Source organism: Argiope bruennichi, chromosome 11 (genome assembly GCF_947563725.1).
Source record: "Argiope bruennichi chromosome 11, qqArgBrue1.1, whole genome shotgun sequence".
Lineage (NCBI taxonomy): Eukaryota > Metazoa > Arthropoda > Arachnida > Araneae > Araneidae > Argiope > Argiope bruennichi.
The window spans coordinates 74,457,891-74,602,069 of NC_079161.1; the positions used below are offsets into that span (position 1 = coordinate 74,457,891).

At 31.5% G+C, this 144,179-nt stretch overlaps 3 protein-coding genes across 3 annotated transcripts; 2 read left to right on the forward strand and 1 right to left on the reverse strand.

Annotated features, from left to right (window-relative positions):
• The first annotated feature begins 9,295 nt into the window (after nucleotides 1–9,295).
• LOC129957215 (uncharacterized) lies at nucleotides 9,296–31,243 on the forward strand. The gene is made up of 3 exons (XM_056069437.1): nucleotides 9,296–9,478; nucleotides 25,838–25,999; nucleotides 27,820–31,243. The coding sequence occupies exons 1-3, from the start codon at nucleotides 9,418–9,420 to the stop codon at nucleotides 28,017–28,019; spliced, it is 423 nt and encodes a 140-aa protein (XP_055925412.1). The 5' UTR covers nucleotides 9,296–9,417; the 3' UTR covers nucleotides 28,020–31,243.
• An 11,245-nt stretch (nucleotides 31,244–42,488) lies between these two features.
• On the reverse strand, nucleotides 42,489–62,788 carry LOC129957484 (bifunctional methylenetetrahydrofolate dehydrogenase/cyclohydrolase, mitochondrial-like). The gene is made up of 7 exons (XM_056069807.1): nucleotides 62,629–62,788; nucleotides 59,537–59,707; nucleotides 56,960–57,150; nucleotides 52,831–53,106; nucleotides 48,569–48,676; nucleotides 45,292–45,510; nucleotides 42,489–42,948 (listed from the first exon to the last, which is right to left on the reverse strand). The coding sequence occupies exons 2-7, from the start codon at nucleotides 59,692–59,694 to the stop codon at nucleotides 42,767–42,769; spliced, it is 1,134 nt and encodes a 377-aa protein (XP_055925782.1). The 5' UTR covers nucleotides 59,695–59,707; nucleotides 62,629–62,788; the 3' UTR covers nucleotides 42,489–42,766.
• Nucleotides 62,789–115,581: 52,793 nt separating this feature from the next.
• LOC129956685 (uncharacterized) lies at nucleotides 115,582–116,694 on the forward strand. Its single transcript, XM_056068616.1, has one exon. It carries the CDS (start codon nucleotides 115,582–115,584, stop codon nucleotides 116,692–116,694), a length of 1,113 nt encoding a protein of 370 aa, XP_055924591.1.
• Nucleotides 116,695–144,179: the final 27,485 nt, after the last annotated feature.

Genomic DNA, 144,179 nt, shown 5'->3' on the forward strand with positions numbered 1-144,179 from the left:
GTCCCAATGACTTCTTGCATCCCGGCCCCTTTGAAGAGAAGGCATTACTTAACGCTTTATAATTACAAATTACTTAACGCTTTCACCGTCTGTCGATCTCTGCATTCGCAAAAATATGAAAGTGATAACCTCAAAAGCATCAGTCTAGATAAATGAAATTTGATGTGTGATCTTGTTGCCTAAAAATGTAATTATGAGTCAAAGTTCGGGCTCAACCAGTCTACAAAATAAATATTCTGAGTACCCTCCCCTTTCTCTATACTACGAAGCACAAAACGCTCATGTAAAGGAATCGGAAAATAAAAGTCTGCTGCGTTCATAGTATTGTTCATAATCGACAATTTTTATGGTAAAAGAGAGCTGAAATAATATCTTTATTAATGATTGTGCGAGAGAGTTTCGAGGAGACAACTGCTGATTTATAATTTAAAATGAATAATAGTAAATCAGGATTAAGGCAAAACGACATATTAGCCAGAACGATGATCTAATAAGCATCTGAATTGTATGTTTATACTTCAGTAAAATTTGACAAAAATGAATAGACATTTCAAGCGTCCAGATGGAGAAAGTAAAATATTCGATATACCGGATTAATCCGGATCACAATCAACCGTGATGAATTTACATTACACAATCTGCTTCGTCGCAATTACACAATCTTCGCTATGCGAGGAATGAGATGCTTCATAACTCAAAATGGCTGTTATTGTCCTCCGTAACTTCATTTCAGATAATAATCAAATGAACAAACTTTAACTCTTGAAGAAGCGATGAGAGAGCAAAAGATGCCGCAGAATTAAGAATTCTTGCCCTGAAGAATTCCGCTTGCGCCGGCCTGTTCCATTATTCTTTTTTACATTTTATTCGTTTCAGATTTATGTCAACAAATTCCATACTGAATCAGATTTCGATCGTCGTAAACAAATTCCTCAAAGGAAGATGCATTAAAAGCAGTTTTTTTTTATCCTGAATATTTTTCTTCATTTCTTTTTTATTGGATGTCTTTCATCAGTATTTGTATATTATAAAGATGAGATTAGAGACATGGGAAAAAATGTTATACATTATAGTAAATCCAATGAGAGTTGTCTCCTTAAAACTTTCTCGAACAATCTGTCATAAATTTTTCATGCCAGAGAACGAATTACATGACAATGACTTACAACAGTTACGAAATATTAATTTTTTGCCTTGTTACTGAATCTATCGTGTCACCCTTGGCGAATTATTTGGCGATGAATCCCTGGCATGCTGCTAATAGCATCTAAAAATCGAATTTGTGTTTCAGACACGTTTTTATCAACCGATTGAAACAAAAATTTGGCTCAAAACTGCACTTGTAATCAGAAAATTCCAATCCAAATTTGATATATTTAATCCATGGCATTTTTGAATTATCGCATTTACATGTTTCTGAAAAGCAACAGACCGACAGACAGTTAATCCGTAATTGGATTTTGTGCAAAATTTGACAGATGTTTATGCTATGTTTGTTAAATCTGTGTACCAAATTTTATCTGTCAATCTCTCTTCATCTTGTATTTACCGTGTTAACTTGAATTTGAACAGCCAGACAGACAGACATTCTCTGAATGGATATTACTCAATATTAGATAAAAATTTACAAATCTGGTGTAAAGACCATATACCAAATTTCATCCACCCAACTCAAAGCATTTTGGAGTTATCTTTGTCACAGATAGAGAGACAGATATTTTTCTGAACAGTATGACAGATTGTCAAACTATCTGCACTTTTTTTATAAAAGGTTTCCACAATTTTGGCCCTTACTGCAACACAAGCGTCTTGTCAAAATTACACCGATTCTGCATTTCTGTCATGAAGATCTTCTAAAGTCCTGTTATCTTGAAATTGCTTGGAATCTTGACTGGGAAAGATAAAATTCCGTTCCACTTTTCTGTGCATTCTATCCGGCGGAAAAGGGGTCTGAAAGTGTGAGAAGAATGCCCATTGCGATAATAAAACAGAACGCAAATAAGGATTGATGTTTTTTTGCATGTATTTTATACAAATCTATAATTTTTGTTCGATCTTGATGAAAATTTGTACATGAATTCTTCGAGACAAGAAAAAGGTGATTGTATATTTTTTCAGAGTTCGAGAATTCAAAAACATTATTTCATAAAAACTAATTTTATACCATCTGAAAATTAAACAAAGAAAATAGCATTTCGATGACACCAATCTCATTTCCATTTAATTTTTCTCTTATTTTAATTATTTTTTTAAAAATTAACTTTGATACACAATCTGTAACAATGTTTTTGATGTTGGTTTGAAACTCAAACTAATTCCATTTCCCATCAAATTCGTTCAATCGCGTGCTTTTAATAATGTTAAAAATTAATATAAAACACTCTTTCATTAAACATTAACTTCTAAGGGTCGTTTCCATTTTCGCTTTCAATTCGTAGTTTATAATATACTTCTTAATTTGCATGCGCAGTAATTTGTAGCAGATTTTTTTTCAAATTCATAGTTTTTTTCTCTTATCAAAAGTGAAATTTTAAATAAATGCATTCCATATAATTAGTTTATAGTCAAAAAGCCAATATTGCTGCAGACAAATCGGTTCTTATGCCGGGATTACACTCGGCCAGTTATAAGACAGCAAGTAGGCAGCGCATGCTTAGAAAGGGACTGCTTTATGTTTGCCACAATTTCATAAGAAAGATTTAGGTATTCCATGCTTGGCTGTAAATTGTCATTTTGGCGTCCCTGAACTTTTCTTTTTCACTGCCTGTCATATTAAAAGTATGGATATTTACACAAAGAAACTTGGTAAAAATAAAAATAAAAAGGTCAGCATACTTAAATTTGAAAGACTATAGAAAATAAAAGGGGAAAAAAGACAAATTCTCATTAGAAAGAACAAAGAGCAAAAAATGGCGGAATTAATCTATGATAAGTGATCAATTTTTTCATGCCAAAAAAAACCCAACAAATTCTGCAAACACATGCGCAGTAAGGAAAATACAAGACAGTGGCTTGTAGTTGTCCCGTCGGAACAATTAAGGTGGGTTCACACGAGGCTTTTTATTGCGCGCAAACGTTGTCTCTCTACTGTTGTCCCTCTATTGTCCCCGTGTGAACAGTTGAGACAACGTGTCGGGACAATGGCTAATAGTTGTCCCGACGGGACAACCATTTGCCATTGTCCCGTTGCAGTCACGTGATTTTCCTGAAGTAGGCGTGACCTTCTATTGCGCGCAATAATAAGCCTCGTCTGAACCCACCTTTACTTGCCATCGACTGAATAGCATTTTTCAACCTTTCTACGCATGCGCTGCCTACTTGCCGTGTTATAACTGGCCGAGTATAAACCCGGCATTAGAGACAGTCATCAAAATATATAAATAAAATTTATATTGTAATTAAGGTAAACTTTATCAGATCTACAAAGTTTCTTTCTTTGACCTTGCCTTATAAACATGCACTCTTTATAAGATTATCTTTATGTAACGCTTTCATTACTTGACCCGGCCAACTGGCCATGCAAATTTTGTCCCGAAGGAGCCGGTTTTTGTTTCAAATGTTAAATTTTGAATGTTAAGTAATCCTAAGGTGACAACTCGTTTTATATCCTTCATGCACATTCGAAGCAGAAGCAGGATAGAATTTGCACGGCCGTTGGGGTCGGAATAGTAGTAAAAGAGTTAAATATTGTTCAACTTAATTGTCTGAGTAGCACGAATGATAGCGACATTCCGATTTTGGGTCGAAAAAAATTAAAAAACAAACTCATATTTATTAATGTATTAAAATATATTTTTATTTTATTTATTATCTGTTTATAGTTTTTTCCTTATAATTCATCATTATGTATTGTACGGAACCTTGAAAATTATTATTTTGCCCAAACTTACTCCTTTCTTGAGCACGCCACGCGTTTAGTATCAGCATTTCATTTTGATAATCGATTGGTTGATAATTAAATTACAGAAATATTAAAATATTCTAGTATAATCGAGAGCATGAAAGTTGAATATTCTAGCAGACAAGTAAGGAAAAAAAAAACGATCTAATTTTATCTAAATTCCATCTTAATAAACATGAGACTCAAATTAAATAATAGCGATGAAAGGGCAATTCATTGGCCGTTTTGGTGATGTAACTTCGATATGTTAGGATTCGGCCGAAGGAATTGAAAACAGTGAAATGGTGAAAACGATCGTTTTGCTTGGCGACATTTTGCGTGTAAATGAAAGAAGCATTCAAAAGTCACTTGGCGTTTTTTGGTATTAAATAGGATAACTTTTATCGCGACGATTGACTTTTTTTATTCCAAGAGTTTTTACTATCTCTTGAAACTGAAACTCTTGAAGCATTCCTATTTAAAACAATCTAAAGAAAAACCGTCTTTTGCAAACCAATTATTAATAAGATCGCCAAACATTGGCGAAAAAGAATGCCGTAAAATTATCCTGATGATGAACAATCGTAATAGAGCTGAGGTCAATGACGTATTATGGTGGTTCTTTATGCCTCTAAGCAGTGGACATTAAGAGGAACCTTTTTTAATAAATTTTTCAATTTAGCATCACATTTTTAAGCATTTCTAATATATTAATGATTTATTTTAAATTATTCATTTTTTTGTTTTATAAATATATTTCTTTTATGCGAAGTATAAAGTACTGTAATCGTTAAAAAATTCGAACTCGAGATTTTGAAGAATTTCCACGTTTCAAAGCTCCCTGAGTTCTAAAAACATATTTTCGGATAAATGTCTGTCTGTCTATTTATGACAAATATAACTCAAAAACGCTTTCAATTAGATGAATGAAATTTGATTTATGGTCTTTAGATCACATTTATAAATTTCTATCAAATTCAGACAAAAAACCATTCAGAAGAAATCTACAGTGTAGACACTGTAGATTTCTAAGTGTCTACACTAAACACTTAGTGTAGATACATAAGTGTCTACACTAAACATCTACAGTGTAGACACTTATCAAATTTTGAGCCAACTTCAACAAAGAATTGTACATCTATGCGTGTGTACTTTCAGAAGCATCTAAACACGTTGATTTAAATATATCAAATTTGGTATGTGGTTTTGTGACTGCAATTGTTATTTCTGTGTCAAGTTTTGATTTCAACCGGTTGGGAAAAAAAGTCTAAAAACTACATCAAATGCACTTTGTATTTTTCACAAAATTATATTTATAAATACATTTTTAGCAATTCATTGTTTTTGGGGGGGGGGTCATAAACTCCTTCCGAAAGGAACATATGCTGATTGTTTTAGAAAAATTCTTTACTCCAAGAAGGAAGTAGGAAATTTATCAGTTGGAAACCCCTGTAATAGAGGATCAGTCCCTTGCAGAAACCAAATAAGTTTGTTATCATATAATAATACAGTTTATAAACTGTACAGTTCATAAACTATAATAATAATAAAACTAATAATCAACTAGTTTATAAACTGTGAGTCGTCAGTCAATTTGTGATGGACCTCGACATAGTATATAACTTTCCATAATTTGCAAAAATGTGAAGTGAACTTTAAAAACTACGTCAAATCACACATTGTATTTTTTGCAAACTTTTATTTATAAAAGTTATTGTTCATTTTTTATTAATTATTAATTATTTTTGTTTTATTATTATTATTAATAATAATATTTAATTATTATTTAGTTTTATTAATTTTTTTTGGTTCATAAATTTTTTTTTGATAAGATTGTTTCTGAAAAATTCAAAACACCAATAAGAAAGTAGGAGGTTAAAAAGTTTGGGACCCTTTTATTAGAAAATCAGTTCCTTGTAGATCCTTCGTTATCATGCAATAAATAATCCAGTCATAGTAATGGCATAAATTAACAAGCATTTTAAATGAAATTAGAATACAAATTATCTGGTAAGTAATTAGAAATGCCAATGTTTGTCACAAACATCAGAACCAATTCTATTAACTAATAAAATTAATTTATCTAGAGAACTTATGGTAAAGAATTTTAAGATGGAAACTTCAATTTTACAAAATATTTCTTTTAACATGGAAATGTTTATAAGTTTGGGTACAGTATGTATATTAGAACACACGTAATGAAAAAATCTTTCAAAATGCTTCACAGGCCCGACCGTCGAATCCACAGCTACCACATTTGGCACGTAGTTACTTAAGTAGTAATTGTTAGGAGAGAAGAATTAAACAAAAAATTTAATTAGATTTTGAATAAAAGTTTTAATATTTTCCCTCAATAGCTCCGAAATATATTATTGCTCAAAAGTCATTTGTACACCATTTTAAAATTAAAGAATTTTTTAAAAAAATTTTGATAAATCTTAAAAATATTTTTAAGTATATCTCGCAAAGCACTTTCCATTTGTTTTACTTACTAGATTTATGCCATGTACATTGCGATGTAAATTCAGTTTTTGGTAAAGTAAATATATTTATTTTTATATAATTACTAGCTGGTAACTGGTGCGTTGCTGCTGCAAAAGAAATAATTTTGGAAATATCATTTGAAATTTAAAATAGCTGTCTTGTTTAATTAGGAATGATAGAAAGAATGATATTTATTTTTTTGTTGACAGTGAATGCTTTCGTTGAATTTGAATGATATGTAAAAGAGAAGTACAAATAATATTTATTCACTTATTTTTATTTGACTTCATTATTCAAGTGCTTTAGAGTAGAAAATATATGTATTGTTTTTTCCGTCTTCAGCAAAAACAAATAAATTTCTTGGCTGACCAACTCGTGAGCGTCCAGGCATCCAGCATACAACTGGCCATGTGAAAAATATGGAATTTCTAGGTTCAATCCGCACTTTTGACCTTACGTCTTGTTGATGGTCATCGAGAATGCAAGTCTAAAGGGAAACTGCGGTCGTTTAAAATCAAGAGGCATGTTGGTGGGAATAATGGGAATGCGTGGAATGGGCGCATCTTCTCCAATCGACTTTCCGCTAAGCATTATTTCTCTCGCTTCTTGCCGTATGTTGGTCTTCTGATTCTAGTGCGCGCGATCAAGTAGCATATAAATGTTGTCTTTCATTTCTTGCTTTATGGTGATCTTGAGATTCTAAAGTACTTGAATTTGCAATTCGTAAACGATCTGCTTTATTGTTCGCTTCTCTTTTCTCGTTTGTCTGAGAAACTCGAATTGGCTTATTTTTACGTGCTGCACTGGTAGATCTATTACGTGATGAACGACTGGAGACACATTTTTTGTCGAAGCAATCAACACGACATATTCTTGTATAACCGAAATATCGTTTGTCGATTCTCTAAATAAAAAGAAAAATTACTGTTTGCTCTGGAAAATTTCCATGATTTATGATTTAATTTGATCGGCATCGATAACAATAATTTTTATAATAATATGTCTCTGAATAATAAGTGCAATTTGCCGCAGACAAAATATTGTTCACTCTGAATGACAACATCCTGTGTTGATGACTATTCCTTAATGAAAAGGAAAAAAATTAGCGCTTGCACTAAATATTTTCGATTTCATTTCACTCACATTGATTGGCATCAATCATAATATTTATATTTTGTTTGATATGTGCGCGATTAACTCCGAATGACACGTGGCGTTCGCCGTTTACTGTCTGTCTTTTATACATTTTAAAATATAACCTTCGAGTGCACGCAGTAAGTTGGCAGAGTTTCATAGTATTCGGTTGAACGATGCGGCAGCGCATAAGGTATGAACAAACATATATTCATTTTTCTATATTAGATATGATAATAGTACTATGCCAATAACCATCGTGCAAGTGCAGGCAATAAGTTGACTAAGTTTCATCGCAATCGGTTGAATGGTACGGCAGCGTGTAGGGTACGAATAAACAAAAATTCATTTAGTTGAGTAAATTTTAAAAATAAAATAGATAAATGTATCACGCTGAAAATAATATTTTCTTGCGATGCTTCAAACTAGACGTTAAGATCCTCCTTGAATTGTTGCTGAATGTTACTTTTCTGGTAAATATTTTCCCTTTCTTTTTTTTTTCTTTTTTTTTTTTTTTTTCTTTTTCCTTTCTTTCCTCTCTTTCATTTTCTTTTCTTTTTTCTTTTTTTTTTTACTTGAGTCATTCTTCTATTCAAGTTCCATAATGTAGATAGAAACTGCTTCTGGGAACTACAAATTACCCTCTCCCCCTAAATCGTTTAGTACAGGGAAATGACATAATGGCTTGGTTGCCTCAGCATGGGGGATTGGAGGTATCAAGTTCGTAACTCGAGTACACTGAAGATACGCCGCGTAAGTCAGCATGATGTGAGACAAATCTTTGATTGAAGGCTAAATGCCCTATTGCTTATATGGCGCGGAACTATGAAAAGGGATTGATAGTTTAACCGCTGTTCTTTTTTTGCAACCAATATTCAATATTAGGATATTTACTCCCAAACAACCCTCCTGTCGATTCAAATCTGGGCATCAATATAAATATATCAAACTTTGTTTTATCAATAAAAATTCAATTTTCATTTGATAATAATAAGACACTGTTAGATAAACTGAAAAACTAATTTTCAAGTTTTTTTAAAAAAATTAATATTTTAAATAATTAAGAAAATATCTTATTTAGCCCTATAAAATAATTCAAAATGAATTTTTTTAAAAATTAATAATATTTTATGCTTTTTTTTTCATTTTACAAATATTATTTTTTGAACAACCATTTCTATTAAATTATTTAGCATTAATGATTTCTTATTTTATTTCAATTAATTACACGAATTCTCAAACTATTCAATAAAGTTTAGCATTAAAGAATTCAAAAATGCATGGGATTCCTAAAAATTTCATTCTTTACATAATTAAAAAAAAAATTTTGCTTTATTCCATCCAAAGAAAAATTACATGCATTGTTTGAAAATTTTTTTTAAAAATCTGTAAGAATTATCGTTTGCCAAGGTTAAGAAAAACACGAACAGTTATAAAAAATTCATACTAAACATCTGGAAACGTTTTATTTCTTTTCTTGCTAAAGACCGGATGTAATATTTTAAACCCGACATTGTTTTCTATGATATAAATGAAATAATAACTCTTAATAACTTAACACCAAATTAATTTTCAATAAATTAAAATTATGTCAACGTTTCTAAATCAAAAGTTGCATTCAATTATCAACTTGAAAAAAATACTGAGACACTTTATTTCTAACTAATCTATTAAATTAATAAGCGCTCAAATGAATTAATTCAAGCTTATCACATGTGGGTCACAATGAATACGAAAGAATCGCTATCTTGGCGCCACTTGGCGACGATATCAACCTAATTTAACGAGAGTTTCAAGCGTGCGATAAGCATTCCAGCTCCGGATCGTCGCAGGCATGCTGATCACCTTAACGCGACTAAAAGAAGCCACCAAGTCTTATTAGTTCAAGAAATAAGAAATTTTTAAAAAAACTATTCATCATGAATTATAAAATCAGTTTCGTAGTCATTTCCTTAATTTTTTACCTCAGAATTCATTCAGGTGAGTTTTTATCGATTTGTTTTCTATAATTTTTTTTGTATTTTAAAAAAATGTTTCTTAAACTGCATTTTTTAAAGGAAATTGGCGGTTAAAAAATGCAAACGATAAATGATTTATTTAATTTTTAACTAAGGGAAATTGGCGATATTAAAATAGTACAAACGATAAGTGATTTATTTATTTTTTGTTTAATGTGTTAAATTCGGAAATTTTATTGATTAAAATTTAGAAATGTTATTTATTGAAATTTGAAAATTTTATTTAAGAAAGAAATACTGTATTTTTATTCCAATTAGTTTTATAGTTAACTAACTAGTTAATGCACTAGTTAAATTGAAATTTTAGAACTGTTATGGGAAAGATTAATTGATAAGAAATTCAGAACTCAAAAGCTTATTTCTTTAAATTCGAAAATAAAATTAAAGCTCTAAAAGAGCAAATATTTTTCTTTTATTTAAGAATGAAATATAATAAACTGTAATCTCTTTCATTCTGTTTAGTTATAGAATGCAACATATTAATTCAGTTGAAATTTTAAAATAATAATTGAAGCGCATATTATTTGATCTGAATTTCACAAATATAATTTTAGAATCGTCACATCATTTTATTTACACTAAATACTTTTATACTATCGAGATATTCTTTTTGTTAATTTTATTAGATGATTTTACAAGCTTTTCGTTGATTTCTTAAATATTTTTATAAAGCTGGTAATGAAATTAAAATGCAAAAAATTATTTTAATTTATTATTTATGCTTAAAAGCATTTCTAGAAACATAAATAATTCCCGTTAAAAAGTTTTAGAATTTTTGTTTAAAAAAATTATTTTTACAGTACTTACTATCTTAGAAAATAAAATATATTGTTGAATTTTAATATTTGTATGATTTTCACAGAATTCTTTATGAAATTCAAAAATATTTTCTTACAAAATTTATGGAATTCAGTAAATTATTTACATGTTCCTGTGTTGTGCAAAATTTCTCTCTCTCTCTCTCTCTCTCTTTTTTTTTTTAAAGAAACGAAAAATGATGTAGCGAATTGGGACAAGAGTAAGGCCGTGATTTCTCCGCACAAAGCTATTTAGTCAATAGCTTTCGAAGTATAATCCTTCTGTAAAACAAGTTGCCGTTTCTACCTATGCAGCTTGTTGAAAGAATGAGTAATTTTTGTGACTTTTGGTACAAGCAGAGTATAATATCGGATTAAGTAATACTTTTCTTGACAATTTTCTAATTGAAATTGTGCCTTTAGAGAAGCTTTTGTCTAGTTGCATCTGGATCTTGTATTTGAACATTTAATTGATAGTGATAGATTTAAAACTGATCTGTCTATAATTTTATTATTTGGATTGGCTTCATCAAATCCAAATAATAAAATTGATAAGTTTTTGATTTGATAAGTTTCAGGAAAGATACTAAATTCTTTAAAAACATATTCTTGATTTCTAAAATTTAAACATTTATTTAGTTCAATATTTTCTTACAAGAATAATAAATTTACGATTATGACATAGAAGAAATGGAACACATCCGTTTTTTGATACTATTTTTCACATGTATTCATAAAATAATTTTTATATAATTTTTCATTTTTGTAAGATTGCCGACTTTTATGTCTTGATTGAGAAATTTAGGATAATTTTTTTTAAATGAAATTGCTTTGCAAAGAAAACAAAATTTTCTTAACCCATACTATAATTAGCTTCTTTGGTGTATGCTAATACAATTTGTTCTTTTATTGTATTAATTAATGGAAAAATTGATTTTTTCAATTAGATATTATATAAGAAGAAATAAAATTTTAATTTTTACAATATTCTGTATTTTTATAAACAAAAATTAATTTAATGGAGAAATGAAAAATTAAATTAAAAAATTACTTTCAGTGGTAATCTGCTAAATTTAATCTTTAAATGACATCAAAATCTGAAAATCGATATTGTATCGAAAGATACGTCTAGAAAAGAAGATGAATTTTAAAACAATTACTGCATTTTTACGAGGCAGACTTTTTGAATGCGGGCGAAACTTATTTAACAATAAAAAATAATACAATTTAACATCATATTAATTTCTTTCTTTTGTTTAAATGTATATAGTTTCCGAAGAAAGAAATATAAATATTTTATTTTTAATGTTTCTGTTCAGTCTTCCTCATATATTTATAATCGTTAGAATTATTCATACCGAGTTTCTCAAAATTTCCGGATTGACCCATTTTACATTATTCCTATAAAATATTCTTAAATGATTCAATGCGAATAATTTGGATTGCTTACTTATCCGTACTAAACTCATTCATAACAACGCTATCAAATAACATTGCGCTTTTGGATATATTACCGTATTTTCCAAGCTCCTAATCCGCATTCAAAACAAAGATTGTGGTTGTTTTCACTTATCTCAAGCCTCATTAAATTTGAGAGAAGTATTTTTCTTGCCAAAAAACAATTCTGGATTTGCTTCAAAAAGATAACACTAGCGCGTCTTCGAGAAGCACGAGTGATAAAAAAAAAAAAAAAAGGAAAATAGCGTACATTCAGACAAGAAAGCGAACGCCACATAGGAGTTGAATGGTCTGAATTTTGACTTTCTGGTCAAATGATTTCCGTTTATTTGGCAATTTTATCGGTCACCAGCTTATTCGACACCTTTTTTTTATTTTATTTTTCTTTGGTGTCATGCTCTATATAATTTACAATTTACTTATTGAAATAAGAGGTAATTAGTTTCACCGATATCGTTTCTTTTCGTGTTTTTCTAGAAAAAATTAGACGTGGACGATTGCGGACAAAGATAATGTATATATAGAAAAAGAGAAAGTCTGCTTAAAAATAAGTAAAATTTTTTAAAACCAACTAAAAACGCTTTTGATTTTTAAAAAATAATTTAATTCATTTAAGCATTGAACAATTTAAATTTAATTTTCATTCATTATTCTTGAAGGAAATATATCACAATTAAATCTCATTTTCGCCATAAATATATTTGGTATTATAATCTTTTCATAAGATATTGAATTTGTAAGAAGCTTCATTGCAATGAAAATCTACTGTAAATACTGCTGCCATTCTATTGGAAGAAAAACATTATTGGATAAAAAATTCATGCTTTAATAACTTTTAATATTTTTATGAATATGATATTAAATTTTTCAAATTTATTTTATTCTTTAATGAAAACGTTTTTTTAATAGAATATAAACATGATATTTCAATATTTATATAGTTACTAAATTTCGAACACTGTTACTTGTATATTTATTTCTTTAAAAAAGACTTTTTTTGTTCAATATTGAAGAATTTTCTAATGAATGTATTCTGATAATTCGCTTAAAACAAATAAAAGTACCCTTTACTTGATTACTTATGATTTTTTACTTTTAATATTTAAGAATTCTTTCAGAAAGGTGATTTTAATTATTCTGAACGAAAAGAAAACTAAATTCTTTAATTTTCTAATCATTTTTCATTATAGCAATTTTGTCTAAATTTTTTCTCTGAAATAAAAGATCCAGAAGTCATAACTTTAATTGATCATCATATTAAATATTCGTTTGATTATCTAATATAAGGTTTCGAATTTGTTTTAAAGTTATAAGAAATTCGTTGATGGTTTTGTATTTCTATAAATTTGTTTTAATATCTTTTAAAGTCAATTTTTTAAATTTGTTTCTGAAGTGAAAGAATTTGAAATTATTCTAATTTCTATTAAATATCATTTTAAATAAGAGTTGGATTGGATTGTGATGAGATTTCAGTATTTTTTTAAATAATTGAGGAGCTTTGTTGATTGATGTGTATTAGTATTAAAAAATTGCAGATGCTTTACTAAGGAATAAAAACGCTTTTGATGCAGAATTTCAGCTGCTTCTATTTGCGCTGTAACATCCGGAAGTTTTCCCAAACACAAACATTGGGTCAGTGCCTGGAATTCAAGGAAGAAGCTAAATGCAACTCTGTTGCAAGGATTTAAATAGTATTATCCCACTTTCTGCTTTCTAACCATTTGAGGCCTGAAAGAACGAGCTGACACCATTAACTGCTTTCATTTTCTGTCAGGTGTTGCTAGTTGACAATGCGCATGCGCTCACTAATTGTGCATTAGAACGCAATTGACCTGCTATAATAAAGATTGGTTCTTAAGTTATAAAAACAAGGTCAGAGCAGATCAGATCACATTTGTATCGCAATCAGTTAAAACAATTTAAACCGTTCTCAATTCACTGTTTCAGTCATCTTATTATGGGTGATTTTTGTTGGATGCAGTTATGCAATCAAAAGAAAATTACCCAATATGTACCTAAAAATGTGATTTTATGTAAAATTGAATCGATTACTTTTCGTTTTATATTAAAAAAGACAATTAGATTTAATTTTTGAAGTATTAGTTAAATTAGTTCATTTTTAATGAGAGAAAAAATGAAATTACTTTTTCAACTTTCATTATGCATGTAAAGTGTTTAAAAGTTCCGGAATAGCAGAGACTGACCCAATTTTTGACTGGTTCTAGAATTTTAATGAAATATGGTACTGAAAGTCATTTTTTTTATTAAAGTATTACGTGAACTGCATATTTGTTACATGTTTAAGGTCAAGGATTTACTTTATAATAAGGAACTCTCCGTGCATGCTGAACTGCTGGACGTCACCAGCTGATGACTGACCTTGCATAAAATGCTTGACAATAATTACATTCTTACAGCGAGTGATTGATTGGAATTTCTGACCACCATATATGGTGATAAGTAACATTCTTGGAGCACGCAGAATCCGATAATTTTATAAACAAAAGCGCTAGTGAAGACAGTTTGGAATGCTCCTATCAGATGCTAATCCTGCCAAAGTTCACAGGGAAGGTCAGATTACTATTTTTTTCCCCCGATCACCACCGGACGGTGATCTGCTCTCATTCTCATCAAAATGCTTCGGATTCCTTTCAATTGTGATGACACTAAATTGGTGATGGACGTGAACTGGAAGTTCTTTGACGTAATGTCTTGTTGTATACGAAAGGTTATTGATTTGGAAGATGTTTTTCCCCCTCACGTGGTCTTTGAAACTCAGATCGAATGAAAAGTGCTGAAAGCCACGTGATGTTTTGATTAGATTATCATTTTGAATGAAAGAATGTCTTGAGCACAGTGATCTGATATATCAGATTGGTCAGAATAGTCCTCATTTTAAAGACTGCCCCATTTTAAAGAGCATTTTCGAATAGTCCCATTTTGAAACGCCACTTGATGCTTCGTTAATTTATTTTCTTGAATGAAACAATTTCTTAAGCACAAAGATTTGAATTCTTAAAATCTGAGTTGTCTGGGATAGTCTTCATTTTAGATGTCATACCGTGTTTTTTCGGACTTAGGAAATGTCCCGCCAATTATTGTTTACCTTACTTATTATTTTGAATTAAGCGTAAATTCCAATTATCTGGATTTTCGAATTACTCATTTTCAGCGCTGTCTCGAGTCAAAATGGGTTGTGGAATTGTTCCGGTTTGAGACGTCCCTTTACCCTTTCCTTAGTTATCGATTAAATGAAAGAATGTCGCAATTACATTTATCTGAATACTTAAATTGTTTGGGACAATCATTTAATCATTTTTGATGTCATCCCGAGTTTAAATGGGCTTAGGAATTGCTCCACCACTTATTGTTTTCCTTAGTTATTTTTTTTTTAATGAAAGAATAAATTCTAATTATCTGGATTCTCGGATTATCCGGGAAAGTCCTTATTTTAGGCGCTGTTTCGAGTGAATATATTATAATATAATAACAGAATGCACTGAAACAATAAACAAAATAAAAATAAATATTATAAAATACAAATATTATCAAAATACAAATATATTTTTAAACAAAATTTATAATAAAAATTATATATGCATATGAAATAAAAAATAACAAATTTAAATTACTTTTCAAATTTTTTTATGACTTCTGTGACTTGCTATTTTCTTTATAGCTATAGAAATGATAGGGATGTAAGACCAATGTGACTAGGGTTTTGATTTAAATTCTAAAACATGGGCACAAATATTCAATCAATGTTCGTATATTTTATAAATATCTATCGATACATTTGTTTTATCATTAGCTTATCATTAAAAATTATTTATATAAAGCATTATTCTCAACATATAACCCAAAAGATGCTCTTTGATAGATGCTCTTTGCATAAACAGAGGTAAAATATTCGAAATAATTAATTGTTAGGGCCAAGATAAAAAAAATATAAATCTAAAATCTTTTTACTATGTTGCATGCATACAGTAATTAAATATGTTATAATTCCATTTCAATCTTGCCTTTTAAAGTAAAATTATTTTAATTTTCAATAACAGCTTTATTATCTAATTCCTAAAGAGTTTCGTACCTCATTTTAAAGAACCGGATAATCAATCTGTTATTTTTTGAATTAAATGTACTCCCATTTTCGAAATTATACAAAATTTTATCACTAAGTAATCTGACATCATTCCTGTTTCCATGGTTTGACGTTTCTTCTAATACGTGCAACGCGTGTTACTTACAAAATGATCATGTAATGGCATTATTAAAAATATTAATTTATATCGTTTGATTGTTTAAAAAACTATATGAAGATTGAAATAAAAGATTTTTGACGTTTTTAATTAAGTAATCAAATGAATTAAAATATTAATTTATATCGTTTGGTCATTTAGAATAATATGGAGACTGAAATAAAAAATGTTTAATGTTTTTGGTCACGTAATGAAATGAGTTAAAATATTAATTTATATCGTTTGGTAATTTAAAATAATATGAAGACTGAAATAAAAAAATTTTAATGTTTTTGGTGACGTAATGAAATGAGTTAAAATATGAATTTATATCGTTTGATTGTTAAAAAACCATATGAAAACTGAAATAAAAAATGTGTAATGTTTTTTTTTAATGACTACTGTTAATTTTAAAAATGCCTATTCCATAACTTTAGATGTACATAAACAACTCATAAGATATTTTCATATTGGTTTGATTAAAATACCAAAATCCAATGGATTAAGTTACAATTCAATAAAACCTCCGAAAGAAGACACGATTAAATCTGACTTGGAAAGCTAGATCTAAAATATTACAAGGTTGAGAATCACCGGCGTAAATAATTCTACAAAGATCCAGATCCGTTGACTCAGTAATTCAGTCCATTCGGCTTATTAAAAAAAGATCTTTTTTATTGAGCGATATAAAAAATTGCTTTTATAAGATGATGATGCTACCGTGAGTGCAGAAGAAGGGCGAGGGAAAGGAGGGAGGGTAGCGAGCGATTTTGTTCCATCTTCAACGGTTAATTTAGCAGTTAAGGCATAGGCATTCCCTTGTCCCTCATGTTAAGAAAGCATCATGGATTCTTCTAGCAAAAGAGCTTCCTTATTACTCGGGGGGATATGAGAAGTCAAGTTTGTCAAAGAGGTCTTGCTTGACAAATGATGCGAAAGGAAACACTTTTCCTCTGTCGTGGAATAGCCCCCTCTTTCCACGCTTTTTTTTTCCCACTGAAAAAACTTTTCTCGAAATAGACTTGTTACTAAAAGCCACATTTGTTCAGGGAAAAAAAAACTTTTAAAGATTTGATTTCGTGGTTTTTATATCGGACTTACTTTTGCGTCAATTTTTTATTCAAACAGAAATTTATAAATGCTTAAAAACTAGTTACTTACTTTTTTTTTAATTTTTTTTTCTAAACATATGAAACAAAAAGATTGGTATTTCGAATGCGAAATTTCATATACCAATCTTTAATGACCAAAATTTTATATTTTGCCTCCGAGCATGTAATCAATTTTTTGTAACAGACTAGTCTTTTAATCGGTATGTTCTTACAAAATAATTTAAACCGTATCAGTACTACTTCAATATGAGCAGGCGAACAGATGAGAGTTTCACGCAGTTGTTTTTATGTTTAACCCTTTTTATTTGACACGATTATTCAGAAGCAACATGTGTTTTCACTCACTCTTACTGGAGATGTGTACATGGGTACTGTAAACATGTCGAAATTTCTGGATAATAATTGAAATAAATTTCTAAGACTTAATAAAAATACCCAAGAACACATTAGAATATTTTTACATATTTATCTATGTAAAAATATTCTAATCATTTTGCATGGGCAGATAAAAAATTTTTTACTTACTATTTTTCACCATTTACAAATTAAAGGATACTGAATGTAAGGATAAAAGATGCAACATTCTAATAATACAAGAAATTTTAGATTATTTAATAATTTATTATTTTAATTTAAGACTATTCGAAATTCCATATAAAATGTCTTGTATTGATCATTTTTCTTTCCCAGAAAAAAAAATTTAAAAGAGTCTGTGGTCTCTGTTGTAGCGTACTAATAACATAGATCTGAAATACCTTTTTTTATATTATTCCGAAAAATTTATGGTTAATTGTAGCAAGAGTAATGCGTACACAAGAACATATATATTTAATTTTACTCTAAAGCGCATAGATTAACTGAAACAGTGAAAATAACTAACTTTTGTTGTAAAATATAATAAAAATATTTATAAGAATTATTAAAGATAGAGAAAAAAAACTATACGGGAAAAAAATCGATTCCTTGAGAGATACATTTTAAGAATATTAAAACAGATATACTGTAATTTCGCTCTTTGAATTTCATTTTCAAGTAAATTGTGAAAATAAATCGCATAATCTATCTTCATTAACTTCTAAAAAGCTTTAAAAAAAAACACCATTCAATTTTTAATAGAACGAAGAAAATTGAGCAAAAAATTAAGTTATCAAAATTCAACAAAAATTAAAACGATCGTTGATCTTGTAGCATAACAGCAATATTTTTGAAATTTTGGATAGTTCAAAATGGATAATTCAAAAACGTAATGACTTAAATATATCAAATTTGCTATGGGATTTTATGACTACAAATGCAGTTTTGGGTTAAAATTTTGTTTCAATCGGCTGGAAAAAACCCATATAAAACACGTATTGGATACTTTTAACTGCTTGCCAAGAATTAATCGTCCCAACACTCACGAAAGATAACATCATAGATTCAGTAAATATGCTAAATTCATGCCAAAAGTTAAATCTCGTAACTATTGTACGGCAATACAATAGTTATGAGAGACGTTTTTTGGCGTGACAAGTTTATTAAAGAGTATGCGAGAAAGTTTTAGGAAGACCACTTCAGCTAGTTAAATAGATAGTATAGATTTGCCAATAACGTATTTATGCTCATGTCTTTAAGATAGTTGTCAGATTCATAATAACAACTGCCACTGAGTGAAAAGTTTTTATTAAAAATATTTTTTTTGTAGTAAAGCAACATAAGCAATTTTTATTTTGAAATTCTCTAAATTTATTTTATATTGTTTTGAGAGCATTCCTTTTATAATTTCCAATGCAGTAGTTTTAAATCACTATATTGAGCTCGAAGGTTCCACCCATTAAATAAAACTACAGTGTATTTAACTGTTTTTACAGTCGGCCTGCGAAAGCGTGAAGCCCCTTCCGCTGGATTATGTGGGAAAAATACTGTCTGTCAACGATTACAGTAGACAACGCAGTCTCGAAATCAAAAGTTTTACGCGGGAAAAATCATTCGAGTGTAGAACTTATTCTGCTTCGTGTTAGAATCCTTTTGTTTTCGTAGTGGAAAATCGTTCCACTTCGACGAGGAACGAACGATTTTTGATTCGCAAGCAGATGTTATCGTATTTTTATTTATTTATTTATTAGAACAATTATGAATAAGTACTTTGTTACAATTGCATAGGAAAATATTTTTTTTTGCACAATTATTTTTTAGAATTGACGTAATTATGTAAGTGTATATTAAAAGGGATGATTTTAATGGGAGTCCTTACATCCACTATAATTATTTGATTTATCCAAATATTGAAAAATATACAAAGATCTTTCGGGAAAATATTTAAGCAAAAAATAAATAAATAAAATGGAAGGTCAGTGATATTTTTATATTTAAGACGTATTATTAATTATAAATAATTCAGATAAAACAAATAGTAATCTCAGTTAAATGATAATTATTATTAACAAATTTTAATACTTCTAAAATGAAACTATCAAAGATTATTTTTTTAAACAAATAGTACTCTAATGAACAAATAGCATTCAGCAGAAACAGGTATACAATAATTCTTTTAATTGAGCAATATAATTCACATCTGACTTATTTAAAAATTTGTTTTAAAGAATGAGGTAATTTTACTGCATTTTTGTTTGAATATGTTGCACAACAATAAATAAAGAGCTTTGAAAAGTATTCACTTACTTCATTACGAACAAATGATGCGATTTTTTTAATTAATAAAAATAACCCTAAATAAGATTTTTTGCATTTTTTTTAATTTTATATCAAGTGAATTCAAATAAATGTAATTTATAAATGATATTTCAACATTATATTAATGAGAAATTCAAAGAATCATAGAAAAAAAATCAAATTATTTTTGAACTCGAATAAATAAAAAACAACGTTCAAAGTATAGTCAAGTAGTAAGTTGAATATTAAAACAATTTCGAGTTAAAAATTCTGTTTTTTTTTTCCTTGGATAATTTAAGAAGTGGTTTGATATAAAAGAAAACATAACGATATCAAACGGGAACTTTATATATTACTATCTGATTTCCTCAGCATTGTTGGGAATTAAAATGTTTTCAAGTCTCATGTTTTTAACGCAAAAAATATTTTTTATCGAAAGCATTATAATATACAGAATCATTTTATTGTCAGAAATATTTTTTTTAAACTACATTGAGAATATCAGTTATATTAGACGGTTTTTAAAAAATCGATTTTTAATTTTCTTCTTAAATTATTATGATTTATTTTATGAGTACTTCGAATTTTGTTAACAAATAATGTAGTGTAAGATATGCTCTTATGAATGCTTTGTAGCAAATATTTAAGTAGTTAATTTTTATCAATAAAAAAACGTGAAAGATATTTTTAAATAGTAGTTATTCCTGATATAATCAGTTAATGATGAGCATTTATACTTTTTTTAATGCTCTTCTATAATTCTGTTAATGTGCTTTTTATACAAGTAATCGTATGTATTCTTATTTTTTAAAGATACAAAATTGTGTATAAAATTAATTGTGAATAATTTATTTAAACGGGAGGAATATATTGTAATGAGATAAAAATCGTTGACAAAAAGTATTAAAAAGTAAAACAAATATCAAACAATAAAGATGAAGTATAATTTCATACCGTTGCCTAGCAACGAAATATCCATCAATTTCTCTAATTCGAAATCGTCTGCTCAATAGTTTATTAAATTTTGAAAAATAAATAAAAATTGTAATAAAAATATCACAGAAATGAAAGTGGTGTAAGCGAAAAGATAATAGTTTGAATTTTAATATGGCATAAAATATTTCTATTAGAATAATTTGTTCTGAAGTTACTGCGAAAAATGCAGAATTCTGGTAAAATTCTAATTAAATGAATATTTTATCAGCATTCGCATTTTGAAAAATGATAGTATTCTTACCCTTCTCTAAATAATACGTATACAAAGCTTGGTTGAATTTAGTTCTGTTGCTTAGGAGACGTGGAGCATATATCCATATATGCATACATGTAATCGGAGTTGCATTGACTTTTATGTGTATTAAGATAACGTTTCTATTCATTTTGTTATTTATCTTTTTCATATCAATTAATTTCAAGCGATTTTTATGCGTTTCTATTTTTATAAAGGTTTTTATTTACATTCAGGACGAGATATATGGTACATGCATCTATGGCCATAAGGATTTATTTTATTTGTATTAATATTGTCCATCATTCATATCTTTAAAGAATAGGAGAAATATGGTATAAATCAGAAAATAATGTAAATTGTCGGAAACTGTTTACATGGATGAAAATGCTTTGGAAACTTGAAAGCAGCAATATAAGATATTTTATATGACATGAAAGCACTACTGACGGAAAAGAAATTGCAGGATAGTATTGTGTTTCGATTTGTGTCAATTTTTGGAAATCAGGTACATATGTAATTCAACTTTAGGTAACCCTGTGTTTGCTCTCATTTTTACAGATTTAAAATGATTCTTTGGAACATCGTTTCGTTATGTCTTATCATTAAATAGAATAGACTGACGATTAAATTAGCATGATTTTGAGTCAAGGATGAGACGAATTGTGATGGAAGCGTACATTCGTCTTTCTAATCCGGAAATGTGTCTTAGAATGTATCTTAGATTTACTACCGAGAACATAAATAACATTTCTTACGTAACTCGTTGATTGGAGCAAGTTGTGTGTGGAATAGACCAGTGTTTAAGCACGTTTTCTATCATTCGAACACGTGCTGATGTGGGATGGTGAATTTAATGGGTTTACTAAGGAGTCGGTTTACATTTCGTCACAATGCCGAGGTGAAAGCGGGAGCGAAAGTAAAATAAAAAATAATGATAAACGATGCTTGGTGCAAATTTCATTTAACAAAATAATAACTTATTGCATTTAGTTATTTACTTATTGCACTAGTTTATATAACAAGAACTTTTATTAAATTATTTTTAATTATTAATTAAATATTTTTAATGCTATCATTTCAATCATAAAAAATTATAGTTAATAAATCAAATCAGTGTGAGTTGTTTCACCGTAACTTTCTTGCATGTTGTCTAATAAAGATGTTACCCCCCCCTCCACATAAAATTGTGGAGGGGGGAGTAACGATTTCGAAAAACGAGTGCTCAGTTTTTTATTGTCAGAGTCCCAAATATGAAAGTTCTGTGGGTCGTAGTGTATCAAAGAAATATCTAATTATAGAAAGAAATGTCATACATGTAGTATAGAGAAAGTATAGTGATCGTCCGAAAATTCGAAATCGAGATTTTGACGGATCTCCACGTTTTAAATTCCCCGATTTCGAAAACACATTTTTGGAAAATGTACGTCTGTCTGTCTGTGACAAAGGTAACTCAAAAACACTTTGATCTAGGTAGCTGTAATTTGGTATAAGGTTTTAACACCAAGTTTGTTGATTTCTATCGAATTTTGAGCAAAATCCGCTCCGAAGAAGTCTGCCTCTCCGTCTGTTTGAATTTAAGTTAACGTAGCTACAAAAGGACAAGAGCTAGATGGATAAGTTCGGCACTTACCTTTAACATCTATAGTGTAGACCACTCAGAGACGTAATGATTTAAATATATTAAATTTGGTGTATGATTTTGTGATTACAAGTGTAAATTTTTAATAAATTTTTGTTTCCGTCGAATGTCAGTGCAGATTTAGCGAATGCAAATTCGATTTTCGAATACTATTAACGGAATGTCAGGACTTAATCGCCAAATAACTCGCCAAGGATGACACGATAGAGTAAATAAAAATGCTACATTTGCACTAATGGTTAAAATTAGCTAACTATTATACTTCAACGCCATGCAAGGGTTCTTTGATATAACACCTTTATCTGAGAGTATGCGAGAAGGTTTTTGGGAACCACTCATCTGGTTTTCTTATCAATAGGAAACGAAATTTGGAGCAGAACTACAATTTTAGTAACAAGACAACATGCCAGATTTCACTTATCTTAATCGTTACATTTTTTTTATTTATCTTTGTTTAGCACAAAGCGTTTTTGAGCTGTCAATTCACAGACAGAGGACACAGTTGGAGTGGTCTCCTCCAAATTTTTCTCGTATACTTTCTAATTTCTAATTAAATTACTAATTTTTAATTAATTTTCTAATTTCTAATCTAGTTACTTTCTTCTTAAAATATTTAATTAAAGATGTTGTCTGAATGAATGCCTTGTGCATGGCATTGACGTATAATAGTTACGAAATATTAACCTTTGGCGTGATTTAAGCATTTTTACTGAATCTGTCGTGTGATCCTTGGCGAGTATTTTGGCGATTAGTTCCTTTCATGTGGCCAAAAGTATATAAAAAAAAGAACGAATTTGTGTTTCAGATGCGTTCTTCCTAAACGATGAAAACAACAATTTGACATAATTATATTTAAAGTCGCAAAATTACATACCAAATTTGATATATTTAAGTTATTGTGTTTTTGTATTATCGCGTTGACGTATTTCTGAAAGCACAGACTGACAGACGGTCAACCCGTTGTTGGATTTGTCTCAAAATTTGAAACGTGTGTAGACTTTAGATGTTAAGTCTGTGTACCGAATCTTATCTGCCTATCTCTCTTAATTTTGTACTTATCAAGGTAAATTATTTTCGAATAGTCGGACAGACATACTTTCTCGGAACAGATTTTTCACAAAATTTGATAGAAATCTAATTTGTAAAAATTGTAATTTGGTGAAATCTGATAGAAATCTAAATTGTAAAAATTGTAATTTGGTGAAATTTGATAGAAATCAAATTTGTAAAAATTGTAATTTGGTGAAATCTGATAGAAATCTAATTTGTAAAAATTGTAATTTGGTGAAATCTGATATAAATCGAATTTGTAAAAATTGTAATTTGGTGAAATCTGATAGAAATCTAATTTGTAGTTTGGTGTAAAGACCGTATACCAAATTTCAACCTCTAGCTCAAGGCGTTTTTGAGTTAACTTTGTCACAGACAGATAGACGGACATTTTCCAAAAATGTGTTTTTCCAACTCAAAGAAGTCTAAAACGGGGAGATTCATCAAAATCTCGCGTTCCAATTTTTTTTAATGCTTACAATACTTTCTGTTTGTGCGCTTAGTTAAGAGAAAGTACCCAGCGGGAGTAATATTTCAACCGCCTACCTCAAAACATTTTTGAGGAGGTATCGTTTTCACAGACAGACATTTAATAATCTTTAAAACGTGTTTTTAGGATTCAGAGAGAAGATTCAAAATCTCTAGTTCGACCCGTATGATAATTGCAATTCTTTCTCTTTATACACTTTGTATGCTAGAAAGGTTGTTACGCTTTTGTAAGACGATCTGCAAACGCCTGCAGTGATAGATTTCTTTTGGCTCAGACTGCGGCTGTGACGTCAGCCGTATCACGAGTTCAATTGGGAGGATAAAAGTATTTGTAGCGTGTTATTTCTCATGTAAATTCTTTCAAATTAAATAAAATCATAAAATTAAACAAGTTTTTAATCTTTTTTGCTTTATTTTTGAACAGAAGAAGAAGTAAAAAATTTCGTTCACTTAGTTAAGAAATCGAAAATTGTTCGGCTTGAAATATTTAGAATTTTTAAGTTGATAAATGCTTAAAAAATATTTTTTTTAACATTTGAATTTTTTAAAAGCTGCAGGAATGGTTTCTCCCGGGAATCTGTACCTATATTTTCAATAAAGGTATTATACCTTCTGGGCTGTAGAAACTTCTGGAATCTGGGCTAGGCCAGAAATAATCCCGTATAAATTTCTGGATACAAAGAAGAAGTTGTCTGCTTTATAATAAAGACAAAAAAGAAATCGCACTTGTATATTAACTGCTTGTTCAAAAAAAAAAAAAAAAAATTTGCAGCCAGTCACCCCGTTTCCTTATAAACATGGATTATTGTGACTGTCTCTTATACTCATTTACTATCCAAATTTTTGTATAAGAAAGCAACTGCCAACAAAAGTTCCAAGAATCTTCAAACTGTTGGTAAAAAGCTAGAAATCTTTTCCATCATTTCTTTAAATATTTTTAAATTTCCAGGGTATTGTAATATTGTGTTAAAATTTATCCATATAATGAGCATCCTTTACTTTCTTTGAGTTCGACACATTCTGTTATGTTGTGTTGGACTGAGCCTATTTCCTCACATAAACATGTATTGTCTTTCATCCTTCCGACTCCATAGTAGTCAACTGCGTGATATTGGCGAGCAATACTTACGAAAAATAGAGTTTAGACGTGAACTTGGCGTGCGATGTTTGGCGATTAGCCACTGACGCTCAATTAATGCACATGCATCGGGAAATCGAATATGTGTTTCGAAAACATTTTTTTTATCGCCGAATGAAATCGAAATATTAGAATTACAACTGTAACCACAAGATCACATACACAGTTAGCCTTATTTATTTAAATCATTGCATTTTTGAATTATCGCGTTTGCTTTCGTGTAGAAAAGCAGTTAAATTACGGAAAACAATTTGGCAAGTATTGAAATTTGTAATATTCAAAGTTATTTTTAAAATTTAGACTATATCATTTTTTTCGTTGGCACATCGCTTTGCATTAGTCCCTTGAAAGACGTGATAACGGTTTCCTATATTTGCAAATTTTGAAATATTAATTACATTTAAATTGTATATGAATTGCTGATTAATGACTCACTAAGCAGCAATTTAATGAGTCATTTATCAGCAATGACTCAATTTAATGATTCATTAAGTAATTCTGTGCTTCCTTTTTGCAGTTTCTTGTTTAAAATGCCACGTTTGCAACACTGGCAACAAAGGGCAAGAAGACTGCATGGAAATACCACCTACCATGACCAAGTACCTACAGGAGTGTCATGGACCTGCAAATGTCACCTGTAGAATTCAAGAGCAGTGGGTCGACTTCGATGTGCTCAATCGTAAGTATTATGATACAGTGAAATCTAATGAATTGGTTGTATGAATTTGCATATTTTAACCATAGAATAGAAGTTGTAAAGTATCAGAATATGAGGGATTTTTTTATCAAAAAGAAATCCACCCATTTTACAAAGCTGGGTTTTTAAAAATGGTTTTTATATTTAGATACTAAAATCAGAAACTAATCAGAAAAACACGATTTAAGAAAAAAAAGTTTATTTATTTAAGATTAGATTCAGAAAGGTTGTTCGCTTATTAGTAAAAAAATCGTTTGCACATTAAAATTCTTTTTCTCACTTTATGTAACTATTTTTTTATAAGTTTCAGATTTTAATCTTCATCTTTTTATTAAAATGCTTATATGTTTATTTATTATTTTTATATACACTCGAGAACAAAATATATGTCCTGACTGTAAATTTTTAGGTGCAACAGGTAATAGCTGTCTTTATTTGGAAGATACATCTTTCAAAAGTTGATATTAAGATCAAAATAGCCAGACAGAAAAACCGATTTAAGAAAATAAAGTTTTATTTATTTATGATTAGATACAGAGAGATTGTTTATTTACAAATAAAAAAAACCGTTTGCGGATTCATTAAAAGAAATTATTATCGTACTTTATGTAGATAGACGTTTTTTTTATATGTTTCAAATTTTAGTCTCATCTTCTTTTTATTAAAACACTTATATACTTGTGTATCATTTTTGTATATACACTCTGGGGCAAAATGTATGTCTGGATTTTAAATTTTCGTTTAAAACAGGTAATAGCTGTATTTGGAAGATATATCATCCTAGAGTTGATATTAAAATCAGAAAATAAAAATATTCAGAAAAAACCGATTTAAGAAAAAAAGTTTATTTAAGATTAAATTAAGAGTGATTATTCACTTATGATTGCAAAAATCTTTTGCGGATTTATCGAGAATATTTTTTTTCTTTATATCGATAGATTTTTTTTATATGGTCAGATTTTCAAAATACATATTGAATATATATTGCCTTTTAGCTGCCTTTGATGGCCAGTTTGACACGCCTAGAATGCTGGTTGCATTTAATTTTCTTATGTATTATATAATGTTCATTATTACTTGAAAAAATATTTTTAAAAGCATTATGTGATAACGCCCTTTAACAGATTTACCACTGGCTCGCTTTATTATGTGCATGAACTAATAGAATCGAATTTCATCTCATCATAGGACCATTAAATAAACTAAAGTGTCTAGGTAATCTATTTAAAATTGCACATTGTCTTTCGCGATAGTATATTTTACTTTTTGAATCCTTATATAAACTACGGACTTATATATAGAATTTTTATTCCCTACCTTTCAGAAATTGACATACACACGCACGCACACAGGCACACATACACACGATTAAATATTTGATGAATCGCTGGAAACGGCTAGAATTTCATTGAAACATTTAAATCTATTGTTGAAAATTATGAAAAAAATAATTTTAAAAAAATGTCAAAATTCAAGGAAAAAAAATCGCAGATGCCTTTTTAAATTTTAAAATAATGTGAAAATTAATTTTGCTAATAATATTTCATAGTCATTACGGTAGATTTTACGGTACTTAATTTGCAATTAGATAAAATTCTTGTTAATATTTATTAATATATTTTTAAAAAAATGACCCCTAAATGCACATTTCTAGCCTCCAAAGTATATCTGGGCCAAATTTGGTAGTTCTAGGTCAAAGAGTCTGTGTTTTGATGCTCTAGCACACTCAAATACATATATTCTTTTTTATTAGTAGTAGAGATTCAAATTTTGACGAGATTTTTTTTTTTTTTATTCTTCAGAGAAAGCCGAGAAGAGAACCGTTCGACAGTGCGCCTCCACCCCTTTCGACGCTGGCAGGCCGTGCTACTACCGAGCTGGTTTCGGTGGGAAGACCAATGTCTGCAACTGCCTAGGGGATGGCTGCAATGAAGCCACCAGAACGGCCTCCGCTCTGATTTTAATCATCGGAACCTTCCTTTTCTACAAGTTTCTCATATAGACACATAGAGAACATAATCGTTTTTTTAGCAGAATATACTGATCATACAAATGGGTGTACCAAATTGTCTAAGTGGTCCTAAAGCATTAACCTGGCTGTACTGTACAACATCGTTAATCCGAATTAAATGACTTCGTAATTTAGAAGCAGTTTTACTCAACTTAAAAGTCGCCGAAACAAATAAGCAAAATCGCATTTTCTTAATTTTTCTATACCAAAATTAAGAGAAAAGAAAACATTATATGTGTAAACAGAAAGCATGAGTAGGTTGTGTTCTGCTTACATCTATATATTTCTGTTCATGAAAAGGAATGCAATTTTAACTATATTTTCTATTTATTTAAAATTTTAACCTACTTTTGTTCTCTTAACAGACTTTAAAAAGATGATTCCGATCTCTTTTATCTAAGAATTGTAGACTCATTTGTTAGTTCAATCAAGATTTGGTGCTGTTTCTACCTTCGCGGATATTTCCGTTCCATATTTAACTCTCACATATTCCATTCGGAAGTTAGATCTGAAAAGAGTAGATTTTGCATGGCTTTGTTTCCACGTTAAATGAAATATGAATACCATTATAATCTCACAAACTGGAAAATGCAACAACAACTATAAAATATGCGAAATAAAACGATAATTATTTGAAAAGTCTTATATTTAAAGCTGTGGAATAGTACGATTGCTATAAAAATATTTTCATTGCTATTCTAAATTCTTGTTGCTTCCATGCACGTGGCAGTATTGAATGTTTGAGCAGACGATTTGGAAATTTAAATAATTTCAAAATGCGCATGCGCAAGATATATCTTTCGTAGCATCGTAATTATTTACAAACAAATATCTTTCCGGTTGCCATTTGATGCAAATAATTTCTATATTAATTATTTAAATTCATAAAAATGTTTAAAAGAATTGGAAATCATTCTTATTTTTTAAAAAAATTTATTTGCGTTTATTTTTGCTTCAGAAATGTTATTTTCTCATGTTTCAAATTTTACCATTCCTTAATTATTCAAGAACACATTGTTATTCATTAAAAACCTGTTCTATAATAAATATTTGAAAATTAATTTCTGTTCAAAACCAAAAATATATTATGGTATATTTATACAATAATGTATTTTGTAATAACTTATTTTACTAAAATAAAAGTTCTTTTTTTTACTACAAAAATTTCTAGCATTCAATGTAAAATAATAATAAATAAAAATGAACTTCAATAATATCTTTAAAATACTTGAAGACATTATCTTTACTTATTTATATATCTTTCAAATATATCTTTCTTAAAGATATGCTGTATAACTTTGAAATACTTACAGATATTATTGACATTTATTTTTATTTCAATTGTATTTGAAATGAAATAATTAAGAATATACATAATAATTATTATTATCATTATTGAAACATGAAACTTATTATACTGCAAAAAAGTGAATATGAATTAAAAATTCATATTCCATATGAATTAAACGTGCAGACATGAAGACGATCTGGAATTTCGAACATCTTATTTTGTATCTACTATGTTTAACTATCTGGATTTTTGGAAACTCTTAGATTATTTGCGTTCACCTATATGTATTAAACATAAGATAATTTCAATCCTACAATCAAAATTATTTCGCATTTTTTATTTTTATTTTTACTGAAAGAAACATTTTTCTATTTTTATTTCTATAATCATTTTCAAGGGGAAAAAATCACATTACTTCATTTCAATTTTTTTCCTCCAAATGCACTGATTTTTAATTAAAAAAATCAGCCTATGTAGGAATAATTTAAAATAATTTTATCGTTAAATATTTCTCCCTATTTTAACTTTACATTGTATTTTTAATGTTTGTGTTTAATTCGACTTTGAATGTTTTTATTGACATGAAAATATGATTTCAGTGTATTTATTTATCCCTAACTCTGAAACTGAGCATTTATTTAATCTTGTGCTGTTGCATTTGTTGACGAACATTTTGATGTACTGTTTTTTAATTAAGTGTAATTATTAAATGCAAAAAATATCACCGAATTTGTATTTTTTATTATTTTTATCTATAACCACCTTAAATCAAGATTTAATTATATTACATGGCATTGTTTTGGAACAAAAGTGTCCATAAAGTTAGAATTGTTATATAATTCTATATATATCATTCGTATATTTATATTATATTATTTATGTGTGTATAAAATAATATAAATATACAAATAATGTATGTTTTCACATTTTATTTACTGATACACAAGTTTAAATACACCTCAGATATAGATAATCAATTTTTTTAAAGAAAAAGAGAAGAATTTTTATGAAGAAAAGTTTTTACGGAAACATGATGTGCTCAATTATGAATGATTTTTATAAATACACTAAATCTTTTGCATTAAAAGGAATTGTTTTTTTTTTATAAAATGAATAGTACTGTATAGAATTAGATCAAGCACTTTAAAATGATATTTTCAAATAAAGAATTCTTAAATATTTTTGTACTGTTTTTATTAATTTTATCTAGAGCAAGGTTTTTAATTTTTTTTTCTTGCCACCAAACTTCAAATCTTTAATTGTCTCTTTTTCAATAATTTAAATAATGAAACTGCGTAAATATTTTTATTTTTAAATATACAAAAGATGACTTATTTATTACTATGGATGGAAAGAATTTAGTTCAATGTAGTTTCTTTGGCAACTTTTTCTGAAAAAAATAAAAAAATCAGGTTTTGACTCTGATAATTATAGGTCCTTATAAAACTCGAAAGATGTGTTTTTTAAATTTTTGGGTCATAATTCATAATTTTAGAAGCCTCGCTCTTCAAGCTATATTTCTGTATGCCAGTCCAACTCTCTAAAATGCTACTGAAAATTAAAATTTTATTAGTAAGACTTGTTTCAGTATAACTTTTGTATTATAAATTCTGTAGCTTTCTTAATCTTCTTCAAATATTATATATGAAATAAGATTTATTTATAAGATATATTTGTGTGGAATGTTCGATCTTGGTGATTGAACTTATCAGCTATTTACCAAAGAAATGTTTCATAAAAACTCTTTTAATGCAAAATGTTAACCTGATCAAATATTGTTAAGTTTTTAAATTACAGTTGTATATTTTTTGTACATAAATTTGCTGTTATAAGGTTGATTATATTTTGAAAATTTTCTAGTATAAAAGTTTTGCTGAAAAATCAGAAATATTTGTATCCTTTTTTAATAAATGATAATGCCCAATTTGCTGTTATTTGTTTTAATTGCACATTAAAAGGTTTTCAATTAATGAATGGATATAACAGAGTAATGATTCTCACACTATAGTTCGTATGCCTGTAATAATACATAACATCAATTTTGCTAGTACAATTTTTAAATTACAGATTTAAAGGGACGGTGGACACTATTAGGCATTTTTGTGATGTATTCACTTAAATAAATGAAATTTTTATGCATATTTATTAAAATATAAATACATAGAATATCTTTAAAAACCTCTTTTAAACAATAAATATTATTTTTTTTTAATTTTAAAATATTTCAAACGAGTCAATTTTTAATTTTTTTTCTATTATTTTTTTTCTAATTATCTTACATTAATTTATTTGGAATAAAAATTAGTTTAATTTTGTAATTCCGTAATTTTAAAGTTAATTTTTGTAAAATATTTTTATTCATACACATTGAATTGTCATAAGAATTTTGAGTTTTGCAGAACTAAAATTGACTTTTAATTACCCAAAAGAACTCGAAACATAAAATGCATACATAGTTTCTTTTAATGTTCAATCGAAATCTTCATTATTTTCTCAAAAATTAAGGTACTTTCAACAACTGAAATGTATTAAATCTAATTTGAGCATTATTTTGAGAGAACATCATTCAAATATTCATTTTTCTGAACCTTCCAAATATTCATTTTAATGAACAATGCATTTTATGATGCTATTTAGTAGAATATAATCGTGTATTTTGGTGTTAAAACAATAAAAAAGAGTATTTCAAATTTTTGACATTTTTTGCTTTCTAAGTTTTTTGTCCCCTTAAATGGATGATAAGAATGAATGTAAAATGATACAATTTTTAGCCAAAAAATTTTTAATGAATATCCAAAAGGAAAGTAAACAGTATTTACATTATACCATGTTTGACTGAACAAATTTTACTCAAAAGATTTAAGTGAATATTCAAATGAATAAAAACAATACACAATAGCATTTTTGTAGGCACAGATTTTCTATAAAAGGTATAAATAAGTGTTGAAAATGAATTAAAATAGGGTTCTTTTATATTACTGAATGAGTTTCTTTACTTAAATAAGTTTGCACTGACTGAACAACGAATTGAGGATATTGAAAAATATTACATAGGATTTATTAACAAGTTTAATCTCTACTTTCCTAATGATTTAGAAAAGAAATCTGTACGTTCATCTCTATGTTCTTCCTGAATCTGAAAAATATATTTTTATATTTTTGAAATAATATCCATCTGTTTCTGTTAACTTAAAAAAAAGAAAGAAAAAATTCTGGGTCAGACAAATGAAATTTAGTAAGTGACCTTTATATCAAATTTGTAGATTTCAACGTATTTCGAATGAAATCCATTAAGAGAAAATTTATTTATTAGAACACAAGTAAAAATAATTATCACGAAATGAAAAAAAAAATAACTTAGATGGGACAAATTTGGTATACAATTTCTTTATCTTACATATAAATCCATATCGAATTTTGCATATATTTTTATCAGCAGCGTAATGATTGGGAATAAAATGAATAGATTTCTCAGGCTCAAGTCTGTTTGTACCATATTGCATTTTTCTCTGTTTGCACCATACAGAGAAAATTCTTGTTCATTTTTATACATTTTTAAAATAAATACGGGGGGAATAATTATAATACCTCTTGTTTATAATTATTTTCGTTTGCTTAACTATCGGTAACAATTATTGGGGGGGGGATTTAACCCCTTACGCTACTAGGTTTTATCAACAGAATTATGGATCAAAAGTAAATTTTAAAATAAATGTCTCAAATTTTTGATTATCTGTTGATTAGTCTATTAATACATATAAGAATATGATAGATAAAACCGCTAGATAAATGAAATTTGCTGTATGGTCTTGAAACTAAACTGTAAACCTGTAGCTAATTTTGGACATGGGTCGGCATCTAAAATTATCGAATTTCTTTCTCTCTCTCTCTCTTTTTTTTTTTTTTTTTTTTTTTTTTTTTACTAATGTACGTAGTTTAACACGGATTGCAAAGTATTATATTAGTTGCCTTCGATAAACAAATGGTTTAAGGGGATTAATTTACAATTTTTAATTAATTATATAATGTAATTTTGTCTTTATGGCATCTTCAGCAAAAGTTTCGAATTTTGATAAATATATAATTTATATTATTTTTTAAAACTTCTACCATTTTATTCATTTTACTATATATGTCCCTTATTTTCTGCCAGTTCTACTAAAATTTGTAAAAAATAGACATACTTTGCTATTTCCACCTTTTAACAATATAACCTAATTTATAACCTAATGGAAAATTTTGTATTTTTCTTAATTAATAGAATTTTAAATACAAATGTAAAGTTTGTTTCATATTCTTTTTAGAATTAAGTAAATATACCGCTTACATATCTGAAATTTACTTTTCAATAATGTTTTGGTATCAAAGATAGTATAGTAATTTAGATTACAAAGGCGATAAAATAGCTGCAACTTTAATAGTGACTTTTATCAATAACTTTGGTGGTAGAATCAGTAACTTATCGATAACTATAGTAATCAGATTTCTTATGTTATCGCTTTATCGTTCGCGATATAGTTAATATTCGTTCAGAATTTTTGCGATTCCTGTAGTAAAGCGAGGTTTTAAATATTAAAATAACTTATTAAATATAGAAAAATAATTATATCACAAAAAATTAGTATTTTTGAAAAGCTGATATTTTGAATTTTAAAGTGATATAAAATCTTTTTTTATTGTTATAATTCCGGAAAACATAGGGGAGAACGAGAAAATTTTGATCCATTTTTAATTAACATTTCAAAATAATCACTATAAGATGCACATTCGTATATTCTAACCCTTCAACCGGCTGGAACGTAGAAAATCGCTCCAACGTGTCTCTTGAAAACCGGCTGGAACGTAGGAAGTTGCTTTCCGCAAACTGCTATTAGCCCGGCGCCAACGTAGAAAATCGCCAATGCTTTCCCCCTTAAATGCAATAAACGGGGTGGGTCATCGGCTTGTTAAGGTCATTTTGTGGTTTTCGCTGACAGTTAGAATTTGGGTGGTCTCTCTATAATTAGGGGAATGAACTCCCGAGAGGAGGAAACAACGTTTTTCGTAAGAATTCACGATTGCAGGATAGATTGGTGATATGAGCTGTATACTTCATTCCTGATTTGAATATTTCATTATTTCGCCACAAATTTAATATCCAAATGAAAACTATTATACTTATTAAAAGTAGGGAATCCCTCATATTTACATGTCATAATCCCTCATATTTACATGTCATAGTTAATGATTGTGATTAGTTCGCAAAAAAGTACGTTTGAACTTTTAATAATACTTTTATCAAAATACAGTAAAATATAAAAAAAAAATCCTTATATAAAATTTTAATTTATTTTTATCCCGATTATTAAGCAAGACCAATATTTATTTATAAATGTAATTTTAACTATTGCTTAAGCTTTGTATATAGATTTTGACCAAGCATTTAATACGTAATGAAAGGCAAATTCGAAAATTTTTTGGATCTAATTATTTATTTTTTAATGTTTACAGTGAGTTTTTAGTAAAAGCGTTTTTAATTATTTTTGTAGGCGTTTTTATTTAAAGTATCTTGATAAATGTAGTTACTATTATTCTTTTTTACTGCTTAATATTATTTTTTATTTCATTATTTAAATACAAGCGTTCTTTACTGCTTTTTGCAAATCATATTTGTCTTTCTTTTTTTGGGGGAGGGGGGGGGGGCTCAGGTAGAAAAAAAAAACAGCTTCTTTTATAAATATAAAAAAATATTTTTTAGAAATTATATCTTTAAAATATATAATTATATTATTAATATTTATTTAAAATCTCTATAAAAAATCAAAGCACACTCAAATGGGAGGAAGATTTGTGTCTTGTGACGAGCTGCGGAAAAAATGCTGCTGAAAAAAATAACTTAGTATTAATAAGGTCTATTAAAAAAAAAGTTTAGCATATGAAAGAAAGAAAATATATTTAATAAATGGAAACATTTATTTATATTCAACAAAATTCGATGATGAGTAAGATATTGCTTTGAAGAATAGAATTAATAAATGTATCTGTGCAATTATAATTATTACTTTGCATTAAAACAGCATTAGCTATTTAATGAAATTAAATAAATGCATTAAAGGCTGATACGATTTCTAACTGTTTGAATGTATCACAAGGCTGTGGATTCAGAACTTTTTTTTATCTATGGATCGGTATCGGAACATTTGCGCTCGGTAAATCATTCCCTACCCCTGTTGCGTCGTAGTTTTACTGGGATTTGGGCCTTTGGCAAGAAAACTTGGCGCGGGTGACGGTTTTTAGTTTTCCATAGCTGCATTTCCGGTCGGGCTAATTGGTAATAATGGAATGGCGATAATTTTTGTAAAAATTTTATTTGATCTTTCATTTATGAGATCTTGCACATACATTTATCTTATTCATATATCTTGCAATAAATGATAATTAATTCTATTATTAATAGAAAAGTAAGACTGTTTTTATCAGAAAAATAAATAGCGGAATTAAATGCATTTAAAAAGAAGTAAGATATAAGAGAATCTATAGCTGTTTTATTTACTAATATTTGAACAATCTCATATTTCTGAATGAATTTTCTTCAAAATCGCTATTATCTTTACTCATAAAAGGGAAAAAATGTATGTGGATGTATATATATTACAATAGTTCACTTAGAAATTTTATGTTTTTTAATCTCAATAGTACTCATGTTTTATGTCATAAAGTAAAATTGTCTTAATATTTATTGAAATTAGATTCGTAATGGAAAAGAAATTTTAGTAAAAAAAAAAAATGTACATAAGTGGATTAATTCGAACATAGGATTCTGCCAATTATCTGCCAGTTTTATATTATAGATTTCAAGAATTCTTTTGCCTTTTTCTTTCAATACATTAGTTTGGAAAAACCTACTTTTGTTTATTTCAACTCCCTTTTTTGTTAAATATTCTTTTAAAAAATATTTTAAATCATGTAAATTCTATTTACAAAATCAATTCTGCTTTTATGCAAAGAAATTTCTTATATCTGATAAATAATTATGTTTTACAAAAAAAGATAAAGAAAATAGATGCATAAAGAGAACATTTTCACATACGAAATTTGAATATTATATCTTGGATAGAATAGGATATCTAATACACAGGGAATTGAATTTTTAGGCTACGACAAGACATAAGTTTTGACTTCAAATTCAGGTTTTAGTGATACAACTATATCAATTAACAACAACAACAAAAAATCGAATGTAATTGGCCAGTAAACAGAATGATTAGTAATTAATGATTAGTCTTCGTAATTATATTTATTGGTTAAGAAAAAAAATTAGTTTGATATTGCTTACTTCAATAGGAGTATTTTCAAAATAGTAGAAATAAGGGAAGTTTGTCATATTTGAATCCCCAAAATAGTTTTTAATGAAATCTGACAGAAAAATAATTTCAATAAAGGAAAAACAGTAAATTTTTTGTAGTTTATTTACTTTTAAAAATGTAATAAACACTCTGAGAAATACGCTTTAATGTAGAAAAAAATATAGCTTATTAAAATCGTTTCATCGGATCAATTTAAGAAAATGATTCCACAAATTACATCACTAATTTTTTTAAGCTCAATAATGGAAAATAGGTTTTGATTTTCAAGCTTATATCAGCATATAAAATCTGAACTCAAGTTTGATATTTTATGAACGATATCATTTCCTTTTTTATTCGTTTGTTCCTCAAGATATAAAAGAATACAGCCTTAATTTTTCTATTGATTGGTGGCTTCTTATATTAATTACTAGCCGCCTTTGGCGACCAGCCGGTTCGCCAATATTAATGTTCGTTAAAATTTTAATAATTAAATATTTTATGCAATTCCAACTTTAATAGATTCTTCAGCAAAATATTTTAAAACTTCAAATTTTGATAGTCATATAATTCACTCATAATATTATAAAGGCCTTCAGTCATAACGTGATATGTATCTCTCTAATTTTCTGTTACCCCTCATAGAATTTATGCTTTAAATTAAAGTGTAAAGGATTAATCTGCAATTAATATAATAATATTTTTTACTGAAACAAAGCATTTTTTTTTAATAATATGATTACTGATAATAGAGTCACTGAGCGTTTAAACTTTATGGGCACTAAAGAATATCTTTCTTAATTTATATAATATCTCAAGAATTTGTCAACAAAATTTTCTCAGATTCATCATGAACGGATCGATTCATTAACAATGTTTCATTTTAAATGCATCAAACACTAAGAAAATAAAATGAATCGTTTAAAATAATCGATCGAAAACAGGTTTAAAAAAACTACTTAAAAAACGATGTACTTAAAACTATAAGCATATATCAAAAAATATATAACTAACATAAATACAATTCAATTACAAAAGCATGCAATTAGCCTAAAAATAATTTAAATCATTGAAAACAGGTTAAAAAAAACTACTTAAAAAACGATGTACTTAAAACTATAAGCATATACAAAAAATATATAACTAACATAAATACAATTTACTTACAAAAGCATACAACTAACCTAAAAGTAATTTAAATCGTCCGTTGATAATGGTTGCCATGCCAACAATCAGAACACAGTGCGCATGCGTGAATTTTCTTCGCCTTTTACGGTAACGCAAATGCGTGAATTTTTCTACTCCAGTTGGGGTAACGCTATGCAGATTATACATTTTTAATTTCCTTTATTCTGTGTTATTTTAATTCAAAAGTACTTCAGAATGAATCTGAAACATGGATTAATTAACAATGTTTAATTTTAAATGCATAAAACATTAAGAAAATAAACAGAATCGTTTGAAATAATCCGCCGAAAAATCTTAACCCTAGCCTTATTACTGTTGGGAGAAAAAAGGAACTAAAGCCTAAATCATTTGGCGTTGGGGAAAATGGAAGATTATTTTGGCGGAAAAGTTGGCGGTGGGGAAAATGGAAGATTTTTTTGGCGGGAAAGTTAGTTTTTAATTAATAATTAAAATTCTAATTAAAATTTCAAAAAAAGGGACCCCAGGTGCACATTCCCGACCTCTAAGGTATACATGTACCAAATTTGGTAGCTGTATGTCAAATGACCTGGCCTGTAGAGCGCCAACACAGACACACACACATTGAGCTTTATTATAAGTATAGATTATCTTTTTGCTTTAGACTTTTCCAATTTCAATTAATGATAATGTTTATAACTGCTTTCTGAGAGCTACGATAGACCTCTTCAAATTCAGGTAATAATTTTAATTCCAATTTAAGCCCTTTTTGGAGGACCTCACCCCCCCCCCCCCAAAAAAAGGATAACCTAACCTTATCTTTAAAGTATTTGAATAAAATTATACTATAATATGTACTAAACTGTGGTCAATAAAATTTACTCTCAAAGGATATAACATGCTTAATTTCAAGCAGTTGAAATTCTATCTTTCCTTTGATAAAACATAACATTTATTAACTTTCATTACATTTTTAAAAAAAATAGAATGATATTCTATTAATTAAAGTGCTTAAAAATTGGTTCCAAATTAACACTTTCAACACCTATGCAGAATTACATTAATTTAATAATGCTTGAGCATATGTGATTGAGTTCATGTGACATGAGGACTGGCTTTTTGAGTTAGTCAGCAAAGATTTATCAAATATCTATTGATAAAGTTAATTCATTTCTTAGTTCAGATATTGTGCCAATAAAAATTAACTGAATCTATCGTTACCATACAATATATTTTGGTAGAAAATGAGACCAACTCAAGGACTTCTAAAAACGGCAGTTGTAACATATGAACAGAAAACTGCGATTAATGATGAATTTCTTGCAAGAAAAATTGTCTTCACTTTTCCAAATGTGAAATTTTTTCAAATTAATGTTTCTATCTAGATTAAAGCAACATTTGTCTCTCTCTCCAAATAACATTTTTCAGAAGAAAAAAAGTTTTGATTTTGCATTGCAACAAAAACAATGCTTTTCTTGCTGAGTATTCCAGTAAGTCTCTGAGATGGTTTAAATGTTCAGTTCCCCAAGTTTATCTTCCCTTCTTTATAAAGACGATAGTTCAACTGCCGAAGAGTGAAAATGAACAACGTTATTATTATCAATTTTTTTTAAGCCATAATGACTTGATGATGTACTAATTGCATTCTGAAATAAACGCTTACTTCCACATTTGTGGCCAGTCCTTCGAAATTTAAAACTAAGCATATACCTACAAATGTTCTAGATAGAAATGTGAAATTTTGTATAGATGAAAATAAGAATCAATATATACTAATTCACTCTTGAAATTATGATGGATATAAAAAAATTTAATTTTTGTACAATTGCCTATCTTATTTAATGAAATTTTGTAATTCGAAGTATGTTTAGATGCAATATTTAAAAAAAAAAAGTGATTTTAGAAACCATGTTTACATAGTTGTGAAATTAGTTTTTATCTTAAGGCCTAATATTTAAATATTTACCATTGTAATTTCAATTTTGATTACGATAAAGGTCCAATCTATATAAATCTACACTTTTGGCAAGAAATTCAGGGGCGAAAAAAACAAAAGAACGAATAAAATATAAAGTAATATATTTTATTTTTAGCTTTCTTTCGTGCATAGATTTAAGACAAATTGAAAATTAGTAATATATCATTGGCAGCGCTTTTAAGAAAATAGGCAGAAATTTGCTACTACATTACTTGAGAATAAAATTTAAGCTCATGATACTGTATTTGAGAATTAAGCGTTTTAATGTAGCACGTTTAGATGTCGCATTTAAATTAATTATCAACATTTTCTTATTGAAAATGTTTTTTTTTCTCCTGAGAATTAACCAGCAGCTGTTTTTAAAATTATTAATATGATTCCTATCATTTATTTTAGCCAGCCAAAAAGCTTATTTTTTTGCAAAAAAAACTTATTTGAACAGTTTTAACGTAAAAAATACATTAGCTCATTTCAAGTATCAGTTTGTGGAATGTATATACATAAAAGCATACATACATATAGAAAGAATTAAACATTATTGATACCCAGTTAAATTTGAATTTAAAGCCCTTTCTATGTATTTTTTTTTCACTTTGTTAAATAAAGTTAAAACGTAAGAGATATAAAGATTAAATTTGTATTATGCACATCAGAATTATAATTTTTATAAATGTCTTCCGTGTGGGAAAATTTTAAGCGTATTCCTTTTAATAAATACATTTTTAAAGCAAATTTCTCACACTTTATATTTATTATATTCAACACTCGTTTGAAACGTGGTAAGGTCATCAGCATTTTTCTCAAGGAAGTTTCGTTTCGTTATCAGAGACAAGGAGTATCTTTCTCATTCATAGTGAGTTGATTACCATTTGGCGTACATTGTAAAATCGCCAAATCTTACATGCAAAGATAAAGTTTATAATGTGGTAGTCTTTCTTGACACTTGAGCGGAAAGGGGGAAATTTATCGAGCGCAAGTACCATAGAACCGGTTTACGAACGTTCTGCCAATTTCTTACCTAGTAAATTGTATTCAACCTTTATTTTGACTGCGGCCATTTTAAGAACATTCTTAAGCTATACAGTTGGCGCTCGATGGGTTAAAGTATAGATGAGCAGCATTTGGTATCTATAAGTCAAATGATCTAGCCTGTAAAGCACCAACACACGCGAATTCATTATAAGCAAAGATAAAGGAGGGGGGGGGGGATATCCCACTGGCTAAATGAATTATAATAAATTTTCAATAATGTTTAAACAAAAGCATTTGGAGTGTTATCTATAGAATCAAGCATTAAACAGCTTCATTTAGTAAAAGAGTTCATAATAAACAAATTTTTAAGTTATTTTTGATTTGTTTAAATTCTGGCGCCTGGAATCGACACCAAATCCTTGTTTGCGAATTACGAAATCAAGGAAATATGACAGGGCGAAGTATGGTTGGTTCTCAATATATGAAGAAAATTTCTGAAAGTTTGATCTCTCATCTCAATGGACTGTAAAATGATGACAATTGCTCTGGAATTCAGTGAATTCAGTTTCAGTTTGGTCGAAATATCGAATACAATGAAGACTAGTGAATTCTACGATATTAGCATTTCAATATTATATACAAGGATTGAAAATAAAGTAATGGCAAGATACCTGGAAACTTTTTTAATTTACATACAAGCAAATTACATTACATTCCTTCAATGTAATCACCAGCAAAGTCTTGTATCTTTTGCCATTTGTTAAGAAGTCATTGGAAACCGCTGACAAGTTGTTTTTTGTTGATATGAGCAACGGAGCTTCCTACTACTCGGCTTACAGACGGCGCATCAAGAAATCAGATACCTCGAAGGGATTTTTTCAACTTAGGAAAGAGGTCATAATCACAAACATTCATATTAAATGAGTACGGAGGATGTTTCAATACTTCCCAAGACCACCTTCCTAAAGATCATTAACAGTTTGTGGAACATGATAATAACATTGTTTTGCAGCATGATAAAGAGATTGTCTATACGTTAGTGGTCGACTTGGAGCCCAGCGGGAAGCAATTTTCCTCATGTTAAGACTTTTCTTCAGTATGTACTACATTGTTTGATGTCAAATCCATCTTCAAGGAATAATACCCAGACAGTCTATCTATGTGCTATGAAAATGAAACCACTTACGAGGTCAGCGTGAAGTTGAGGAATAGGCGATAAACTTCAGCAGTGTAGATCTACAGTATTAATCGAATTTGCATTGGACTTTGGCCTATCATATAACCATCCCATATGGTAACACAATTTCGCCAAGGCTTCAGATAATACTATATAACATTGCAATACATTTTTGAGACAGAGAACCTCGCTTTTAATCCACAATCACGGATCATTTTTTGTAAACATGACTTAGAGCGATTGAAATGGCATTACCCATTTCAACGCCATGCAGCTACTACTACTTCTAATGACTTCCATGGTTTTTTGCATTCTACTATTGACAACAGTGCCACATCGTTGCTCCGAAATCCTGTTTAGGCGTACCCGATATTCTACGACTTTTTGAATTGTATTGCCATTACTTTATATACAATTCTCGTAATTATACTTCGTGCTTTATTTATTTTATTTTGAGATATATGAGCATCAAAATCTCAGCATCATAATCAAACCGCTTTACTGTAAATTAAATTACTTATAATCCAAAGAGTTTACATCATCATTCCCCTTTCCCAATTGAAAGACAGTGCACGATACAAAAAATACTTTATTAATTTATTATTTTTTACAAACTTAAATCAAATAAACATTATGTACAAAGAAAAAGTAAGATACATTTTCAAAATCAAACAACAGGTGGCAATAAATCTAACATCAGCATCCGACATTTTAAGCGGATGATCCAACTCTTAGTAGTTTATTGTCAGTACTTCTGACTTCCATATTCAACAAAAAATCAAACAGACAGAAAGAATGTGCGCTGCTTTTGATCTGGAAGCAGGAACATCATTCGAATGTCAAAGAAGCTCAAATGACGAAGGCCACATTTTCTGATTCGTCATCCCATGTCTGATAGGCGGGGATGGTACCGGTTTCATAACGGATTGTGCTGCAGGCTGCCATATAGGTATTGCGCATCAGCATGGCGACGGTCATGGGGCCGACCCCTCCAGGCACTGGGGTGATGTAACTGGCTTTTTCTATGACTCCTGAAAAGAAAAAGCGAATACATAAGCAACTTTTCAACAATGTACGTGGCAGAGTCAAAAAGTAAAGGGACATTTGAGAAATGGTGCATTTATTCAAATGATGGAAGACTGAAACCTATATTATTTTTCTACATAGCCTCCCCCCCCTCTACTTCAACACACTTTTCCCAACGTTTCACAAGTTTTTTTTTTTTTTTTTTTTTTATTCTGTCGGAAAAAAAAGTTTTGCGGCTTTATCTGTAACTAATTTTGAACCGCGCCAATGACTTCATCGATTGCAACTCTTCTTCCCCTTAACGCTTTCTTCAAAGATCCAAATATACGAAAATCAATTGGGACAGGTCTGAACTGTATGGCGAGTGTTTCAGCACTTTGAATTTCAATTCCTTTGTTATTTCGGCCGTCCGTTGGGCAGATTGTGGTCGAGCGTTTTCTTGCAGAATATGCTGAAACATGATTGACATGAAAAGTATTGGCGGTATCGTCTGTTTTGATTCGTCTGTTTTCCATCATCTCAGTTCATCCTCAGTGATTGACGTCGATAACCTGTCCGATCTTTCGTCGTCACATAAAAATTCCTGTTTGAAGCGCTCTATCCATTCGTAGATCTTACTTTGCGATAAATGGCAGTCATTATACAGTGCTTGCATTTGGCGAATAATTTCTGAAGGTTCAACACTTTCCGCAAACAAAAAGAGAATAACTGCTCTCATTTCCTCCTTGGTGCAGATCGAATACTAGCAGTGTTACCAAATCCTAGAAAGAGAAATTGCAAAATGCCCTTTCCTTTTTAACTTCCTCGTATATTGGGCAGTAAGCCCCAACCAAGACCGGAACCAACATTATTTGCCGGAATAACCGACGAAATAAGCCTCCTAGACCTCCAAGACTTTAAAGAAATAAAGAAGTGTTAATAGAAATCAGAAGCCTCTTAAAAGAATTCCCCAGTCTTCTCCATGCAACCAAGACTTTAAAGTAAACAGCAATTAAAAAAGAATGTAAGAATAATCTGATCATTGCAATCCTTGAATAATTTTGTTTTCTCAACCCGCCCACCTGAATACATCAGCTTCCCGATTGGCCCCCATTTAACAATAGAAAATCCTACATCTTTATCCAATTCTACTCCCTCGGATAGCACTCTCCGAAAATTCACCTCTCCACTGACGGATTATTCTGATTGGTTTCTGGTCCCGAGACGTCCCAAGACGGTCTCCTGGATTGTTCTCATGCCTCTTTCTTCATCTGGCTCTCACGGAAGAACATCAGTCCATGCCACCTTACTGCAAGCAATGCAACCTCCACTACTCATCATGACCGGAGGTAGGCTCTAATTGAGCAGGTACTCCATAAACCCCTCAGAACTATATATAACATTACAAATGGCTGATTTCTGCAACTTTCTTAGGGGCCAAGAGCAGACTGTTAAAAATATGTTACTCGTCTAGTTGCTAAACAAATAAAATTGTCAAATTTGCAGTTTTATGAATGATTAAATATTACTCTTGTTGATTGAGATTAAAATGTGAAAATAAATTTGCGGGTTTGTTTAAAAAGGGGACCTCATAAAATGCACTTTCTAAGGCATACAACATTTTGGATTCGATATGCTTTGATAGTTATCGTAGAAAAAAACTCAGTAGCTAAAATGAAACCTGATTTCAAGTGATAAGAAAATAATTATTTTTATAACACGCATAGCTGAAATTATTATATTATGGCTTCACATTACACTAGCTAACGAATGATTGTCTCTTCGTCATCAACTCCCAAAACGAAACAAGCTAAATAAATAAAAAAAAATTTCATGTCGTCGTGCTGTCGAAACTGTAGATCAGTATCGAACTTAGGACCTAGTTTTCAATGGGTTTAGTTTAGTTATATTAACGTCCCGTTTTAAAGCAACACTAAGGCTTTTTTCAGACACTAGGGTTATTTTGGGACGATTTTGAACCGCGATCAGATGACGAGGACGATACATGAGCTCGCACCTCCCTTTCCATGCCACACCAGCGGAAAGTGGTCAATGGGAAGAAGTGCAATATGTATACTCAAATCTCCATCTATGCCAGAAAACTAAACACTTAACGAGTTGTATGATATAAGTTATATGAATATGTATAAGAAAACCAGTAGAAGAATATAAGTTTTTTTTTTTTTTTTTTTTTTTTATCGGAATGTTGAACTTGTGCATGAATTTAAAACCAAACTCGGGAATTAAATTTTTGCTTTTCCTTAGGTCCTAACATGCAATTCAAGAATGCAACATTACCTCTATACTTTTAGCACAATAAATGAATAAATAAGACAATTTGAAAACTATTTAAAAAATCAGCTCCTTACCGTCAAAGTCCACGTCCCCTACTAGCTTGGATTTTCCTGTGACTGGGTCCTTAATCCGACTGATTCCAACATCAATGACGGCCACCCCCTCCTTGACCATGTCCGCCGTGATAAGGTGGGGAATGCCGGTGGCAACGACCAATATATCGGCCATTTTTGTGAACTCTACGAGTTGCTGAGCAGGCGTGTGTCGATGGCAGATGGTTACAGTAGCATCCCCTATAAAAAGCAGAATATTTTCATTAATGGGATTTTAAATGTATCCGTATCTTGGAAATATTACATAGTTCTTTTGAGGTTATTTCTTAGGTTATTGTGCAAACAACAATCTTAATCACAATTAATTGGCATAATATCTGGATCCAATCTGCAGTCAGCAAGAGATCGAAAATCCAAGCACAATTTCCTTGGCCTTTTTAGGAATATGAACACAAAACGCGCCATGTTGTAGAAATATATAAGAAATTATATTGAAGAATCAATAATCCCAAACAATTGACAACTAAAATGTTTGAATAACTGGGTTTTTTTTTCGAATAATCGCTAATACGAACAATGTGTATATAGTTATAGATCTACAGATAAGTTAAAAAAAAGTAATTAATTTCCTTTAAAGGGTTTTTTAAACATTTATTTAGTATAGAGAAAGCATAGTAATCGTCAAAAAATCCGAACTCGAGATTTTGTCGAATCTCCACGCTTTAGATCCCCCTGAGTTCAACAAACACATTTTTAGAAAATGTCTATCTGTCTATGACAAAGATAACTCAAAAACACTTTGTTCTAGGCAGAAGAAATTTCTTGTATTATCGTTGCACCAAATTTGTAGATTTTTGTTAAATTTTGAGCCAAGTCCATTCAGAGGAAATCTGTCTGTCCGGCTGTTCGAATATAAGTAAACACGATAGCTAGAAAACGCAAGAGCTAGATGGATAAAATTCGGTGCACAGATTTAGAATCCACAGTATAGATATATGCTAAATTTTGAATCAAATAGAGCGACGGGTTGATCGTTTGTCGGTCTATACTTCCAGAATTTGTAAAAGATTTAACTCAAAAACACAATGACTTAAATATATCAAATATGATTGATATGTGATTTTGTTTTTATAAATGCAGTTTTGTGTTAAATTTTTTTTCTGTCATTTGGGAAAACACGTATAAAACACTAATCCTATTTTCGGGCACAATTAACTGCGTATGAAAGATTAATCGCGAAAGAACTTTTAAAGGTTGGCACGATAGATTCAGCAAAAATTCTAAATTCACGCCAAAAGTAAATATTTTGTAACTATTGCACGCCAATACCATGCAAGGCGTTCTCTGGGATTGCAACTTTATTAGAGTGTATGCTAGAAAGTTTTAGGGAGATTACACCCGATGTTTATTTTGCCTCTGAATCTCTAATACGTTTTAAACTACTACTGAATAGTATCTTCCTTGTTTTAACCGCTTCATAACCGTCTGAAAGAAAACGGAAAACATTCTCAATGAATGGTTATTTTTCAGCATGGTTGTTGTTGATATGTTCTTCCCCACCGTTGCAAAACTCTTGCTCAATGGCAATGATTTCATCGTCTTTCAATTCTTGAACTATTTTATTGAAATCTTCCAATTCTAAAGGCTCTTTAATCAGCTCAGTCAGCTCTGAGGCAAATAGTCTATTTGATGCTCTTCAGTTAAAACAATATTCATTTATTAGATAGAACTTATTTCAAGCTTTTGCTGCTATAGTATCCTTGAGATAAGTTCAATTTAAATTTGGTGATTGAAATTCTTATGGCCAAATTATGTTTCGGTTGATTGGTATTCGGATAACCGATGCTTTTATCCAAAAAAAAAAAAAAAAAAAAACTATTCAGAGAATATGAAATAGAGCACAATTAATTTTGTTATTTTCTTCTTTTTAAATTCTATTCTTTTTATTTAATAATGTAAAATAGTAAGAAGTATGAATTTCTATTTACTCTCAATTACTCTATGATGCCAGTAAAAATTGCAATTAATGTAAAATGGGTTTTTAATTTTTAAACATTTATTTGATGCTTAGTTCAAAATCAGAAATGTGCCCTTAAAATCCATTATTATAGAATTCTAAAAAGTTTATCACTAAAATAGAAAATATTTATTGTTTAATACCATTTTCATCTATTACTTTACAACGAAGAAAATTTATAATAAAGAGTCGAAGATATTTTTGAAGGATTTTAATTCAGATGGTTTTGTTTTATTTTATCGATTGGAAATCATCTAAGTACAGTAAAATTTCCATATCCAATATTTTATTTTAACCTACATTAATTCTGAATTAATAAAATCACAAATAAATAAATATATGTGTTTACACTATCATTTTTATAAAAAATTTCAATACATGAGTTTTTTACAAATTAGAGCATTGATTTTGGCTCTGAAGAAAAAAGTCTGAACAATAATAATAATAAAAAGAATTAATAACATTATATTTTAGAAGAGTTTGTGTAAATAACATAAAAAAAAATTCTTATTAACTCGAATTATCGTAAAAATCTTTAGAAAAATGGAAAACAAACAACAAAAAAATATTAAATATAATAACTATTTATTGATTTAAAAAGTCATTTGTAATTTGTGTTATAATATATTATATCATTATATATTATAACATCATCACCAAAAAACTTTTTTTTGATCGAAATATTATTTACAAGAATTCGGTTAAATTTTTAATCGTTTGCATTCTGACAGAAAATAAAAATAATTTTTTTTAGAACTACGATTTCCACGTTGAATTGCGCACGTGACAGATAGAATAAAATTAATCTTTTTTCATTAGTTGGTTATGTCTCTTCAAAAATTAAACAAAAATATAAAAAAAGTATAATTGTCTATAAGTTAAAATGCTTATTAAATATTTTACGTTATGAAACAATCATCGTTTTTTTTTTAAATTTTATAGAAAATTTTTTTTGCTTACATTAGCGGAAAAAAAAAACACATCAAAGTCAAGTTATAATTTTATTAAACAAATTCAGCTTTCCTATTTTTTTTTTTTTTTTTTGTTAAAGTATATTCTATTGAAAATAGCTTACCAAATAAACAAATTAATTTTCTATACTTTAATAAATAAAGCGGTATATAAAATTATAATCAAAAATTAAGATAGAAAGAAATTTATACGCAAAATAAAAGAAAAAGGAACGATAAAAATATCCTAAAAACTATAACAATAATCACAAAGATTAAAATCTTTCTGTTGTTAATAAAATGTTTCAGGAAGCATCTGCTTTTTTCTTACCAGCTTGAGTCTCGCCAATTCCATCTGCGTGTAGTAGCATAGCCATGGGCATGCCCACATTTTTGGATCGTCCGCAAACTACTGCATTCTTTCCGAACGTTTCGATTCCTGAAAAGAGTTTGCATAAAATATAGTTCTACTGCTAATAAAATAGAACGTGAATGTGTGTCTGCGTGTTTTGGCACTCCACGAACAGATTGTTTGACCTATAACTGCTAATTTTGCATAAATATATTTTGGAGGGTGGGAATGTGCACATCAGAGTGACTTTTGAAACTTTAATTAATATTTTAATTAATTAAATATTAAATGATATTTTAGCGATTTCACACAAAACCCACCCAAAAACATTATTATACGGAGCTAATTTTTAAATATTTTAAAACGTAAAAATTTTCTTTTTAATGGCATCAGTTTAATTGTATAGCAAGTTTATCCTGCGCATGAGTATTCTTTTATCAGTTTTTAAACAAGAGGTTTCATTTCGCAATGAAATTTAATCTGTTTTATTATTTTAAGAAAACTTTAAACACCTGATTTTCATTTCTACTGATGAAAACTAAGGACATGTTTTTAAATAGAATTCTGATGTTATGCAATTTATTTTATTTAGGATAATTCATGTATATAATGTATGACATTGGACATTAAAATCATGTTAATAAACAACTTTAATATCTGTTGCAATCCATCGCTTAGGAATACATTGTTGAAGGAATCATTATCATCGTTATACATAAAGGACTATTTAAAATTAAATAAATTAATATTCCAGAGAAAATATCTGATCGCAAAAGCGACTAGTAACGGAACAAAAATATCTTATGAAATATAATGCATTTGCAGTCGATATATAATTTTTCAAATTAGATAGTAATTTGGAAATCTAAATTCAAAATTTGTGAAAATTCGGATGACTGAATAAAATAAAGAATTTTAGACATAAAAAAAGCTGAAACTCTTGAAATTAAGTTTGAAACAAACAAAAGGCACAAAAATCTGTAAATAATGTATGATTTGCATGGAAAAAGTTACCACATCATATAACTAAATTTTGTATGAAAGTTCGAAACATTCATACGAATTAAAATCCCAAATCATGCTAAAAATATGCAAAAATTAAAAATGTGGATATTAGAGGCCTCGTATATCAGGAATTTGGATAACTGAGTAATTTAATTTTATCTGTGTATTTAAAACTTAAAAATTATTTTCATGTCCCCAAAATCCAAACTACCAAGAACATACTTCTCATTTTTTTTTTAACTGAGAGGCATAAGGAAGATTTTGCTAAATGTTCCGTGACCATTAATTCAATAGTTATTTTTTTTATTTATTAAAAACTATGTTTCCTTTGAGCGTATGCTGTATTTCACAAGCTCACAACATGGTGGAATCTAAGATTCGTTTAATAAAGGGAATTTAGAGCATCAAAAACATGATATAATCAGATATTTAAATAAATTGTATTTTCTTTATACAGAAAAATGTTTTACCTAAATGATTCAAAGTTTTGTTATTGTTCAAAGCGATTTCTTGCATTTAACGGTGGACGAAGATTAAAATTCACTGTTGAAAATGAATACTTTCATATTCCAAATTATAAATACATATCTAATTTGTCACTAAAAATGTTTAACTACATTTTTATCATTAATTGAAAATCATTAGTAATTCATGGGAAAAACAGCTTTCTGCGATTTTCTAAAAATCGTTTACTTCGGTCTATAATCTTCAAGAAAATTCATTCGATCAACAGATTACCTAATTTAATTAAAAATAAAACTGCAAACGATATCGCATTAGAGTATCTACAATATTTGATTGATATTTAATTAAAAATTTATTTAATTATAATTTTTTAAATCTTTTATTTAGTCAGCAACTACTAGTCAAAAAATAATTAATGAGCCAAATTTGGCAACACTATGTCCTGGAAGTATCTGGATGGAAGAATGCTTTGAACTATTTTTCCATCATGCATATTGCATGTTGGAATTTACAGAAATACGTCATCTATGAATATTATCATGCTTAAAATAGCGAAAACCTCTTTTTCTCACTAGGACATTTAAACAAAGATGTTTCAAATACTCGCAAATGCTGTATTATCACGTGATTTGTCAGTGCTATTATTGTTTTTCTTTCACAAACGGCAGCTTTCTCACGAGACTGCTGTTTATACAGCTGACCTCGGAGCACGTCTAATCCGCTTGATTCCCACATGTCACTCCTTTTGCGTACGAGATGGTTTACATCAAAAATCTGATGAAATCCATAATCCATATTCATCACTCTCTGTATTTGATTTAACATTATTGATTTGTTTGAAATTCGCTACTTGAAGACGTAAATCATGACGTTTTCAAACGTATATATGCAAACGTCTGTGTCCACATGATATATTTGTTCGTTAGTTACTAGAGTTTTAAGGCAGCTGAGAAATTTAAATGATGATGTATATGATCTCTCATATATACCGGTTCCATACAACGAAACTCTCTATATATCGAACATTTTCATAAATTTGGATTTTTAATAGAAATTAGTTTTTGTATACAGAAATTTCTTTATATGAAATAAAATTTTCGCATAAAAATAATTGTAATAAAATCTATTTATTGCAATTAATAGATTTTATTGCATCATATTTATTGCCATAAAAAAGACGACTATAGATTTTATTCAACATAAGCCATCCATAACCATTACTAAATAAATAAATAAAAAATCATTCCACAACTCTTATTTGGAAGGAAAAAAAATCGGGGTAATTTAAATAGTCTTTATGAAAAAACGAATCTTTAGATGCGTTTTTCCCAACCGATTCAAACAAAGATTTGAAGGGAAAAAAAACTATAATTGTAGTCAAAAAATTCTATACAACATTTAATATATTTGACTCATTGCTTTTTTGAGTTATCGTGTTTTATATGTTTCTGAAAATACAGACTGACAGGCGGTCAACCCGTAGTTGGATTTGGCCCAAACTTTAATGAGTGTCTACGCTATAGATGTTAAATTTGTGTACCGAATCTTGACTATCTAGCTCTCTTGGATTTATAGTTATCTTGTTAAATAATATTCAAACAATAGGACAGACAGACTTCCTCAGAACGGATTTTGCTCAAAATTTTATGGAAATCTATAAATTTTGTGTAAAGATCGGATATCAAATTTCAACCTTCTGACTCAAAGCGTTTTTAAACTATCATTGTCACAAACAGACGAACGGACATTTTCCAAAGATGTGTTTTCAGACCTCAGGGAGATCTAAAACTAGGAGATTCGTCAAAATCCCGAATTCGAATTTTTTGACAATTATAGCACATTATCTGTAATACGAATACGAGAAAATAATAGGCACAGTTTTCACTTCTTTGTTTTAAATCATGGGAGATAATTAATTAATTAATAATAATAAATTTACGAATAAATAATATAATAAAATATTAACCTTAATAAAAAGAGCAGGTGGAAGTTCATTATAACGAAAATTATTGGTTATGCATAAAATATAGACGAAATATTATCGACTATGCATATAATACCAAAAATATCAATATATTATTACATATTGTAACAAATTATGTATAATTTATTATAAATTGAGGTAAATTATGCATAATTTTTTTTTTTAATTTACAGAAATTAGAACGAAAATACGACGACAAATAAAATGGAGTCATTGAAAAAATTATTTTTGCTTAAAAATTATTTTTAAAGTGATATAAAAATTATTTTTGCCCATTATTATTTTAAAAAGTTATCACCAAAAAACCCTCCCAAAGTTTATATAATTTTTAATGATTTAAAATTCTACTTATACTTATGAAATATCTCGTCAAAGTACATATCTCAACACTCCTAACAACATTCCGGGCCGCGGTGGCCTGGTGGTAAGGTCTCGGCCTTGGAATCGGAGGGTTGCAGGTTCGAGACCCGATTCCACCGAAGAACCATCGTGTAAGGGGGTCTGTTGCACGTTAAATCCGTCATGACCAAACGTCCTCCCGCTGGTGTGGAGATGGGGGTGCCAGCTCAGGTGTCGTCCTCGTCATCTGACCGCGGTTCAAAATTAAGAGGTCCGTCCCAAAATAGCCCTAGTGTTGCTTCAAACGGGAAGTTAATATAACCAAACCAAACCTAACTACATTCCAACTAATTTGTTTATTATAGATCAGACGATCTGCTTTATACCGCGCCAACAGACACACATTCGTTTTTATTATTAGTGTTAAATATAGTTTCACATCTCTTACCCGTTCTCCGTAGCAGCTCCATGATTCCTAGAGGCGTGCAAGGCATGAGGGCATTCATGTCGAGACAGAACCGACCGACATTGACTACATGGAACCCGTCCACGTCCTTGTGGGGTGCTATGGCGTTGCACACTTTCCTCTCGTTCATGTGATTGGGCAGGGGCAGTTGGACCAGAATTCCATCCACATTCGGGTTGTCGTTCAATTCCCGGATGATGTTCAGAACCTCATCTTCTGTTGTCTTGTTTGGACGGATGATGGTTTCACTGGAGATACCTTTAACAAACAAAAAGTTATTAATTAATCAGTTAATTAAATTAAAATTAAATGATTAATTATCTAAGTATTAATTAATTAATTATTATAGTATTAATTAATAATATTAACTTGTATATAGTAATAGGTTCTAACAAATTATAAAGAGATAACTTATTTGGATTGCTATTTCCTCCAAAATAATTCACAACTTAAAATGTCTAATTTTATATATATATATATATATATATATATATATATATATATATATAATTTAGCTGTGGTGGTATGTAAAGAAAATTTCAGATGACACATCCTGTTTGGAAAATTTATTGTTCTTTTAATTGACGAGTATTATTATAATATTAATTAATTAATTATTATAGTGTCAATTAATAATATTAACTTATACATAGTGTTAAGTTGTAATAATAATTAAAGAGACAACTTATTTCGATTTTTATTTCCTTCAAAATTAAAATTACAACTTAAAATATTTAATTTTTTATATAATTCAGCTCTGATGGTATGTAGGGAAATTCTCAGATGACACATCCTATTTGGGACATTTATTTTAAATCCTATTGTAATGTAAGTGGCATTTGAAGTATTGAAGTCTTTCTAAGCGATTAATAATAATAACCTTTCTAAGCGATAATTAATTATCATAGTATTAATTTCTATTATTAACTTATATATAGTATAAAGTTGTAAAAAATAATTAAAGGGACGATTTATTTGGATTTCTTATTTCCTCCAAAATTAAAATCACAACTTAAAATGTTTACATTTTCTTTTTATAATTCAGTTATTATGGTATGTGGGAAAAGGGATGACAAATCTTATTTAGGACATTTATTGTTATTTTAATTCCTATAATAATGTTAGTGGCGTCTGAGATATTGAAGCATTTTCGAGTTTTGCCTTTTAAATTGTTTAATACGTTCATTGAATTGCAACCTTAAAACTAAAAATTCAGTAATTCAATGCGTATCTCAGATACGTCATCGTATTAGAAGAGATTAAATACATCATAGAAAATTTTGATGGAGGAATTCGAGATGTAGAATCAATCAATAGAATAGCATTGCAGTTAAGACTTAAGTCCTTTTCATTCACGGAAAAACAAAATTTTCATTTTTACAAATATATAGATAAGAATGTCATTAAATACATTTAAAAAAATGTCTGAGCTGTGAGCATGCGCATTATCATGCAAGATGGCGCCACATAGAATAGTCTATCGCAGATATGAGAGGTAAATAAGGCGACAATGAAACTATCCCAGAAAGAGCCACACGGCAAATAAATTTGTACAGATCGTTTTCCGTATTCCGAGGAAGCCACTTTTCGACGATTCTATCTTATTAAGGGGAGAGACGCGGAAAGATGGACGCATTTCCGGAATTCTTGACATTCTTTGACCTTGATTTTCGCCCTATTAGATACTTTTTTGTTCAATTTTTTTTCACGTGTATGTATATATTATACCATTTTTGAAAGTATAATTTTAATTCAGTCTGCGAGTAATTCGAGTTTACTTTATTGTTAAATATAAACATCCCCAACTGTCATCTTTCCTCTCACTCCTATTTTGACGAATTAAACCCAATGCGGAAGGTTTTGAATCCTTTGTCAAACAATATAATCATGCTCTTCAAGATTGATTCACAAAACGAACATTTCATTTTCTTTTTTTGCTAGGAATAGCTGCAAAGGATGCTGGGAAATGTGTTCAGTAGAAAGAAATTAAGTGACGTCACAATCACGTGATATGTTGAATTATCATTCTTCCAGGTTAAAAAACACAGAAGAGTAATTATTGTTCTTAATTTCCATTTTATTTATTTATCTATTTTTTGTAAGCACGGACGTGTAGGAATGATGAAAAATTTCAAGAAATAAATTTCCGTGACGTTACAATCACATGACAAACATTTCACACTTATCAATTAACGTCGAAGTGCACATTAACTTATATTTTTAGGTTTAAGTTTCAAAATGGATTTCAAAATTAAACTGTAATGGATTATGCAACATAAACATCATAATGAACACATGTAACGTTTCCTAGATGGCAACAGGATCTGAAGACAAATGAATATTGAATGAAAAATTTTAATTTATTAATGTGAATGAAATAAATAATTTTATACATGAAGTATTTCTAAACTGATTTTATAATATATAATTTTTTTTCGCGAGGATTAAAAGTACGACATTTCATCTAAAATTCTTCTCTGAACTTATTGATAAGCCATAATTGTTCTAAGGAATTATGTTTCACTTCCAAAAATTGTTGTATACTTATTTCGTAATACTGGTTAAAAAAATTAATTTTCAAATGTTCACGATAGAATATAAGGTCAATGCGATTTTAGACGAATTTTTTTTCTTTGCGAATAAGAAAATAAAATATATGCATAAATTTCATTTCAATGATAAATTATACAATGAAACTATATTTCAAAAATTGTATAGTGGCAGCTGTTTATATAATTCTTTTATCTGTAACAAATCGATTATATATGATAAAAATCGATATTATGTGACGACTGAAAAAATTTGCTGTCTATACTGAATTGTTGAAATAAAACATAACAAACACACAAACACAAAGAGATCACACACACGTTTAGTTCAAAATACCATAGCATGATTATTTTTTTATTCGCTTATTTTTATTTTATATTTAAAAATTCATTCTTAATGATGGCAACGATAACATGCTCTCAAAAAATGCATTTAATGTATCCACAATGCAAGTGTTTATAAACTCAGTAACTGAAATAATGAAAACTATTATTACAAAAGGCACTTAAAAATAGTGAGAAAAATGTGTTATAATTAATTATAATATATTAATATGTGCATTAATATGCAAAACATATTAATATGTTAAAATTGGTAGAGTATAAACATATTAGTTTGGTTTAAAGTGGTTAGAATATAAACAAAAGAAATTTACACTAATACTAAAGGCAGTAAAAAGCTTTTGAATTTTAAACTAACGTTAGAACGGTTTGAAAGTAATAATATGGTATGGTTTATTGTGGAAAGTCGTTAAAATTATGACTAATTTTAATTAAAAATATAATTAAAATTTTGGAAAAATTCTTTTTAGAGAAATACCACACAAAAGAAGTAATATCTTGTACATTTTGTTTGCTTTAGATCCAACAATTTGCCCTATATAGATTTTTTCATTATATTGCATGACATTATTTACTAATAATATATTGAACAATAACCATCATTATATTAAAAATATTAGTTAATATTTTAAATCGTCTTGAAATTTCTTATTTTCAGATGGAATATACAGGGTGTCTCAAAAACCTTATCCGCGGCTTTTATTCCTTAAATATTGATCATATACATATACCGTAAATAACAAAGTTGCGTAAAAGAGGGTGCAAAATGTTATGAAATTGATTAAAATTTTCAGGGGATTAAACTTTAAAAAATACAAAATTTTAATTTTTTAACGGACCCCATACAAAAAAAAAAGAAGGAAAAAAAAAAAAAAAAGAAATCGCAATGAGTAAAATGTGCTCTATCCTCTAATAAGGTCGGTCAAGGTTTTTGAGACACCCTGTATAAATGGATTTGTATTATTTATTGCATGAAATATAAAATATATTGGTTAACAGCTAATTGATCGGTTAAATATTAATTCAGTTTTACAAATAACAAGGTGCAATTTTTTTAAAAAATATTTTTTGTATTATAAAATAGTTATATAGTTGTCGAAAGATTCAATAAACTAAGCGAACAAGCTGGTCATCAAAGGCGATTGGTACTTTGTCAATGCATTCAATTTGAAGAACATTGTCATTGAGATAATGCTATAGAAGTATTCTTTGCTATTTACCTGTCTTTTGTGCAGCTTTAAGCTTGTTGTTCACATACACAGCGCTGGCCGGATTGTCGCCTACCAGCAGGACGCTAAGGTGAGGTCCCCGATTTCCACGTGCCAGCCACCTCTGGATGTCGTACTTGATTTCTACTTGAATTTGTTCGGCTATTTTCTTGCCGTCGATGATTTTGGAAGCGTATTTCTGGCTAAAAAATATATTAGATGTAAGATTGCGCAGAAAATGAATTTGTAAAAAGAAATATGCCGAATATACTGTTAATTCAAAAAGAGATGTTATAGATTTAGTTGCTATTTTTATATTGTAGAAAAAAATTATGTTTAATTCCAGATTTTTTTTTCTTGTTTAATATATGCGGAACATAACATTGTGTATATGTATATAAATATATGTCTTAAGGCATGTAACTATGTCATGGATAAATTTTTTGAAAATAGTTATATTTTTTGAATATTTGCAATTGGAAAAAAAAAAAAAAACCATCTATGAAACTAAAGTATATCAGTTAAATGCTAAAAGTTTTTTTTTAAAATTGGAAAAAAAATACTTTTAAGCAAGTTGCAGTTGGAATTTGTCATTTTATGGCACAAAAGCCGGTGTTGGCGATAATGCGCCAAACACAAGATTAAAATATGAAATCACGTGACAGAAATAATTGCTATCAATTACTATCAGTCGGAAACTTTTAAATAACGTCGAGCTTTATTAAAAAAATCAAAAGGAAAAACAAATATGGTTACAAATTTTAAAAGACAGTCATATCCCCAAAACTAGTTAACACATGGATTGAAATCTAAATTAGGGATAAGAAACCAATGTTTCAAAGGAAAAAGAACGAATTTGGGTGGAGTCTCTCTCCCACTAATTCCTTCAAATATATAACGGTAGTTTTAAAATAGTATAAACGAGAAAAATTAAAATCGGGACATTTTGTTAAAATATGATCTTATAGTTTGATTTTCGTTGCATGTTGTACACTTTAGTAATAAATTTCTAGATAGTAAATATTTGTGCGTATAATATGTGTGTCCAATTCGAAGTGCGAAAGCAACACTAGGGCTATTTTGGGATAGATCGTACGTTTGAACCGTGGTCAGATGACGAAGACGACACCTTAGCTGGCACCCCTTCCCCCTCTAATAACTTCCCCAAGATACTAGCGGGAGGACGTTTAACCCCGACGGATTTAGCGTGGACCAGACACGCTTACACGGCGATTCTTCGGTTGAATTGGGTATCGAAGCTGAAACCCTCCGGTTCGGTAACAGAGACCTTACCACCAGGCGACCGTGGTCAATTCGAAGGCGCGTGAATGAGGCAAGAGAGAGGTATAAAGAAAAAAAAATAAGAGGTTTATCAGATGATGTGCTTAAAATTTTACAGATAGCTTAAAAAATGTATTATCTAGTTACTGAACTAAGAAATAAGCTGTATTTCTTTACATTTTTTAAATATTGGGGTTCGATTGATAAATAACAAAGAATTTTTCACCCCCCCCCCACACACATATTGTGAAGCTCTAAAAAAAAACAAAAAAACTTTTCTCTCATATTTATAGTACAGCAAAACGTGCGACTGAAATGGAGGGCCTGCAACACACGCTTCGTTCATGTTGTTCTGACCACACTTCGAAGCGGATATTGAATCTACTTATCCTAATAGTTAAAAAAAAAAAAAATTGTGTTAAAATCGCTCTTTTTTTCTTTTCTTTTTTCAGGAAAGACAGATATATAGATAAAAAGCAAAACATTATCTAAATGTAAAATTTGATCAATCGTTAGAGTCGTTTCCGAGATACACTGAATAAATAAATAAATTTATATATGTTACAACAATTGCTCGTTTGAGGTTATAAGATACTTTAAAACAACAGAAACTCGCACGCATGTGTGGTGACGCTTTATAAGCCAGATAACAGCTACGAGACATGAGAAATTTCTTTTGTCAAGTGGTCTTGTTACTCGGCTACGAACCCAAAGGTTGCGAGTTCGATCCTCGCTTATCGCTAGTAGCAACATTGGTGACCCGATGACGAAAATACGCAAACTTCATACAACTGTTGTGGCGCCCTCTACCAGAAATAAATAAATAAATAAAAAATGAAGCTGATAAATAGTCAGCTAATAAAAATGCAGCTGATAAATATTTAGCCAATAAAAAAAAAAAAATGGATAAGGCGCAACAGCCAATATATCACCACTAATAACAGCAAAAACAGGACAAAAAAAATCGTTCGTCTCAGCTCCGACGAACTGAAGGGGGAGTAATGTGGTGACGCTTTATAAGCCAGATAACAGCTTCGAGGCATGAGAAATTTCTTTTGTCTAGTGGTCTTGTTACTCGGCTACGAACCCAAAGGTTGCGAGTTCGATCCTCGCTTATCGCCAGTAGCAACACATGCATGTTTGAAAATAGAAATCCGAGCACTCGAGTCATTCATGATCTGACAAAAAGTTCATACTTTATGCTGGGGAGACGTGAAATAACACTTTTTTTTACAGAACAGGTGAGAAAATTTCGGGAAAATATTCTCGCTGATTTTTTTTTTTATTTAAATTATTGTGTATACTCACCTGAGAGCTGCAGTGTGCGATTTTCTTGTGGAAGAAACTATCTGAACTTTGAGCTTTGGATGCTGGCGGGAGGCGCTGGCTAGCAATGACGCACATTTTTGGAAGCACGTTTGTTTTGCACACAAATACAGCATCTTGGAATTTGTTGAGAGAATCATGCTGTTAGTATATCTGCAAATATAGAAAAAATACAACTAATTCTCTCATGATAGATATTTTTAATTAAAATATTGAAACGCAATGTTTTTCAGAAGTATAAGCCTTTTAATTTATATATACCAATTTGTTTGCTGTGTTCGTTACAAACCTAATATTTATAAAAACCTACAAATGCAAAACACCAATACTTGGCGCAGAAATCTCTCTTATTACTTACTGCCGAATGGCAATAGTCAAATGTAAATAAATATAAATATAAACCTCCTAGACTGCTTCATTGAACCCTTTTATAACTGTCTTTAATTTAACTGTCTTAATGGGGATTCAGCATAATTTTAGAAATGACCTGGAGAATATTCGCTACCCCTCCCCCCCCAAAAAAAAACTCCATGCAGTTAAAGGAAATAAGATATAAAAGTAATCAAGAAATAGCAGTGAAATAAAAAGTTTAATCAAACACGAAAATAGGCTTAACCGTTGCCAAATGTGTAATCACTATAGCTTATTTTCGAAAATGGGTGGCTATATATTCCAAAAATATTACCTCACAAAAAAATTTTTTACATTACCTCAAAATCAAAAAAAAAAAAAAAATTCTAACGATATAAATTTTATTTCCTTACAACCTTTTTTTTTAATTTTAATACTTTTTTTACTTTAATACACTATCACTTACGGTGTCTTTCATTTATATTTAAATTCAAACTCGTCCAAATATATTTAATCACGTGCTTTTGTCGACGTTAAAATTAAGATTTAAAAATTCCTTTTCTTTGAACATCAAACGCGAGATAGGATTTTCCTTTTCGCTTTAATTTCGAAATGCAGACATTTAATTTTAAATTTACAGTGATTTATAGCATATTGATTGAATTAAATATATATTTTTCAGTATTATTGAGTAATAAAATGGAATTTGAGAAAAAATGTATTCCTTATTAACCGTTTAATAGTCAATAATCGGAGCAAATAAGTTTGTTGCCAAAAGCGGTTAGTGAGTAAATAATTTCCTTTTAAAGCCAAGAGTTTAGTTTTGAAAATAAAATTAAAGGAAACTATATAAAATTTCAGCTCTTTTTTAATGTAAAAATATATTTATTTCATCTTAAAATGCATATTGTAACCTATAGTTTACGAAATAAGCTTTTATTTGTTTGGGAAATTTTATTTTTACTAATGTATTTGAGCGTTTTCATAAGTGTGCACGTGCTGCCATTTTTGAAAAAAAAATAAGTGGCACTCATACATAAAAAAATATTTTAAATGCTTTATTATACTTTTTCAAAATAAATATTTTAAAGTAAAACTCAGTTTTATTTTATCTTCTTATTCATATTATCAAATATCAATCTTTTTATAAAGAGTTAGAATTTCTTCATTAATTTTTTTGATAATAACATTGAAAAATTAATATTTGTGGCATAATTGAGAATATTTTTTTCATGATTTCCATTAATCTAAAGTAGTTAAAGTAAATAAAAGAAATTCTTTTTAAAAATTTAAAAAAGAATCTCGTATTTAAGAATTAAATACATATTGAAAAAAGTTTTTAAAAAAAAAGCAAGAAGAAGGAAACGTCTACAGAAAAACTTTGCTGGATCCTATACAGAAATCTCCGCGAAATAAGCTGCATTGAATACTTTTAGGAAGCTAAAAATATTTAAAACATCGGAAAAATGGAAGTCAAAAATCAGTATAAAAATTATGTTGAAATTCTGTTGAATTTATTTGCAAGAGTTAAATCATTTTATTATTTAAGCTAATTTTCATTTAATAATGTCGATTAAGTTTATTTCAATTTTCTGTATCAAAGAAATATTTTTAAAAAGCAATGTTTAATTGAAAAGAATACGGTTATTTAAATATAAATCTTACACTTTTTTTTCATTTATGTGTGAATTTAATACAAGCAAAAGAAATCGTTTGAATTTTTCCAAAATTTATTATGAATAAAATTATTATGCTACTTGTGTAAATATGTTTGATTTTATTTTTCAATTCAATGAGGATACGCCTTGGAACATGCATGAATTTAATAAAAATTTGCATTTATTTAATGAATAGTTTTAGACTCTTAGATGAAACTTCATTTATTTTTTTATTATATACTGACAAATTTTGTATTCATTTATAAATATTACTTTCTCTTTTTTTATTTCAACAGTTCTTTTCAATGCAACAATAACGAACGCAGATAAAGATTAAATAATTCTGATTGAGTGAAGGCATAGTTATGATATGAAGGAAATCGCTGAAATTAAAGCATTAAGAATTCGTTAAAGATTTTTTTTATTTTTTTTTTATTTTAGAGGAGTGAGCGTTTATTTCATAATTTATATATTCAAGAGGAAGTATAATTCGATAATATTATATGTAAACTTATATAAAAAATTCACAAGTAAAACACAGTTTTTATTGTTATAATGAATAAACAAATTATAGCAAACATTTTACTGAAATAGATGTATTATTTTCTTGAATATAATAAGAAAAAAATTTAAATAAAAAAAAATCTTTGATTTTCTTTAAATTGCATTTAAACAAATGTCACTCTATTATTTAATACTCACTTATAACAGAATTGAAAATAAATAAATAAAATATTACTGATTCCTCTCACCTCGATTACTGATATCAGTTACGGTTAGAATTCTTCAATTTTAATTCATAACTAACAAAACAACATTTCTCAAGCGAAACGAAGATTTTCACCAAACGATTCTTGATATCTAACTGAAACAAAAGCACGGAACCCAGCTAGAACGAGGAAACTGAAAAGTGGGTCAGGCACTTACTTTAGGGCCAGTGTTCCACATCACCACTTTCGTTTATAAATACTTCCCCAAATTTTCCCCGTTATATACAGTAGAAATACTTCATTATTTCATGATATATTTCTACGGAATCAAATAGAGATGTGTTTTTAAGGTTACCTTTAAATCAAAAGGATCTGTCAGATGAGGTAGAGAGGGGATGAACACCTGCTCCTTATGGATTCTGCTGAGGGAAAGAGTGAGAGAGTGGCTGTGGGCAGCTCGCAGATGCTTTCGTTTTGGCCACCTGTTCGGCTGCACAACCAGTTAAATACACGCTCCTCTGTTTATATTTGATTTGACGTTGGTCGTGAGAGCCGACCGGTCGCCGGCGTGCCATGCCGGATCCGGATGGGAAAAATCTTTAAGTAAACATTGGAAGCCATTATTGGCCATTTTCGGACATCGGTAATAAACAATTTTTCCATAAATGCTATAATTTAAAACTAATGATACCATCGAATGAATCATAGGAATAAAATATTTTTATACCGTGAGGTATTTGTGCCATTATGTTTTCATGGCATTACGGTTAAAATGGAAAGAATGTTTATGTTACTATGATTGGTGATATATGTTTTATGCCATTTTTTTCTATAAATGGATCCAGTTATAAAATTGTGAACGAATTTCAAAGCTCACGTTTTGAGTTACAGTTATTTTAACTTATCTATTAAACATAGCTAGAAAATCCCATTGTTGCATAGTTCGAAAATTATTTATTGTATTTTGATGAACTGTTGTGCTGCTAGTGGAAGTAATTCACTTTTGTATAATTCGGAAATTAATTATTGCATTTTTTATAATTCAAAAATAAATTATTGCATATTGATAGTTTGTTGCATAACTGGGGGAAGTATTTCTGTTTGTCATTGTTCGAAAATTAATTATTACATTTTGATAGATTGTTGTACTATTTTTTAAAATTACAGTCAGTCATCCCATTGCCACAAAACTAAGCCTTATAAACAGAGAAGATTGTTGTACTGCTGAAGAAGTTCTTCCCTTTTGCACAGTTCAAAGGTTAACTGTTGCATTTTGCTTAGTTCGAAAATTAATTATCGCATTTTGCATAGTTCGAAAATTAATACTTGCGTTTTTTATGGTTCGAAAATTAATTACTATATTTTGATAATACAAAAATGAATTTTCAAAGCGTTTAATTAAGTTTATTTAGTTAGTGAAATTAGTTCATTTTTACATAATCCGAAAAATACTTTCTATATTTTGATAGATTGTTGTACAACTGATTAAGTTAGTTCACTTTTAAATGAAAAATTAAGCGTTTTTATGCACAATTTAAAATTGTAAAACTGAAGCCGCAAAATGCTAGTTAATTTCTAACAGTGTAACTGCACGTAATTATGAGTCATTTGGAAAGTATTACGTAATTAATTAATTTTCTTATTGGAAACTACATAACAGTATTTTAGTTTTACTGCTTAGAACTATAATTTGAATATTTTGCAGCATAAATTTATTACTTTACATATGATATTGTATTCGAAAATCGCACGCTTTTTGAGTATGAAAAAATTACATATATAAAATTCTTTTTTGGGATTTTCAGATTTTTTTTAAATAATGCAACAAAACTACTCAAATCTATAGTTCCATCTACCAATTGGTGTATAGAGCTAAAATCGCTTTTTTTCTTTGACTTAAAGACTACAAAAAAAAAGTACTGCCTACAGAAGTTTTTTATTTATTTTTATTATTTTTTTTTTTTGGCCCAGGGCCATATGCAGTTGTCTAATTTGCAAAGACGTTTCTATAATTTGCTTATTACAATTAACCATTTAAATAAAAAAAATTGTTAGGATTTTTATTTATTAATTATATATTATTTTTTAGGATTCTTTAACTTTAAATATAAACACGTACTTCACTTTCTTGTAATTTTTTTCTGCTGTGCTCCTTTTTAGACCCAGTTTTCAGAATTCGAATTTTCAGATAAAACGAAATTTTTTATTGTCTTCTCATTTCCTTCGAATGAACCATTTCTTTTTTTTTTTTTTTTTTTTTTTAATATAGCTCTATTTTCCCAATACCTCACCAACAAAAATTAATTACAAAAAAAAAAAAAGATTAACTCAGCGTTATTTACGACACAAGAATTCCTAATTGCTCTAAGTGAAGCTGAGTCACATTTTCAGCAATTATTCAGTCCAGACGAATGAACCGGAATTTTGATTGCAAAACTCGTCCGCTTGTTGTGTCTAGCGCTTTGTTCCGGTCAAGGTAAAGCAGCTGAAAATCTGTCACTTCGAATAAAACTCGTTGATGATATCCGAAGCAAATCTGGAAATTTCGGTACCAGTTTAGAAATATTTAGAGTCAGCTAAGCTGGCCAGAGTTTTGAAGCTCGATCTGGAATGCTGGATAAGGGAGATTACAAGATAACCAAAGAATTGCAATTAGAAAAAAAAAATGAAATACAAATTTGGAAAGGATTAAGATGGACAACCAAATAGAAGTTAAAAGAAAAAAATTAAGAAGCGATAGAAAGGCGTGAACTACAAATGCATTTCGTTTTCTATTTTTTATTTTTATTATTTTTTTAGGCTGATTCATACATATTGGAAAGTAATAGCGAATTTCCAACCAGACAGCTGGTCTAAAGAGGCAACTGACATGCGGATTAAAAGAAAATGTAATTAGCCTAGTTTCCAAATAACTAAATTCATAAAATATATGAATTTTATTAACTGTAAAATATTAAAAATATAATGAGTATCGATAATGACGATGTCGTATCCACGTTACCACGTAAAGGGGGGGAGGGGGTGCAGTGGTTTCTGAGAGTAAAGACCCCTGGGCATCCGGGTGCAGAAGTCTGACTTCAGGCTTAACCCTTTCTAGGGCCGTGGGAAGTATGCTTCCCACCAAATTTATCAATTTTTGTATGAAATTATGTAGGTTGGCGTAAGTTCTGACAAATTTTTTTAGAAAGACGGAAACTTAGATGCTTCAGTTCTTTATCTCAGACAAAATTATGTGTCTTGATTTGTTACTTAATTATTAATTAATCAAATTAAATTTATCTAATAAGCTGAATGAATCCCTTTTCTTAGTCTAATTTCAAGCCTAAAATATTTTAACATAATATGACTAGAAAAAAATGGCCCTTTAAAGGGTTAAATGAAGATGTCATTCACACATTCGCTTGCACAACTTCTTTTTACATGGAGGCTCTTTCACACACCTCATAGATAGAACACAGGGGAAAGAACAACCAGGCCCGAACAGTACTCGAAACCGAAACGTCCAAATCAAGGAGTAGACGCGCTACCCCTAGACCAGGACGCCGGCATAATGCGTTTTAACAAAGAATTATTGAAATAATTATTGGTCGAATTAAAAGTTTAAATAAATAATATTTATAAAATAATGTGGCCAGTGAATGATTTTTCTTGATTGAAAATATCTGCATCTAAAATTAAAGAACGGAATGAAGCTCAAGTTCATATACAAATTAAAAAGCCACAAAGAAATAAATTCCGAAAAAAAGTATTCCATTTACAAATATATAATATTCCTTTTATTTATATATATATTTATATTCTCTTTACAAATATATAAAATGATTATATTTAATTTTATATTTGTTTGAGTTTTATTATTTCCTTATAATTATTCCTAATTAATTAAATGTTTCTATTTGCATGGGAAAAAATCATTAACTAGTAATTATGATTAATATTTGAAAAATTTTATTGCTTTTTTTTTTCAAGATATGCATGTTTAAATCATCGCAAGTTGTCTCCTTAAAATTTTCTTGCACACTCTCTAATAAACTTGTCATGCCAGAGAATGCCTTACATGGCATTGACGTACAAAAGTTACTCAATTCAAGCTTTTAGTGTCACTTAGCATTTTTACTCACTATATTGTATCATCCTTGCTCTACAGGATGCATTGTTCGCTCCAGAGCTCCAAATCTGGCATATATATATATATATATATATATATATATATATATATATATATATATATATATATATATATATATATATATATATATATATATATATATATATATATATATATATATAGGAAAGCAGAAATGTGCACCTCGTAGCTATTTTTTATACGAAATCTTTCTTAATCTTTAATTATTATTAATTAAAGTGTTAATTGGCAAATGAGGAAAAGTTGCAATAAATGATTTCGTCTGCATATACAAAGCAAGTGAAAGGGCATATATGTAGTGATATTTCTTAATTTAACTTATATCTGAATTAATTTCCTATTTTTTACCTTTAAGTAGCCCATGTTACTTTATTTCAAATACGGCCTATACCATTATTAAATACAGTCATGAAAATTCCACTGCCTTTTTCTGCCTATTTAAATTCCTTAGTCATAACTAGCCTTAACTACTAAGTCATTTATTGATAGACAATGGAGTCAATTCAGTATTTAGGTGCTACGTAAAAAATACAAAGCTCCAATTGAAGTTTGAAATCCATAATTCAGTTTGAAAGAAAAAAGTTTTAATGATCTCCTTTTTCTGCTGATTTGATTTGATTTAGTGGAGTTTTATGGCGCAAAAACCATTTTTGATTATGCTGCGCCAAACGTATGGTATTGATTAAAACATTGTTTATAAACTGAAATATAATCATAAGCGAATCATAATAATAATATATAATCATAAACTACTTAGTATTTTTCATAATTTGTCAAAGTTTATGTAAAAAAAAAAAAACTTATAATTGAACCATTTGTAATTAGATCAAATGATAAAAACCGATCATTTTTAAGAAAGTGAAAAGATTTGGATGATTCATTTTGTGAAGAATGTCTTTCAAAATGATAGAGGAAGACTGAAAGCAACGGGTGCGTTGTGAAATGAATTGTGGACAATCAATTAGAATGTGTTGAACTGACAATGGGCATTGGCATTCTGTACACTGAGGAGCGGGTTCTCCCAGCAACAAATGCTTGTGCGTGAGTAGAGTGTGACCTATTCTTAAACGAGTGAGAGTTGTATCATTCTTTCTGTTAGAGAGACTGGGCCAGTGATCAATGTTGTGTTTAATTGAATGGAGTTTATTTGTATTCTTGAGGTCCCATATACTTTGCCATTTTGAGTGGAGCTTGATTTTAACATATTTTTTTATATCATTGAAAGGGACAGGACAGTTTAAAATAGAAGTGGCAGATTTTGCTAAATTGTCCCTTTTTCTGCATCCCTTGAAATGTAATGGAAAATGCATTAGAGTAAGGAAAAGCAGGAGATAAATCTTTGAAAGTTACCACAATCCTCAAGCATGATCCCCCCTCCTGCCAACTTCCAAGTATAGTTACATTGTATGGCACGTTCTGCGCTCCTTAATATTAGGGTGTCCCGTAGGTTTCTTTCCTATTTCTAATATAAAATGAATACACAATAATTATGATATTATTTATTTTGTTATATAAGAACCCTTTTGCTCTATTATCTTCTTCCTTCTCTCAGAAAGCCTCATTATGACTTCTATCCAAAATTGTTGTGTTTTGGACAAGAAATAGTTCTCGAAGTTACCTTTTACGCTTTTATTTCGCTGATGGATTTGAAGTGCTTATCGCGAAGGTAATTTTTTAAGGACAGAAAAAAAATGATAATCAGCTGGAGCGAGATCTGGAGAGTATGCAGGATGCGGTAAAACATCCCAATCAAACTGTAAGAGCTTTACTCATACGACTAATTCAATATGTGGTCGCGCCTTGTCATGATGAAAAACAATTACTCATCGGTTCATTAATTCTGTCTGTTTTTTTACTATGGCAGCTTTCAATTGATCCAGTTGATAATAGTATTTCGTAGAATTTATTGTTTTATCTTGAAGGAGGAACTCGTAGAAAATTACGCTTTTCCAGTCCCACAAATGGACAAAAGAACTTTTTTTGGGGGTGTAGTCCCAGCTTTGCGACAGTTTAGAGCTCTGGTTTGACTAAAACCGATGGCATAAACGGCTAATAGACAGGCTAGCATGTTTGCGCAATCAGAGCCAGATAAGTCCCTTCATAGCGTGATAAAAAAGAAATTTTTGGGACAACCTAATATAATAAAGGACTCTGAGCATGAATTTTTGATGCTTTTCTTTTCACCGATTGCATCGAAAATTTGGCACAGATCGTTCACTTTTGGCTACAAGACCCTATACTAAATTTCATTTATTTAATTTTTTTTTGATTCTCTTGTTTATATGCATGCTAATAAACTGATCAAAAAATGATGTTCCAGATAAATCTAAAATTTAACACATTTTTTATGATAAATTTGTTTATTAAATTCCATCCATATGGCTATTTTCGTTTTTGAATTATCGTGTTCACATGCTGAAAGATCAACAAACAGATTTTCCTTCAAATGACTTCGTGCAAACGTTGCCAGTAATCTTTACATTTGATGTTTAAATAACATGACAGTTACCGTTATTTTCAGAGATACCCAAATCTTTCTGGATCCTCCTCCTTTTTGACAATAAAAAAAATATTCCAATGTCCCCTCTTCCATAGTAGTTAATCATGTCAAATATTAATATCTTGTTACCTCCGGGTTCTATGTTGTCCCCATGAAAGATTCAACTGCCTACTGGTAGACGGTACCGGTCCCTTGGAGATCTCTAATTTAATACGGTTTTGAACGGACGGTTACGGTTAAAGACAAACAGATAGATATATTTTCATATTTTGTGGAGAGGGGGACTCGGGGAGAACTGAAACTTGAATATTCATTAAAATCTCGAAAGTTGAATTTTTTGCATTTGGTATTTGACTATGGCGTTATGTGATTCATTCCATTAGATAATAGCCTGTGTTACATTTGTTATGACGTACTTTTAGTTGACTCCAAAAAGGATCAGATGGCATGCGTAATTACTTTGATCACGTGACTACGATGTCACGTGAATTTCCATTTCGCTGAATAAATTCTTATTTTGTTATAAGAGTCACGTTTTATACGTTTTCTAAAACAGTTTTTTTATTTGCAAGTACTTCATAACTTTGTTAGAAAAATTCGAAAACATCATACTTGAAGGATATCTCGTTTCATATCGTTAAGATATCGTAGACATAAAATCACCCATTTTTTATTTTATTACATTTGTGTTAACATTTATTCCCCTGAAAACGTGCCTTTTCGCTAAATTAAGTGACATGCGTCAGGAAAAATCACGTACACGTGTTAAAAGTTTGGGTTTAAAGGACGGAGCATCCATATAACTAATGTAAAAATATAAATCTTGAAATAAAATGCTCCTGGTCATGTTTTTTTTTAACAGAAACTGTACTTAGATATTTAGTGTTCCATCAAATTCTATTCCTAGAAAGTAATTTTATTGACAATATTTATGACGGCATGTTTAGCACTCAGAGAGCTAAACTAGTAAAAAAAGAATGAAACGCAAAAATTCTAATAACCATGGAATTGCTTCATATTTTATTGTCAAAATTGAGCTGTGCTATGTTATGAGATTTATAACTGTAATCTAAAAGCAGCTGTTGATGAAAATTTAGTTTTTTTTAAAATAAATATTTTTATGCACAAAACTATATTGTTTAATAATTCAAGAGGAAAAAAAATCGTCTGCTTTTGTTCAAAATAAATTATTAAAGCTTTCAGTTTATATTAGATGAATTCTAAATCACTTTTAAAGTAACAAATGAAAGTAAGAAATTTATTTTGAGATTTGTCAGTTGGTTCAAACAATATAATTGAAAACCATATGAGAATTTTTTCCTTCTTGACTTGACCAGATACTCACCTAATATTGCGCTTTTTATGATGAACTTTATCTTTAATAAAATGAGTGTATATTTTGGGACTTTTCCTATTCATTAAATGGATTCAACATTCGATACAAGTCACAATTTTAATGCCAAAATTCATTTATATTCTTGTATTTTCACTGTCATGTTCAAATAGCTCGAGTAGACACATTGGTTGATATTTTTTATTTCATTCATTTTGTGGTTTTGTAATTGTTTTTATTTATCTGTTATGACAGATAAATAAAAACAATTAACAACTGATTGCCCGGCATTCACTTGTGCACAGAATATTAATAAAGCAAATAATCATTTATTTCAAATATTCTAATTTTTAAATGAATGCAAAGAAACTTGTTAAAGGTTAAACCTAACAAATTTTACTTGAAACTTTACTAAATGAACTCTATTAAAATACACTTAATTACCATGAAAGTAATGAAGTGTTCTATTTTCTCATTGTTTTATGATTCATACAATTTGTTTTTAGAAAATTATTTGTTTGGTAGCTAGGAAAATAAAATTTTTAAATCGACCTGCTTGTGACCTTTTCTCAGTCTAGGCAGATATCAAATCTATCTAGTGAGAATTCCGTTACCCATACCTCAGTACTCGCAGCCATTATAGTTGAATAGATACAGGACTTCAGTCTAGCGACAGAAGCAGCTATTAAATCTGCCTGGATGGAATTCCACTGTCCATACCTCAATACTTGCAGCCTTTACAGTCGCATGGATGTAAGACCTCAGTCTATTGACGGATATAGCCATCAAATCTGCCTAATTGGAATTCAGTCACCCTCACCTCAATACTTGTAGATAATTCCACTGTCCATACCTCAATACTTGCAGCCTTTACAGTCGCATGGATGTAAGGCCTCAGTCTATTGACGGATATAGCTATCAAATCTGCCTAATTGGAATTCAGTCACCCTCACCTCAATACTTGTAGATAATTCCACTGTCCATACCTCAATACTTGCAGCCTTTACAGTCGCATGGATGTAAGACCTCAGTCTATTGACGGATATAGCTATCAAATCTGCCTAGTTGGAATTCAGTCACCCTCACCTCAATACTTGTAGATAATTCCACTGTCCATACCTCAATACTTGCAGCCTTTACAGTCGCATGGATGTAAGACCTCAGTCTATTGACGGATATAGCTATCAAATCTGCCTAGTTGGAATTCAGTCACCCTCACCTCAATACTTGTAGATAATTCCACTGTCCATACCTCAATACTTGCAGCCTTTACAGTCGCATGGATGTAAGACCTCAGTCTATTGACGGATATAGCTATCAAATCTGCCTAGTTGGAATTCAGTCACCCTCACCTCAATACTTGTAGATAATTCCACTGTCCATACCTCAATACTTGCAGCCTTTACAGTCGCATGGATGTAAGACCTCAGTCTATTGACGGATATAGTTATCAAATCTGCCTAGTTGGAATTCAGTCACCCTCACCTCAATACTTGTAGATAATTCCACTGTCCATACCTCAATACTTGCAGCCTTTACAGTCGCATGGATGTAAGGCCTCAGTCTATTGACGGATATAGCTATCAAATCTGCCTAGTTGGAATTCAGTCACCCTCACCTCAATACTTGTAGATAATTCCACTGTCCATACCTCAATACTTGCAGCCTTTACAGTCGCATGGATGTAAGACCTCAGTCTATTGACGGATATAGCTATCAAATCTGCCTAGTTGGAATTCAGTCACCCTCACCTCAATACTTGTAGATAATTCCACTGTCCATACCTCAATACTTGCAGCCTTTACAGTCGCATGGATGTAAGACCTCAGTCTATTGACGGATATAGCTATCAAATCTGCCTAGTTGGAATTCAGTCACCCTCACCTCAATACTTGTAGATAATTCCACTGTCCATACCTCAATACTTGCAGCCTTTACAGTCGCATGGATGTAAGGCCTCAGTCTATTGACGGATATAGCTATCAAATCTGCCTAGTTGGAATTCAGTCACCCTCACCTCAATACTTGTAGATAATTCCACTGTCCATACCTCAATACTTGCAGCCTTTACAGTCGCATGGATGTAAGACCTCAGTCTATTGACGGATATAGCTATCAAATCTGCCTAGTTGGAATTCAGTCACCCTCACCTCAATACTTGTAGATAATTCCACTGTCCATACCTCAATACTTGCAGCCTTTACAGTCGCATGGATGTAAGACCTCAGTCTATTGACGGATATAGCTATCAAATCTGCCTAGTTGGAATTCAGTCACCCTCACCTCAATACTTGTAGATAATTCCACTGTCCATACCTCAATACTTGCAGCCTTTACAGTCGCATGGATGTAAGGCCTCAGTCTATTGACGGATATAGCTATCAAATCTGCCTAGTTGGAATTCAGTCACCCTCACCTCAATACTTGTAGATAATTCCACTGTCCATACCTCAATACTTGCAGCCTTTACAGTCGCATGGATGTAAGACCTCAGTCTATTGACGGATATAGCTATCAAATCTGCCTAGTTGGAATTCAGTCACCCTCACCTCAATACTTGTAGATAATTCCACTGTCCATACCTCAATACTTGCAGCCTTTACAGTCGCATGGATGTAAGGCCTCAGTCTATTGACGGATATAGCTATCAAATCTGCCTAATTGGAATTCAGTCACCCTCACCTCAATACTTGTAGATAATTCCACTGTCCATACCTCAATACTTGCAGCCTTTACAGTCGCATGGATGTAAGACCTCAGTCTATTGACGGATATAGCTATCAAATCTGCCTAGTTGGAATTCAGTCACCCTCACCTCAATACTTGTAGATAATTCCACTGTCCATACCTCAATACTTGCAGCCTTTACAGTCGCATGGATGTAAGACCTCAGTCTATTGACGGATATAGCTATCAAATCTGCCTAGTTGGAATTCAGTCACCCTCACCTCAATACTTGTAGATAATTCCACTGTCCATACCTCAATACTTGCAGCCTTTACAGTCGCATGGATGTAAGACCTCAGTCTATTGACGGATATAGCTATCAAATCTGCCTAATTGGAATTCAGTCACCCTCACCTCAATACTTGTAGATAATTCCACTGTCCATACCTCAATACGTGCAGCCTTTACAGTCGCATGGATGTAAGACCTCAGTCTATTGACGGATATAGCTATCAAATCTGCCTAGTTGGAATTCAGTCACCCTCACCTCAATACTTGTAGATAATTCCACTGTCCATACCTCAATACTTGCAGCCTTTACAGTCGCATGGATGTAAGACCTCAGTCTATTGACGGATATAGCTATCAAATCTGCCTAGTTGGAATTCAGTCACCCTCACCTCAATACTTGTAGATAATTCCACTGTCCATACCTCAATACTTGCAGCCTTTACAGTCGCATGGATGTAAGACCTCAGTCTATTGACGGATATAGCTATCAAATCTGCCTAGTTGGAATTCAGTCACCCTCACCTCAATACTTGTAGATAATTCCACTGTCCATACCTCAATACTTGCAGCCTTTACAGTCGCATGGATGTAAGACCTCAGTCTATTGACGGATATAGCTATCAAATCTGCCTAGTTGGAATTCAGTCACCCTCACCTCAATACTTGTAGATAATTCCACTGTCCATACCTCAATACTTGCAGCCTTTACAGTCGCATGGATGTAAGACCTCAGTCTATTGACGGATATAGCTATCAAATCTGCCTAGTTGGAATTCAGTCACCCTCACCTCAATACTTGTAGATAATTCCACTGTCCATACCTCAATACTTGCAGCCTTTACAGTCGCATGGATGTAAGACCTCAGTCTATTGACGGATATAGCTATCAAATCTGCCTAGTTGGAATTCAGTCACCCTCACCTCAATACTTGTAGATAATTCCACTGTCCATACCTCAATACTTGCAGCCTTTACAGTCGCATGGATGTAAGACCTCAGTCTATTGACGGATATAGCTATCAAATCTGCCTAGTTGGAATTCAGTCACCCTCACCTCAATACTTGTAGATAATTCCACTGTCCATACCTCAATACTTGCAGCCTTTACAGTCGCATGGATGTAAGACCTCAGTCTATTGACGGATATAGCTATCAAATCTGCCTAGTTGGAATTCAGTCACCCTCACCTCAATACTTGTAGATAATTCCACTGTCCATACCTCAATACTTGCAGCCTTTACAGTCGCATGGATGTAAGACCTCAGTCTATTGACGGATATAGCTATCAAATCTGCCTAGTTGGAATTCAGTCACCCTCACCTCAATACTTGTAGATAATTCCACTGTCCATACCTCAATACTTGCAGCCTTTACAGTCGCATGGATGTAAGACCTCAGTCTATTGACGGATATAGCTATCAAATCTGCCTAGTTGGAATTCAGTCACCCTCACCTCAATACTTGTAGATAATTCCACTGTCCATACCTCAATACTTGCAGCCTTTACAGTCGCATGGATGTAAGACCTCAGTCTATTGACGGATATAGCTATCAAATCTGCCTAGTTGGAATTCAGTCACCCTCACCTCAATACTTGTAGATAATTCCACTGTCCATACCTCAATACTTGCAGCCTTTACAGTCGCATGGATGTAAGACCTCAGTCTATTGACGGATATAGCTATCAAATCTGCCTAGTTGGAATTCAGTCACCCTCACCTCAATACTTGTAGATAATTCCACTGTCCATACCTCAATACTTGCAGCCTTTACAGTCGCATGGATGTAAGACCTCAGTCTATTGACGGATATAGCTATCAAATCTGCCTAGTTGGAATTCAGTCACCCTCACCTCAATACTTGTAGATAATTCCACTGTCCATACCTCAATACTTGCAGCCTTTACAGTCGCATGGATGTAAGACCTCAGTCTATTGACGGATATAGCTATCAAATCTGCCTAGTTGGAATTCAGTCACCCTCACCTCAATACTTGTAGATAATTCCACTGTCCATACCTCAATACTTGCAGCCTTTACAGTCGCATGGATGTAAGACCTCAGTCTATTGACGGATATAGCTATCAAATCTGCCTAGTTGGAATTCAGTCACCCTCACCTCAATACTTGTAGATAATTCCACTGTCCATACCTCAATACTTGCAGCCTTTACAGTCGCATGGATGTAAGACCTCAGTCTATTGACGGATATAGCTATCAAATCTGCCTAGTTGGAATTCAGTCACCCTCACCTCAATACTTGTAGATAATTCCACTGTCCATACCTCAATACTTGCAGCCTTTACAGTCGCATGGATGTAAGACCTCAGTCTATTGACGGATATAGCTATCAAATCTGCCTAGTTGGAATTCAGTCACCCTCACCTCAATACTTGTAGATAATTCCACTGTCCATACCTCAATACTTGCAGCCTTTACAGTCGCATGGATGTAAGACCTCAGTCTATTGACGGATATAGCTATCAAATCTGCCTAGTTGGAATTCAGTCACCCTCACCTCAATACTTGTAGATAATTCCACTGTCCATACCTCAATACTTGCAGCCTTTACAGTCGCATGGATGTAAGACCTCAGTCTATTGACGGATATAGCTATCAAATCTGCCTAGTTGGAATTCAGTCACCCTCACCTCAATACTTGTAGATATTACAGTTGAATGGATATAGAACCTCAGTCTAGCGGCCTAGGCAGCTATCAAATCTACCTAATTGTTATTCCGCGACCTATACTTCAGTACTCGCAGCTATTGAATCGGCATGGGACATACCTCCTTCCGAAGTGATAGAAAAAGGAATTTAGGTGTACGATTTTAATGAAAAGACTGTATAGTATAAGTTATCCATCCGGCTTGTAGTGGTTTGAGTTATCACGTTCATGTACATATAAATATACATGGTGATCTTAATTTAACTTTCCCTATTTGAAAGCATCTGCAGCTAGAACTAATGAACAGAATAATGCCAAATTTAAGGAGTATCATATTTTACATGCAAATTTTAGAAAAGAAAAATTCGAAAAAAAATTCAAGGAAAAAAGTCTATATTAGAAGTTTGCAGTATCTTGTACACAAGAAAGGTAAAGGTATTGAAGAAGTTATACATGGACCAAGGGATTCTAAAGTTGTTTAAGAGAAGATTATTTTCTGTAAATTTCATAGGGCATGTCAGTTACATCGGAATGTGCAATTTTATCCCTATAATATTTATGAAATTTTGCATAATTCTATTTCCCGTGCGTTTATTGTGACCCTTTTCCGTTTAGATAGCGCCAAACTCTTAGTTTTGGGGGATTTTTCTTTTCTTTTATTTATTTAAGATTATTTTCTTTAATGTTCATACACTTTATCACTTATTTCTGTATTCTCAATTTTTATCAATCGAATGAAAAATAAATTTTACATTGCCCATTTTATCTGCCCGCAGTGGAATCAGTCCCCGCGTTCTCTTCAACAGCCACCCAGCTGTCTCTTAATGGCTATTTTAGTTATCTTTTTTTCTTTTTTTTTTTTGAAAAAATTTTTTGTTCCATATTTTCTGCAATCTGTATAAGAAATTTAATTTTATTCCTGTCATTAGTTTTAGTTGGAGATTTCTCTTAGTGGGAAATTTATTTCATAGCTACGCTGTACATAAGCCCCAATGAAAAAGAATTCAAACTCTTCGAAATGTATCACCAATGCACCTGGGTAAGAGTGAAATAAAATTATTCACCCAAGACCTCCAAATTGAAGACGTATAAATTTTCGTATCATATTTGATAAGAAACTTTTTCTTGAAACTCTTTGATCCCCCGAGGCCCGTCATTCAAACCTAATACGCCTAAATATCACTACATAACATCAAAATGGTTACTTTCTCTTAAGCTCCGTAATTTCGTTTCAATTTATCATCTTATACTTTATTTATCTATTATCCTCCACAACTTCTATCAATGTCAGATCCTGACTAAGGCAGGGTCATACGGGGCAGTTGCCCGGGGCCCCACATCAGAGGGGGCCCCAAATCGTTGTTGACTGTTTTATGCATCTTTAATTCAGTTAATGGAAAGAAAAAATAAATTAAAGTTAGTTAGTTAGTTAGCTATATTAGTGTCCCGTTTAAAGCAACACTAGGGCTATTTTGGGACGGACCTCGTACTTTTGAACCTCGGTCAGATGACGAGGACGACACCTGGTAAATTAGTTAAAATAACATTGCATTTTAAAGACAAAAAAATAACAAAATTATGGGGCATTCCCCTTACACCTTTTCTTTTAAGTTTTGCATGCAATAATTAATTGAACATAAACGTATATCCACCTTGGATGTGATGTAAAATTTATCTTTAAGGCATGTACATTCAAATTATTTTTTACTGGAATTTGAATAACGAATCGGTCTGGATATTTTTCATTCTGTTCGAATAAATATTCCATCTATAATGTCCCTATATTTATCATAATTAAATGAGACTGATAAAATAATTACCTTTCTTAAATAATGAAGTTTGTTCAGTTTGTATGCAAGAAATAATTAAATGCTCCCACATATTAAAATAACTATTGAGAAATTTGCATATTTTTCATTTAAAAATGTACTAATATTTAGTTTATGAGATTTATGAATTTTTCTCTTATAGAGAGATGCTTAAGATAGTTGTAGAAAGCATTCTAATATAAATCTTGCCTTAGAATTTTGTCAGATTGCATTTTAAATTCAATGGTTAAATGTGGTACTTCGAGTTAAGATTAAGAGTATTTTTAGTTTTAAGCTTAAATAGCATTTTGAATTAATTAACGAAAAATACCATAGACTAGTTCTAAGCACGGTTCTTCATTACTGAAGTAGTGAAGGAGAGGAGGGGGGGGGGCAAAGAAGTTTTTGCCCCGGAATCCAATAAGGCTTAGTCGGGCCCTGATCAATGTTTCAATTAGTCTCTTATGTCTTCTTCGCCTTTTGTGGTCTATTGATCAAATCTGAATTTCGTTCTGAACATTATTCAGGATTTTTGTTTTAAAGTTTCAATAGAATCTCAGACTAAAAAAAAGTTCAAAAGCACATATGAAAACTATTTAAAATCATTCTTACACATAGACATATATTGCCTAACTCAGCAAATCAGACATTTCTAGCTCTGAAAGGAGCGATTTTCAGCATTTATTGTTTCATCACTGTAGTACAAACTAATTTTTCTAATAAACAGAATCTTTCTTCCATAGCTTTCAACAGTAGAAGAAAATCATGAGAATAAATGTTTCATGAAATAACGAAAACGGATTGGATTCCATTGCAACAATGGAAATAATAGATGAAAATGATGCAAAGACATTTTGTTAAAAATTCTCAAAATTGAGTTAAAAATTACGCGGAAACTATATTGGTACTGTTAAAATGACATATAATCTATAGTTTTAATTTTAAGATGGTGCAAAAATCAGTTTTTCAGATTAATATTTTTGGTAGTCACTGTAGGTAAACGCCAAACTTTTAATTAATTAAAATTATAACTAAAAATTTTAAAAAATCTCTCCTAGGTGCACATTCTTACCGCCTAAAAGTTGAATCTCTTTGTGCCACATTTGATTGCTCTTGTTCAAACAGCTTGGTCATATGATATATACAACGCTAGCAGTACTCCCGATTCCTGTAATCATAAGGGTTACCTTACCGGTTAACAAGACAAACAAACATACATTGAGAGTCAAGAAAAAATAAATATCCATAATTGATATAGAAAATGTTTTATTTCAAATATATTATTGATTTACAATATAAAGTAAATAATTATATTTATTAACTTATTCATGTAGGATGAAATAACTTGTAAACGTTTAATTAAATCGGAATGCAGAAAAAAATAATTCAAATAAAACAAAAAAAGCATCAAATTTCATGCGTCAAGAAAAAGTAAACAGAGAACACTGATACCTATAAAAACACTGAAAGCTGTAATATTAATATTTTGTCTGCAGTCCTTTAGATTTTGTCGCTGTCTTTATAATTGTCTAGGAGAACAATTTTTTGTTATTGTTGTTAGTTCGGAAGGGATTTTCTTCTATAACTATTTGCTTCAACTCATTCCTATTAGAAATGGTTCTTTGGCGTACATTTTTCTCAAGATATGCTCATAAATTTTAAATGGGATATAGATATGGCGACTGTGGAAGACTGTCCAAAGTCTTTACAACGCGATAGAATAGTTATTTTTTCAAAATCTTTGATGTGTGTTTGGGATCGTTATCATGTTGGAAGATCTAGCTTTGTGACAGTCCCAAATTCACAACACTAGGGGCAACATTTTCTTCTAAAATATTTAGGTAGTCCATTTTGTTTATTGAGGTTTCCACAAATACTAAATTACCGACTCCTGCTGCCGCCATACACACCCAAATCAAAACATTTCCTCTCCCGTGTTTCATTGTCTTTACTGAACACTTATTACTGGATTCTTCATTGTTGGTTTCCATATTTCTGCGAGCTTCTGTGCACCGAACAATTCATTTTTTTTTCCTTATCACTTAATAAAATATTATTCCGAAAATTTAAATCCTTATTAAAGTACTTTTTGGCAAAAAGCAGGGGCATTTTTTTTTTGGTTTGATTTTGTGATGAACGGTTTCTTATGTGAAATCTTGCCATGTCCATGGAAAGTCCTCCTTATAGTGCTTGCACTTACCAGCTTCGCTTATCTTTGTGAGAAGCTTTGAGATATTTTAACAGCACCTGCAGCTGGATCAGCTTTGACATCTCGCACAACTGCTCTCCCTCCTGTATCAGTTAAGATGTCTTGGTCTTCCTGTTCTTTGAAAATCTTTAATCTGTTTGTATTTGAAACATTTGTCAAGAATTTTCTTCACTGTGCTGTGGCTTCTTTCAATCTCCTTATTATTAATAGAGATTAAAAATTACTTTAAATTATTATTATTAGAAGAGATTAAGAAATACAATTAGCTAAGACGAAAAGTGTTGCAATGAAAAAAATGCTGAAAGTATATTATGTTACGCTAAGTTAATATCGATCTGGCATGTTCTCTTATTTCCTGATCCAATTCCCACTTTTATTTAATTATTTTTAACATGCACTCTAGAAAAGTGTTCTCATGTTCCGAGAGAAGGGATAAAAATCCTTAACAAATGCACATACTTTTCAAAGCTACTTAAAATTCCCTTTCCTATATCGATGCGTAGGAAAGAAATCCCTAACAAAATCTCACAGTAAAATCATTGAAAAGAAAAATTTCTGGCACTTTGCTAATGTATAGAGATGTAGACAAACATCATTTTGTCATCGCTTCTTTCCTATACAATTACGACTCCGTGTGAAATAAATCGAAGTTAAAATTTAAAAAGTTTCCACTTTCCTGCCACTTATTTGCAACAATTATGTTTTACATATGCATGTAAGAATTATTTTGTTTGAAGCAGAATGTAGTTTCGAAGACAGTGAAGACACTTTGTCTTTTTAAATTCGCTTTAATCCATCTCGGGAAGGCATAATTTATTTACAAGAAGGTGCGGACAAGGCACGTCCGCTCACAGCAACAGATTAGACAAGAAATGGCGTAAAAAGAGGAAGAAACAAATTATCGCTGTCTTATATACTGTAACATGTTGTAAAATATTTCACTCTGTTTAATTTTTTTGTCTTATGTATGTGTTCAATTTAAGATTGTGCAATATCATTTTCAATGTCTGAATACAAACCGTCCACCTATAACCTAAGAATTATTTGTTTTGTTTTGATTTAGCTTGCACTGTGTGGCAACATCTTGTAAATAGTGTAGTTTGTTTTGAATGTGTTTGTCCGTTAATAAAGAGCTGTGATATGCAATCAGGTCGTTAATTGCATTTAAGAACACTGCTTAATACACTTTTTCGTGAGTATATCCCTCATCTGGAGATCTTTTGATCATTTGAGTGAATTTTAATAGAAAAGGCGTCCGCAACGATATTTTTACTGACATTGTTTACATATACTATGATGTTTTAATAGGGATTTCCATGGCATGTCAATCAAAAAGCAAGGGAAACACAAGGATCTTTTAGAAGAATTTGTCAAGTCAGCGATATTTTGTCCCTTCACTCGGAGTGTGGGAACGTTCAGCAATTTTACAAAGCGTCTGTTGAATTAATTAGATAGAAAAAGTGGAATGGGATCAGGAAATAAGAGAATGTTCTAGAATGAAGTTAATATGAGCTAAAAATTAAGAAATTAATTAAATTTAAATTAAATTTTAAAATATCATTACATATATATATCAAAGGTTGAGAACTCTTGTGTTAGAGAGTAAAATAAGAATTCATATAGTAATTCTTAATTAATTAACTAATTAATTTTTTTTGTTATATATAGAATTGAGTTATTTCCGAATTAATGTAAAGTGCTGGCTCAATTTCATCTGGTTGGTCACTTTCTTCCTATATCTAGAATGCCTGAGTTGATTTTAAAAATTCGGATCATTTCGGTATTATATAGTTCTGCTGGTATGAAACATTTTCACTGTTTCAAGGTTTGTGGGAAAATATTTTAAAAATTATTACGATACGAACGCAACTAATTCGTGCAGATGTAACCCTGTTTTATAACAAAAAAAAAAAAAAAAAAGATCAGGTGACACTTTTTTTTCTTTTGTACAAACACAATGACGCACCCATTCCCCCCCCCTCCCATTCAAAGAAAAAATGACGTCAAAGAATTACAACCAATGTCTACTGACGGTGATACCGCCCCCATACGTCTAGAAGTTCAGGAGCAAGTAGATTGGTCAGATGCATAATATGGAAAGTAATTTTATTGTTGATCGCAGAAAGAAAAACCAAAAAGAGCGATTATAAATATTAGTACAGATAAGCTTTTAACTATTCGAACGCCAGCTATCTAAATCGATTTAAAAAAAAAGGAGAGAAGAAAGAAAGAAAGAAAAGAGATATAAAAAAAGGGGAATACGAGAGTTCAGTGGTAAAAATAAAACACTGACTGATAATCAAGCTGTGATATTTTAATAGAGCATTGTCGCCAAAGTAACATAATTTTTTTGCAGTTATTAATTTAAACATTGTAAGCACACATTTTTTTTGTTAGCTACGTAGTTATCTGAATATTTGATTATCCAAGTCAGGTCCCAATCAAATTAGGTAATTGGAATTCTAGTACCAAACTAACAAAGTTTATAATTATATTAAAAAATGAATGTATTTCGAACACTGATTCCAGTAATATAAAAATGTCGTCAGATGGATTATATGAAAAATATCAAATGCGCCAAATCAATTTAATTTTACATTTTCTGGCGCATCTTATGAGACATAATATCAAAGCACAGTATAACTTAATAAGTACATTAATGTCTGCCATGTGACTGTGATATCACTTGAATTAATTCTCGCATACTCTTTAATAAAGCACCATCCCCCTACTCCAGTATAAAGATTTAGATCTTGTATATGAGGCGAATGTCTGGCATGACATTGGCGAGCAGCAATTGCAAAATATTGATCCTTGGCACGATTCTAGCATTTTTCTTTTTTTTTTTTACTCCATCGCGTTATCTTTGGCGACTTTTTTTTGTGATTAATCTCTAGCATTAAATTAATATATAAATAGGCAAAAATCGAATATTATTCTGGACGCTTGTCTTCCTACTTATTAAAAATAAAATTTGTCTTAGAATTTTGGTTGCAGTCACAAGATCACAAGTCTAATTTCATTTATTTAACTTACTGCGTTTCTCAGTTATTGCGTTTATGCGTGTGAGAAAAATACAGACCGACAGACGGTCAAACCTTTGACAGTTTTGGTTCACAAATAATTAATAATCTACATTTCAGATGCTAAATCTATGTATTGTATTTACATAGATTTGTATTTATCGAGTTGTACTCCAACAGTCGAACAGACAGGCTTCCTCTGAATGAATTTCTTTCCAAATTTGATAATCTACAAATTTGGTGTAAAGACCAGACACCAAATTTCATCAGTCTAGTTAAAGCGTTTTTGTGTTATCATGTTCACAGAAGAGATGCATAATTTCAAAATTAAATATTTGGAGACTGGGGAGATTTAAAATGTGGAGTCTTGAATTGAACTTTTTAAATATCAAGTGGGTTTTTTTTTTTGTAAATTTTTTATATCAGGAAATAAAAATTGCTTATATTGAAACTAAAAAAAAATTTGCAGTTAGAATCTCTAGTCCAAAACATTAAAAAGATTTTATCTCTGATTTGTCAATCTTTATTTTATTTTTTAAAATTTACTTTAAATCATATTGCAGCGATCACGTGCAAATTAAAAAATGTATTGAATACCGACATAACGCGCGTGAGTTTATATCCAATAACTAAAGCAATACAAAGTATTGTCGCAAAGCAAATTAAATACATTTTTAAAAATTTATCAGAATTTTAGACAAAATTGTAAAGGGGAAAAAAATTATTTTACCGATAAGCTTGTCCTTTTTTTTTTAAACTCTAAAATGGTGTATATCCCCCGAATTTATTGAGAAAAACATAAAAATTTCCATTAATAATAAAATTGTGAAAATTCCCGTTTTTCAGCGATTTTATTTAAAATGCAACTAGAAAACAGATATGGAAGACATAGAGCTTAGTAGAAAGTTTAGCCGATAGAGCCTAGTAGCCGATGTTTATTATTATTATTATTGTATATCGAGTTTATAATGAGGACTTCAGACAGTAAACATTATTGTATCAAAAGTACTTACTGAAACTAAAAAAATATTATTATTAATAATGCCAGATTTTCGATTAGGCAGACTAGGCAGTTGCCTAGTGAGAGTGAATGAAATGAGAGTGAACCACAAGTGGGTCGATTAAAAGACTTTATTTTCTTAATTACCACATAAATAACTTCATAAAAATACAAATTCTATGAACTATAAAATATTAGAATAAAATTAATACTTTATGAAGCATAATTGGTTAGGTTCTTGTGTTTATTTATATTCTTTTTTTTTAATTATTAGAATATTTATAAATGCAGCTATCTGCTCCAATAATATTATTACAAACGTCAATGCCAACCGATTCGGGGTCTTAAAAGATAAATAGAAATAAATACTTAATTACAAAGTTAATAAAGAGAAAAAGAAAATAAATTAAATCCAAAACAAATCATTGGCATGTTATGAGCTAAAATGTGAAACTAAATGCTCACGGCAGAGAATTAAATAAGATTATTACATGACTAACTTAATTACTGCAGTTTTTGTCTGGTGACCAAAAATGGAGTATATACCATATTTGGCATTTTCATTATATTTATGTTATTATCACGTGTTTGTCATGCATCATCAGAATGCTCTTTTCCCTACTTTTACGTAATCGTGTAGGGGGAATAATTTCAGAACATAAAAGTGGTCCATGTTTGTATAGGGAATTTTTTTTTAACATGTTGGAATACTAATCAATTGCAATATCATTTCCATAGTGTAGATGTAAATTTGGCATTTTTTTTCTGCAAATATTTTTCAATCTACAGAATGGTGATTTTTTTCCTTCAAGTTTTTTATTATTACAATTTTTTTTTAATATTTTGGGAAGACCATATTTTTATTCACTTTTAATAAGTTGGAAATAATTTTGTAGCACGTAGTAAATGCAGTTTCCGGACATGCGTCAGTAGCAGCTGAATATTCCGAGCGATATTTGAATTCAAAGATTATTTAAATAAAATGCAGAATTAAAGAAAAAAATTTCAATGTCAAGGACAACTTTCAATTAGTGATTAAAAGTAATGTATATATATAGAGGATTTTTTTTTTATTGTTGTTGTTGTAATTAAGAACATTTAATAAAGAATTTTTCACAAAGTTTTGGTGAAATACTATATTTTAAATGATGTAGGCTTGATTATGATTTTCCTTGCATTATTGTTCTTTCGGTATAAAATAAATTTTGCATTTTCTAATTAATCGTGAATAGTTAAATTCTTTGTCAAGAGAAAAATAACAAGATTTTTGACTTGATGTAGGTAGTACAAATAATGAATTTTTAAGTGATTATTAAAAATAAAACTTCAAAATAAGTATTTTTGATAGTTTTTCTACTTTCTTTACTCTCATATATAAAGATTAACCCAATTGAGAATAACAAAAAAAATGACTTTAAGATGAAAATAAATATATAAAAAGAAGTGTTAATTTCTTTTTATTATTAAGGAAATTTAATTATTTATAAAAAGAATAATTACACATATAAAAAGAAAGTAAGTTTATTTATAAAAAGAAAGTAATAGTACAACATTTTTTGAGTAATTCTTATTTATCAATAGATATTCTCCATTTTTAAAAAAAATTTATATTCAGATTTTAAATTTGCGAAAAAAATTTCTGTAGCAATGAAAACATTTAAACTTTTTTTGGTGTTATTTTCAGAAGTTATTTCCAAAAAATTTTTTAATCTCGCTTGATTTTTAATTAATAAAAATTTTTTAAAAAAATCTCTCCTAAGTATGTATTTTCAACTTCCGAAGAAGATTTGAGTCAAATACTAAAAAAATTTTTTTTCTTTTTCTTCTATTTCAGGAAGGGAAGGCAGTATTATTTTCAGTACAGTAGCTTCCTCTCTTTAAAAACTATTGAGCAGAATGAATAGGTTTTTGCTACTTCACCTGTGCATTATTAAAATTTAAAAATTTTGCAAATATTCTTTCTTGAAACAAAAATATATTATTTTAGGGGCCTTTCCACTATGTACTGAAACCTTTAAAATGACCTATTAAGATGTCAATGGATTTCGATTTCGATTGTAAAATCAAATAAATCAATGATTTTCTTCATATACTAAAAAAATTAGGGGGAGGGGTAAAGTTTTGCCGTGATTTTGCAGGAACTGCCTCTGACTCTTACATATTTTTTAAATATTAGAAAAATTAAAATGAAGATAATATTTCCACCTATTTTTTCGGTCTCAAAGTGATTTCACTGTGTGTAATAAATGTAATTTTTTTCACTGTGTGTAATAAATGTAATTTTTTTCACTATGTGTAATAAATGAACTGTATCAATAATAGTTAATTATTTCACTTGGAATTAAACCTGAAATTTACTTAAAGGTGATATAAAACCAAGATAAATAAAACCAAAATGCTTACTTTTTTACATACTACTGCAATCTAATCTACAAAATAAATTAAAAAAATTTTTTTTTTCAAACTCTATGACGCATAAAATAGGCTTTTATAAAAGTTCCGTAATGATTAATTTTACAATAATTTTTAATTAATTAAAATCTATATATTTCATTGCGCATGTATCGGTTGTACAATGAAAAAATAATACAGCGGCAGTCACAATTTGTTTAGTAAACTGAAAATTAAACAGTCAAAACTTTAAAAAGAAATGCTTAATAATGATTTACTTTACTTTCTGGATATTCAGAAACATCTCTTTGATTTGAAAAGTGTTTTGAAGTTTCCTATTACTTAAAAATTTATTCTAAATTTCAATATTTGTATTTAATTATTAAAACGTTTTCAATTCATTCAAAATGGTTAATTTCACATTCCATGCTGCAAATGTAGATTTAATTTGTCACTCACAACGTTTAATTAAATTTTGTATCTTTCTTTAAAATTTTTTATAGCTAATTAGCTATTTTTTATAGCTAATTATTTAAAACTAGCTGATATTTTCGCTGCTCTCCTAGGTATTAGAATACTTATATTCACAATATTTTCAATTAAAAAACTACTTTTATATAAAATATTATAATGCTCAGTATCATTTTTCGTCTGAGTGAGACATTTTAAATTAAAATAAAAATATCAATACATTCGGACGATTATTAAAAACCGCCAATAGCTTTTTCCAAAAGTTATTATTATGTGTTATTCAAGAATTTCCAACTTCATTTACAAATATTGACTATAAAAAGGTTTTACTGAATGTTTTGGAACAATTAATTTTATAATAAATATTTTCTATAATATAACACATGAAAATAAATAACTGTTTCTGATATGTAAATTGTTAATCGTTATATTTAAACTTTGCTTCTAGAGTTCTTTCAGAATTCTTTAAATGTATTCTGGCAGTACGCATTCTTATTTTTCAAAAATGAAGGAAAAAATATTTTTACTAATTGAAAATGAAATTAATTTTGAAAAATTTATTAAAATGAGAGAAACAAAGTGAACGAAAATAAAATTTATGTCTCTGAAAACTAATTCTAATAATTTTATTATGATGCTAAATTAATTTTTGAGAAATAACATTTTTGGATCATATTGCAGGAAATGCAAAAGTCTTGATTAATTAACTTTTGGACCTTGAAAATTTGACAGTTATTTCGACGACCACTTATGTGAAATTTTTTCGAAACTGGTCAAAAACGCAAATTTTTTAATTTTCTCTCTACTCGAAGCTGTATGCTCTTCTCATTTGTAATATTACATACAGATATTACCACTTTTTAGGAAACTCAGAGGAACATGACCGGAAATTTGAATGACAGTGATAGCAGTTTTATTTAATTAAATAAACTTCAGAATTCTTTTAAAATTAATAAAAAAATTGTTCAAGTATTAAATAAATTAAAAAAGAAATTTGAAAAAACACCTTTACACCTATATATACACATGAAAAAACACCTATATATATACATTTTATTATTTCAAAGTCATCTGCATATCTTCAATTATGAATTAAATATCAAAAAAATTATAAAAATTGAAGCAAAAGTTGCAGAGAAATGAAATTGATATCTTTAAAAAGAAAAAATTTTGAATTTTAAAATATTTCTTCAGGGATAATTGCTTTAAAAGTGGGTGATATCCCAAATTGCTGGTTCTCATATAGTGTAGATTTCTCCAAAAAAAAAAAAAAAAAAAAAAAAAATGCATTCTTTTCCAAGTACGAATGATTTATTTTCTCAGTTGTTACATCTCAAGTAATTGACTGAATATCTCACGGTAAAGCAACACACAAATCATTCAGCCACCTACTGGATAAAATATTTTCTAACTTCTAGGAAAAAAGTTACTGAGGAAAAATATTAAAACAGAAAAGTTCCTGCGAATTTCTATTAAAATTGAATACTCAGTTAAATTCTGCATTTTGAAAAGTTCACGGTATTTTTTCTCTTTTCTTAGATGCAAAATTGCACGAAAAATTTGGTTGAATTTAGACCAATTGTTCAGGTGGAAATGTGGAAATGCAGTGTGGGTATAATTAAAGTTCCACTTTGAAATGGTCATAAAAGGAAAACTACTGGACCAAATGTTATCAAAGTTGGTAATAGTTTAAAGGAAGACATGAAAATTTCTTTTCAGTGGAAAAAAAAAAAAAAAAACTCTTACCATTAGGCGAAAATGGCGCTGTATGCAAAGATGCGATAACCAACATGCGCGTAACATTCCTCCTGATATTCTAAGAGCTACTGTTGAGAATGAATATTGTGACTTAACGTGCTTTCAGAAAATGGTGGAAGCCACATTGAACAAGTTTTGTAACATGTTTCAGAAACGATTAAACATATTTTAAACCGATGTCTTCACGTCTTATTTTGTTTAACAATATTGAATACATCACCAGTTACCCTGGTGGTGAGTTTTTGAACTTTTATTCATTATTATTATTGCGGAAAAGAAATTCCCACTTTTACTTTAAACTATAACCAAGTTTCATAACATTTGATCCAGTAGTTTTCCTTTTATGACCATTTAAAAGTGGAACTTTAATTATAACCACCCTGTATATGCTTGCATAGTTTGTCCTAATGAATTTTATTTATTTTAAGACTAATGATGGTAATTGAAAAAAATATTTATCATTCTTCTTATGAAAATTGTTACTATTCTTTAAATCGTTTGGTTCAATCTGTAATTTTTCGAGAAATTTTAATATCTTAAAATTCTTTGGTGCAACAAACTTCTTTCTTTTATTATTATTTGGAATTATTATTTTGTTACAAAAATAAAGCTGCAGACAATAGGAAAGTCATGTTTATTCAATAATTTCAAAAATAATTAAAATAATCTGCTATATTGAAAATAATTTTCAACAGCTGATTTAATATTTATAACTTTAACCTTTGTCGTAAATATCTTTTTACTCATCAACATTGACATTTTAAAAAGAATGTTTTGACAAATTTGTTTTACAATTATTTAAATGTTTAATCTTTCATTTGTTAAAAATATAAAATAATTTCAACATATAAGTATATTAGTATAAACAACATTAAGTAGCTATTATATAACAGAATACAGATTTAAGATAAAGATATTTCTTCACTTTTCTAATCTCATATAATTATATATGAAGTATAATTTATATTTTATTAAAAAATTTATTTCCCATTTTTACGCCTTTCGCATAAAATATTAATTGTCAAAAATTTTAATGAAAGTTTTTATTTCCTTCTTTTACTAAAAATCTTAATTTCAGTAATTTTCTTTAAAATTCATTTAATACGATTTCATAACTAATTTTTCCAGGGAAAAAATCTTGCTTCCAGAAAACTTTTTAAATAAATATAGACAGTTAAATAAAGGATTCGAAACATCAGACCCAATCAGAAACTTCAAACATATTGTTGCTACTCCTAATAAGTTTTATATTTCTTGTTTGTTTTCATTTTAGAGTTTACGTTGCATCTTATTCCAAATTTGAATCTGGCAATCTAGTTTTGATTTAAGTAAAATTATGTCGTGCTTATTTTAAGAAGAGAATTTTTACGCTACGTTTTTTCATCTCTTTGATGTATGGATCATTTTTATCAATTTTAGCCTACTTCATCTGCAAATATTTTGATCAATTTTTATCATCCTTATGTAAATAACCTCTCTGTCTTGCGTTGAGAAAAATGAAAGTGACTCCGAAACGAAAGTGGAGTTCCGGGTCATAACACATACAAAACACAAAATTGTTCCTCTCTTTCTTTTCTTATCGTGAATTAAACTTTCCTACTTTTGGCTTAGTCTGCTAGTATTTTTTGTTATGACTATCACGTTTTTTGCGTGCTTTTTTAGTGCTTGTTTTCTATTAAATGATTTGACTTGCTGAATTAATTGGACCAGTCATGTTTTTACCTCCTTATCTCCGATATAAAACAACTGCGGAAATTAGTACTGATTTTGACGGAAAATGACTTGCTTCACTCCGTTTGTTTAGCTTGTAAATAAATGGAATACAATAAAAGATTTTTTTTGAGTTAACCCTTTAAAGGGCCATTTTTTTCTAGTCATATTATGTTAAAATATTTTGAGGCTTGAAATTAGAATAAGAAAAGGGACTCATTCAGCTTATTAGATAAATTTAATTTGATTCATTAATTAATTTGGTTAATTAATAATTAAGTAACAAATCAAGACACATCATTTTGTGTAGGATAAAGAACTGAAGCCTCTAAGTTTCTGTCTTTCTGAAAAAAATTGTCAGAACTTATGCCAACCTACATAATTTCAGACAAAGATTGATACATTTGGTAGAAGCATACTTCTCACAGCCCTAGAAAGGGTTAATCATATTTTAGTAGGGGGTGGACATCCACCGAAGGGTTAACCATTCCAATTTTTACAATAGATAATCTCTCTAATTTAGTACTTAATCGAAATTATATCTCAAAAATCAAACTGACTTTAAAAACTTGCGCTGCTATTAATTTGAAGTATGGCCAGAGTTCTTGTTCTAAACGGTAATATCTGATTTTCCGTTTACAATCGTGGTTTGACACTCCTTCCCCGGCTCATATAATAATTAAGTAACCTTATTGAAAGCAGCGGGAATTGTCTCCCCGAAACTTTCTCTCACTTTACAATTAAGGTCTTATACCTTTCTCCCCTCACAAAACTATGAACTTTGGATAAGGCCACCAATGCCTTACATGACATTAGTGAGAAATAGTTACAAAATATAGATCTTTGGCGTGAATCTAACTTTTTACTAAATCTATTGTGTAGATATGCTTTTGATGCTTGAATTGAAACTAAAATTCGACGCTGAACGACAATTGTAGTCACAAAATAACATATCGAAATTCAATCTTTATGATATTGCGTTTGCATGCATGCGTAGACAGACAGGCAGTTCCTTCGCAACTGCAATTTGTTAACCTTTTAACAGATTTGATTCAAAATTTCATAAGAATCTATATTTCAAATGCTATACCTATATACCAAATTGTATTTACTTTGTTCTTCGTATTCCGTAGTTCTTTAAGTCACTCTTACGCTAATAGGCAGATAGAGAGATTTTCTCTAAATGGACTTCGTTCAAAATTTGACAGATTTCTATAAATTTAGTCGTAATTCCATATACCAGATTTCAGCAGTCTAGCTGAAAACGTTTTTGAATTATTGGATTCACATAAAAACAAATTGACTGACATATATAACGCCAAAAAAAGTGCGTTTTTCGGACCGGGTAATCTGAGGTCTGAAACGCGTAGATTCGCTAAAATATCACGATCGAATTTTTTGACGATTACAGTACTTCGCATAAAAAGCAAAAGAAGTGCGAAGAAAAAGAATGCTGTTTTCCTCAAAACATAGTTATGCACAACAATAAAATTTATAAAATTCATAGGCTTATCTGTGCTGCAAATAATAATTTTCAAGAATGATAACTTTTTTTATACTGAAATTATTTTTGAAATTTAGGATTGTAATATCAATACTAATTTCTTTTTTAAAAAATTAGTTTTCTATTGACTAATATTTGCTCAAAATTTAATAGAATAGAAATTGATATCTGAGTTGCCTTGTTGTCTTAAAACTCTTTTTGTTCAAAAATGCCAAGTATTGTACGTTTCTTTTGTTAAAATTTCCGTACTAAATTCAGATAAAACAAAACCAGAGGGTCTTCCCAAACATTTCTGGTATAATCTCAATTAAACCTGTCATTACAGAGAACGCCTTACATGGCATTGGGGTACAACAGTTACGAAATATTAACTTTCGGCCTGAATTTAACACTTTTACTGAACATGTCGTGTGATTCTTGGCGAAATATTTGGCGACTAATCCGTGGCATGAGGTTAGTAGTATCTAAAAATCGATTTTATGTTTAAAATGCATATTTCCCAACAATTCAAACAAAAATTTGGCACAAAACTACACTTATAACCACAAAATACCACATTAAATCTGATATATTCAAGTCAATGCACTTTTGGGATATTGTGTTTACATACTTTTGAAAGCACAGATCGACAGACTGGCAACTCCTGGACCTTTGGATTAGGTGCAGTACTCGATATATGTCTACACTATGAATGTTAAACATACGCACCAAATTTTATGCACCTAGTTCTCTTCGTTTTCTAGTCATTGCATTAAATTATATTCGAACAGCCGGATTGGCAGACTTTCTAAAATCGCATTTTGCTCAAAATTTGTTAGAAATCTGCTAAATTGTTGGTGGTGTAGACAAGCCCACTGACTCCAGAAGTCAGTGATTTTAAGTCAAGGGTGCGCCTCTTGTTTTTCAGTAGCGCCATCTAATGCCAAGAGTACGAGTTAGCTACACACACGTCACAACCCTTTTCACGGGGCGGACTTCATTCATACATTTCATTCACACATCCACAGATCGTAATTTAGACCTGAATCAGAGAACGATCACCCCTGATCCAGTACCCCCAGTGGTATTACTCTCGACAGGGATGATTTTGTGACCACGACAGATTTATACGTGCGCCAGCCACCACACACACGAAGTTTTCGGCCGACGGGGTTCGAACTCGCAATCCAAGGGACGCGAATCCAACGCTTTACCAACCAGGTTATCCCGGCTATTTTGGTGTAAAATCCGTATACCAAATTTCAACTGTCTAGCCCAAAGCATTTTTGTGTTAGCTTTGCCGCATACAGACAGATAGAAATTTTTCAAAAATATGTTTTTCAAACTCAGGGATATCTAAATCGTGGCCTAATTTGACGATTACTTTACTTTCTACATACGAGAAAGTAAAAAGTCATTCAAAATGCATATTCAGTTTTTGTTATTATACTATAAAGCACTAAAAACTCTCACTTGCGCGTATCTGAAAATAAAAATCTGAGTACTTGTGGCATTCACATTTTTAACATCTTTTCCCTCTTTCGACCGATTGAAACCAAAATTTGGCACAGAATCATACTTTTAGTAACAAGAATACAGACCAAATTTGATTTATACAAAAGTTGCATTTTTGAGCTCTTGCTTTTATAGACGCGTGAACTTACAAATCAACTACTTGATGGATTTTATTTCGAATTCCATATGGATCTACGAAGGATTTTTTTTAGGTAATAAAACCCATTTACCAAATTTTATCTATCTAGTATTTTACATTTTGTGATTATTATATTTACGTGCACCAGAATGCACTGAGTGGATTTCACATAAAATTTATAGACATTTACAAATTTGGTGTAAAGGACACATACCAAATTGCACGGTATAACTCAAAGCGTTTTTGAGGCATCATGCTCACAAATTGACAAACAATAATTCCAAAAATATTTTTTCATGGAGGTCTAAAACGTAAAAATTCGCCACAATTTCGAAATCGATTTTTTTTTTAACTATTAAAATATTTTCTCTTCGTACATTTCCTATGCCAGCGACCTGGCCGAAGGGTAGTACGTCTCCTCCACGATCTGGGTGTCCCGGGTTCGAGTCCTGGTTAGGGCATGGTTGTTCTTCTCCCTGTGTTCTATCTGTGAGATGCGTGAAAGAGCCAGCCTGTAAAAAGAGTTGTGTAAGCGAGTGTCAATGTCGTCTTAATATGAGCTAGAAGTCAGACATCTGCCCTCGGGTGCTCAGGGGTCCTTACCCTCAGAAACTACTGCACCCGTCCTTCTTCGATCTCTTGGACTTAGTTTGAATTGGAGTTCAATCCAAGGAGGATAAGAAGCAGCAGCAACAATACTTCGTATACGATAAAATTATTAAAATCAAATTATTTTTTTAAAAAATTAATCTGAATCAGTATAATCTAATGTAAAAAATTAACCTAAAACTTAATTTAATTGGGAAAGCAGAAGTCATTCCAGGTATTTAATTAATTAAGAAATCCCGATTTCCGATGCACTACACAGGTTTGGAAATCCTTTCACAATTATTATAGCATCACATTTTTAAAATATCTTTTCACATTACGTGACGAGGTAATTTGTGAAAAGAGATGCGCACTTTGGAGTTGTCATCTGTTTGTTTTATTCCCTAACATGCTGCCACAAATCAAACAAGTCTTGTGTTTGGTTTCTTGAAATAGCATCAGCATCTTTATTAAATTCTTGTTCAAATTTTAGCATACCTTTCTGAAAATAGGTGGATATAAAATTTTTATTTATGTAACTTTATGGATGCGACATGCAGGAGTCACGATTGATTTACGTCACGCACGCTGCTGTTTCTCTGTTTATATTAAAGTTAAAACTCTGCTGGAAAAAAAATTATCTTAAATCGTAGTATTTCCTTCCTTGTCTATCTTTCTTTGATTATTATTGTAACAAATCTTTTGGCGGTCAATTGGTTCGCCGGAATTTAAAATTGCTAAATATTTCAAATGAATATTTTGTGTAACTTGGTTTTAATGGCTTCTTCAGCGAAATATTTTAAACTTCAAACTTTGATAGGCGTATAACTCATTATTATTTTAAAAAGCCTTGTATCGTTCTGCTATCCCTCCGGGGGCATCTCGAAATGAGGATGAGATGTTTCCAGCATGGTGGTCGGATCTCGCCTCCCTGTAGGATACACGAAAAGGTGGGGGCCTGCATCCTCCCATCGATGACTGAACGTACTTCCTTAAATAAGTGTTGTACCTTAAGCCGTGTTCCAACGACCTGTCACCTTACAGACAAGACACGCTCCTTCCCCCCCCCTGACTCCCTCTTGCGGTTTTCTAGGATGCTTTGATGACAGGCATCAAAGGACCCCAGAAAACCGCAAGAGGGGAAGCGTGCCCCTCCTGAAGAATCACGAGTCGTAGGAACGCGGCTTTAAGACTCAACCACAGTTCTCGCCAATGTTGCTGTTGCGGCGGTCTGATCATTCCATTTTATTTATCCGTGCACCTTCGTGGCGGGTCGGAGAGTCAGTGATATGACTTATACCATTCTATTACCTCCGGGGGGGGACCCCAAAGATGGCTAATGAGAAGTTTCCTGAATGGTGGTTGGTAGGGCAACGGCAACGTCGTGATGTTTCGGAGTTCCACGGAATGACAAAGTGGTCACGAGCACCTCCACATCATAATTTGGAACAGCAATTATAATTTGTAAGTTTGGGGAAAGATTAAAATGAATTGAAACTAATTTAGACGAGTGCATAAAGCTCTACCAACATGAAATTTGGTATAATTATTAAATTGATATTTTTTATGATATAATTAATAATACAAAATAATGTTTTGATTATTTATGGGAATATGGAGAACTTTAATGGAATTATGTTGCACGTGCCTTTCACTATAAGGCTGAATGAACAATTTTGAGTAGCTATTTTTGAAAAAAATCCAAAAATTTCACGCGTGTAGCTGATCGTAGCTATCTCAGGGCGAAACAGGAATAATTTTGAGAGATTTTAATGCACCAGATTGATAACAGAATTAGTAAATTCTCAGACTTTTTACGGACGGAAAATTAACGAAAATATTATCAATTGCAGCTCTAGATCTTTTTCTAGAGCTAGGCACAGCCGGATCATATGCTGACATTGAAGTAACTCGTTAGGAATCTGAGGTAATTTTTCGAAGAACTTAATTGGTATTCTTTTAATAAATTCTGAAACAGGTTCAATTTGGAGGTCATCATGAAGTATTTTCCTTCCGATGTACCAGGGTGCATAACTATCTTCATCAGATGTTTATTTTGAAAAACTCGCAACTTCTTAATGTTTTGGGCAATAGTGGCCCCCAAATTTGAGAACCATACATCAACACTGGTCTTAAAATAGCTTTGTAGAGCAGAAGCTTGAGCCTAATCGAGAGTTTACTCCACGGAGCAATTAAGCTGAGTGTAACACTTATAATCGTAGCTTTGGAGTGGATAGCTTTAATATGTCAATTTAAGCTGAATTGTGCATCTAAAACTAACCCTAGATATTTGTTCTCATTTACATAGCGGACGGGTTGGTCGAAAATTTTGATAGGAGCTGGATCGGTTATTATCAGTTTTTTAATAAATTAGAGGCACGCACATTTATTAGGATTGACTTTTATTTTCCAGCCGATGAGCTTGCAATGTAAAAGGGTCATGTATTGTTGTAACTGTATATATTGTGTGTTGTAATTCTTTGCCATGGTAGGTACAGAAATGGGGGTGAAGTGGCTACCCCTTACCAATGACGGGACGTGCCTACTACGGGAGGGGTTGTACCGTGGCCGGTTATTCCCTTAGTTTCTGTCAAAGCTGTCGCGGTGTTCAGTTATTCAGATTTTTCTGTGGGCCTCCAGACGGTTCGAAGTTGTCGTTTGTGATTTTGCCTTCGATTATCCCACCAGGGGAATACCAGATAATGGGGTTGATGAGTTTCCAATATGGGTGTCTTTCTCGCTTCACTGGTTGGTAAAGTAATGCTACCTTCAGGCCGACGACACGATACGGAAAGGGCTGAGCAGTGGTCGGTGATGGCCATTAGGACCCAATCGCATATCCCTCCAAACTGCTAGCGCGATGATGCAGGTCGATCTGTTTTCTTCGAACGCTGGAAAGGGCTATCTATCTCCTTTGTGGTTGCATCGTTCCCTTCATTATGCAACGTATTTCCCGAATTTTCTGTCCATAACTTTATACACCCAATTACATAACAGGAAATAGCAACCGTGTTTAAAACACTTTTATTATTTTTTAATTTTGAAAAGCATGCCTTATATTGAAATCTAGTCAACATGGAAAAATAATCGAATCTTTATGCATATATAAAAATGTAAGCATATCTGCTTTGGATTGATGGTACTTTTTTTTTTTACTGATCATCAACAATGGAAAAAAAATGAACAGGATAAAATGTTTGAAAAAAACCAACAATGAAAATGGTTTGAATTCCATTTCAACAATAAAATATGTTGTAATAAATTATACTTAAAGCAATTTAAAAAATTAATTAAAAATAGAAATTATATATGCATGAAACCATATTTCAGCAGTTGCGTGGCCGAATAGAAGAAATTTTTAAAATTTTAAAACTTCGATTTATTTCACCACGAGAGGCATAATTTACGTTCAAAGAATAAATAGTAAAAAATACGTCAATCTACATCGCGACACAAGAGTAGAAGATACCAAAATCTTTCCATTCAGTGCTTTTACTTTTAAATTTTGTTAGAGATTTCCTTGACACGTGTAGACTTTGGAAGGGAAATTTAGGTATCTTTAAAAGAATGTTACAAGCATTTAGGGTTTTTATCTCTTCACTCAGAGAGTGAGAACCTGCTGAATTCAGCAATTTTATAGAGCGTGTGTTGAATTATTTAAATAAAAAACGGAAAATGGATCAGGAAATGCAAGAACATTTTAGATTGAAGTTAATAATGATTAAATTAAGAAAAAAATTAGGAAATTAATTAAGGTTTAAATTAGATTAAGAGATATCTTTACACACACAGACACACACACACATATATATATAAGCGAAAAAATTTGCATCAATTAAAAGATAAATTTTTGAATTTTAAGATGAAGTAAAAATCTTACTTATTCTGCGTTTTTGCTCCAGATGGTTTTAATTAATTTTAATGCTTCAAAAAGTTCAACCTCGTTTATAATTTTTTTTATCAATATTTTGACATTTTTATTTTGATTTTTCTACAGATGCATTATATACTACAAAAAAGGATGTAAGTTTTTCTTTATTTTGTTTATTTGGAAAGAAAAGCTTTTCGGGACTTTTTTCAGCTATTTCCCGAAGAGAGCAGGACTTTAAAAAAAAAAAAAAACTTTTGTCTTCACTGTTGAATTCTTACTTGAAGTGACTGAATTAGCAAATAAATGGGATTTTTTAAACAACTTCTTGAAAATCTTTAAATTTTCCAGCTACACTCTTGCTGGCTGAATTTTGTTTTCAACTCGAAACAAATCATGATGTGAGGTTGTTGGTTTTTTTCCTTGGTTAAATACAAATAACTAAAGGAATGAAATTTGGTTTGAGAATGAAACTCGAATTCAATGCTTTAAATATCAAATGTTTATTTTTATATATCTATTTATTTTGTATACAAACTATGCAGAAAGTATTGCAATCGTAAAAAAAAAAAAAAAATTAATAACGAATTTCCCCATTTCAGATCTTCCTGAGTTCGAAGTACATATTTTAGGCATTATGTATCGCTGTCTGTAAACATGATAGCTCGAAAACGCTTTGAACTTTTTAAATGAAATTTGATATATGAACTGTAATTGTAGATTTGAATGAATTGTAACTGTAGAACCCAAAACTGTAGATTTCTACCAAGTGACAGGAGTTGAAATGCAGCAGTAGAAAAAAAAACTTTTAGAACAATTCCAAGCAAGAAAAGTCGGTTTCAATGAATGAGTCGATTTCTTTTTAGTTCCTGCAAGTCCCACGGTAGGGAATCTCGTATTTGAGGATGAGAAGCTTCCGGCATAGTGGTTGGTTCTCGTCACCCTTGTGAAAAGGTGGTGGTCTGCCCCCTCTCATCGATGAAAGGACGCACTTCCTTAGGGAAGGGTTGTACCGTGACCGGTGATGACCTTAGGTTTCAACCACAATTCCCGGCAGTGTTGCTGTTCCGGAGGTCCGGGCATTCAAGTTTTTCCATGTACCTTCCTTCAGGTCGGTTGGTTGCTTGGTTGGATTTTTCTGGCGCAAGAGCCATGTTTGGCTATGCTGCGCCAGGCTTATGGTAGATAAACACTATACTGCTCTAGGCATATGGTATCAAAAAATATGTCAAGTACAATTCAGACATACAATTTAAAATTACAAATTCGTGACAAAATGAAAGATAAATAATGAATAGTATCAGTATTCTTAAAAATGCAAATTATATCCCAGAAACCTTCAGGTCAGAGTTGCCAGTTTGTGGTTGTGGTTTTAGTTCCCGTAACCACAAACATCTTTGTTAACCTTTCGGGTGGTTTCATTCTGTGTGTAAAACGTTTCGAAAATCGACAGTAGTGAGACCAAAAGCTGTTGTAAAAGCGCATTGGTTTTTTAATAGAGATGCGTTGAAAATGCGAGCTGGATTTTTTTTTTCTATCCCTCCTCTTCTCTACGGGCGGTGAACTGTCCCTAGGGTAGATACAAATAAACGCTCAATCGAATCAGATATTATTGATTTAGTTTATTGTGCGTGATTACAAAAGTTCGATGTTTCTAGGAATATTGTACCGGAAGACTGTTCCGCTGCATTTCAACTTCGATCGCCGAGTGATAATACCGATATATGAATCGTTTCACATCAGAAATATAAACAGGGAGATTTTCTCTTAATTTCTGCTAAGAATTGTATGTACAAAAATTCTCCTGATATGATTGGCGTAAAAATATATATAAATTTCAAATTACTTCATGAATGATTAAAAGGGTTACATTTTTTTTGGATTAATGAAAGATTAAAATTTACCTTATGTAATTCACTTATTATTCTTTTAAATATATCATTATTTATAATATTTTTTGTACTGACCTATCAACACATGCAATGCAATATACTAGTATTTGTTCACAGCAGGAATTAATCAAAACAAATATATAAATCTCATAGGTACAAATAACTGCATGTATTAAATTTTAAAATCAGTATCATCATCTTCTATTATAATAAAACAGAAGTTTCGAATTCGAGTCAGCAAAATGGCCGGATACCTGAATAAATAACTATTCTAAAGTCACTTATTTGTTACTTAAGTACTATTGATTCCTACCCAAAAATATCCCATCAAAAATTCGATATTACCTTTTGACATTATTTATATTTTTTATTGAAAAGTGATGACGCCTTCACTTCTATTTTAAAACTTTATGAACTATTTACACATATACTTGTATATACCACTTACATAAAGATCACTTCGTAAAATGTTTTAAATATATTCGCGCAAAAGATAAAGAGTGACAATATTTATAATTTTAGTAGAATTTACTTAGGATTGTCAAAAAGGATGAAAGCGATTTTATTGAGGCAAAAACTCCATTAATAAAATACAAAATAAAACCACCGATGATCATTGGAATTTTGATGTACATGTAGATCACCGAATTTTGATCTACATGTACAGTGGCTCAAAAAATTAAGAGTACTCCTTACTTTTACTTGATAAATCCGACTTTCAATATAAATAACACATTACAGGGAAGTGCAAACATCTTTTTATTTTCACACATAACAAGTGATTTATTTTAGAGTAGAAATAAAGAAAAATCGACGAAAAACTTCTAAATTGAAAAGTTTCAGAAGCATTTGAAATAAACATACGCGGAATTTTGCCTCAAAAAATTGAAAATACACCAATGAAATATTTGCAATATCACGCATAGAAACAAAGTGTCACTATTAAGTTGTATGAATTTTGGCTCTTATAATGGCCTCTAAACGTTGTGGTACCGATTCGACCCATTTTTGGTGGTATTTGAAAATATTTTACCCCATTCTTCTTGCATCACTTGTTTTAAATGGGGTTTGTTTCTATTTTTGTGTTTTTGAACCACTTTTTCTAGTATGGCCCACGAATATTCAATGGTATTGATGTATGGGTACTGTGGTGGTGTGTGTAACTGCTGTTTACAATGAAAAAGACACCATATTTTGACTTTACGTGCATTCTGTTTGGGGTCGTTGTCCTGCTGGAAAATGAAATTACAATCTAATACCAAATTTCTAACACTCTCCTTTAGATTGCTGCTACCATATGGTTCATCCAACTTGTTGCAGAAACTTTTCAAATCATAGGCAGAAGTATAAGTGCTGAAACGGTACGAAATGCCATTAGACAAGTTGGATATAAAAATTGCATTGTTAGAGAGAAACCATTCATCAGCTTGCAAATTCAGAAAAAAGCACATCAATTGAAAACCAATAACCTTTGGAAGAAAGCTATATTTAGTAATGATAGAAAACTCAACATTTTTAAAAGTGCCAGCCACCATACTGTATGGAGAAAGCCTAATACTGCTTTGTATCCAAAAAATGTATGTCCTACAGTTAAACGCGATGGTGACTCCGTCATGATTTGAGGTTGCATGGCTCCATCCGGGGTAGGAAATTTAATTTTTATAGATGGCATTATAAACGATATGGTTTACTTGGATATACTTCACAGCAATCTAAAGGAAAGTGCCAAAAATTTGGGTTCAGATGATAATTTCATTTTCTACTAGGACAACGACTCCAAACAGAATGCACGTAACGTTAAAATATGGTGTCTTTTTCATTGTAATCAGCAGTTACACACACCACCACAGTACCCCGACACTGGGTAAAATACAAATTTGTCAAATACCATAAAATACGCAGCAATTTAATAAAGGCATCCAATTAATTATATTACGGGGAAAGACATAGACTAATATAACATTTTATGATGAGTTCATTAAAACTAAAAAAAAATTATTAATTATTGACTTATTATTTTTTTTGCTAAAGGCGGGATTTCTGTTTTTGTATAAATAGTGAAAACAAATTTTACCCAACAACTTGAAAAAGTGATAAAGCAACTTGTAAAAAAAATCTGTTTAACGCCAAAAACCCTTATTACAAATTGGGTTTAAAATCCATTTTGAAAAATTTATTAAGAGGACAACTTGCCTAGAATCTAACTTTCTGATGTAATCAAGCGCCAAACTATCGATATCAATTTGCATTATCTATTACTATTTGAGGCAATAACTTTAAATCAGTTCCTTTCCATCCTCAGGAAATGCAGAATAATATATTTTTAATTATATCTTTTTATTTATTAGTTCTTTAACAAACATTTAACTTTAACAATTTCCAAAGCTGATTCTGTGTTTTGAAGAAATCTGCATACTCATGCAAGCGGATTAATCATGCGGTATGTACGGGTAACTGCAATTGTATTTTTTTTCTTTTTCCCAGATTTATATGTATTCCATTAACCAGCAGAAACTTCTTAATGTTTCCTTTAAATAAAGATGTTATTTTTTTACGCCCTCATTGAATTAAATATTATGGACATCATCCACAGCAACAACAACGGCAATAATTATAATAATAATAGAGGCTTTAAATGCTCAAAAATGAACTTAATAATAACAAATAAGGCTTCAAACGTGTCGAGAATTTTTAAAATGCTATTGAACACTGGATTCATAATACACCGGAAGTAGAAGAACATGTTGCGACATAAATCATAAATATTTTATTTAACGGCCGTAGCTAAACATCAGCTGATGATTAAATGCTGATCAGCGGTCAAATCGGTATTTAAATATTTTGTGTAAATGAAAATAATTCACTAATATGAAAGTCATAATACTTTGTAAGCTAGAATTTATATACTACATTTCCTCCCCCCCCTTTATTATATTAAAAATTCAGGATACTAATCCATTGCTCATTAAAATGCACTCTAACAAAACAAACACTTTAAACAAAAATGTTATAAACATTTTATGAATTCCTTGGAAAAGGCAAGGGAGTTGCTTTGTTTTAACAATTTGTATGATTATAATTTATTACAATTTGTATTAAAGAACATGGAAATATCTTAAATAAGAACAAAGATCAATATTATGACTTGCTAGTAATACCATTCAACTAATAAAATTTTGATGTTAACAAATAATAATAAAAAAAAAAATGCTAAAGTCTGAAAAAAAAATCTAACAAGTTTCAAATTTTTAACTAGTTTATAATTCATAAATGAAGAAAGTTATGCTTTTTTTTTACTTGTTCAAATATTCGTCACATTTCTCAGAAATATAATTTACAGTTAATGATAATTTACTCGAAATTCAAATTTTGTTAAATTTATTGTTTAGAAGAAACTACAGTGAATTCCTCACTTTCAAAATCAGTTTGCAGCAATTTGTTATTTGTATTGTTTATGTATATATTCTACTATTATATATAAAATATTTCCATATGTAAATGAATGTTGTATGAAATGAATATGTATATGAAAAATGTTCCATATGTATTTTGGTTAATCTCTATTTCTTTTAGAAATTTAATTTTCAGATAGACCTTTTGTAAAAGTTCAATTCGTTGGAAAACTATTCGAAACACAGCTAATATGCATATTCTCAATTCAAAAGACAGCAAATGCTCAAATGTTTAGTTACATAATACAGTGGAAATTTAAAATATGCTTGTTTAATAATGTATAGTCAGAGAAACAATCCCACGAAAAGCTTAATAATATTATGTAAGCAAATCGATGAGTTTATCACTAGACAACATCACATTGTTTTCTGGTTTGATCGTCCCACATTTCTTATACACATCTCGGAAAGAAAAAAAAATAACAATAAAAACATGAAGAAGAGCCAACCATCAACTGATAATCATGTGATATATCCGGACCAATGAAAATCCATTTCTGGTTGAAAAAGGCAGAAAAAGCTGCAGTGATGCTTAGTTGTAAAGTTAACGTTCGTGCATACCATTCATCATTGGTTGTGATTTGTCATTGATCGTGGGTTGAACGATCCGTTGTTTGGCAACCGGTTTGGTGAATACGGTCGTAAAAGTAGCTAACGATTATTTTAATAATTATAAATTTTAAATTGTAAATAGTTGTAAAATTCAGATTGGCAACAGTGATATTTTTGGAACTTTTGTTATTTAAAAATGATGCTAGAATTTTAAATGAAAATAAGTTGATGTAAATTTGATAATATTATCAGATTTACATCAACTGATAATACAATCAACAAAATAAAATTTATAATTATTAAAATAATCGTTAGCTACTTTTAAATGAAATATTTACGATTTATGTCGCAACAAACACAACGGAAACTCTGCACATCAAAACAGAGCATTTCCAGATTCTAACAGCATCTTCAACTCAACTCCACCAATTTTTGTTCTGAAAATTTTAATTGTTTGGATTTCGATTGTAAAATTAGCTCCTTTTACAATTAAATGTCAAACCAAGATAACATGCAAATAATATTTAAATGTCGCAAGTGTCGTAAGATGTTATTTTCAGAAAAAGAAGCATGCACGCAGCATGGACAATCTCTATCAGTTTATGATTCAAATCTTGAAAACTGCCATTCTGTTTCTGATGTTTGTTATATCAGAGAAGATATGCTTCTTTCTTGGATGAAAGACCAAGTTGATACTGGAAATTGGATGAAAGGCAAATTATTTTGTCCGTCCTGCAACTGTCGTATTGGTTCGTTCAATTTTGTTGGTGGGTCTAAATGCAATTGTGGTTTAAGTGTCCTACCTTCGCTACATGTTGTTACGCACAAACTTGATCGTGAAGTGAAAATAGCTTCACTTGTAACTCATCAAGAAACAGAAATGCAAGTGCAGGTAGATGTATGAATATTTAGTCAATAGTAAATATATAAAACAGAGCATATTTGTGCTGTTGAACCGGATTTCTCGGTTTCAAAAATATGTGGAGTGTTTGAATTATGCTACTGATTTCTTGTGCGTGGAAAACAAATCAGTTATCGACAACTTAGTAAATAAATGGCAATATATATATATTAAAATTTTTTTATGTTTTTTTATTCACCAAAAAAAACTTTGGTGATGGGTACAATTCTGTAAAAGATATTACTATTAATTAGAAAGCAATTCTATTTGTTATATCCGAAATATTTGCAATCTTCATCAATTTATTGTTATGTTCCCATAACATAACGAAGAGGATTCGATTTCAAAATACAGTTTTGAGCTGTATTTCTTGTGATGTTCTGCAAGAAAATTTAATATTAATCATGGAATTGCAATAATTGCTGTCTAGTATTGATTATAAGTGAAATTGGATTTGAAACTGAAACAAATGATTAAATGCTTTATCTCAGATTTATAGTTATTCATATGGTTTTAGGAATAGAAATTATATATGTAGGAGTCTCATCTGAAAATGTCATATTGTGGAATTTTTCAATCCTCCTAGAACAAAAGTATCTTTGTTCTAGGTGGATTCTTTTCATTTCTTCCATTTCTTTTCGATGCATTTTTATCTATTTCTGATATTCAAATTAGGAGCTTGACATTTTCAGTTCTAAATCTATTTGTCAGCTATAAAAGACCTCTTAAAAAAAAAAAAATGTTAATCTAACCACAGAGTACATTTCGAATCAAACTTGTAAAAAGAAGTTTATTGGATACATTGTTTACATGAAACTTGCTAAAAGGATATAGTAGTTCATAAACAAAGATTAATGAATATAAGAATTTTTTTTTTTTTTTTTTAAGTATGCACATTTCATAAATATAACTGTTCTGTTTCTAAAATTAACATAGTTTAGTATTTTAATATTTTTTTCTTTATTCATAGTTTATATAATAGCCCCCCTAAAATAAAAAGAAAGTTCCACAGTTAAATAAAAGATGGAATGGGAATTTTTAGTTTGAGTCGGATGTTGAATGTCACTTGTCTTGTTATGGTATTAGATATTTTGAGAATATTTTTTACTTTGATAGCTTGTCTTCGAGCAGATTAATCATTTTATATTTTATCATTATATGCTAAGCATCTAAATATATTGTTTGATCTTCTTCATGCTTACTGATAACATATTCTATAAAATAAATCTTCTTAAAATAAAAAGTAAAAGTCAAGGTTAACTATATTTTGTAACATATGTTTAAGAATTCTTTTTAGTATAAAATATCATAATCTACCTATGAGTTCTTTCAGAATCGACAACACTAATCTTAGAAATTATCTCAACATTTTCTAATATTTTGAGATATTGACATCCTCTTGCAATGCAATCAAAGAAATTAATACCATCATAATTAAAATTAGCTAAACAAATTAGAAGTTCCAGACTTTTCTTTTCTTGAATTGCTAAATCATGTAGGCTTTTATAGTAAAGGTATGGCCGATTGAATTGTCTAGTAGTCAAATACTTTGCAAAAGCATTTGACCCGTTTTTGAATATAAATCCCATTTTAAAAATGCACAAAGTACAGAAATTACATATTGTAAGAAATTTATGGCCCTTAATTTTGATGTTGATTATATTTAGAAGATCATAGTATTTAATATAAATAACATTGTTGCTCATAAAAGATGTTAAGACATTGAATATAATAAAATATGAAAACTTTTGAAGCAAACTAGTTCATACTGGCGCTCTGCATATTTTTTTTAAAATAATGTCATTGAAAGTTATTGAAATTGAATTCTGTGTTCTATTCTGCTCTTCATATATGGAAAGAATAGAATTTGTTTATTCTTCTTGTATCTAACTTGCTGCTTTAAATTTTATTTGTTGTTATTATGTGATATGATTTCCTATTTTCTTGGGTTCCAAGTGATTAACTGTAATAGGCTTTGTTTTCTATTATGCATTTTTTTTATCCTGTTTGATTTTTTAAATTCTTTTTTTTTCTTTCTCATTTGTCTGCTCCATTTTTATCAATAAATAAAATGTTAGTGGTTACCATTAATGGAACAATGTTATGATAACATTATTTGACCTATATACATTATTATATGAATTCAAGTTTAAAAATTTAATTGTTTTTTAAGGCATTGTCAAGCTTAATATTTCACATTCTTGCACCCTGATGCAGATTGTACATAGCATTTTACAATGTACAAACATTTTGATTGAGACTTGTATATAGGATTATCAAGAATTCCATATAAAAATGTAAACTTAACATTCGTCTGGCAGTAGTATCATACTAATAATAAAATTTAAATGACAGATTTACAATAGAGAAATTTAGCAATGGTGAAAAAAGTATCTGAATAGTTTTAACCTGCTTTCTGTCTGCAATCCCTGCACCAACCACATGATCTCCTTTGTAATTTTTTGGTTTGTAATGTTCATCTTTTTTAACTCTAAAAATCTATTTATAATCAGTAACTGCTTTTAAAAGGATCAATCGACATTTTAATTTTTCCTTCTATAAACATCTTTCTTGGTATTTTTATATTTCTTGTATGATCCATGGGTTTATTATAAAACTCAAGACGGTCTTTATGTATGAATTCTACATGGAATAAATACTACTCTCACTGTTAGAAATTGTCACTTCACATTTATTGGATCATTGGTTTACATTGTTTGGTACAAAATTAAATTTTTTCTGTATAGACAAAAATATATATAATGTTTTTCTGTATATTTGCTCATGTTACAAATATTCAGAACATCCTGAATAGATTAAAATTTGAAGTAATTGAGAATATCAAGATAAATAGGTTATTTTTATGGGGGAAGAAACAAAACAAAACATACTTATAAAATTCTTCAGATCAGTTTAAAAATAAATTATATTAATTTTAATATACATGACAAATCATGAGCATTCATTAGTTCTGCCTCACTGTCACTCGAATTACTGTTTATGGAAATTATTAAATTTTGATATTTGCATATTTTATATATAAGTCCATCAATTTCCTATATTTTTTTCTCTTTTTTTTATACATGGTTAATGAAGTTTTACCGATTGTCAATTGTAACTTTTTGTATTCCTTGGTTTATGAGCTCCTTCACATCGTACAACTTAAAATTTTTTCGAGCAACATGTCCTATAATTTGGCTCCAAATCATTTCAATAGGATTTTGCTCGCTGTGGTAAGGTTACGATCTGAACATTGTATGTCCGTATTTTTCTGAAATAGTTTCTACTTGATATTTGTCATAAAAATATTTCGTTTCAAGGTGATTCTTCCAAAAGTGAAAACCATACCTTCAAAAGATAAAATTCAATTTTTTGTTTTTTTTGTTTATAGATTAGTCAAACACGCAGTCTGAGCTATTTAATTCATGTATTTTTTTGTTTTATAACAGTTTGTTTTTTATGTTCATGGAGGTCAAAAATAGTGCTTACAATATTGAAAAATTTTTGAATTCATACATGTGCACTTCAATAATGTCTGTAAACAAATATTCTACAATTTTATTCAATTTTTGGCTTTTCAGTGTAGCTACAAGTGGGGTAAAGTGGTCATAAAAATAGATATTTTTAACTTTCACAGAATATAAACATAAGAATTTATGAAATATATCTTAATATTTTGGATGTTATTTTGCATTACATTATTCAAGAGCACATTCACAGGATTTCAGGACTATCTGTTGGAAATAAATTTATTTTATAACATTTTTTAAAAAGCATAGTTTTATGACCGCTTTACCCCAGGGGATGGGGTAAAGTGGTCATACCATAAAAAATGACAATTTAAAAAGAAACTAATGAAGTAATGATCACATTTTATTGATGACAAGTACTATACAATGTAAATTTAATGCCTGCAATTCTCCTTGTTGTAATATTATTATTTTGTTCCATTAAATTGCAAATTTATAATGTCCTCTACTATTGAAACTTGGCTTCTCCAAGACTCTGATCACCTCTGATTTTTCAATTTCATCTGTATCATCTGATTCTGGGAATGTATAATAATTTCCAATTTTAGACTTTTTTAGGTACTTAATAGAAAGCAATTCTCCATTTTCAGCAATTACTTGGCCAATAAATTCCTTAACGGATTTCTTTCCTTCGTATTTTACCAATACCCAAGATCCTAATATGATTAGAGAAATCTGGGGTTGTTTATTCAAAAGTTGATTCAAAGGAGGTTTACTGCCTTGAACTTTCTTCTTTTTGGCTTCTCGTTCTTCAATTTCTTTTTGTAGACGCAATGCAACCGTTTCTTCTGTCAATACTTCCCCAGTTTTGGCCTGAACATGTTTCCTTTTTTGCTTAGAATTTTGTTTAGCACTTTCATTTACAGTGGAGATAATGTTGTTAATATAGCTTGTTTTAGATCTTTTAGTGGAGATGCAATTTTTGGGTTATCTACATGTGATATATCCACCTGTTTCAAATCTGAGTTGCAAGTAGATGTTGATGGCTCAGAATCTTGATTTTGATTTATTTGTTGATCTGATGAGTGTATCGGATTTGATATTTCGGTTAGAACAATGCACTTTTCTACTTCTTGGATATTTATTGGATATAATCCACTACCAAGAAAACCTTTGATGGCATTCTGTGGACGGATGCACTCAAATAGTTGCTTCAATAAAAAAGGAAAAACACTTTTTGGGACACTTTGCAATCGGGTTTCTCTGAAACACTTCTTCAAAATTGCTTTCCAGACTTTTTTTAATGGCGAAAAGACACCAACGTCTAGAGGTTGTAAGGCATGGCTGGTATGACGGGGCAAGCACAATATTATAATATTATTGTCTATGGCTTTTTTCACTGTGCCATAAGTCATGTGGCTTCCATGGCCATCATAAATCAGAAGAACAGGTTTCTGTAAGTTTTCTGTGTATTTTATAAAATGATCCATCCAAAATTGAAATACCGAATCTTGCATCCAGCCAGATTCTGTACAAGCATATAAGGCTCCTGGAGGACCACCCTTAGTCCATGACTCATATAAGTGAGCTCCCTTATAAATGGTAAAAGGAGGCATATGGGCTATTTTCACCATACGCTTACATTTCAGATTTTTTTTTCAAAGGTCATATTTTTTTGTAGAAATTATTATAGGTGTAAGGGTATATGTTTAAAGTATATGAAAAAGTAAATGGTCATGCACTTTGGTCCATAATTTGGTATGTAAACACAGTTGAATGTCAAGTTGCAAGAGAAATTGTAAAGTCCGTTACCATACAATATTATAATAAGAATTCTCACCTTTAATTTTTATTAAAATTTTTAATATCAAGTTACTTTGAAGTAATTTATGTCCCTGAAGTTCAAAACGTGATATTTGTCAGCAACACTTAAATTAAATAAAAATGATAAATATTTAATGCCACAAATTTCAATCAAATAGGAATTTATACAAGAACTTTTTCTCATAAAAACATTATCTGTTCACTTAAATTATTGATTTTTGAGAAAATTGTGTCCCTGTTTCTTAATTAAAAGAAAAATAACCATATAATTAAAAAAATTGATATTAATAAGAAAATATCATTAAAAAGTCTGCAGTAATGGACTTGACATGTGGTAACGGATTTGACCTTCATCATAACCAAATGTCAAGTCTGTTACTGCACAGTTTTTGATGATATTTTTCAGTTTATGTATACAAATTTCTACATTCCTATATTTTTGATTTAGCTAAGACACTGAGAAATACTGCCATTGTTTAATTTTTAAATTAATATATTTTGTTTGAATGTAAAAAATACTTACCAAATAATTTCACACAATGTATAAATGGGCCATTGTCCAAAAACGGTATTTTTAGATGTCAATTTAAAGAAGAAAAGAAATTCTTTTGAATATTTTTTTAAATATTATTTAAATAATTCCTGCATGGTTCTTAATACATTCCAGCCTGTGGCCGATATCAATAACAAATATTTTTCATGGAAAAAATTATTTTTGTTTTCATTGCCCACGGAGCTGATGTATCAGGACATGGAGTTGACACTCAATGGAATATTGTGGAAATATATGTTTGAAATATGAAACTAAGCATCTTTAAACATGACTTTCAATGGAATCAAATGTCTTAACTAAAATTCACACTATAGAGTTTAATGAAAAAAATACTACAGTACAGTTTAAACATAGAAAAAAAAACTTTATCAGAAAATGGATACTTCAATATCGAAAAAAAAAAAAGAAAAAAAAAAGCACTTTTTTAAAACAATTTATTCTAAATTAGGAAAAGTTTTAAAATCCAAGCCATTAAACATATATGTATGTCGACGGGTAAGCATAGGGTCACTAAGAACTTGTTTTTTATATCTAGAGTGAACCCAGGATAAATCTCTGCAACATGGAAACGAAAAGCTATTGTCTGTATTTTTAGTCATGAAGTCACCATAATACATTTTACCACCACCCTCTTGGCAGTCATTTTCTTCTAAAACCACTCCAACAAAGTGATGAGTTTTTTTCCGACCCATGAATTCTGCGACCACATATGTATTTATTAGGCTGTCTTCTGTCATAGCTAATTTAATTGCATTATACTCCCCTGTTTTTTGCATTTTGCAAGGAATATCCTCACTCCATTGTTCATCTGTGTCAGAGTAGACATCACTGACTTTCTATTTCTTTGAAGAGGATTTCTTCTGATTAATGTTGGTGGAACATTCAGGTTGATGTGGAGATATTTGTATTGACAGGACCCCTTTATCATAACCGTGAGAACAAATATCAGTCGGCATACACTGAAAGCAGCTTAATCGTCTGAAATGCAGAACATTAGGCTTTGCTCTGGCCCACAAAACTTGGTGCACTTCCATTGTTCCTATAAATCTTTCTCCCTCTTCTTTTAAGTTTTCAAGAAGTGTACTGAATTCATATTCTTTTATGGGTATTATTTCGATACTTTTAAGATTTTTCTGTAGTTCAGAAACAAATTGATTGAAGCATGAGATGTCTTTTCCCCTGGCCACTAGTGCATCAGCAGTACGCTTCAAAGTCCCCCCGAGTCCATCTGGTGCACCTTTCCCATGCCCTACTTCGCTGTAATTCCAGGTTATTTCCTTCACAGATAAGAGGACAGATGGTAAATGAGTGGCAATTAAGTAAAACATCTTTCGATTGCGATATTGTGTACTTGGTCCATCGCTGAGAAAATGAATAGTTCACTTTCAATGAACAAATAATTTAAGTACTCTCTGTAGAATTGTTGGAATATATAATAAATAAAATATAAAATATTAATACAAAATATTAATTTTAATATTATTTATTTAAAATTAGAAAAATATTATGTACATACCAATTTTCAGTTACATTTTGTTTTCTTGAATACAGTTTCTACACACGGAAATTATGTGTTCCTTGCACACAAAATTTATGCACAAATTGCAGGTAACAGTAGTTTTTAGGTCCTTATTTCTGGGACAAAACTTACACCTACCCTTTGACACAGTTTTTAGTTTCTTTTTTGGTGGTTCTTCAAAGGTATTGCAACAGTTTTTTTCTATTTCGGCTCTTAGTTCATGAGCCAAACTCGAATTATCCATTCGCTTATTTGCGTAATCTCTGATAAGTGACACTGCAAGGTCCTTGATAAAACGACGTCTATTTCGACACAAACTGCTGGATTTTCGTTAGAAAGTAAAACGATTCTTGCGTTTATTTCAGCAACATTCAGGATGGAGTAAAAGATAACTAGTGGCCACCTATTTGTTTTACGAGCGATGGAATAATTCGCTGCCATCTCATCCACAACATCCACGGCTCCTTTCGAACAATTATAGAAGGAAATAATTTCCGGTTTCTTCGCATCGCCCGTTTCCTCGTCAATGCTATCATCGTTATGCATAGTTGAAAGTAAAATAACACATTTACCTTTTTTTGGAACATATGAAACTAATGTGGCATCTTGCTGAAATTCGAAGAGTGTGATTCTCTTTTACATATTTTAAATTCAGCGGGTATTTGCCTCTTATTTTTCCGCATTGTTCCTACGATAGTAATTTTTTCTGAAAGTAAATCTTTCGCAAGATCATAACTTGTATACCAATTATCAATGGTAATATTTCGACCAGATTTGAATAGAGGTTTCATAAATCTTTTCACTATATCACTTGAGGAGTTTGAGACTTTATAGGGTCCCTCTGGTTGACTTCCAACGTACACTTCTATATTACTAGTGTAAAATGTCCGTGCATCCACCAAAGCAAATATTTTGATCCCGTATTTTGCGGGTTTCTTTGGCATATATTGACGAAATCCACAACAACCACGAAAAGGTTCTAATTTTTCGTCAATGGTAACATATTCACCCAGCGTATAATGTTTCTGACATTTCAACATAAATAATTGAAAAAAGTCCCGTATAGCAGCGAGTTTATCAAGTGACTGCCTATGTATCCTATCATTTATATTATCAAATCTCATGCACCGTAGAAGAAACAAAAAACGTTTATGAGACATTGTAGTGCTGAAAATACTGACACCCGTTCCACCTGTCGCCCACAAATCTCGCACATTAAGTCGGGAAGATTTGTGTAATCCACACATATATAATAATCCTAATAAAGCACGGATTTCCATGGGGTCCGTTTTACGTGCATCTCTTTCACGTGAAAAATTAGGTGCGCATTTCTCTATAAATATATTAGTGCACTCTACAAGTATCTGAATCCTACTGTCGTCGATAAATAATTCCCAACTCTTCACAGGGCTTGTAACGTTCTTTGCAGGTCCTTTAGTTCGAAGTAAGTGGGACACAATATTGTGACAACTTACTTGGAGTGCGGATATTTTGCCTAAATTTGGTTTTCCTCCACTGCGTGCCATCTTTTGACGAAAACCATTCAGAGCTATTCTCTTCTTCATTTTCAGAATCTCCATCTTCTTCCGATTCCGTATCGTGCTCGCTGAAAATTTCATGATCTGAAAAATTCTCTTCCTCAGGTTCAATTTCTTCATTGTCAAAATCTGAATCGTCATCAGTTTCAACTTCAGTAAGAAGCGTACGTAAACGCTCCATTTCTTTTAGAGAATATAGAGTCGGCATTGTGAAAAATAAATATTTACTTCACCTCGGAAAGGAAAGCTAACAAGCTGACCGCTTCAGCGCGCGAAAAAACCGGTCTGTGGAGCGAACGTAGAGACGCGCAGGGGTCATTCCATTCCCCAATAACTAAAAAAACGTAGATAACGGGACGAAAAATTCCGGGAATGATTTCTAAGTAAAATGAAATCGGAGAGGGGGTTGACAAACTCAGCTACTGATAAGCAAGGAATGAACAGATTGCAAGTTTTCCGGTTATCGGAGTTAGACGAGGGCTTGGGGTCATAGAATGACCCCCGCGTCCCCCCGGGTTAATCTGATCTTTAGAGTGTTTTTTTTAACAGTTTTAGGGATTCCTTTGGCTACAATATTAACTTTTTTCAAAACCCATTTCTGATACGATATTGTGTTTTCTTCTGAATATTCCAAGAACTTAATCATCTTGATTTTACATTCATTGCAGTTCCTCTCTAAACATTTTTCAATATTGTCTTTAGTATTACAGCACAAACTTTTATAAAGTTCATCTGGGGATCTCTCAGAAATAATGTTCAGCTGCTTTAATGCAATCACCCTCAGTTTCATGTTCTCATGAAGGCTGCATAAACATGTCTCGCTTACCGACTTTTTTCTGGACACACCAGAATGGACGAAGTTTGCAAAATGTACTGTAATGTATAAAGTATTGCGTAAACTTCCTGGAGAAATTCTTGTGAAGATTTTGCAAACTATCATTTAAGTAGCGTTTTTGTTTCTTCACTTCTTTTCTACTAATTGTATCTTTCTTACCAGGACATAATGTGCTGCAAGAATCATCTTCCAAATAATTCTGAATATCTTGTTTAATCAGCTCTAATTTGACTTGACTCATGGTTTTTTCTTTACCATCCGTACTTTTAAGACTTTTTAATTTAAATATTTTTTTTTAATTCATTAAGGCACTTATATTTTTCCATAATTTTTCCGGCTACGTAACAGAGAAAAGATTTTCTAGGTTCTTTCTTATTGTGTGTTTTTTGAAAATTATCAGTCATTTGGGAAATCATTGCTTCATTAAAAATTAGTTTCCTTTTTATAGGAGACGATACCTTCACACCTTTTACCAATTTCTTGACTTTTGTGCTTGGTGTATCATCTTTCCTTTCATTTTTCTTTCCCTTTTCCTTATAATATCTGCCCTCAGGGGCTCACCTACTATAGGTGAGTACGGGTGTCCCAATCCCGAGGTTCCCAGGGATCTTTACTCCCTTTATGATTTACTCTCCACTACACCTTCTGCTGTCTCCTTTTCTTTCTTTCCCTCGAGGGTAGTCGAGGGAGCTCTCCATGAGAAGCTGTCGCCGCTCTGTTTGCTTCTTGCTTCTCATGGACAGCCACAAACCCCCACGTGTTGGCCGTGCGTGGCGACCCATTAGACGGGAGGTGCACTGTGGTCCCCGGTGTGTCAATCGGCTTGTAGATGGTCACGTAAGTGGTTAGTCTGCTAGGGATCAAGCGAAGGGGTTACTCCTTGGGCTTGGCGTTAAGGGTGGTCACTGTCCCCGGGGGTAACTCCGAGCGTATAGGTACCAGTTAGCATTATGGTAAGTGCTGAGGCTAGGGATATCTAGAGCCAGTTACTGCCATCCCGAGTAGGGCTCCGTGGTGGGCGATGCCGCTGGGCCTGAATCCCCATCAATATCGTATGGGCAAAAAAAACTTTGCTCCCTTCAGTGGGCAACAGAAGAACGTTAACATTTTTGAAAAACCTTTTGACAAATTCTTTGTTATCAAACGCATTTCAGAAAACAATGAATCATTTAATAGTGTCTCACCATTTCTAGTGGAAAAAGCAATGACAGGAGCAGTTGGAGAAGTTGTATCAACTCGGAAACTTCGCTCTGGCGACTTACTTGTAGAAGTCGGTAGTCGCAAACAATCTCAGCAAATAATTAAACTGAAGGCATTAGCATCTATAACTGTTAGTGTAAGCGCTCATAGGACGCTTAACTCTTCAAAAGGCGTTATAACCTGTGGCGAGCTATTCAACGATACCTTGGATAAAATTACAGCAGAATTGAAACCCGAAGGAGTGACGCATGTACGCCGGATAACAATTCGGCGGGATGGACAACTTCTTCCTACAAAACACTTTATTTTGACATTTAATAGACCTAAATTGCCAGAACGGGTAAAAGTGGGCTATATGAGACTAGCAGTGAGGCCTTACATACCGAATCCTCTCCGGTGCTTTCAGTGCCAACGATTTGGACACTCGAAATCCAACTGCCGCGGGACTCTCACTTGCGCCCGGTGTGCAGTAAAAGGCCACGAAAGTCAGCAGTGTTCTGCTGAAGAAAAATGTGTGAATTGCAATGGCAACCACACTTCATTTTCTAGATCTTGTCCACGATGGTTGATGGAGAAACAGATTCTAACAGTTAAGCATAAAGAAAATATCTCATACTCTGAAGCTAGGCGTAAAGTTAATGTCCAGACACCGACACCTGGTGTAACTTATGCTTCCGTTTTGCAAAAACAGTTTTGTGCAAATTGCTCTTGCACTAATTGTGTTAAAAATATCAGTGAAAGTAAACCGCCTGTGAAATCAGATTCAGATACTGAAAAGTCCGTAACTAGTGCTCCTGAAACTGGGAAACCTGAGATAGTTCAACGCAAACGAAAATCGAATAAATCGCTAAAACTTAAGCTTTCGAAACGTGGTGTTTCCGAAAAACAGCTTTCTCAAAAGATAAAAGCGTCAAGTTTACATAACTCTGTCGCTCTGGGACTTGCGAGTCAGGGTATAGTCCAAAAGGATCTATCGTCCATTTTCAGTGGCGTGCCCAAAAGTCCCGAACTTATCGCACTACATCCATCCGAAGAGGAGGATGAAATCCAAATGAGTTGCGATTTATCGACAACTCTAACTAATGTCCCTAATACCTCTCATGCAACATTTTCTTGATGGGTCTTTTCCTTTCTTGGAACTGTCGTGGCACTCGATCCAAGCTAAATGAAATTAGGACCATCCTTAACGATTTTCATCCAGCTTGCTTCTGTCTTCAAGAAACTTTCTTGAAATCAAACATGCCTCTTAAATTGCGGGGTTATAATACTGTTCGGAAAGATTCGGACAGTAATTCGCATAATTCTGGAGGCGTTTGCATTCTGACCTCCAATTCTTATCCCAGCACACCTCTCTCACTTCATACTAATTTGCAGGCTGTGGCGGTTCAAGTACATGTACGAACATTAATTACAGTCTGTTGTGTTTATTTACCGCCTAATGATTCAATCAGTCAAAAAGACCTTGATAGTTTAGTAGCGCAACTTCCAGCACCATTTATATTACTTGGTGATTTCAATGGCCATAGTACGTTGTGGGGTTCGCATAGCACAAATTCTCGTGGACGACAGATTGAGCAGTTCATCACTAATAATGCTCTCTGTCTGCTAAATAATGAAGAGAAAACGTACTTCCACGAACCCTCGCGTACCTTTCACAGTTTAGATCTCGCCATATGTTCACCAATGCTTTTTCCGTTGCTAAATTTTACAGTTGGAAACGATTTACACGAGAGTGATCATTTTCCTGTAATAGTATCTCATGCTGATGGTGGTGGTACGACTCAAGGTCGACCTCGCTTCCTATTCCAGCATGCGAATTGGACTGATTTTTCACAACTGGCTAAAATTACTGAAAATATGATTAACACAGCAGATATCTCGTCAGCAGTACAGATAGTCCATGATTGCATTATGAAAGCTGCAAATAAATGTATCCCCAAAAGCTCACCCCGTCTACGGAAATTCCGCAGACCGTGGTGGAACAAGGCTTGTCACGACAGTTATAAGAAACAAAAACAGCTTTGGAACAAATTTCGCAGATACCCAACAACAGAAAATCTTGTTGCATTTAAGCGAGCCAAAGCTTATGCTCGCTGCATTCGACGGCGTAGCCAGAGGGAATCCTGGCTTAAATACGTCTCCTCCATCACTTACTCTACCTCTAGCAAACTACTATGGAGGAAAGTGAAGGCAGCTAATGGAATATACCCGGAATTTTCATTTCCTGTGTTGAAATCGGGAAATGTAATTTATTCCTCACCTGTAGAAGTTGCCAATGTTCTCGGGCGAGCATTTGAAAAAGTTTCAGCTATTAATTCATACAGTCCTAAATTTCAAGTGAACAAAAAGCGAGCGGAAGGAATTAATTTAAATTTTACTGCACGTAAGTCTCTTGCGTATAATAACGCTTTTAATCTGTTTGAGCTGAAGAACGCCTTGCGTCAAGCACATGAAACTAGCCCTGGTCCTGATGGAATCACTTACAGTATGCTTCGCCATTTAGATGAGGCGTCGCTGTCCAATTTGTTAAAACTTTTTAATCGAATCTGGTATGAGCATAAATTCCCTAAACAATGGCAAGAGGCAATAGTGATTCCAATCCTTAAGCCGGGAAAGGATCCTGCCAGCCCTTTGAACTACAGGCCAATCGCTTTGACGAGTTGTATGTGCAAAACTCTCGAGCGTATGGTCAATGCCCGCTTAGTGTTTGAGTTGGAGAAACATGGATACATCTCACCGTTGCAGAGTGGCTTCCGACGAGGACGCTCAACATTTGATAACATAGTTCTTCTGGAGACACAAATTCGTAATGCCTTTGTTCGCAGGAATCATCTTGTTTCCATCTTCTTCGATATTGAAAAGGCTTACGATCGTACGTGGCGTTACGGTATTCTTCAAACACTTTTAAATTTGGATTTTAGAGGAAACCTCCCTGTTTTTATTCAAAATTTTTTGACTACTCGGATATTTCGTGTACGTGTCGGTAATTTTTATTCCGATCCTTTTATCCAAGCTGAGGGTGTTCCACAAGGAAGTGTCCTCAGTGTTACGCTTTTTATAACTCACTTTAGCGAAATTCTACAGCAACTTCCACCATCTGTTCAAGGGACACTATATGTTGACGATTTGCAGATTTCTGCTCAAGGCTGTAATATGCACTTGATTGAAAGGCAACTGCAGAATGCAGTGAACAAACTACTTTCCTGGTGTGAAAGAAATGGGCACACTCTTTCTTCAGAAAAGAGTCGTTGCGTACATTTCTGCCGGAAACGAAACATGCACCCAGATCCTATAATTAACATTCAAGGAAACGCCATTCCTGTTGAGGATGACGTGCGATTCTTGGGAGTGATTTTTGACAAAAGACTCACTTTCCTTCCGCATATTCTATATCTGCGAAAGAAGTGTGAGAAATCTCTTAATATCCTAAAAGTGCTGTCAAATACTTCATGGGGAGCCGATCGCCCATCCCTTCTCCGAATATACCAAACCGTTATTTTATCCCGTATAGATTACGGTTGCATGATATATGGTTCTGCACGCCCTTCTGTTTTGCGCAGGCTTGATACGGTGCATCATTCTGCCCTGAGAATTTGCTCTGGTGCTTTCCGCACATCACCTGTAGAAAGCTTATATGTCATCTGCAATCAAATGCCTCTAGATCTGCGACGTCGGAAATTAATTGCACAATATTATTTCCGAGTGCAGTCGATTCCGAAACACCCTGTTAGGCAGTTGTCTCTACCAGTTGGTCTTCGTAGACTATACGATGCACGCCCCTCTCACATTCTTCCCTATTGTGAGAGAGTAAAAATTCTGCTGAATGATTCGGGACTCCATGAGACTACAATTCAACCTATTAATTACTTTTCTTTCCCACCTTGGGATACTCCAAATTTCTCATTCTTGAACCCGTTTACGGGATTTGACAAATCCACAACAGCACCTATTATCTTTCAGAAGCTCTTTCAAGATCATCGCAGCCAGTATTATTCGTACACAGAAGTATTCACTGATGGGTCAAAATCTAATAGTCATGTCGGTAGTGGTGTTGTTTTACCTACTCAGACATATAGCTACAGTTTGCCCACATCATTCTCTGTTTTGACTGCTGAATTGGTTGCAATAACACATGCCCTTGAAGTGATTTCAACTTCTTATACACGCACCTTTTGCATCTACACTGACAGCAAGAGTGCTTTGGAATCTCTTTCCAATTTCAGTTATTTGATGCATCCGGTTGCTTTGGAAATCCTGGTTTTTCTTCAGTCCCTTGAAAATAAAGGGTTCGAAATTCTATTCTGCTGGGTTCCGAGCCATATCGGAATACCTGGAAATGAAATGGCAGATGCTGCAGCAAAATCCTCAAGCACTTTTCATGAACGAGCGCTTCCTCATGGCGATGCAAAGACATGTTTTGCTCGGCACGTTCACATGTTGTGGCAACGATCTTGGGATCAGCAGATTTCTAACAAGCTGCATTCTCTCCAACCAATGATTCGCTTATGGCCTACCATTCCAGTGCGTGGGCTTGATGTAAAATTGGTTCGGCTCCGCATTGGTCATACACGATTCAGCCATAAACACCTTTTATTTGGTGAACCATGTCCAAAATGCACGACATGCCATACAGTTTTAAGTGTACGTCATGTTTTAATCGATTGTCCTGCTTTTAATAATCAACGGTTACGATTTTTTAATACAGTGTCTATAGACATGCTTGAACTACTGGGTGAGAAACCTCACTCTAACATTTTTAAATTTCTGCAGACCATTGGTTTGATGCATTTTATTTAAGTTTTGTCCAATTTGGAATCTTTTTCGTGTGTCAGTAATTTATGAACTTTTACTTTTTTCATGGATGTTTTTTAAATACCGTTTTAATGTATCGGCTTGCGATTGGAATTTTTAACCTTGCCTAGTTTTTTTAATCGGAATAACCTCTTTAAATATCTTTGAAATGCTTCTTACCATTTGATTGGCGCAGCATGGCCAGATGTGGCTTTTGCGCCATAAAACCTAAACAACCAACCAACCAACCTTATAATATCTACTTTTATACTTGCTATATTTTGCTTTGTACGCTTTTAGTTCTTCCTCTAGTTTTTTTATTTTCCTGTAAGCGGCTGACCTGCTTCTTTTTACTTTTTTCCTACCGCTTTCTTTTCTAGATTTTCCAGAAGAGTAAGCATTAATAGGTGTTTCAGAACTTGCACACTGTGACTGTGCACTTGAGAAATTGTCTTGAGGTTCAGTAGATTCATTTAGGACTAATGGTAATGCAGGGCTAGAAGGAGGGCTTTCCACACTTAAGGGGACAGTGGACTCTATATAACTTTTTTCTTAAAAATAAACTTAGAGTTATGAAATTTTTTGCTCTGGAGTGTAATTATACTAAATATCCTTCAAAAAAATATTTTCAATTAAATTTTTTTTAAAAATTAAAAATTAAAGTAATTTTTTAATTTTTTAAAAATGTTCCATGCGTTTCTTTGACTTTCTTTTACATTATTACTACTTATAAAGGTATTTCAAATACATTTAGGTAATATTTTGTCATTTCAATTAAAATTTGATTTTTAAAAAGGTTTTTTTTGTTCATATGTGTTTGATTTTGATAAAAATTTTAGGCTTATTCAAAATAAAATTAACTTTTAGCTATCTAAATGAAGCTAGAATGTAAAATGGATACCAAGATTTATTTCAGTACATGTCAGTATTCTGTATATGAAAGTTCATAAAATTTACTCAAAAACTAAGACGCTTGGAACATTTTAAAGGCACGCAAAACTGATAAAATATAGTTTTGAGAAAAGGGCATTTTAATAATATTTTGACACTTACCTTTAATATTTGCTTTTTTGATGCAACTAAATGCTGATTTTATTGAACAACAGACATATTTATATCTTATTCTTCAGTTCAAAGCATATTTTTTTGAGAAAAAAATATTAAAATGCAACAGCTCAATTTGGCATATTGAGATTTTTAAGAACGGCATAATTTATTTAACGCAATAAAAATTAAATTATTCTAAAAAAAAAATAGATAAAAATATTAAAATTTGCCAGAACCATATGTTTTCCCTTCTTTTTTAATATTTTTTGTGGTTTTAACTGATTTAGCAATCTTTTTTTCAATTCTTTTCTTTTTCCAGATATCAGAACTTCTATTTTCACTTTGAGCTATACGCCGTTTGTCACGTCTTTGGGCTATATCTAAAGATGCTGCATTAAATTCACTCTGTTCTAAAGTAATATTATTGAAACAGCCAAAATTATATTCCCCTACAGAAGTAATTACTGCCATTTCCAATCTCTTTTTAGAAACAAAAATTTCTTAGGGGCAGTTTTTCCAAATAATACTGCGGATGCTTTCATTTGCATTTTGGGTTTTTCCAGAAGCACATCTCGCTAACAATTCATTATTAGCAAGCCTCTGATAGATCGGTAGAATTTTTTCCAGCACCAGTTCCGATCATTTTGTTTTCATTGTGAAATGTGATTTTGGCTCTTCATTGTTAGCTAGAGCCCTCTGATAAAAACACCATGAAGTAGAACAAGTAGGGCATTTACTATGCTTAGGTGTTTTATCTGTCGATGAGCAGTAGAATAATGATGCAAATATTGCTGATTTCATTTTTTGGACATCGGGGACATTCTCTTTTATAGCTTTTCTATAATAGTTTGTTAGCTTTAATATGGTGCTCTCTTTCAAACTTCCCACTTTACGGCCACCAAGTGTAATTCCTTTACTTTGACATTCTTTAACCTTTTTACGAAGCCCCGTACCAAGTCTCTTTGCCACATGGTTTACGCATTCTTCTTTGGTAATTTCTACATCTTCACCATACACATTTAATTCTGATACATGTTGGTATGTCTTGGCATCACCATCTGACACGACACTCACATATCGCATACCACAATTTTTTATAGACCTTTTCCACAAAATTTCAGCAGCTTTGATCTAAATTTTCTTCAGCTGCAGATGATAACTCCTGATGCTTTTTTCGAACAATCTTCCTAGATACTTCTAAAATGTCATCTTTGTAGGTCTGTTTTTCATCATACAACTGGTGCAAACATTTTGAAAATATCTTTTTGTCCATTGCATGAATACCAATAGCCATGGAGAAAATTTCCAAAGCCGCATGCCCTTTCCCAATTTTTAGAAAAATTTCGACAAGCTTTTTATTAGCTTCGAAGCATTTACTGTCTTTTTCTCGAGGACTTGAAAAAATAGAGCTAAATATTTTATTGCAGTTTTTACATTTCAGTTCTATTTTTGTTGAAAAGCCATATTCACCATTAGATTCAACATCCAATGAGCACATGTCACATTCACTGCATTTTATATTTGATTAAAGAGAAGACCACATGTCATTGTTCATCATAGATATTTTTAACAAACTGACTTCTCGAGATTTTATTATTTTATTCTGTTGGGTACCCTCTCATGTAGGAATTCTGGGCAATGAAGAGGCAGACAAGGCTGCTAAATTGGCAAGTATTCCAGCGGTCACATCTATTCCTGTAAGCGACTTAAATAAGCACACTAAAAGGCTTCTTTATTCCAAATGGCAAGCTCAGTGGGACCTTGAAACTAACTATTAAACCTCATGCACAACCGTGGTCTTCATTACCTAATGGAAAAGCAGACACAGTATTAACCCGTTTACGCATTGGACATACGAGATTCACCCATCTCCACTTGTTACTAGGTGAACAACCACCTCTATGTTCCCAGTGTGACTGTCAAATGTCTGTCCAACATATATTGTCAGAATGTCCAAATTTCAATGCTCAACGTTTTCACTTCTTTCAAAATACGAACACTCCATTATCCTTCTTACTTGGTAAGACACCACATGTTCAAATTTTTGCATTTTTAAAATCAATTGGTTTTTATCCACATATTTAAGGTTTTTTTTTTAAAATAGTTGTTTCACATTGTTTTTATAGCTGAAATTTTATATTTTAATCCTGAAAAACACAATTTGGCGCAGCATAGCCAACATCATGGCTTTTGTGCCAATAAAATCAAGAAATCAAATCCAACTTTTTCGTTTAGCTCTTTGCTCTCGGACTGATGTCATTTCATGAATAGATTTTATTTTGCCGGCTTCTTTTCGAGCATGATACCGTTCACGTTCTTATTTCTTTGCTTCTTCATATAACTTGGGGTCACTTTTAATACGTTCACGTCTTTCTCTCTCGCATTCCCTTTTCTGTTTCTGCCTTGCTAATTTGTTCTTCTCACATTCTTTCTTGGTTTTGGCCATATCTAAAATTTAAAAATAAAAAGTTTCTTTTATTATCATATTTGCTTAATGTAACTTTTTTTAAAAATAAACTTATAACATTAACAACTATCTACTTGGTATACAACTTTAAAATCAAATAGGCTTACTACTAGTTACATCTCTATTCATTATCATAGTTATTTTTTTTTTTAATTGGGTGAAACATCATGTATTGTCATCAAATTTAGGCCTATCTCTATGTTTGGCCTCTAGCATTTAAAAAAAAAAGTTATGGTGAAACCACACCAATAAAATGGTAATCTATATTGTTTGCTTAAATATCGTATAATTATGGTTATATATTTATTATTGTAAAAGAAACTTAAATTCATAGTTAAGCCTAATTACTCCATGGGCAAAGCATCAACTCCATGGGCAAAGCATCAACTCCATGGGCAAAGTTGTCCACAGAGTGCCCATGGAGATGATGAAATTACATTTTCAGTGTAAGTTAAAAAACAGTTTTAATGGTACAAAATAATTTTAAAGTTTTTTATGTCTTTTCATCAAGTATATTTAACATGCTTTAAAAAAAACTTACTACAATTCACATTTTAAAACTTTTATAGAAGTCATAGAGTTGATAACCAATAAACATACTCACCTAGAATTGAAACTTTCTTTTTTTCCTGTGGACAAACAAAGCTTAATTCAAATTTGCATTCAATTCAAATGCATACAAAATGGCTGCCTCTCTTCAACAACACTTGAAAGAAATGAGTAGTGTTTCCACATGAAAGAAATTTTCTAAAAAATATCTCTGTCCATGGAGATGATGCTTGAACCTGGTTGCAAACTTTAGATGAATAAAACTTTCTGAATATACCAGATTTATTATAATTTCAACACACAGCAATATTTTTTAATGCATAATTATTTAATTAAACTTAAATAAAATATAAAATTTCATGTAGTTTTAATAATATATCCACATATTTAAGTAAACTATGGGTTGGTTGCAGTCCACGTAGTTGATTTTTCTCACATATTTGGATTTTTATCTCACAAAAATTTTTTTCAATAAAGTTTCAATTTTAGGAAACTAATTAGTACCCATCTAAAATTATGTAGTACAATTTTTTATGTGGATATTATATTAATAGTGTAGTTAATATTCTTGAGTTTCAAGAATGTGCCCGAATTTGGAGAATGACCCAAATATTAAAATCGCACTACAAGTAATTGAAACTTTACTCTGTGAAATTTATAATGTGTATTATTTATTTTTAAAGAAACAAATGCATATGATACACGCAAAGGAATATATTATTTTTCATATGTATTTAGTAGAAAAGGAAATTCGTAAAAAATTCTATTTCCTTTTGGTTTTTAGTTTCGGTTGAGTCAGAATCTCGGTAATTTGCTCAAGCTTAACATATGTTACGTCATTTTCATCCATATGAAAAACTGTTCGGTTGCTATCATTAGACTTCATACACATAATTTTTATTTCGCCATCCTCATCTAATTTGCTTTGTATTATTGCTGATATGTGTATTTTGTTTTCTTCCTACTTCCTCCGACAAATTCCACTAAAACGTGAACCCCTTTGTAAAAACCCTTTCTTTGGCGTGGGGTTTCTTTTGTATGAGCGGTAGAGACAGTGATCACACCTTTTTAGTCCCAAAATTTTTATTCACAGGTTCATAAGGGACACAGCACAGATTACGACACAAAATTATGAAATTATTACAAGAAACAACATCATGATCTAGCAGAGCGACCTTCCTCTGCTGCCTCTCAGCCAGTTCTCTCTCTCTCCTTCTTTCTCCTCCCCCACTTCCGTTAGGCAAGCGGGGTTACTCTCAGGGGTGAGAAGGGTTGCCAAAATTGGCATGTCTTACACGCCCCACCTAAGCATAAAATTAGCCCACAGTGGCTGATTTTATTACATTCATGAATAATATGTAAATATACAAAAACACTATAACCTACTTACAAAATCAAAAACAAATAAATTCAATAAGATAAAAACTAATATAACATGTATACTGGTTTCATACATATGCAAATATCAAAAATACAGACATAACTTTTTTTTTTTTGTACAAGTGATGAATTATTTCAGTCGTGATAGAGCGTCCGCACCTCGATGCTGTACACCAGGTCTATGTGTGATGGAATGATTCCACCTTTGTAGCGCTAGAGCCCAACGGGTTAGCTTTGGACTTTTAGGAGTGGTTTGGTTCAGATATTTAAGAGGATTGTGATCAGATATGATCTCCACCTTAGCACCATAAATCCACTTATCGAATTTATTCAGACCATATAGCACTGCCCAAGCCTCTTTCTCAATGCTTGTCCAGTTCTTTTGTGCAGCGTTGAATTTTTGGCTGGCAAAAGCTATTGGTTTGTAAGACCCGTCAGCATCTTGCTGAGTTAAACAGCATCCTACACCATGATCAGACGCATCACAGTGTATCTGGAATGGCAAGTTGGCATCAGGGGTAGCAAGACTAGTTACCTCACAGAGTAATTCTTTCAGTTTCTCAAACGAGTTTTGTTCTTCTTCCCCCCAACCTACCTTGTTTGGCTTATTCTTCTTGGTTAATTCCGTGAGTGGAGTGGATATTTCCGCAAATTTTGGTATATATGTGCGGTAAAATCCCATTAATCCTAATACGGACCTGACCTCTTTTTTAGTGGTAGGTCTAGCTAATTTCTGTATTGCTAGAATTTTGTCTTTATCCGGACCATGTCTACCTTCACCTATAATATGACCTAAATATTTTATTTGTTCGGTGGCGAAAGTACATTTATCCAGCCGTACAGAAAATCCTAATTCATCTAATTCTGTCAGTATAAGTTTTAAATGAAACAGATGCTCTTTAAAAGATCTAGAATAAATGACTACATCATCCCTGTACGCCTGCGCATACTCTGAATGAGATTTCAAGGCACGGTTCATTTCACGTTGAAAAGTACCAGATGCTCCCGCCAGACCGAAAGGCATGGTCTTCCACTGGTACACAGCATTATGCGTAGCAAACGCCGTCAACCGTTTACTTTCCTCGTCCATTTTTATTTGCCAATATCCCTTTAAAAGATCTAAGCTACTTAACCAATGGCCTGACCCTGCAGTGAATATCAGTTCTTGCAAATCTTTCATGGGAAAGACTGGAACTTTGGTGACTGCATTTAATGCTCTAAAATCAATGCACATTCTCATTGAAGAATCCTTTTTAGCAACGCAAACAATCGGATGAGCAATTTCGGATACCGAAGGTTCTATCAAGTCTAATTCTAAAAGTTCTTGAACTTGACGTTCAACTTCCTTTCTGTATGCAATAGGAACACTATAACAATGAGGCTTTTTCTGTACCGTATTGGGCAATAGTTCAATTTTATGAGTGCCAACCGCAGCTGGTTGCACGGGTTTAGTAAAGATGCGTTTAAATTTTACGATTAAATTTTTAAGAGTTTCTAATTGAGAATTGTCTAAATGTTTAATTTCAAGATTATCAAGAATTTCGAAAAATTTAGATTCTTTGGTAGCGGTTGGTAAAGTTTCAACATGCCCGAATTCTTTTTCTTCCTCAAAAATGACATTTATAGAGTTAGAACTAGCTATGTAATGTTTTAACTTATTTTGATGAATGTGCTTGGTAGAACCATCCGACATTTTAACTGAAAAAGAATGGGGATTACGTTTCTCAACGATAGTTTCAGGACCTTGCCATCTGGCAAATAATTTATTAGTCGAATCAGGTATTAATACTATCACCTGATCTCCAACTTTGTACACTCGGTTAGACGATCTTAAATTGTGATAATACTCCGCATTTTCCTGTTGTACTGCTGAAACAAGCTTAGCCTGCTCTGCAGCCTTCTCTAGTTTTGATTTTAAATTTTCCAGGTATTTGGAAACGGAAGTACTATTTAATTGTACATTATTAAATTTTCCTGTCCAAGTAGATTTTAGGATAGACAAAGGACCTTGTGGTGGTCTACCATAGAGTAACTGAAATGGCGACACACCTGTGGTTGAATGAGGTATTTCTCTGTACGCCCACAGCACATAAGGAATTTGTAAATGCCATCCCCTACCTTCTTCCCTGACTACATTATGCAACATGTTTTTTAAAGTTCTATTAAACCTCTCCACCAACCCATTTGATTGTGGATATCCAGGGGTAGAGAATCTTGGACTGCTCCCTATTCGTTTTTCAAACTCTTTAGTCAGTTCGGCCGTGAAATTGGTCCCGTTATCAGACGCGATAACATTAGGAATACCTGTCCTTGAAAATATACTTAACAAAGCTTCACATGTTGCCTTAGCATTCAGACTAGTCAACGGTATGGCTTCGCCCCACCTAGTATGTTGATCAACCAGACATAATATGTATTTATGTCCTTTCGCACTAGGAGGATCAATTGGACCTATCAGGTCTACATTCACTACCTGAAATGGTAATTCAGGCCTCACGACAGGCGTAATTGGCGTTCTGTCACTAGTTTTAACAGTCTGAGTGAGTTGACACTCTTTACAGGAGTAGCAAAATTTTTTGACATCCGTCCGCATACCTTCCCAGAAGAAAGAGTACTTGATTCGTTCTAGAGTCTTTTTAGAACCCATATGACAACTAAACACTGAGGTATGAGCAAGTCTGAGTACCTCACCGCGTCTACACTTTGGAATTACCAGTTGCCCAATACTCTCCCCGAGTATTTTGTCTCTGTGAAACAGATAACCGTCTACCTCATAGTAGTTACTTTTGCCTTCTTTAGCATGCTTCCAAGCCGTTGCTAATTCGACACACTGTTCCTGCTCAGAGCGAAAAGTATCAGCGACCATGCTTCCCTTAATCGTCTCAGTGGTTACTTCCTCATCCTTATTATTAACCGTTCCCACTTCATTCCCACATGAAGTAATTTCACTTTGAGTTTTCTCAAAGATAATGCTATCCTGTGCTTTCTCCTGCAGATCACCTCTCAATTCCTGAGAGTTCTGAGCCAGTGAATTTCCTTCACTCCGGGCCCCTCCCAACATGTTTAGAATATCCGGTGGAAGCAACACATCCTCCACCAAAACATCTGCTAAAGCACATAAAACTTGCTGATGCACCACATTAACTTGGCCACCAGTAGCAAGACTTAACGGAACGTACACTAAAGGACATTTAACCGCCGGACCAAAAATACCCTTCAAATATATCGTAGAAGCACCTTCGACTGAAACTTCAGGAACTAAGTCCCTTTTGACAACTGTAATTTCCGTGCCAGAATCCACTAATGCTTTGGCTAGTTTCCCAGTTACACTGACAGATACCTTTGCCAATTTACAAAGTTTGTCTTCAATAGCATGCCTAGGAATTACTTTACCGAGTAAATCCACCCTAGCAGCTACTGTTTCCCCTTTTGATTCTGCTTCTGCACCCTCAGTGGAAACCTTGTTTACCTTAATCTTTTTATAGTCTGCTCCCTTAATTTTCGGACAATCTCGTCTAAAATGTTTATCGGAGCCACAAGTGTAACAAGTTAGCTTTCTAACTTCTGTGATTTTTGATTTTTCAAAATTTTTCTTAGGGCAAAAATTACTATTATCGGTCTTCTTCTCATTGAACTCTTGTTTTCCCCAATTACCCTGAAAACCTCTTTCATCATAATCATTTCTTTTGGCTCTCACTGACCCGTCATAGGATTTACCCTTGGATGCATAGAATACATCACAACGTTTACCCATTTCCTTTGGCTTAAACCAACTTTCCCCCTGTAGCACACCTATATGGGTTGCCGTTTCGGAATCCAATGTTTGGAACATTTTATCTGCTACAATGAGTTGATTTACAGTCTCAAAATCACTAGCACCCCTTGATTTGCAATAATACACCCACATGGATGTTAACCGAGATGCAAATTGATAAAATGTTTCATCGTTGTTACGTTTAGCTTTGCAAAAATTTTCTAAACACAATTTCGGTGAAGGTTCGTACTCCTGTAATACTATTTTCTTCAAAGATTCATAATTTTTTAATTCGCCTTCTTCTATATTAACTAATAAATTAGACACTTTGTCTTCTAATAAACAAAGCAACACTTTTGGTTTAAATTCATCACTAACATTTTCATTTACAAATGCCTTTTCTAAGCTTGAAAAGAAATAGTCCTATCCGTCTGACTTACTAGGAACTTTAACTGTTAAGAGCCTAACCATCCTAACTATTTCATCTAATGATTTTGCACGCCCGACTTGATCACTATTTTGAACCAAATTTTGATTGATCCTGGATAATTCCACTTCTAGACGAAGTTTTTCGAGTGCGAACTTTTCCTTTTCCCTCTGTACTTGTAACTCAAATTCCCTCCCTCTCTTGTTTTAGTTTATTTTCATTTTCAAGTTTTTGTTCCTGTTCTAACCTTCCAGCTACGATAACTTCTAAATATTCTTTTGCCTCTTCCTCGTTATAATGTTTACTAGCTAAAATTAATTCTTTCAGAATTACTTTAGACATGGTTTCGTCTGGCGACTCACCTAAATCTTCTGCTAGACAGATTAGGTCTGCCTTTTTACTTTTATTTAAGAAAGACATTTTTCAAGCTAAACCTAATGCCAAATTGCCTTACAATAATTCAAATCGAAATTAGATACTAACTAAAAAAAATGAACTAAAATAAAAAAAAAAATCTTACAGTGAAATTTCTGGAAGATATGTTGTATAGATACTGTTTTTAAGAGTTTAGATTTTAAATACTTGAAGAAATTATATGTTTGCAAATAGAAGTAACAATATACATAATTTACATACATAAATATATATATCAAAACTAAAAAAAATACCCCTAAACTATGTATAAACAGTCTTAACAAAATTTCATTTACTTTATTTTTAACAAAATAAAAAGGTTTGCATCACACAATTTATCTTTAATACCAATTGAAGTATTTTTATACCTAAAGAGAGCAATTTATTACTTCTAAGCGGAAATGATAGATCCTTAAAATAAAATATTACACTCTTAATCTCATAGAGAACAAGTACAAAGATTAAACGTATCACCGGAAACAAAATAACACTATACCGATGTTTTCAAAATCACCTCGTACAAACATCTGCAAAGCAATAAACATATCAAGGGAAACAGAGTGCATCCGTTTCTCCCCTACACGAAATGAAATAAAAAAAAAATGCATCCGCGCCAGCTCAGGGCAGACAGAAACCAGATGTTGTTTGGGCGGGGTGGTCTTCTGACCCCCACAACAAAATGTCGCACTAGCCGTCAGCTCAAGACAGGAAGAATCCAAATTTGTCTGGCTTTGCTTTAGTTTTCATTAAAATACATGCATATTACAAATACACAAAATATTTCCAAACTATCAGTATACTATGAAAATTTATATTTCAATACAACGTTTAATTATTTTTTAGCATTAAAAAAAACATGCATATTACAAATACACAAAATATTTCCAAACTATCAGTATACTATGAAAATTTATATTTCAATACAACGTTTAATTATTTTTTAACATTAAAAAATCGAAGCAATAGGGCCTTCTTCAGCACTTGAGATATAATTACACAAAGGTTTACAGTACTCACGGTTTGTTGTCATTGGAGGTAATAAAATTACTTCCCACACGGATGAACCCAAATAGAACCATTCAGTAGGCCTGATCTTTTTCTGGAGCCAGGTTCTGAATTCTTGAGCACTGAATTCCTGAGCACCCAAAACTTGAAAACTCAAGAACTCCGCACTGGTGACGATGACCAAGATGAGAAAGAACTCCATTGCAGACAAGAATTCCACTGGTTACGACGACCAGGAATTCCATTGATTACGATGGGTATTGAGGGTCACTGTACCGGTCACCTATTCTGTGATTTGTCTCTGCTCACATCCCATGTAGCTGCCACCAATGTAAAAACCCTTTCTTTGGCGTGGGGTTTCTTTTGTATGAGCGGTAGAGACAGTGATCACACCTTTTTAGTCCCAAAATTTTTATTCACAGGTTCATAAGGGACACAGCACAGATTACGACACAAAATTATGAAATTATTACAAGAAACAACATCATGATCTAGCAGAGCGACCTTCCTCTGCTGCCTCTCAGCCAGTTCTCTCTCTCTCCTTCTTTCTCCTCCCCCACTTCCGTTAGGCAAGCGGGGTTACTCTCAGGGGTGAGAAGGGTTGCCAAAATTGGCATGTCTTACACCCTTCATTCATCTTATCTGTAGTTATCTCCTCGAAAAACACATCTTTGGGATTTAAATTATATTTTGCAAAAAGTTCATAATTGAAATCAAGAGATAGTTCACTACCTGAAGAGCTTGAATAAATCCTTTTTTTTAAGGAATATTTTGTGTCTGCTTTTTTTTTTTTGAAAGAAAATTCTTTACTTGGAAAGCATGTGCAAAGTCCACTTCGTTCACAATAGCAACTTACATTTCTGTAAAATAATTTTCCCTTGTCGGTGGTAATTATTTGGTGTACATCAAATGTGCCAGGAAGAGGAAGTATTTCCGATGGTAACAGGTTTTGAATTGATTTGATGTCATTATCTTCAATAAAATAAACTTTGACAACCGTTTTACCAACCATTTTTTGGTGAAGCTCAAGGGCATTGCAGATATCGTCACCGTAGGGTATCAAACTATCTGCAGTTCTTTTAACGACTGCACCTATGCCATCGGCAGTTCTTTTGCCATTGCCGGCTTCAAAATATGACCATGTGCCGCTTTTAAATCCATGTTCATACAACAAGTGAAAATTTCTTTTGCCGATATTGTGTACAAGGACCATCAGAAAAAAAAATGAATGAGTAAAACATGAGGTGCCCAGAGTTTTAGCAATTCCAGTACCGGTTTCAGGTGGGCCCATATTGCTGCTGGACTGTGGTCATTGCTGTGGGAGATTGTACAGAAAGAAATGGGTTTTTCTTCTCCTCCAACATATAAGACACTTGTATGAAGTGTAGCTTGCGCTCTTGATGCCCCGAAATGAAAAGTTTGCACTTCCTCATTTAATTTGCAAGCATAGTTTTCGGAAAAGTAAATGTGTAGAAGAGCTTCATGAGATTTCAAATTATCTTTGCATGTTCTGTAGGCTAGGAATTGTTGATTAATATTAGACGTGTTTTTTAAATCGTAGCAAATCCTCTTCAAACTTTTCAATGAACAATGCAATTGATCCTTCTTTTTTTTTTCTTTAGATATCTTTTGAAAACATATTATTTTTTTTTTTGCCTTCTACGACTTTCTCTCTCGTTTCTTTTATTTTTTCCCATGAATACCAGTTAACGACATCAGTTTTGTTAATTGCGTTGTATGCCACTTTTTTATCCTTACAATGGATGCATTTGTTGTAGATGAATATACTAATTTAACATCATTTATCTGTAACGCCTTTAAATGAATCAATTTTTGCAATTTTAATTTGAAATTAGAATGTACGATACATGCACATGTGTTCCTTTTTTCAGAGTTAGGTGTGAGAACATGAAAAGGACGAAATCTAGTAAATGTTGTATAAGATACTACAAAATTAGAATTTTCGCTGCAAAATTTCTTGTACAGGTTTTTCATTGTGTCAGTCAAGTAACGTTTTTGTCGTTTCTCCTTCCTCTTTGTAATTGCTCCTTTTTTGCCTGCTGTGGCTCAACTTATATCATCACGTTCAAAAAATTTTGTTATGAATTTTCGCTTCATAGCCAAATTTCTTCTATCACTTATAGGTCTAGTGGTGCGATTTGATAATCCAAGATATGAATACAATCCTCGACGTACAAGACGATATTTTTTTATCATTTTGTTCACTAATATCTCTTGTAATGACCTTTTTTTCTTATTATTTACAGTTTTGTATTTATCCTTTAGTGTTTGTTGAAATATATTATGTAACAACAGCTGACGTGCAACAGGATGATTTTTGGTTATTTTCCCTTTAAAATGTTTCTTGATGGTAGCGTCTGTTTTTGTTTTTGGATTTAACTGCTCCTCTGGTATATGATTTTTGGGTGTTCCATTTTTTCTTAACCACCTTTACTTGTACATTTGGACCTTACGTTTTAGATTTTCATTATCTTCTCGTAGCCTTGTGTTATCTTTTGAAAGTTTGCTTCGATTTCTAGAAACTTTTTTGCGTCCTCTCTTTTTATTCTCAGAATATTTAAGGATTTCATTTGGCAAATTTGATTGTCTTGGTGTTGTTTCCAAGCTTGGGGATTGGGCTTTTCGCGTACGACATTCAGCTTGCTTTTGACGCCAGTATTTTCTCTTATATCTCTGACTTCTCACTGATAAATCATTAATCTTCTTACGAGTAATATTTTTCCTATAAAATTAAAAGAATTATTTTAATTTTTTGCATACGAACTAAATATTAATTTAGCATTATAACATTATTTTACCATTGCTTTGTAATTAATTATTGCAAACATAAAGGTTGATCTATGCAAAAGTTAGAGCCTATCACAAAATTTCATTAATAAAAGGAACCTCTTTACAAAAAATCATTTAATATAAAGGACCCCCAACACAAAGTTTATTTTTATAAAAAGAGCCCTTTATAATCATTAATCATTACCCTTTATAAAATGTAAATTAACAACAGGAAATCCTTCACAAAACTGAAAAGAACCTCACAAAATTTTATTTTATGAAAACGGATTCTTCATAAATTTTTCATCTCAAGATTTGAAATATAAAATTTACAAACAAAACAAGATAACAGAAGACCTTTTTTACCAGGGATATTTTTTTAAGTTAAAAAATAAATAAATAAATAGAGTAAAAGAAGCTAATAATAAACTATTAATGCATTACAAATTAGGAAATTAAAAAAAATCTTGCATCAATCCCTGAATATAAACACTATTGATTACAAATATCATAATTAAAAGTAATTTACCTTTCTCTTTGTTTTTCACTTCTTTATATTTTTCTGTATTTTGTTTTAACCTTTCTCTATAGCGCCTTTGCTTCTCAGCAGGTGCCATCCTGCTGAGCTTAAAGCCATCCTAAATGCAAAAAAATAAACTATTACCTACAATTATCAAGTTGTCAAGTCTGTTACTTTCAGTCAAATCCGTTACCAACAAGATGGTAACAGACTTGACAAGTAACGTATTTGACACTCAATTCAAAAAATGGCTAACATGCATAATTTTAGCTTAGATAATAAATGCAAATAACATATAACCCTATTGAATAAACAAAATTTAAGCATAAAAAGACAAAAATATTATATTAATATTAAAATTAGGGTAACAGACTTGACATAGAAAAAAAATACCAACCTTGAAGAAATCTTATTCTGGTCACTACTGCAATGCTTTTTAACTGAAGAAAACAAAATGGCCTGAAATAGTTGCTTGATTAGTTAAGCAGTGTCACTGAATAGATGCTGCCATCTATTGGCAAAATAAAAAAACTTATTTTGGCTAATATATTCATATGGTAACAGACTTGACACAAAGTTGGAGACAAACTAATTTTATTTATTTTCTAAAGAAAAAAAAATCCTGTAATTAATTTTTACCATTAATATAACACATAAATAGTTCATATGTAAAACTATAAAGCTTTTTTATTTTTAAAAGTTAAATTACATAACAAAAAACAAAGTTAATTTACATAAAACTTGAGGGGGGCAAGTAGTTTTGACATTACTCTGATTTTTTAAATTTTATGTATCAAAAGTTTCTTTTTTATTTTATGTATCAAAAGTTCTTTTATCATTCTGAAATTCTTCATTTTGAATTCGTTTAATATTTAAGTAGGAAGTAAACAAAGAAAATGTTTCTTTTAAGCTTGATACAACTTTACCAATGCAGCTTTCTTTCACATTACATCTTAACTTGCCTCCTTCATCTTTCTCCCAATACTTCCATATTGGGAGAAAGATGAAGGAGGAGCATTTTAATCTGGTTCACTGATTTCAATCTTTTCTCCATGAGAACAATCACTACAAAGACCTTGCCAACAGTGAGAATTCCTAGTATTATTACATAACACTTCATCCAAAAATGTTTCAGAGTCGTATGTTTTCTTAAGACATTTTAACTTTAGAAAGAAATTCTCACAAATCATACATTTGCACTGGTCGATTGGTGTTTCATGTAAAAGACAAACATTTTCAGGACGAAGTTTACAAAATGTAGAGAAACTAATTACATATTCAGGATGTTCATCTTTGAAAATAGCATATGCCTCTCTAAGAAATACAACTAAATAATGTTTCCTTAGTTTTATTTTCTTACCATTTGTCCATGTAATCATTTCATCTTTCGTCCTGGGGAAGTGTAAGTTATATCTGTTCGGAAAAAGAAATCAGTGACTGTTGTTTGTAATGATTTGTCACCTCCTAAAGGTTTCTTTTTGCATGATTCTAATTTTAATCCATATTTTTCTGCAAGTTTCGTCAAAATAGCCACTTGTTTTGTGGGTGATTTTGGTAGTACTCTTACACATTTTTTGAATGTTTTACCAAAAGATTGAGGCCCCTCAGGGGCTCACCTTCTTTAGGTGAGTACGGGTGTCCCAATCCAGAGGTTCCCAGGGATCTTTACTCCCTTTCAGTTCTCTCTCCACTACGCCTTCTGCTGTCTGCTTTGTCCTTCTATCCCTCGACGGCAAGCGAGGGAGCTCTTCATGAGAAGCTGTCGCCGCTCTGTTTGCTTCTTGCTTCTCATGGACAGCCAAAACCCCACGTGTTTGCCGTGCGTGGCGACCCATTTGAAAGACGGGTGGTGCACTGTGGTCCCCGGTGTATCAATCGGCTGGTACTTAGTCACCTGAGTGGCTAGTCTGCTAGGGATCAAGCGAAGGGGCTACTCCTTGGGCTTGGCGTTAAGGGTGGTCACTGTCCCCGGGGGTAGCTCCCAGCGTATAGGTACCGATTAGCACTATGGTAAGTGCCGAGGCTAGACGTCTAGAGCCGGTGGCTGCCATCCCTTGTTGGGCTCAGTGGTGGGTGGTGCCGTCGGGCCCGAATCATATTTCATATCGCATGGCTCCTCCCAAGAAGGGTCCCTTTAGTGGGCGTCACATAGTTCCTAACACTTTTTCTATTAACCACCATTTTGATCGATTGTTTATAATAAAACGAATTTTTGAAAGTGAGACATTTGAAACAGTTTCCCCTTTTTTGGTACAGAAAGCAATTTGTGCTACAATTGGTGATGCGACGTCAATACGCAAGATGCGTTCCGGCGACTTGCTGATTGAGATTAATTCACGAAAGCAAGCCCAGAACATACAAAAGTTAAAGGCTTTGGCAACTATACCAGTCAAGGTATACCCACACACATCTTTAAATACATCAAAAGGTGTTATTACATGTGGAGAGATTTTCAACTTGCCTGTAGATTTAATTACCGAGGAATTAAAATCGCAAGGTGTCACACATGTCCGCCGTATTACCATCCGGCGAGATGGACAAACTCTCGAGACTAAACATCATATACTTACTTTTATGTCCCCTAAACTCCCGGACTACATATATGCTGGTTACATTAAGCTTCCCGTGAGACCATACATACCGAATCCTCTCAGATGCTTTAAATGTCAGCGTTTTGGGCATTCGAAAGCAAACTGCCGTGGGACAGTCACTTGTGCCCGCTGTGCTGAGAAAGGACATGAGAGCCAGGATTGTTCAGCACCAGAGAAGTGCGTGAATTGTAAAGGCGAACATATGTCCTTCTCCCGCTTATGCCCACGTTGGAAAATCGAAAAACAAATCACAGCAACTAAAATTAAAGAAAATATTCCATATCCTGAGGCTCGAAAGAAAGTTCTTGCACAAACACCCTCCCCTGGTGTAAGTTATGCATCTATAGTACGGAAAAACTTTTGTGAAAATTGTACCTGTCCCAACTGTGCTCAAAATACCACCCGTATGATCTCTCCTAAGCAGTCATCTGATTCTGATACAGAAAAATCGATTGGCAACACACCTGATATTGAAAAACTAGACAAAAATAAGCGAAAAACAAAGCCGGTAAAATCTCTTAAACTAAAGCTTGCAAAACGTGGACTGTCGAAGAAAGAACTGTCTTCGCAGTTAAAGAAATCAAGCACCAAACATTCTGTTGCATTGGGACTTGCTAGTAGGGGTATAGCCCATAAGGACTTGACGTCCATTTTTGGAGGTTTATCAAATAGTCCCGATTTAAAACTCCATCCTTCTGAGGATGAAGCTGAATTTGAGATGAGTTGTGAAGTTTCAGCAACTCCAACCACTGCTCTTAATTCCTCTTTTCGCAATAAAATTTCTTAATGGGTACCTTCCTTTCTTGGAATTGTCGCGGCATTCGTTCCAAACTTCATGACATCAAGACTATTCTTAACAAATTTCATCCCATCTGTTTTTGTGTCCAAGAAACTTTCTTGACACCAAACATTCCTTTAAAATTGCGTGGCTTTAATTGTGTTAGAAAAGATGTGGAAACAGGATCTCACAGTTGTGGAGGTGTCTGTATGTTTACATCAAACCTGTATCCAAGCACACCACTCAGTTTACATACTTCCCTGCAAGCTGTGGCAGCACAGGTTCACGCAAGAACGCTGGTCACAGTTTGCTGCATTTATCTTCCGCCTCATGATATCATCAGTCAGCAAGAACTCGACAACTTGGTGGACCAGCTTCCTTCACCTTTTATCCTACTCGGCGATTTCAATGCGCATAGTACCTTGTGGGGTTCGGATAGCACAAACTCTCGTGGGCGACAGATAGAGCAGTTCCTATCAAATAACTGCCTCTGTCTGATAAATAATAACGAGAAAACGTACTTCCACGAACCCACAAGAACCTTCCATAATCTTGATCTGGCCATTTGTTCTCCTGAGATCCTCCCTTTGCTTAATCTCACAGTCGAAAGTGATCTCTATAATAGTGATCACTTTCCTGTAATAGTTTCACAAGATGACATTAATGAGGTGACACCATGTTCCTCTCGTTTCATATTCCAGGGAGCAAACTGGAATGCTTTCTCAGAACTTGCAAATATTACAGAAACAATGGTCAGAACTGCGGATATCTCGGAAGCAGTGCAAAATGTTATTGATACCATAATGAGCGCCGCTAATGAAACCATAGCAAAGAGTTCCCCACGTCTCAGAAAATTTCGAAGACCATGGTGGAATGAAGCTTGTCGCGACAGTTATAAGACTCAAAAAAAACTTTGGAACATATTTAGAAGGTACCCAACGACAAAAAATCTAATTGCTTTTAAACGAGCCAAAGCCTTTGCTCGCAGAGTTCGCCGTCAAAGTCAAAGGGAATCATGGGCATCTTTTGTTTCATCCATAACATACTCCACTTCCAGTAAAACCTTGTGGAACAAAGTTAAGGCCGCCAATGGGATTTATCGTGAATTTACCATCCCTGTTTTGAATACAGGAGAAGTGAAACATTCCGCTCCATTGGACATAGCTAACATTCTTGGCCAAGCATTCGCGAAAGTTTCAGCAATTGATTCTTATAGTCCTGAATTTACGGCAATTAAGAATCGCGCAGAACGATCGCATTTGCGTTTTAATACCAAGAGAACTTTTCCATATAACTGCAAATTTAGAATGGCAGAACTGGACGCAGCGTTATCTCGCACCCGTGATACCAGCCCGGGGCCAGATGGAATCGTATATTGCATGCTTCGCCATTTGAATAGAGTTTCCCTTTCCAATTTATTATTTTTATTCAATAGAATCTGGAATGAGCAGATATACCCTCATCAATGGTGCGAAGCTTTTGTGATTCCAGTGTTAAAACCTGGCAAAGAACCATCAAACCCTTTGAATTATAGACCAATTTCTCTTACGAGTTGTCTCGGCAAGACCTTTGAGCGTATGGTCAATGCTCGCCTTGTGTTTGAATTAGAGAAGCAAGGAAGCATTCCCCTATTGCAGAGTGGTTTCCGAAAAGGACGATCAACTTTTGATAACCTGATCCTACTGGAGACCCAAATTCGCAATGCTTTTGTCCGGAGGAATCACCTTGTTTCTGTTTTCTTTGATATTGAAAAGGCATATGACCGTACATGGCGATACGGCATACTATCTACGATTTTTAATCTTGGTTTTAGAGGAAACTTGCCCATCTTTTTAACGAATTTTTTAGCTTACCGAACGTTCCGAGTTCGCTTGGGTAATTTTTATTCTAATTATTTTATTCAAACTGAGGGTGTTCCACAAGGAAGTGTCCTCAGTGTTACACTTTTTATTCTCCATTTTAGTCAGATACTTAATCATTTGCCATCCTCTATTCATGGAAGTCTTTACGTAGATGATCTGCAGATCTCTTGCCACGGAAGTAATATGCGTTTGATTGAGCGTCAGCTACAGAATGCAATTAACAAGATAGTAGCTTGGTGCGATACAAACGGACATAAAATCTCACCCGAGAAATGTCGGTGCATTCACTTTTGTAGAAAACGGAACATTCACTTGGACCCTGTACTATATATACGCACTACTACCATACCTGTCGTAAAAGAAATGAAATTTTTAGGGATCTTCTTTGATAATAAACTAACTTTCCTTCCACATGTTCAGTTTTTGAGAAAGAAATGTGAGAAAACCTTAAACATTCTGAAGGTTCTCTCCAAAACAACTTGGGGTGCAGATAGAACTTCCCTCCTCCGTGTGTACCAGGCTGTTATCCTTTCTCGCATTGACTATGGATGTATGGTGTATGGATCTGCTCGCTCTAGCGTTTTACGACGTCTGGACACCATCCACCATTCGGCTTTGCGAATTTGCTCGGGCGCCTTTCGAACATCACCCATAGAAAGCCTCTATAATATCTGCCACCAGTTACCACTCGACTTAAGGCGTAAAAAAATATCTACTTTATACTTCCTACACGCACAAGCTAACTTGAATAATCCATTGGGTGAAATGACACTATCGGCTAGACTGCGGAGACTCTATGATGCGCGTCCCTTTCACATACGCCCTTTTTGTGAGAGAATGAAAATGCTTCTGAATGATTTGGAATTTAATGATATTACTATTAAATCAGTTCCTTCTCTCCAATTCTCTCCTTGGAATGTTCCAAAATTTACCTTTTTGAACCCGTTTTCTGGTTTTAATAAAGACATAACTGCGCCAGTTGTTTTACAGCAGCTTTTCCACTATCATCGCTGCCAATATTCTTCTTTTGCACCAATTTTTACAGATGGTTCGAAATCGGACGGACATGTCGGTAGTGGCATCATACTTCCATCTGAGACACTGAGCTATCGTTTGCACAATTGTTGCTCAGTGTTTACTGCTGAGTTGACTGCAATTTTCTGTGCTCTTGAGAAGATCTCGCCAAACACTCAGGGTAATTTCATAATCTATACTGATAGCATGAGTGCATTGGAGACATTATCCAACTACCATAATCGAATGCATCCGATTGCCATTGAGGTATTGTCTCTTTTACGAACTCTTAAGGAAAAGGGATTTAATATTATATTTAGCTGGGTACCAAGTCACGTGGGCATTGTTGGAAATGAAGCAGCAGATGTCGCTGCAAAACATGCTTCCAATTCGCTATGTCAAAGCATCCCATATAGTGACTTTAAAACAGCCATTTTTTCCCGCCTGCTATCAATATGGCAAGGAAAATGGTATCTGCAGACTGAGAATAAGTTGCATTCAGTCAAACCATCCATTGGTTTATGGCCTACGATTCCTATACGAGAGCTGGATGTTAAGTTGACTCGTCTCCGTATAGGGCACTCACGTTTTACGCATAAGTATCTTATTTTTGGGGACAGTGCACCGATATGTCCCACATGTCGGGTCGTTTTTAGTATTAAACACATTTTAATAGAATGTTGCTCATTTAGCTCACATAGAATTCGTTTTTTTAAATCTTCATCTTTAACTTTAACAGACTTGGTGGGGGAGACGTACCACCAAAATATTTTCAAATTCTTAAAGGCTATTCGCCTTTTCACGTACATTTAATTCATTTTTTGGCTTTTCGATTTGCTTGACAACTAAAAATAACTTTGACTTTAATTTTTTATTTCCACATTTAAACCATCATTGCTCATTCTAAATTTCTGAATGTTATATGTTAATTTTAATCTATTCAATTTTCGCCTTCTTTTAACGAGACTAAACTGTTTTATATTTTAATTGATGAAACAATTTTTTATGTAGTATGATTTTAAACCATATGCTTGGCGCAGCATGACCAAATATGGCCCTTGCGCCAAAAAAATCCAAAACAACAACAACAACGCCATGATGTCATGTAACAGTCTCCTTCACAAAAGTTTATGATCTCAATACACAGACTTAATAAGAATATTTAAGTAAGACAATTAAAATCGTAATTTTAATGCTAAACTATTTGGTAGAATCATTGATCAATCTATACTTATAGAGTTATTATGATCATTTCTCATTTTCTTCACAAACATATCTATAGATGTTGAATCATTAAACTATTAAACATGTTCCCTAATTCAAAATTCTCTGCCAATATTCTGCAGATCTTTCTGAATATAAGGCTTAGCATCCTAATTCTGCCTTGTATCATTTAATATCTTGGCCAAAGGAACACCAAGGCCTAGAAATCTGACAAGATTTATTCCGTCTTCGTTTGGTAAAGGCAGATTGTCATTTCCCATTGATATCCAATATGAATGAATTGGTATTGAACATCTATTTCTGTGATTCCTTGAACAGTTTGTGTAGTAACTTTCATGATTGAAGAACATGTGAAATTATATTTAATGGAATCACAAATTTTCATGTATTGGATTTTATCTTTTTTAGGTTGATAATATCCACTTCAATTACAGATGTAGTTGGATATTTTGGCTTTTTTTTTATCACAGGTGTTTCTATATTTAAAAAAATGATTTTATCTTTTTTTTTTCTTTGTCAATTTAAGCTTCACTTACTAAAGTGTAAAGCTTCACTTGGAAATTTAAGGTGAACAGAATGCTGATTTTGTATATGCTCTTGTAATTGAGAAATTTTGCAAAATTTCTAATTGCTAAGTCCACAAATTGTAGGATCTTGTTCAGGATGTAATTTTTTAATATGCCTTTTGAAATTTCCTTATGTACTGAATGAAGTATTGCAGATTTTGCAAACAAGTCAAGGATCATCTCTCTCTGAAAACAGTAGTTTTTTTTTGCAATATTTGGTTTTCCAGATATTTTTACACACCATTTGCCAAAATCTATGCTTCAGAAATACAAAAGATCGCAATTTAGAATTTCTTTAAAAAAAGAAGGTAAATGGAAAGGGAAAACTTGAAAGTGCTCTTGATTGGTCCATTTCCAACTTATGATCATCTGTTATATACCAATAAATGATTCAGCACTCATTGAATACGATATCTTCCCTCCCCTCCCCCCTATCATTATTGATAATGTGATAACTCGATTGATTAGTTGTAAGAGAGGACATCAGTACATTGTTCCACAGGAGGTCCATTTTGGCAGCAGTTATTTGCTTTTAATGATAGGAAAGAGAGGGGCTAAGCGCATTCCTATTTTTGCGTGAAAAATGTCCCTTTTCTGTCAGATAATTAATTTAGTGACTTAAATCTTCCGCGCTAGTTGATGATTAGTATTTTACAGCTCATGTACAACTAATCAATTAACTAATAAAAAAGTGGTTCAAGTAACAAATAAAAAAAAGTGAAATTATAATACCTCAAATTTAGAAGGTAGATGAACTGGTTATTCACAATTTTAATTATGTCATGATGTCATGTAACAGTCCCCATCAGAAAAGTTTATGATCTCAATACACAGAGTTAATAAGAATATTTAAGTAAGACAATTAAAATCGAAATTTTATTGTTAAACTATTTAGTAAAATCATTGATATGAAGTTATATCTAAACAGTTTATCTGAAAACAAATACAACCAATATTCCTGGTGATCTAACTATTTTAACATTTTATGTACTATTTTATGATACCATGATCCTGTTTGGCGCAGCATGGCCGAAGATGGTTCTTGCGCCAGTAAAACCAACTAACCAACCTGATGATCCAACTGGTCACATGAGGTCACAAATATGAAATTAAGTATGTATATATATTATGAAATGCATAACAGAATGTTGGAACAGACAATAATAAATATGAAAAGAATATCGTGTTTTAATTATGCATAGCATTCTCTTCTCATTTATTGATCCATTTTTTGTTTATGTTTGATTACATAATGTTTTTGCAATATATATTGTATTTTAATTGTATTTAATTTTATTACATGTTAAAACATTTAATCTATTAAATAGATTACATCTCAAAAAGCAGTTTGCTCTGTAGTCTCTTCTAAATTTAGCTTTCTGTTTCCTTGTTGTGATTCAGGTGAATTTGCTAGAGCCATTGC

Bases quoted from the DNA above. Each gene is read 5' to 3' on its own strand.
- LOC129957215 (XM_056069437.1), top strand. From the start codon at position 9,418: ATGAATTATAAAATCAGTTTCGTAGTCATTTCCTTAATTTTTTACCTC. The intron at 9,479-25,837 runs GTGAGTTTTTAT...TCCTTTTTGCAG, and splicing joins TTACCTCAGAATTCATTCAG to TTTCTTGTTTAAAATGCCAC. The intron at 26,000-27,819 runs GTAAGTATTATG...TTTATTCTTCAG, and splicing joins CGACTTCGATGTGCTCAATC to AGAAAGCCGAGAAGAGAACC.
- LOC129957484 (XM_056069807.1), bottom strand. From the start codon at position 59,694: ATGATTCTCTCAACAAATTCCAAGATGCTGTATTTGTGTGCAAAACAA. The intron at 48,677-52,830 runs GTAAGAGATGTG...AACTCTTTTCAG, and splicing joins GGAGCTGCTACGGAGAACGG to GAATCGAAACGTTCGGAAAG. The intron at 45,511-48,568 runs GTAAGAAAAAAG...TGCTTTTTATAG, and splicing joins AATTGGCGAGACTCAAGCTG to GGGATGCTACTGTAACCATC.
- LOC129956685 (XM_056068616.1), top strand. From the start codon at position 115,582: ATGACAGGAGCAGTTGGAGAAGTTGTATCAACTCGGAAACTTCGCTCT.